The sequence below is a fragment of the Brachyistius frenatus genome, unplaced genomic scaffold, assembly GCF_029030835.1.
Source record: "Brachyistius frenatus isolate BFR_SWC_R1_liver_20210118 unplaced genomic scaffold, ASM2903083v1 Contig_28, whole genome shotgun sequence".
NCBI classification, from domain to species: Eukaryota; Metazoa; Chordata; class Actinopteri; family Embiotocidae; genus Brachyistius; species Brachyistius frenatus.
The window spans coordinates 3,860,905-4,005,083 of NW_027210627.1; the positions used below are offsets into that span (position 1 = coordinate 3,860,905).

The 144,179-nt window shown below is 41.7% G+C and overlaps 3 protein-coding genes across 7 annotated transcripts; all 3 read left to right on the forward strand.

The window, feature by feature from the left end:
- Positions 1-3,785: 3,785 nt before the first annotated feature.
- On the forward strand, positions 3,786-6,790 carry tmem177 (transmembrane protein 177). The gene is made up of 3 exons (XM_069698876.1): positions 3,786-3,858; positions 5,123-5,389; positions 5,781-6,790. The coding sequence occupies exons 2-3, from the start codon at positions 5,189-5,191 to the stop codon at positions 6,507-6,509; spliced, it is 930 nt and encodes a 309-aa protein (XP_069554977.1). The 5' UTR covers positions 3,786-3,858; positions 5,123-5,188; the 3' UTR covers positions 6,510-6,790.
- A 3,991-nt stretch (positions 6,791-10,781) lies between these two features.
- Positions 10,782-79,685, forward strand: ptpn4a (protein tyrosine phosphatase non-receptor type 4a). Of its 3 annotated transcripts, none has more exons than XM_069698900.1 (27): positions 10,782-11,098; positions 40,442-40,596; positions 48,529-48,636; positions 49,015-49,057; positions 49,801-49,879; positions 51,015-51,059; positions 51,477-51,529; positions 54,875-54,995; positions 55,470-55,557; positions 57,076-57,164; positions 60,181-60,244; positions 62,218-62,390; positions 63,628-63,696; positions 63,821-63,958; positions 64,337-64,498; positions 68,173-68,332; positions 69,448-69,531; positions 69,738-69,794; positions 70,692-70,848; positions 71,736-71,902; positions 72,272-72,362; positions 72,507-72,568; positions 74,292-74,438; positions 75,020-75,148; positions 76,713-76,861; positions 76,984-77,119; positions 77,221-79,685. In XM_069698900.1, the coding sequence occupies exons 2-27, from the start codon at positions 40,459-40,461 to the stop codon at positions 77,623-77,625; spliced, it is 3,114 nt and encodes a 1,037-aa protein (XP_069555001.1). In that variant the 5' UTR covers positions 10,782-11,098; positions 40,442-40,458; the 3' UTR covers positions 77,626-79,685. The 3 variants fall into 3 exon arrangements, with proteins under 3 accessions (XP_069555001.1, XP_069554999.1, XP_069555000.1); XM_069698898.1 differs by lacking the exon at positions 10,782-11,098 and adding an exon at positions 39,390-39,518; XM_069698899.1 differs by lacking the exon at positions 10,782-11,098 and having other exon boundaries at positions 63,824-63,958.
- Positions 79,686-83,656: 3,971 nt separating this feature from the next.
- On the forward strand, positions 83,657-119,214 carry epb41l5 (erythrocyte membrane protein band 4.1 like 5). Of its 3 annotated transcripts, none has more exons than XM_069698904.1 (26): positions 83,657-83,965; positions 85,562-85,773; positions 92,151-92,255; positions 93,333-93,375; positions 93,694-93,772; positions 94,171-94,215; positions 95,045-95,097; positions 96,921-97,041; positions 97,321-97,408; positions 97,666-97,754; positions 97,879-97,948; positions 99,973-100,142; positions 101,176-101,282; positions 101,842-101,860; positions 102,755-102,800; positions 103,143-103,261; positions 110,869-111,020; positions 111,558-111,655; positions 111,838-111,972; positions 112,787-112,854; positions 113,649-113,771; positions 115,121-115,202; positions 115,713-115,793; positions 116,193-116,255; positions 116,530-116,669; positions 117,312-119,214. In XM_069698904.1, exons 2-26 carry the CDS (start codon positions 85,594-85,596, stop codon positions 117,379-117,381), a joined length of 2,346 nt encoding a protein of 781 aa, XP_069555005.1. In that variant the 5' UTR covers positions 83,657-83,965; positions 85,562-85,593; the 3' UTR covers positions 117,382-119,214. The 3 variants fall into 3 exon arrangements, with proteins under 3 accessions (XP_069555005.1, XP_069555007.1, XP_069555006.1); XM_069698906.1 differs by having other exon boundaries at positions 113,703-113,771; XM_069698905.1 differs by having other exon boundaries at positions 83,657-83,942.
- The last annotated feature ends 24,965 nt before the right edge of the window (positions 119,215-144,179 follow it).

The window sequence follows — 144,179 nt, forward strand, 5'->3', positions numbered from 1 at the left end:
ACCGACATCAGAATTCTGTTTTTTTTGTTGTTTTCCCCGTATGTTTGTCAAGGAGTCACAAGCCGGTGCTGTTTGACGCAGGGATCTATTGATTCTGGCTTTGGAAGACTTGTAGGGAGCAATCACGAGGTGGTGAATTGACTGACTGGGTTATTGATGTATTCCTTCATTGAGAGGTCACTCCACTAGATTGGGCAGCAGGTTGATGGGATCTTAACTTGAGAATCGATTGCCCTCGAGTCTCCTGCGTACCTCTCATTTTTTTTTTTCTTCTGGTATTCGGAGGCCGGGGTCGGACGGAGAGCGGCCAGCCGTCCTGCAGCTAGGTGTCACTTAATTTGGACAAACTGTGGTGTTGATTTTTCTCTTAAGGCACCTCAAAAGGCTGCACCGTTCATCACGTTCACCCTGCAAAGTGTCGCTGACGTTCAGAGCCACGGATCGTTAAACACCAGTGACGCACAGTGAATGCATCCATGTGTAAAACAAACACTGAATCCAATGCACAGCGTGGCCTCGTTCGCCTCTGCGCATGCCGTCGTTGAAGTCAGACTCCTCCGCCACTTGACTTAATGCGCGAACACACACACGTGGTTGGATCTGAGGGATCAGAAAAAATGTCTGAATTTAGTTGGGGTTAATCACATACGGCGAAAGGCGTCCACAGTGGTCTCACTGCTGTCTTTGACCTCAGTTTAGTCCTTTTAGGCTGGACTGAAATCACCAAAGAGGGCCTGTGAAAGAGATCACAGATAAACAATATGAGCTTTTAAAATATGTTTATCCACTTTGGTACCTGCCCTGTTCTTTCCATAGCCACAGGGACGTGGCTACTTCCTGCAGGCATTGTGCAGGAGCAGAGAGAAACACCACAAAAAAGCTGCCAGCCAATCACAGGACTAACACATTTATCATGAACGTAATGATAATCATAATTCTTATTAAAACTTTATTTGTACGGCACCTTTCATACAAGAAATGCAGCTTAAAGTGTTGCAGTGCTTCACATAGGAAAACAGATATAAAAAAAAACAACATAAAAGCGTGTTACAATGTTATTAAAAATAAGAACAAGAAACAAAATGCAATGCAATAGATCAAATTACACACACAATAATAACATCAAAATCGAGTTAAGATATAGATTAAAAATGAATACATATTATAATAATGGCACAACAACACTCCTTCACTGTTGTGCTTTATACGCTTCTTATTTAGAGTTTGACAGAACAGAAGAGGATAAAAAGGGATTCTCTGTCTCTTTCTCTTCAAACACACACATGTATAACACACACATAAAGGCTCATACATCCATAGCCCCTTGCCTGTTTCCATGGAGACAGTAGTGGGCTAGTTCTTTACGAGGAACAGACCATCTGACTTCATCACACACACACACACACACACACACACACACACACACACACACACACACACACACACACACACACACACACACACACACACTGTAATGTGATTCCGTTTTACCATTATAGTGGCATTGTGATACTTTCTATTGAGTCTTTATGTACAGGCTTATTTTAACATTGCAGCTGTTGAGGTGTCGAGAAAACGCAATATTCTCTTCCTCTCTGTGAAAGTGTCTAACTTTCAGATCTTGCCAATAGTTTCTCTTTTCCAGAACCTGGAAATCCCTGCAGACAATATTCTTAACAGTGCATGTTGAACGAGGTTCATCAGTTTTCATGTTTGTGTTTTAAAGACGAGATCAGGTAAATCACTGCGTGTCGCTTTCTTTCCAAATGAATAACATAAACAGTGGCTCTTGTTACTTTGTTTGGCTTTAAATGTTAAAAAAAAAAAAAATATGGCCAATTCCAATGGAGAAGTGCTATTCAACAACAGTGATTGTCAAATGAAACGGTGAAGATCAATCTTTTGAGTGAATTGAAACAAACCGTGTGCTGGTGGGCTGAAGTCTTTAAAAGCGTGTTAGGCTGCCCCACCTCAGCACCAGCGGCAAGCGCATTTTCCACCCAAATGCCAAAGTTCATCCAGGATTATCATGCAGATTAAAGCCCTCTGAATACGAGACGTTTTTACTGCTCCGGCAGGTGCACTTTGTGATTGGAATTATTTGTCATTAGAGGTCATCACGTCGTATCATCGTAATGATATGGGCAGTTTTCTTACTCTAATTCGTGTCCAACTTTCACTTCCTCCCCTTCGTGACACTCCTTTTGTGCACTTGTGTGCAGCCAGTAATTTGTTATGATTCAGAGCAGTTTCTTTATTGATGTCCTTTACAATTACTGTTCTGCTTTATCCGTTTCTCCCACCCACACAGTCACGCATCATTTACATACAAGTACAAACAATACACCGAAATTGGCCTTTCGTGACCCTTTTTATTCAAAAGTCACTCCAATAATCTTAATGTTTTTTAATTTTTTTTTTATTAAAGTCTATTCTTTGTAATTTGCTTTATATTCACAAAAAGTGACAGATTGTGGTTTTGTTTAACTTTTTAATGGTGGCAGATATGAATCTAAACTTTCAATGTAGTTACAGTCCGGTTTCTACTCTGTAAAATACAATAAAGGTAAATAGACAGTGATATATGAATTGTTTATCATCCTGCATGAAATAATTGGTAAGGCGACACCCCCCTTGCTTAACAACTACAACTGATAATAGTACTCTGATTGTATTTTCTTTAGTATTTTAAAATGTACATAAACATAACACATACAACTACAGTGAAGCATTGTAAAGTTTTACACTTTTCTACTCTCATGTCTCCAAGAGCCACAAGAGAGGGAGGAAGACTCGTCGCGTTACATTTATGTTTATATCTGCATATAATCACTTAATCCCGTTTCATTTTTGACAGAGCAAAACTCAATTGAGCCTCATGCCGTCACCCCGTTTTGTACTTAACAGCATATTTGCAGTGTAAGATTGCTGTGCTAAATATTTCACGTTTCCCAATCATTTCATCAGATAGAGGGAAATGAAGCTGCTTTTAGGCCGATCGCAAATTCACACACCGCATATGCAAAGCGTCAGCGGCACGGGTGTAGACGCATGACTGAGCAAAGATATGAATAGTCGCAGCGAGATCTTCTTCCTGTCCTGCTTTAAATGAAAGAGGGGAATTATTTAAACTGGTTTCGCTGGATAGGGTTCGGGCCAAATAAACACTGTTATAGAACCAGTCTTTCGGGGCCAACGACTACATGTTTTTACTTTATTTACATCTTCCAGTTAACAGAAGCTGCAGGTCTTTGGGACTGTGGGGAACAACAGACAGTGTGCTGTAGTGATTGTAAAAGGAAAGAGTGGAAGCAGCCATCACATGTAAGAATCACAGAAACAAACAACATAAAAAAAAAAATAGGATAATAAAACAACAACAACATAAAAACACCGTAGTCTATTATAGAAGGAAGAAGGATCACAGTCTATCTACAATATGTAACAGTACGCCATGTTGAGATTTCTGAGGTGCATAATTGGAATTTTATAGATGAAACTATTACACACGTATTTATAGATATTTAATACAAAGAAGAAACTCCCACTTCTTCTTCCTCTCTCTTTTAATAGCAGATTAAACTTTCGTCTTGTTTGATATTTGTGTTTATTTGGCTCGTGCGGAAAGCGTTTTAAATCCCCCTGTCTTGTTTTCTTACTACGCAACAACCAATCACAGAAGAGCGTCCCCGCGGCGGATCCAATCCGGCGCCCGCCGTATTTTAACACCATTACCGCCGTAAAACTGTCGTGAAACGCCGTGACGCTCCTGCCAAATGGCTTTACGGACATGTTCATCCGTCGTCATGTAACCGTGGCGTACCTTGCGGCTGTCCTTGTAAAAGATGTACAGAACACGTGAGTGTCTACCGCTTTGTTGGATGGGGGGAAAAAAAACCCACCAAAAACAAACAACCACTTGTTTAAGCCGCGCTGTGTTTGCATTTAGTGACGTAAAGCGGTGTGATTGACGGATGTTTTCGTCATTTGGTTCAGGCAGTTAAGGTGACTGTTCAATAAATAAAGGGGGGGTAAATGTGTGCATGTGTCAAAGTCGCAGAGACAAGTGATAGAGACGGTGGTTGGCAAGTGCTCCAGCGTGCAGCCTTCGTTGCATTAGCGTGGCTGTTTCCTCCTGAACTTGCAAGCTTTTTTTAATTTATTTATTTATTTTAATTTTTAAACATTTAATAGCTACACGTGTAATTCAGTATTTCTGTTATCCACCGTGTAATTCTGCCCAGGACAGAGGACCCCACTTTACCCCATTCATGCGTGTGGCGGTTTCTTATTACAGATACCTGCAAGGTCATTTCGCCTTGTCAAAACTCTTAATTGAAGATACCTGTAATTCCCTTTCGACGAGGCAGAAAATACGTTTTGAGTATATCTGAAGAAGTGTGATGGATGTGATTTCTGATAGTTGAATATATATATATATATATATATATAAAGTGGTTGAAAAATAAGAATTCAAGGTTCAAGAGGTTTATCTCTATTTCCACGGGTACATTGGTTTCTTGTCTCTTACAGGATTATTTCAAATCAAATAATTAGTCATTTCCTACTAATTTCCTCTTTCCTGTAACTTTTACACTTTTTTTATTTTATTTTTAATTCTTTTGTAACTTTTACACTTTTTTTTATTATTATTTTATTTTTAATTCTTTTTAAATTCTATCTGTCGCTTTTAAATTTTGTTCGGATGCCTTTTATGTTTTATGTGAAGCGCTTTCAGTCGCCTCGCTGTTGGAATGAGTCTTTTAATCATTTCGACCCCCCTAAATCAAAAAGCGAGAGAATCCATAATGTCAGATAAGAAGAAGAAGAAGTTGTTGAGAGCTGTTTCTTGTTGGAGCAGGAAAGACAAATCTGAAGACTTACCTGTGTTGTTGCCGTGAGGTCGTGTTCAGTTATTGCGATGTTCTGTATTTCCCAGCGCCACCTGAACTACAACCCTCGGTTGTAGTTCACTGGCATGGCGTCTTCTTCTTCTGTATGTGTAGCGGGGACAACAGAGGTTCAATACCTGGAAAAAACAAACAAACAAGAAACTGGTAAATGATAAAGAGATTGAATTTTCCAGCGTGACTCAACAAAGCGTCGTCCGTCTCCTCCGCAGACGTCCCCTGCTGAGGCTCGTTGCATCCAGCGGACACGCAGTCGGTCAAGAAGGGAAAACCGCAGCATGGCGTCTCGGTTCCTCAAGTACTCCGTGCTTCTTCAGAAGTACCGGACTCCGCTGCTCGTTGCGAGCTGCGGTGGAGTATTTGCAGTCAACATGTTCTACCATGTTTGTCCCGACATGTCGTACCGTCAGCTCTACCAGGCCTGGCACAAAGGACAGCCGGTCACGCTGTCCGACGGGCTGGGGGATCTTTTTCAGCAGGTAGTTTGTGTGAACTAAGTATTTTTTTTAATTTTATTTTGTTTTTTTTTTTTTCACTACCCACACATTTAATAGCATAACCTACCTCGATCTGTTTAACTCTATGCAGGTGTGATAAAAAAAAAACAATATGAACACCTCATTTTACCGGTAGCAACTCAACTATTTAAAAATAACTCTATTTAAGCGATCAAATCCACGTCGGCGTTATTGCTGCCGGAATGAAACCACGTGCAGCATGTTTACAATAGGTTTTAGAAGAATATTCCAGAAAATGATCCAGATCTTTACATTTAATAAATTACAGCACATACTCCATCCACAAAACATACAACTTGTACTTCCGTTAGGAAAAGTGACATTTAAATCTGCAGCGTTTTGTCATTTGCAGGTGTTGAAGGACTACGGCATCAGCTCGACCAAGAACTTCTCTGCCTTCGCCTCCTTCGGGTTCCATCCGGTTGGTGCCGGTGTCCCGTGGCTCCCCGCAGGGTCCCACATCGGCATCCCGGCTAACTTCAACAGCACCGCCGACGACCCGAGCGGAATTACCAACCGCATGATTTTCATTAACGGCAAAACGGTGGACTGGAGCAGCGAAGTCGGCTCCGCCCTGAAGGAGGCTCTGGTGTTTTCCCTCGAGGCGCAGAAGTTTGCCATCGCTCGAGAGGTGGCCCGTTTGCAATCCGGAGGACCCGTTCTGAGCGCCGCCGTCGCCCCGTTCTGCCTGAGTGGGGTCTGGGTGTACAGCGTGGTGCTGAAGCAGGTGTTCGGGCTCCACGGCGGGCCGGCGCTGCTCCGGGGGGCCGCAAACGCTCTGGCGCTGGGCATCGGCGCCGTTTCCTACTTTCTCACCTCGGATGCCGTCAGCCAGTGGATTGACAACAGCTCAGACCGCCGCGCCGCCGGCGTGTCCCGCGACTACGCCGAAGGAGGGGTCGAGTTTTACGATAAAATTCTGTCCAGAAACAAGACGCTGCGCTCCCTGATGGGGCAGAAGGGAGAGGAGATGTACGCTCCCAGCGGGAACCTGTTCCCTGCTCACATCCTTCAGCTGAAGCACATGCCGTACACGTCGAGGAGGGAGGGCATCGTCGCTCTGCTGAAGGACAAAGTCTGAAAACGAAGGTCGTGTTCAGAGTTGAAATAGATGTTACCAGGCCTAAGTTGTGCTTATTTCTGAATAGACTGCAGACTGTCTCTGAGTTTTTTTTATTTGCATAGAAATTTTTCACGTTATTTTTACAAATCCCAAAGTGTTGAACAGTTCAAATTAGAACACAGTCCTGTAAAATCATGTCGGATATTTACTGGCCAGTGTGACACTGATGACTTTATCCAACAAAGACAAGATGTAGGTTGTTAATTCTGGACCCAGTCTTCAAATAAACTATTCTGATGCCCGTTCATGTGAAATGTGAAATGCTGTTGAATAGACATGGGTGATGATCAAGCATGAGGAATATTAATATGAATGAATCCTATTAATTACAACCTGTAAAGGGCAATGCCTGTTCTGCTACCCAGAATACAGAAAACAAAAAAATATGTACATTTATTGGTATATAGCCAGAAATGTTTATTTTTGTCATACTTCCACGTGTGAGATTTGTGCCGCCTCTCTCTGGGACGCTGGCCGATACCATCTCGATGGACGGGGGACGCCGATCAAAGTGTGGGACATTTTAGTGTGTATACATTTTGTGTGTGTGTGAGTCTTAAAAGCCAAAGATAAAATATATAAGCAATCACTGGTTAGGCACAACAAACATCGCACCGTAATACCTGAAAATAAAAACTGGGAATTACTCCGAAATGGGTGTTAATATCTGTGTAAAAATCACTGAAAACGTAAAGCAAGAGACCACCATCACAACAGTGCAGGTCTGTGGTCAAAGGTGCCCTCCGATGGCCAAGTAGTGTAAACAAGGGAAAATGACTTGTGTATGAATATATATATGAATTGGATCTAATGACAGAACGGGTTCATCGGAAACACAAATTAAGAGTGTAAATTGTTAATTAACCTGAATTATAATCAGAGGATGAGTTCTGCCAATAAATACACAAAATAAACAACTTCTGGTGCTACTAATAAAAGGGGACCTGCAGAGTGGCAGTCGGGCTCACGCTGTCAAGTCAACTGAAAACCGACAACAGAAAAGCTCATCAGCATCAACAAACAGAAGAGAGTAGACGTTTCTACATATTCCATCATAATGGAGGCAAAACAGATGAAGAGCAACATTTCAGAAAAACAAAATGTGGTGGTCTGGAACAGAAATCACTCGAACTAATTTGTACAAAACAATAGAAAAATGTCAGCAGCATGTTTTAATGATTATCTTCAGGAATGGCTGTATTGTTTTTATAAAAAAAAAAAATTTTTTTAAAAAAAAGACACATACTGCAGCATATTTCAAGTTGAAAACCTATTATTTCTTAGCTTACCAGAATTATTAAATCATTTCTCCATGATGGAAATAGAAGCCCTTTAATACAGGATCATCAAACTCTGAGTTATGACCTTCATTTTTTTAAGTGTTCACACGCTCAACTTCTCTGTAACCGCATGCGGAAAAATGATGACTTAATGTTTGTCAGCTCCGTCAGAGAACCTGAAACATCCTCATTTACAGTTCTTTCATCTGTATTACGCAATGAAAGGCGGGAAAAACAAACATGGTTGGATTGTTACGGAATAACACCAAAGATCATCATTTGCACGACCCTCTCTTAATTATTCCGACGTGCAGAACTCATCATGTGGCACCACCATTCCCTCATCTGTCTGCATATTAACGAGGTTCAGATATGCTGTTTTAATGACACGTACAGTCATGTACCCCGCGGACCGAACTAAATATAGAAACATGTAATTGATAAGTGTTGCACATGCAGCAGTCATACACGGACACTTTGTTACGTCACCGTCCTTTGGTAGACTGAACCATGAAAGTAGCCGTGAAGTGGACATTAAGTCGTGTTTCACTGTTGGGTGGATGAGATCAAAACTAGAGGGAAGATGTTCTGATTAAATCCAGACATCAAAAATAATGGCAGTAGAAGTATTTAAAACCTTTACTGGAGTAAAAGAAAATAACACTAATAACACATGTTGAACATACTCCAGTAAAAGTCCTGCATTTTAACATTTACTAAAAGAATGAAAGTATTACCAGCATAGTTTACTCAAAGTATCAAAAAAGTTCACTATGGTTCCCATGTCATTTGTTTTGCCATTATAGATCATGTTTTGAATTAATATTACTGCTGCATTAACGCATTCTATAAGGTCACGATGTGTTTGTTGTGTAGCTGATCCAGGAAGAACCACGGTTCTTTGTTTCGCTTTATCCCGCTGCATTTCCCAGCTAATCCAAGTGGGTTTTTAAAATAATGTATTTAACTTAAGAAAGTGAAAGAAATTTCTGGACCAACAAAGAAAAAAAATGTAATTACAATCACCAGATGTGAGGATACATGGTTTTCACTGGACAGGAAAGGCATTAGACGCTTTATTAGCTGTCAGACCAAATGTAGAGGAGTAAAAAGTACAATACAGTATTTGCCTCTGAAATGTTGTGGAGTGCTTATAAAGCGACACATGAAGGAAATGCTCAAGTAAAGAAGGACCTCAGATACGTTGCTTAAGTACAGAACTTGTGTAAAAGTACTGCATTACATTCTGAATAAGACAGATTGTTCTCGAACAGCAAGCGTCCTCTCTGCATTAGTGCCCTTGAGCAAGATGCTGCATTTGTTCCAGCTCCGTGGTTATGCAGCAGATTGCGGGCTTTCACATGCTACGCTTTTCATCAGAAAATGGTTCCTTAACATGAATTAAATATATTTTGGTTGGTCCCCTAAAAAAAAAAAAAAAAAATCAGTGTTCCTTTCAAAAGGAAAAAAAATAAAATAAAGCTTAGCATTTTTGGTCCACTCCATTATTCCCCCCCTCCCTCCCGACTACAAAGTGCCTTTTAGAGTATGCACAACATCAACACTGGGCTTATTGTCTCGTTCTCCCCACTCGGCTTCATCAGCTTACCTCATTGTAAGCCCCACAGAATTATCTGTACAATGGCCCATTGTTTGTTTGCGTTGTAGCATGTTTCCTCGTGAGCCACTTGAGGTCAGTGCAGCCCACATTAAGCTCTCTCACAGTTTGGGACTATCTCTCTTTTACAGTATTCATGAATGACGGGCCGAAAGATCCGTTCGGTCTGAATGGGCAGACTTGGACTTGAAATGAAAGAGATCAGTTTAAAAAATAAATAAATAAAATTAAATAAAATTAAATTAAAAAAAAGCATTATCATAATTACATGCATTTTGAAAGTCGCACCATGATTTCATTCTAAAATTCTTACCCTCGTTGGAGGAGACCTCTTTCATTTTTAGAAAAAGTCCAAATTATTTTGGATATATAATGGTTTTACTTAAAAAGTTAAATATAGGGAAGTTTCATGGAGCAAATCTATTAGTCAAACATTTACCATATTCACCTGTAGTAGAGTCTTGCCAATCATTTCTTTTATGAGTGTATTGCATCATTATGTAATGCATTTGGACCATCACAACACAATAGAGGAGTCAATTACATTTAAGGTATGCAGAAAGAATCATATTGTCCATACAGCTCCTAATTTTCTAACAAACACATTATTGTGTTATACAGACTCGAGCATTGTGTTTCGTATAAAACTATATAATATAATTTAAACCTATGACATCGTTTTTTGTTGTTGTTTTTTTACAGATTAGGAAGAAAAAAAAAGTGTTAACTTCTGAAATAGATTAGATCTATTCATATCCTGCACGGCGTCATATTATTATTCAGTGCAGTCACGTGCGTGTTTCAGTATCTATTAAGATCACTGTAAACTGTTGATGCTTGTTTGAAAACTTTGGCTGACTTTTCAAATCTGCCAACGCAAACTGAGCGTGCAAAATGTTCTGCGGCAGTTCTCCCCGGGTGCGCTCAAAAACAAACAGCGCGCCTCCCGCTCCGTGGCCCCGCCCCTGCGCGCTTCGCGTTTGCGCCATTACGTCGGCTCGCTTTGCTGTGCCGCAAGGCAGGCTGGAGCAGAGCGGAGCGGAGCAGCTGCAGAGAGAGCAGGGTACGCTGACAACAACGGACAGGCTTCGCGTTGGGAAAGTCAGAAACGCCACATTTGCCCCGTTTTTTTTTTTACGATTTGACGTCCAACGTATTTTTTTTTTTTTTTTTTCACGCCTTAACCTCTCCCCCGCCGTTCACGCTTTCTTCATTTTTTTTTTGTGTGTGTGTTTTTTTGTACGCATGCGTGGGATTTAAAAAAAAAAAAAAAAAAAAATATTTCTCATTCTGTCGATTTTTTTTTTTTTTTTTTTTTTTTTTTTGAAATGACTGCCCGTCGCCGTGTCTAGCCAATGGTTACTGCGGGGGCTCCCGTCTTGTGGATTATCCGTCGTCGCCGAGCCAGTCGCATGGTCGAGCCCGGAGGAGGCCCCGCTCTCTGCTGGATGGATGTGCGTGAAGCAGCGCCGGACTCCGAGTACTGATGAAGACGGTGGTAGAGATGATGCTCGGGTTTCATCGGCAGCGCGTGAACTGATCTTTGGATGTTTCGGGCTGTGTATCGCCCCGCGCACAAACCCATTTCCTTCACACGGCGAAGATTATATTCCTTAAAAAACTGGACGCCCCTGGAGCAGTTTATGACGGTAAGAAAGACACTCATTCACAGGCCACCAGCTTTTTAAAAAAAAAAAATTATTTATTTTTTTATTACAGCCAGCTGACGTTAGCGAGCTAGTTAGCTTAGCGCTGTCACTTTTTTTTTTTTTTTTTTTTTTTTTTTTTTTATCCAAGTTGCTCCTCGCGCCCCTTAAATCGGTTGATTTAGCGAAATGACGTTGTTCCGACGGACTTTGTTTTTATAATTACCGCCCGGCCTGTCTCTCTCTGTCTCTCTGTCTCTCTGTGGGCTCCGGACAAAAAGACCCACACATATCTCACTCCTCAACCTTTGATACCCAGCGGTAGCCTGCTAGCTGTCCCTTAGCCCATTCAATATCTCGCAGCTTACTTTACGCAGCCGCGGAGCAGCTTTACGTGCGCAGCGTTGGTGTTGTTGTTGGTCATTTAAAGGTTTATTGAATCAATACAACTTTGATCACACTCCATCAATTCGATTTATTCTTCTTTTTTCTTCTTCTTCTTCTTCTTTTTTTTCTTGTAGTAGTTAAATAGGTCATTGATTGCCCATTCATCGGACACTCTCCGATCAGCCCTTTAATGACGGAGTCCGGTCGGTGCCTTTTAAATGTGGACCAGCCGGATTCATTACTGGTTATTGTGTGATTTATTTTTTATTTTTTATTTATTTTTTGCGCCGCCGCGTCGTTTTGACTGAACCTGTCGTTCATCTGAAGAGGCGGAGGTGGAGGTGGAGGTGGAGTTGGAGGTGGAGGGGTTTGTCAGTCATTGAATAATTGGTGAAGCCCCCGCTTGTTTCAGCTGCTCTCCTGTCCGTGTCACATTGTGGAAATGTCACACGGGAGGGCCTGCGTGGATAAGCTGCTTATTGAGACCCCGCTTTTAGTTGCATTCATCATCGTTTTTCTTTTTCTTTCGCTAAGCAAACGATTAGAAACCGTCTGAAAAAAAAAAAAATGAACAAAAAAAAGAAGAAGAAGCTGTTCATTATGTGGTGTTAAGTAATGGAGGTGTGTGTGTGTGGGGGGGGGGGGGTTGCTGTGATGAGGCGTCCTCCTTTTTTTTTTTTTTTTTTCTTTCGATGACGTAATCCTCCACCATCCGTGCCACATCTTTGGGTCGCAGTCGGTTCCTCTGCTGCCTGCTGCTCACCAGTCTGCTGCCGCTGCTCGGATCATATGGACCCTGCTCTGTCCTGTTTGTCTGGCCTCCCTCCCCCCCGCGCTCTGCTCTTTCTGCTCCTTTTTCGCCCTCTAAACAGCAAAAATAATTACTTTTTGGTGGGATCTCGGTCCGGATGTCCTCCAAAACATAGTAGCCGTGAGAAGTGTGGCCTCCTGAAGGAGGGGGGGGGACATCAGAAGACCCCCCCCCTCCCCAAAACCACACGAACACATCACAAACTGCGTTTTATTTCCTTTCTGGACTCGCTTGGACACCTGGAATTGTTTTGACGGCATCTTTTCTGCAACATTAATTTGTCCATACTCCTATAAATAAAACACCTAACAGATGGGGGGACGGGAGGGGGAGGGGGGGGGTCCAGAAATGTGTTTTGCCTTGGTGTTAGTGGTTGGTTTTGACCTGAATGCATGTGGGATTCCCTGTCGGCTGATGGTTGCTGGAGCTGAACTACTTATGTTGGGAATTAGGCCTGTCATGCTGCACATTTTTATATTTGGGACTCCATTGCAGGCTGTTGATTGCCACCGTGTCATATGATAAGCTGAGTGCAGTGAGGATTATTTTGCATTAGACTAGTCTGGAAAGTCCTTGTCACGGCCTTGTTAGCTTCAACAGTTCATGGTGTTGTAAATGACATGGATCCTTCCTCGCAGCTCGCCGACGCCAGTTTTGTTCTCAAATGCAGGCAGCAAGATGTCACATTTACAGCGTAATGTTATCTACACATGTATGTGAATGTTAATGTTGTTCAAACCGACAAATCGTCTCTGAAAGACCCAGATAAAACTCTGCAGTACGGGTTTTGCGCTCCGGAGTAAAGGTTGGCGTCCGGGTGTCTTTTTTTTTTTTTTTATGCCCGATCATTAATCACGTAAATCTCCGATTGATGAAACACGCGGTGGACGTGGAGGCTGCACCGTCGGCGCCTAAACGAGGCCGAGCAAAGTTTGCCCTCATGAAATCAGATTGCACTCTTGACCGTTTTTTTTTTTTTTTTTTTTTTTTTTTTAATTTTCATGCACATTATGAATTTTTAAATGGAGAACTGGGGAGAATCCTGGATTGAACTTCAGATGTCTGTTCCGTTGCTCTGCCCCAAACCCTGGAAAAGTCCTGAGTTTTTGGGGGCGGATGGACTCAGCTGGTGAAGATTAAATTGCCTGTGGCAATAGCTCCGCTTTACTTGAGCGGCGCACCTGAACCTGCCATCCCTTCTCTCTCTCTCTCTCTCTCTGTGTGTGTGTGTGTGTGTGTGTGTGTGTGTGTGTGTGTGTGTGTGTGTGTGTGTGTGTGTGTGTGTGTGTGTGAGAGAGAGAGAGAGAGAGAGGCAGAAGCAGAAGGAGAATAGAGAATAAAAAAGTGAGGGGAAGAAGTGAGGAGGGGAGATGGACAGGGAAATGAGGACGGGAGGACGGGGGGAGGGGGACACGGGTGTGGCAAAAAGGTAATTGGGACAAACTGCACCTGCTTGCAAAGGTAAGGGGGATCCTTTGGGAGGAAGTTCGGAGTCTGGTTGTATCGTCAGATCTCAGGACAACTCGCTTAAGTTTAACTGTAGATAGGATGTGAAGGCATATTTTAATTCATTGTTAACCTTTTATTTCCAAGGAAACTTAATCAAATTTCATCGTGTTGGTTGATAACGGCTAAAAATGCGTCATCGTTTCAGCAAACCGTCTTCACGTTTAGTTGAAATTGTTCTCGGTCTTTAGAGATCGCCTGCAGAGCTGTAATATCTGCTAAACAGTTTGAGTAACTGTCAACAAGTGCGAGGATGAGATCAAACTTCTGCGGGTTTTTTTTTTTTGTTGTTGTTGAGGAATTTCTTCTCTGTCCGTCAGTCGATCACATCACGTTGTTTTACAAGGTGTTTAAATGTTGAACGGTGTTGAATAATAACCCTAACTCGCATAGCAGAGGGGTCAAAGGTCAGCCGTTGTCCTCGCCAGTTTGAAAGGCCGACGTGCGTGCACACCGTGGGATGGGCCCCGGAGCACCGAGTGTTCCCGGACACGTGGAGCATTGCGTGTTTTAAAGACGCTCTGTTGTACAGGAAGCGAACGTTTTGGTGGGTCTCGTGCGGGATCAGTTGGCAGAGACCGAAAATGAATGTCCCTGTAAGGTGTTTAGGAGTGGACGTCGGAGCTCTCCGTTGTCTCGCGGTCGTTTCGGAAGCGGAGGACGGCGGCGTCTTTAGCTGCTGCCTGTCCGTCCGTCCGTCCGTCCTTGCAGCGTTTCTTCTCATGCCTTTGACTTTTCTACTTTTCCTCTTTTCTTTTTCCATCTTTTTCTGGCGGCTTATTTCTTTTGCGAGTCTCGGCGTTGGAAAGGCACACACCCCACCGCTCAGCGTGGTGCCTCCTAGTGCTGACAGCTTATTATTGGCGTTAACAGACAGTGTTGGTAAGAATAGTGCTGGCAGGCGAGATGCGCGATCAGGCTTTAAAGATGCCCGTCTGCGTGGATCTCGAATTAGGTTTGAAATCGTTGCCAGAAATGCAAACGAATAGCCCGTCAAGCAAACTTGAACTTTTGAATCTTGAATCCGAAGAGGCTGTCGGTTATTTACCGCCAATCTAGTGCCGCCAAGAAGTTTAGCTGAGGCCCGTACCCAAATTCGAAAAGACTCGGGTTATTAAGACTCTCGCGTACCAGTCGAATCGAAGGGTCCTCGCGAGGTCTTCCCCTTTAATTGATTGACACCACCTTCCTGTGACCTCCGCGGACTGTTGCTGACGGGCCTATCAAAGAACAGCCTGTTCATGTTTAACCAAGAGGACCAGCTGCCCGTCCGTTCCATTATAACCCTTTGAAAAGCCCGCAGTCCTGTTTGTAGTTGGGAAACGCTGTAAGCTCAGCCATTCACGGCGCTCGAGCCGCCGCAGCTCACAGCGGCTGCACACCGGCCCGGCCGTTGCCAAGTTTCTAGCGAAACCGTGCCAGTTTATTTCTTAAATGTTGTGCATCTTGCGATCAGTAATTACATGAGGGGTAATTGCTGCCAATGGGAGGCAAAATGGTTGCCATCGCCGTCATTGTCCCGAGCTTTCAGTTCTTTCAGTCCGTCTGACAGGCAGCGCTCGAGTGAACCAAGCCAAACAGCCACCCATTCACACAAACATGTAGCCAGATAGCTTTCAGAAAGGCAGCTAGTTAGAGGTCTGTTGCCGGGGCGGACATGGCGGGACTCTTTTCGGCGAAAAATCATCTCCCGAGCTCCAAACACAGCTGTGTTTATTCGGTGCGTGGTGCCGCAGCCGCAGAATGCCAGGATGAAGGTGCCTCGGCAGATCTAGACTTCCAAAACGCAAAGCAAGTGGCACCGTAGTGATAGTGACACATTCGATTTAATTTGTTGCAGGGGACTGTAATCAAATGTGGAGGCATCTGTCAGGTTTTACAGCATCGCGTCGCTGTGTCGTTCAAATGAAGGTGATGAGACTCGCGTGTTTGCATGAATTTTAAAGTTTGAAGCCCAGACTAAAAATAATTATTTTCTGCCCGTGAACAATGGGACCAAAATAAAGGTGGCCTTGTGGATTGGTTGTAGATTAATTCAAGTTAGGCCAGGGAAAATCCTTCTTCTTCTTTTTTTGTTTGTTTTTGGTTTATTTACGAGTGAGTACTTTGTCATGTTCGGACGCTTGTAGTATTGTAATATATTGTTTATCTAAGTGATTCTTCATATGTGCTAATAAAAAGGACATAACGAGTGGGGTGGGGGGTGGGACCTGCGAGTCTGGGCCATATTTGTTGAAAATAACTTTGAAACAACATTTGAAACGTGTCCCTTTGAATACCCTTTATCCCTTTTGGGTGTTTTATTTTCCATGTATAATAGCCAGATCAGGGTCACCTTTACCGTCCCCTCCCTTCGTCCCTCTCTTCCCGTCTCTCTCTGTGTGTGTCCAGCGTTGGCGTATCTGGATCATGCATAACTAATCAGATGAAACTGCAAATTATGGTAATGGTGTTCTCAGTTAGTGGGCAGTGATAATGGTTTGATTAGCTGAAACAGCATGTTATCCAACCGTAGGGGAGCTCGATACATACCCCGCACACACACACACACACACACACACACACACACACACACACACACACACGCACGCACACTAAATGCCTTGTCGAGCTGCAACAACGTACTTCCCTAGTTTGCCAGGAGAAAATTAATTGCCAACCGTTTAGATCATTTATTAATCATAGGTCCTATTTTTAAGGAACAAAAAATGACAATAATTTGACGATTTCCATGATTTTAAGGTTCTCCTATTTGAGACACAGAATTCAGGAAATCTTGGAGAAAATTGTGACCCTCAATGCTCGCGCATAATCACATTCTTATCAGAGAAATTTCTTGACACCTTTTTTTTTTTATTTATTTATTTATTTTTTTTAATCTTTGTTTACCAAAAGTAGGCGTCATGATCCAATATTGCACGAACCGAGTCCTTGTTTTGGTCATTGACGTTTAAACAAATGACCGATTACGAGATCATTTGGAACTTGCAACTACTCCAAATTCACCCGTGCGACTTTCTGCAACCTCCCGGTTTACACCAACGCCACGAGACCAGACGTTGTAACATCTCCATAGCGACGATCCCGCGCTTCCATTTTAACCCTTTCAAGCGTTTTCTCGGCTGGATATAATTTGTCGCCTCTTAAAACATGAATGAGGATAGTGATAGTGAGTTACTTACAACTGCTGCATTATTAGTAGCGATGAAACGGAGAAAACATGATGGGCCACTTCACGCTGATGCAACTCTTTTTTTTTTTCTTTCCTGCAGCTCTCTAAAAGGGTTTCGTCTCGTCGCAAATCTTTAGTTGCTGTCTTGAACTGTTGCAGTTTGTAGAGCATTGCAACTCCCCTTTGGGTTCTTGGAGATCTGTATTGCTCTGAAGGGTTCAGTACAGCGGCTGCTTTTATGAAGACATTTTAGACTCGTTAGATTTTGCTCTTGAATTAGTGCGGCGCATTTTTTTTTTTGACCGGTTTACGGAGATGCGGGCTGATCTATTTGAAGTGATGTGGGTGGAGGGAAGGCTGGTAGAAGCGCCACTGTTGACCCGCCCCAAACACTTTCCCATCAGCTGTTTTATCTCCCAAAACAGAGGCGACTGCCCGCCGCTTATCTCCGGCACCATTTCTGTGACGTCTTTACGGCCCTCCTTCCGTTTTAGAAATATTTCTGTCTTTGCATATATGTGGCTTTAACACAATTTAATCTTCACAGTAAATTTCTTTGCAATTGTTAAATTCTTCCAGAAGTTTTCCGCCGGGGTTAACGGAGCTGGCTGGTTTGAGGTGATGGCACGGTCAGAGATACTTTTAGTCTGAAAGATTCAAGCGCACTGGTCCTGCTTGAGGCAACAGACCATCCGCCTATATGAACTCTATATATGCCGTAGTCAAAGTCGATCTCTGTGAGACCGGTGCGAGGTTTTCTGTGGCTATCGGGCTGCATCATCGCTTCGGGCCAGTCAGGATCATGAAAGGACAGTCCTTTTTGTTTCCCACTGGGAGCAGTAAGATAAAGTTGGCTGGAAGCCAGCTCTTATCAAAAGTCTCTCTCAGAGGACCGCACAATGAAGAAAAGGTCATTTGAGAATTTGGGGAAGAAAGGGAGTTGGCATACAACATGGAGCAAGGTATGAAATTCGTCCCCTTTTGTTATTGAGGTCTACAGAATGGAAAAAAAACTCGGTACTTAATTTACCCGCAGCAATTAATGCGTTGGAAATATGTTAAATTCATACCAGCTACAAAATGACTCAAAAATGTCTGATTTATGAAGAGAAACGGACTCTTTACCCCACGAGCCCACAGCCCCGTAGGCCTTGGCGTCATAAAGCGTAGCTCTAGATATCTGATGTAATTCATAATCCTCAATCTGCCCCTAATATGAGTCACTTGTGTGTGTTTCTAACCCAGTTTCTGAAAAATGCAGGACTAGATTATGCCAGCACAGCCAGTAGATAAAGCTAGCTAAGATTATAGTTTAGTGGCTGTGAAATAGACCTAGCTAGCATGGCGGCGGTCGGATTATGAGAGCGCAACATAAAGACATTAAGGGATTAACACAATCATCGATGATGACAGGATATGAGATGGATAGATCCGGGGATGGAAGAAACTAGGCCGGGCAGGTTGACTAACAGAAGGGGATTGGGGGCGGGGGGGTAACTGACTGGCATCAGTGGTTGGATAGGATATGTGAAGTCATACTAGATGTTTGGCCTTATTGGTTACATTCTAAATTAGTAATATAGGCCATTACTATGCTTTATTAATTCATAGGAAATACTAGCCAATTTTTTTTTCTTTTTTTTTCTCATTTAACTGGCTGAGATAATTTTTTGATATAGTTTTTTTTTTTTTTGCTTTGGTCAAAAGATGAAGATTTTCTTTGAAATTGTGCAAACATTTAGCTTGTTGACATTTCTTTAATTTATATTGTGTTACCTGCTAAAGGCCTTTCATCTTATCAGTCCAGACACACTGGTATCAAGAACCAGTTTCAAATGATTGCTGGTCGGTTATAAAACTGAATCGCTCCGGGGCAGCTGATGCTGCTATCGATTGCGGAACGTCATCCATTCATTTTACTGCGGTCGTTGCTGGTTTGCTCGCTCGCATGAACTTTGTAAACTGTAATTTCCGTATCATTTTGATGGCGCTGAATAAACTGACAGGATATATTTCAGTCGAAGTTGTTCGGCCTGTCGTTTAGACCGAGTTCAAATTATCTGAAGTATGAGCCGTTGGAAAATGTGGTGGTGTTAAATTAGGGCTGGGAGTTATGGACAAAATCAAATATCACAAAATGTTTAACAAAATTCCACAATATTGATATCTTTCCAACATTGGAGTATAATGTGTGTATAATGGCTAATGTGGTGAAGGCAAATAATACAACAGCTGAAACAGTCTGGCAATTTCAGTGACATCATTTTACTGTAATGCAGCCTTTAAAAACCAGGACAAGACAACAGTTATGCCAAATCTAAAAGTTGATGCAGCCTTATATCATGACATTGATATAATAGCAATACATTTCCAGCTGTACGTTTAATGTACTTGTTTTGTCTGAGAGGGGTACTACTCTGAACCTAATGGGCCAACATGCTCTAATCTGTGGTGTTTGTGAAGTGTCTCCGCAAAATGGCTGCTGCGTGAGTGAGATAATGATATCAGGCTTTTTTTTTTTTTTTTTTTTTTTGGTGAAGGCGTCTGCTGAATGTATCCACGGGGGTTTTAGGGGTTTAACTTTCGTAAACACAGGCTGACGCCGAGACGCCGTCACTGGAATGATTGACGGCTCATCCGTGTCACGGCAACCATCGAAATGTACACACATAAACTTTAGGTTCTGTTTTGCTCGACGGATTTGTAATGTATCCCCCCACCTCCCACACACACACAAAATGCAAATCATAATTACATGTACATTGACAGTTTGTACTGCTGACACAGTTCTGCATCAGTCAGCCCACATGTCTCCGTCCTGCCTGATAGCAGCCACGCGGCCGCGCCCTCATTCTCGCTCGCCGACTCCCGTTAGTTCACTATTGGCACGTTAGCCTTCATTCTGCAGCTAAAACGGCAGCAGTGCCTGAAAATGTCAAAACAAAAGTCACGTTTTGCACCAACTTGTTGAATTGGGGAATTGGTTTTAGTCAAGAGTCTCATGCAAGAAGAAGTTTTCCGCGAGTACTCCCGACTAGATTAACGAGTCAAAATGAGAGTAAGATCATAACATTGTTGTTATCTGACGACCATTTCTACCGAAGGAAAAAAAAAAACCGTCGTATTAATAAATTCTTCACAGAGTTAACGTTGGATTACTTAAACATGCTTTATCTAAAAGAGAGGATGCCTCCCCACTGCAGCCTCCACCCCCGTCTTTACGCTCCTCAGGTATGCGAGTCCAGCTGGCTCCTCACTCTTTACAGATCTGTTACGCTCCCGCGCATGTTTCGACTTGTCCTTTCCTTCACTATCATCCATCCCATTCTCCCCCAAAACGTATGTGCAGGGCGACGCATGCTCTGCACATTGGCACGTACATGCACCATTTCAAAAGATGTATTGCGACGTGCTCAAGAGTTGCAGGCCTAAAGCCACGTGCCCATTTGAAGCTGCTGCTCGTGCAACCTGAGCTGAGAGAGAGAGAGAGAGAGAGAGAGAGAGAGAGAGAGAGTGTGTGTGTGTGTGTGTGTGTGTGTGTGTGTGTGTGTGTGTGTGTGTGTGTGTGTGTGTGTGTGTGTGTGTGTGTGTGTGTGTGTGTGTGTGCGTGCGCGCGCGCGCGCGCGTGTGTGTGTGTGTCGGCTTCAGATGCTCGGGTCTCCCTTTGAGACAGCTGCTTAAAGAGCCCTGAATACTTCAGGAGGTCAGGGGACACAGTTGCTTAAGAACAGTGGGTCGGAGCCAAAAATGGATGACACTCCTTGTCCCGCTGCGTCCCCCGTCACGAGAACAGACCTTTTCCGCAGCAGACACTTTGACTCGTCGTCGTGGGGAAAGTGCAGGTGAATCCATTGAGGCTCGGTGGTTTAATGTCCCAGTAAGCCATGACGGGGAACCGACATGCAGGAAAGCAGCAACTCGCCTGACTGATTGCCATCGATACACCCGGAACTCTTCCCACGACGACGAGTCCTTTTTGTTTGTGATGCGAGCGTTGTGTTTTGGTTCCGTCCACGTGTTTATAAAATTACTACAGAAAGTCGCCTCTCTAAACGTTTAGTTTCCTGCCGCCTGCACTGCGGCGTGTTTTTGTGTTGCCACTCGACGGGGTTATTTCTGGAACATCAACAGTTTACGTGGTAGAACCTAGTTTTATCCGCTGCTTGTTTTTCTTGGAGATCTGTGGAGGAAGCGCCGAGCAGTTCCATATCCGCCTCAAACGAGGACACGCAGAGCCGGCCAAAAACACAGGACACTAGTATTTCCTCCTGCTCCTGATCGACAGGCTCGTTTTCTGTCGGTAGCTCCGTCTCCCTTTCATTTGATCCTCATTAGCCTCGAATCACATTCCACATAACCAGCTTGTCCGAGACGAAGCCGTTTGTAAAGTCCGTCTCTCCATAATTTTCTCTGGTTTTAGTCAGCAGACGTGTTCCAGATGTAGATTCGGGCTGTGAAAACGTCGTCTCCGTGCATGAGAGGCGACGCAGTGAAGACAGCGAGTCGGCCGGCAACATGCAGAAGCTGTCTCTGCTCTTTTGTTGACATCCGGGCCTGCGTGCTCCAACCTTTTCTCACAGCTGGAGGATACCGGCGGTCCTTTCCCTCCGGCGGTTGGCGAAGGCCTCGTTCCGAGACGGTCGGTTTTATTTGGGAGACTTTGCAACAAAATGTTTTTACTATTTCGCAAAAAAAAAAAAAAGAAGAAGAAAAAAAAAGTGCTTTTTACTTTTCTGGAGTGAAAGAGATCTAAACAAATCAGTATAATTATTTCCCCAAAAATATCTCCCAATATGAGTTTATAATCACAATATGGCCGAATATCATCGGAGAGGATGAGGGAGATCAATCATCGACTGTCAGAAAGCCAGTACAGAGAAATAAACCTACTAACTGCAACTGCAGATTTCTCTTCCAGATTCCAGATTTAAGAGCTTAAAAAAAAAAAAAAATGTGAAAAGGAAAACCAACAGGGTTATTAGAGAATCAAGATTTTAGTGACTCGACATGTAATCAAAAGGAAATTTGGTTAAAAATATATAACTTCATGCCTTATTTTTAACCGCAGGACCACCAAAGCAAGACTGTGTTGCAACCGGCTCTGCTGCACTGACCTTGCAATTTAAAGTCAGCTCACCTTTGCAAGCTGATGTAAGACGTCCTGCCTGCAGCTGGACAACATGTCTATAGCTACTTGGTGTGTTGAGTGAAGCCATTCAATCTTTCTGTACATTAGCTTGTAGCAGTTGAGTTTTTTTTCTTTTGGTTTTTTTGTTTTGTTATTGCAACAACTGTGTTAGAGACTGCGAAACAAGGCCATAGGGCGGCTATCACCAAAAAAGTTTTCTGAGGGGCTGCTGAGTCAGCCGTCTGTGACGCATAAAAGTCTTAAGTGTACAGTAGTGAACATCACACACGCGCAGCTCTCTGCAGCTTCGTTTTCACGAAAGCAGCTCTTGTTTCTTGGGAGGCTGAATGAACTTATTGTAAAGCTGCTTTGGACAAAAGCATCTGCCTGATGAATGCAATGTATAGACTCTACTGTACTTCTTTTACTGTTTTGAGTTGAAATTATAACAGGGTTGTCATTGTTAGTCTGCTAAAACTAACTGTGGTAGCATATTTTGCAGTTTTTATGGTCGAATTGTTTCATTTACCCACTCCGGTATATGATTTGATTAAATTAGGGGCTCGTGACCTTTTGGAGTAAGTAGCCCCACTTTCTAGGTCCCTGTAAACCATTTTATCTTGCAGGCAAAGAATTGCTGAATCCCAGGACAATATGTTGGACGTTCTATAATTTTCTCCATCCTGTAATCTATTGTTCTGTTTTACTGAGTGTACACTGGCTTGTTAGGGACTGTGTCTATCCTGTGGCCATTTGTCTAGATTTGTCTATCGTTTGCAGCAATTCTCAGCAGGAAAAGCAAATTGCAGTTTGTGTGATTTTTGCAGGTCCTGTGTTTTGTGTGTGTGTGTGTGTGTGTGTGTGTGTGTGTGTGTGTGTGTGTGTGTGTGTGTGTGTGTGTGTGTGTGTGTGTGTGTGTGTGTGTGTGTGTGTGTGTGTGAGAGAGAGAGAGCTAATATACATTATCTGTGTGTGCAGAAAGAAAGCGAGCAAAATGGGCAGCCATACCCTGAGAGAAGTGTGTGTGTCTCTGAGATGAGAGCGAGAGGACAGGGAGAACATGAGAACAAGACTGTGTGTGTGTGTGTGTGTGTGTGTGTGTGTGTGTGTGTGTGTGTGTGTGTGTGTGTGTGTGTGTGTGTGTGTGTGTGTGTGTGTGTGTGTGTGTGTGTGTGTGTGTGTGTGTGTGTGTACATGAGAGATAGAAACAGGCAGCCTCACTGCTGTTTTCTGGGGCAGGCCATCAGGCTGCGGGGCAGCAGGGAGGGATAATAACAGAAGCTGTTACATTCTTGTGGTTTCTCTGATTTCAGCATGAGGCAGGGGGCTGGCTCTGGCTGACTCGCAGCTACTCTGCCTGCTCTCTCTGGCGATCAGCCTCTGTGCCAGCATGGAAGCTGCTAGCGAGAGGACAATACGTGACATTTCTTGGACACCTTAATCTAAGACACATTAATTACAGGACCATAAACCTGTGCAAATTTGAGCCCCTCTCGCCCGAGCAGAAACCCACCAACTGATTAACACCGGCTAAGCTACCACTGCGAGCGGTGGCAATAATTTCACTTTATAGTTTGTTAGGTAGGGGTTGTTCTTCAGGCCATTTAAAGGCCAACTTCAGTTGCTGCTACTGAGGACTGGCTGTTATTAAGATGTTGTATAGCTAGGTGTATTACCACCCATGTTTCCCGAAAAACTGAGCGACGTAGGCTTGTTGGAAGTGTAGACTGCGTATAAAAGCGGATGTACCTTCCACGTCTAAAAACAAAGGCCAATGCGGAAGTGCTTTCAGGTGCAATACTACCGAGAGCCACTGGGGGTTTGTTCCAAAAAAGGCTCTGGCTCCATAGACTTCCATTCAACTTGCCGCATAAAATACAAAGTCGAGAAATTTTGTCACAAGTCATACGGGTGTCATTCACTTTTTCTTATTAGTTTTCTGGCGGTCCATCTGAAAATAATCCCATCATTAATTCAATATTATGCCTTTCTGACATGTTGGTTGCCGCTTGGTTGGAAGCGAATGTGTTGCCAATGAGTGGTTGTTGTTTTTTTAGCAGCGAGGTGACAAAACAAAATGATTGCAAGTGATGTCACAGAAACAATTTAGATCTTGACCTTCCCAGGTGTCAATTGGTGACTTTCAAAACCACGACCCTTTTAAAAAAAATAATTATTTATTTTTTTAAATCAACCCTCTTGTTATACAACAGCATCATTACTCTGAAGTAGAATCTGTTTCATTGGCTCTTTTAAGACCTCGCTTAGTTCTGGGGTTGCACTAATCTTCTTTCTTAAAATCAGATTAGAGCATAACAGGCTAAATCTGGCACTGTTTAAACCATTCTCGTGAAACCTGTTATGAGGTCGATGTATATCAGGCCGGGGCTGCAGCTGAAACGCCGTCTTTACCAACACCTGACATTTAGAGCAGCACTCTAATCACGATCACGTAGTTTGAAAAGCTGCTGTATTGTCACGCGGTACTCCGTATCAAAGCTGTGCCGGTGCTATCCGAAGGCTTTCCCCACTGTGTCAGGACATTGACCGCTCACTGGGTTGAGTGATGCAAGCAGAAATAAGAGTTCACTGAAAGAAAAAAAAAAAAAAAGCCTGGTGTTTGCAGATTTCTATCAGCCGGCTGAGTGTAGCACATGCATGCACCGGGCACAAAGCAAAACCACGGCCTCCAAACGGATTCATCCAGACACAAAATTTACCTTCTCAACTCAAGACATGCAAAAAGAAAAAAAGCGGCAAATTGCTGTCTCAGGTTTTTTTTTTTTTTTTTGTGCGTTTTTTTTTTTTTTTTTTATTTTTTTATTTTTTATAAAACATCTAACCTTATTTTCTGTAACGTGGCAACATTGCAGGCTCTGAAGTGACTGTCAGGTGGGCCCACGCTTTCCTGTTTTGGCCCTGTTTACCAACCACAATGTGTTCCACCCACCTCCATCTCTTCATCTTCACCTCTTCACACAAGAAGTGGTTGAGAGACATCCCCTAACAGCTCTTCCACGGACAGTATCTGGGTTTCTTCATTTCATGTTCAGACGCTTTATAGGTATTCACATCACCTGCTTGTCATCACCAAAATATATTGTACCCGTCCTCAAATCGCCACAATAGAAGGTAAAAAAAAATAAAAAAATAAATCATCATGAATTTTGAGTATTTTGAGAGGCAGAGCGGCAGCAACTGCACATTAATGGCGTTGTGACTCATTTTACAGGATTAATACAGAAATAAATGAAAATATTTGACCTGATGCTGGAGCCAAACGCTTTCAAGTCATAAACAGGCTGTTGTTTGTTCCTGAAAAAGGTGCTTCAAAATAAAGCTGTGGCACAGTGTGAAAATTACGCCGAGCTTCGAGTTTCCCTAAATTATGCATCAAGCAGAATTCCTTTCATCAGCAAAACATCCCAGACTTTTGAAGCCTACAGTATGCCCAACCTATGGCTTCTCACAGGCACACGCACTGACCACGTCAGTTACTGAAATGCACTGAAGGGGAAAAAAAACCGCTTCTCTCAGAAGTGCTCATTTGTGCTAAAGGTGCCAAGACGATTCGTTTTCAGATGTTTTCAAGCAACAGATGTTGTGTTTCTACGTGTGAGCATGTGGGTGTAAGTGCGAATGAGGGAGGGGGGGGATAAGTGCGTTTCATCAGGTTGTGCATCTTGTTTGTTAGATGTCGAGAGTTTACATTTTATAAAGCAGTCATGTATTAATGCAGCCGTGTATGTTGCATTCACGTAACCTGCTGTACACTTGCAGTCAGACGTAGGGATGCTGTAGATCAGAGCAGCCCGCTCTGTTGCCCGTGGGCCAACTTTGGTCCGCACCTACTTTGTTTTGACCCACCGCAGCATTTGACAAGCTCGTGCTTATTTTCCTTTTCCCTAAAGTGCTGCCAAATCTTAAATTCTGTTCCGCTAAAAAGTACCTAATACGAGTTTTACGGCAATTTACCGCCTTTTAAATGGCATCGGGCTACGCGTTATCAACAAAGAATGCGTTGTGTCTCTGTCCTGTAGATGCTCATGGGCTGTTGGTGTGTCTTATGTCACTGACTTTGAGCTGCCAGTTAAGATCAGAGATCGAGGCAGCGGCACACTGACGAGAACAAATTTAGAAACAAATTTTTGCCGACTGGAGCAGTATTTAAGTTACTCTTAAATTTTAAATTTAAAATGTTAGTTTTCTGTAAAATATTTTCTATTTTACATCAAATGTAATTTCACCCAACATGCACGTTTATTTTTGGACCCTCGGCCCTCCATACAGATAGATGTTTGTCCTTTTTATAGGAAAGAATTTGCCCACCTCTGTTGTAGATGCATCCAGGCAGGCTGACAATGAAAATGCTGAATCTGTTTCCTGCCGCTCGTGGCGTTTGTATCTGTTCTTCGTTTCCTTTGTGCATCACATTGTGTGTTTCTATCTCCTCCAGTTAGACCTTGAGAACTCATTGTTATATGTGAAAAACTAATCAGGCAAATTTCCTTTTAGCGCCTGACCTTTTGGAGACAGTGTGGCATTGATAATATGATCACATTTAATACATCTCTGTTCTGCAAGCAGGAGGTGCCACGTTTCCAGGAAAAACGACTGTTGTGTTGCCTCTAAAGGATTTGGCTGATCACAAAAGCCTCTTCCTGGTACTCTTTCCTCAAATACCTGCTGCCTTTGTCTCATTTTAAATGTCAGCCGCTTGTCTGATTCTATTTCTCGGCGCAGAGCGAGAATAGAATATCTGAAGCTTCTCAGAAAAAAGGCTTGAGTAGTGTGAGGGAGGACCGGTAATGAAGAGATGGATTGAAATGTGATGAGATTGAGCTCTGTTTGAGTATCATGACCTCAAACAGCTACAGCTTCCAAGAATAGGAGCCCAGGGTCATCCTGAGTGTGCAGGGGGATTAAGTGAATCCTGTCGTTGTCATGACTCGGTCACTTGCTTCCCTCTGTCTTATTTTTTTGTAAGAGAATGACAGATTCCGTCAGTGTTGCCAACAAAAATCCTGCCTTTAAAAAAAAAAAAAAATGATTTGAGCCGGTGCTGGTCAGCGTTGTCAGCAGCGGCGCGGGGTGCTCGGGGATGCACTAGCGCTTATTCCCCTTGTCTGTTTTCAGTCGTCAGAAAGTTAACAGCAATTATATTCTTTCACCGTACAGCCTGTATGAATGCATCGGTGCAACCACGCGACGCCAAAGCTGCTCTCGCGTCATCAAAGTGCTTGACGCGGAGCAATTCCATTCGTATTTTTTTTAAAGTTTGGGGCGTTCGCTCGACCGCGGTGCCGCTCGAGAAAAATCTGTTGCTCAGATTTGAAGCTGTTTTTACACCGACGTTCTTTTAACTTGTAGTACGTTATATGGCTCTGTAGATATCTGTTGCTGTTCTGTTTTATTTTTATTTATTTTTTATTCTTACCGTGTTCAGCAAACACACATGCTCACACAGCAGTTCCCATAAGCTTAAACAATTCAAACGCAAAAGAGTCTCTTTCACACACGATCACACAAGAATTTGGTATTTTGAACGTGTTTGCTCGTGTTTATGTTTGTGTTGTTGGTGTGTGTGTGTGTGTGTGCAGGTTTTACATCCAGTAACGAGAGGCTGATTAACTTAAATTAAATTTAAAAAAAAAAAATTAAAAAAAAAGATCATGTAATGTAAACCAATAAAAAAAAAATTTGCGACATGGGTTGTTTCCACTGTTAAATGTGTGATGCAGATGCAGTCAGGTGGAGTTGCCACTTTGATGGAGACCCAATATCAAATTCTGAGGGAGGCCAGCGGAAATCAAATCATGAATTAAATGAGACAAAAGTCCAGGCGAAGCGCGTTTGGGACTTGAGGCGAAATGTCCGTTTCAACTCTCGTGCTCTATCGAGCACCTACTGAGCTCTCGGAGCTCAATAGGTGCAAATGAACAGTGTTTGTCCTGAGCCACGTAGCTGAGCTGCTCTGTCGCAGCAGCGGGAGGGTGTGCGCTCGGCCCTGAACACCTGGCCTCCCTGCCGGTGGGGCAGGAATGTGCAGGGTTGGGGTGGATGCGGGTGGAAATCTGCAGCGTGTTCAGAACATGACCCCCGGTAACATTTAAAGGTGCCAGCGTCAGCAGGACTGGAAAAAAAAAAAAAAAAAAAAAAAAAATCAGGGGAATGTGCTGCTTTAATCAGACCCGCATCTCTGTTTCTCTGCTTTCTGTTTTTTTTTTTCTTTTCTTTTCTGTGTGTGCATTGGGAGTGGATTGTCCTGTGTGTGTGTGTGTGTGTGTGTGTGTGTGTGTGTGTGTGTGTGTGTGTGTGTGTGTGTGTATACACTGCTGTTCAGAGGAGGGCCCCTTGTTGTGTATAAATGAGGGAACATTGTCCCACCCCTTGCATTTTTCCTATCTAAATGTCCATTTTTAGCTTTTTCCTTAATTTTGTTTTTTTGTTGTTTTTTGTCCCGGCTAAATAGTGTGTTTAAAGCATCAGTGGCCTCTCTGACGACCCCAAATAGTATTTCGTTCTTCTTCAATGTTTCCATTAGTCCGCGGAAAGTTTCCGTTTTAAAAGCACCGCAACAAACGCGTCTGCAAAGTATAATGTCCTTATTATCGCGGCGCACTTAACGTGTCAGCCTGCGGAGACGGTCACAGGTTCTCTTACCTGTTTGGTAGAATGAAGCTTTGTGAAGTGATTCGGACACCTGAGCTGTGTGCTGCGCACGTCCGTTTTACAGGAAGGCCGTTGCCGACTGCGAGGCCATAAATAAAGAATCGTAAATGTGACAGTTGGCTGTTAATGAATTTACAGAGCACCAGCAGGTCTGTTACTCAACGTGTTAGCTGAAAGCAGGAAACCTCAAAATGTGGTCTCTCTTTCTTTCTCTCTCTCTCTCTCTCTCTCTCTCTCTCTCCTCCACTGCAGTCACCACTGTGACCGTTGTGCTATATGTAAATTCAAAACATCAAGTGAAGTGTGTGTGTGGTTGCGTACGTGTGTGTGTGCGCGTGTGTGCGCATACAGTGTTCACTGTTGTTTTTTTCTCTGCATGTAATCAGACTAAGGGTAGTTTCTACAGATGGATGGTTTTCTTTGTCACGTTGTAGGTGTATTTTTTTTTTTTTTTGATTGAACGCATCACTTGCGAGTGGAAGCGTGCGAACGGGATGAAGTTCGGAGGAAGTCTTTAACTGTTTTTTTGTGTGAGCCGAGTGTTGTTGTTTGTGGAGGCCGAGGGCCACAAAAATCTAAATTCTGTCACCATAATCACGAAGTGGATTTTTAAATCCAGCATTTCTGTGGCGATCACACTGATTACAAATATGTGCTTCCTCCCGGAGGAAGGAATTATTCGCAGTGGGAGTGCTGCTGTTTCTCCGCCACCATCATGTCGTTGTTTGTAATCACTTCCGGCGCCGCGGTATCATTGGAAAAAAAAACCCATTAGAGCCGGATATTGTTTCAACAGTTTTGGTACTTACTGCATGCCTTGACGTTGATTCTGATCCCTGAATGCCACTTTTTTCAATTCAAATTTTTGATGATGAATCCAAGAAAAAGAGAATTATATTACAGTATCAATTTTCAGTTTTCATGCAGTTTAGGGGGGAGGGGGGGGGTTGTAACCCACGGTTGTTTTCTGTACAATTTACCAATGTTCCCCAAACGCCGTCCTTTCGTTTTATTGCGCAAACTATTAGCGTGGACAATGGTATTGAAATTTAGCACAGAATATTTTTCAATAAATTTGGTCGGCGCTTTAAAGATGCAGAAGTTCAACACCCAGCTTAAGGCCTGATCTCATTCTTTTGCTGCTTTCTCAGAAGATGCCGTTCTAAGACCAGAACACGTCACTTCCCTGCAATTTTGCCATGTTTTTTTGTTGTTTTTTTTTCCAACTCGGCCATTGCAAATATCCTGTTCTGGGATAATTCATGACTTGTGTATAAATGCCAGTAGGTGAATGAGACAGTGGAGAGGACAACTTGGGAAAGAAGAGCAGACGATGGAAAGAGATGCTTGTATAAGGGGACGTGTGGCACAAGGCATGTAGAGGATCAGATTGGAGTGGAGGATGGAGGAAGATGGGCGCTAATAAGGATGATAGGTGGAGGAGAGGAGGATGTGAACTGGATGATACAATAAAAGACGTTGTGGTGGTCGGATGAGAGAACTTGTGAGACGCGTCTAAAGGGGAGTGCAGTGCTGATGTAATTCAGAGGGAGCTGAAGGGAGCTGCTGCAAGTCTCCATTATCTGTGTCTTTGATTCAGCAGGAATCTCTGTGACAGGTGTTGGGTTTTCTGAATGGCTCTGTGTGTGTTTGTTGTGCATAAGTAAATGGCTTCTCCCTGGCACCGGTGACTATAATTTGCATAATGGACTCGCAGGCCGTACCGACAGTTAAAGACAAGGAGGAGAGGCGACGAAAAAAAAAAAAAGAAATCAAGGAAGGCGAGGGAAAAAAAAAATGGGTTTCAAGGAAGCTCTCGAAGTGTTTCTCGCTTGTTGCGGGGAAATTTGATTTTTAAAATCAAATTTAAGGAATTTAGGACGGAGAGGTCACAGAAGTGGTCCTCAACGCTTCGCACGGAGGCAGTTGACCTCGTGCATCGCTGACTATTTACTCATCGTGTCTTGTGAAACACGTGATCAGTTGCCGGAGCAGAGCCGTTGTTAATGTTACTAATTCTATGGTGCGTTTTTCTGGAGTGTTTTAAAGACACAAGAGCGCTTTGATACTAATGAGGTCACCGGCATGAAAAGAAACATGTTGTTTTTGGGTGGGACGAGAGAGAGAGAGCGAGAGAGAGAGAGAGAGAGGCCCGACGATAAGGTATTGTCACGACGTTTGAGTCACGATACAATAGTTTTCGATTTGTTGTTAACATTTTGTGTTCTGCCGAGTCTTCCAATAACATATAGTTTGATTTACTATATTTCCGTTTATTACCTCGTCCTCGAAGGGAAACTTTGTCAACATCTGTTTAATCTAATTAAAATAAACTTTCAGTCCCGTCATCTCACTTCAGTCATTTTTATTGCAGCGAATTGGACCGTCAAGTACAAACTGACCAACGCTGTCGTAAAATGGGTGTCGCATGCGTCAATTCGTTTTTTTGTTGCGTGATATTAATACCCGGCGGCTGTTTAGCGATCGTGTCCCCATGCAAAATGTTGTGTGTCGCGTTTCGTGCGGTAAATGACAGCCACGGAGTTGTTTGACAAAAGTTTTAAAACTGCTGAAAACGGTATAAAGTTGGATATAGATTTTATACACATCGCCTCCCCCCGGCACTTTTAATCTTTCTGACACCTTGTGGTGTTGCTGCATGCATGCATGCATACATACATACATACATACATACATACATACATACATACATACATACATACATACATACATACATACATGACTGTGTACAAGTTCATCATCAAAAGGGATTCCCTGTAAGTCCAGCTAAAATCACAAGTCGTTCTTTTTGCTGTCAAAAATCAGAGTTAAAATGACAACAACTGTGAAGACTGTGTGTGTGTGTTGTGTCTCCGGCTGTTTGCATCATCTAATGATTGAATACTGAAAGCTACTGCTTTGTGTTTGTAGACCGAAACGATGTCATTCTGGAGTTGATATTAACAGACATGAGGCAGTCAGGAAACCAACACATGGAAAGGAGAACAAGAACTTTTAGTTTTTCATTTTCTGACTTTTTCCATGACCTACTATTTATAAAGCAGATCTGTTTGCTGTGGGATTAAAACGTGCAATTTAATACGAGTTTGAAGCTGCCACCCCATCTGTGAAATATGAGTCATTACATAATTACCTTTAGCAAGAGAAGACAATGAGAAGTGACTTGTGTCCTCTTTTATAGTGTTATCCGATATTGTTTACATAATATTCAGGCCCTCCAGGAGTTTTTTTTGTTTTTTTGTGACTGTTGCATTCAAAAAGCTTGATTTAGAAGTGGATTTTCTCAAAAATGGTGATGTCATTTCAAGAGTTTTAAGTGAGGTTTTTTTTTTTGTGTAAAATAGCGTGAATTAGAAAAATTGCAAGGTGAGAAAAGATTTGATTATTATTATTTTTTTATCACATCTGGACACAGACACACTGTAGTTTTACATCCAGCAAGAAAGCTGTAAAAAGAGGTTATTTCTATTAAACAGACTTGTATTTAATTGTGTGTGTCCAACACTGATGTAAACTGTGTCTGGTCTGTAAATGTGTCAGTGTCAGCTCATCAGTCGAAAATATTGACACTTATACGCTTAAAATAGGAACCACAGAGCAGCTTCAGGTTTTCGGTCTATTCTGTCCTGCTTTCTCATTGGTCTATTCCATCCTTCTATCTGATTGGTCGATTTTCTATCCTGCTGTCTGATTGGTCTATTCTATCCCGCTTTTCCCATTGGTCTATTGTATCTGCTTTGCATTTGGTCCGTTTTCTATCCTGCTTTCTGATTTGGTTAATTCTATCCTGCTATCTGATTAGTCTATTCTCTCCAGTTTTCCCATTGGTCTGTTATATACTGATACATGATTGGTCTATTCTACAACTTGATGTTTGTATACATTTTCTGTAGCATCCAGTAATATGTAATCACGTCCATTGATGATGAGCATTTAATCAGAACATTTTTATTGTGAAGGCCACATTTTCTGCGAACCCCGCCACTTCCGTTCTTGTTCCAGTTTCCTCCAGAGTTTGCTTGAATTTGCGTTAATTATTGCGATTTCCTGGAGGGACTGAATATTAAAGGGCTCTGACTGGGATTCAGGGCCCTTTACTTAGAGTACGGTCTTCAGCTAATGATTATCTTCACTACTGATTTTCATTTCGCAATGAAAAGATCTGGTCTTTTTAAACGTCAGAAAATGGTGAAAAATATCGAACAAGGTTTTCCCAAAGCCGTAGCCTAAAATGTCTCGTATTCTCTCGAATAACAATCCACCAATAAATAATAGTCAGTTTATGATCACAGAGGATAAAGTGAAATATGGGAAATATATTCACATTTAAGAAGCTGGTATCTGAGAATTTTTTTTTTCATTTAAAAATGACTCATGGATTCATAGACGATCAAAACATCGATCAACTAAGCGATTAATCGACCGATTGTGGCAGATGTCTTTCACTCCCGGTTTTCTCGGTCTCAACATCTTTATCGCTTGTGTTGAAACGCCAAATGAAGTGCCGCAAGAAGCTGAGAACCGGAACGGACTGTGTAGTTTTTCTAATCAATGCAGTTGGGCCGGCTGACTCGGGGTTTTCATTCATGCCCTTGGAGAGGATTATTCCATAAGGATGGGTTCAGTGGAGTTCAAGCAGAGGTTTTACAGACGTGTGCAACTCTGCAGAGCTGAATTAGGATGAATTTGAAACCAAAAAGAGGCGAAAACCTAACGGGGCATTCGCCTCTGATGATAATAACACATTATAAATTGTACGGTTGCCTATTTTTATTTTTTATTTTTTTTAACCGGGTTAGTGGACCCGCAACGTCCATTATTATCTCCCACTGCGTTGTGCAACTGCGCGTGCACAACAGCGAGTCCAATCTGGGCCGACGAAGTAGCTGTAGACGATTACGGAACAAGTTTTGTGTTTTCACTGTTCTTGTGTCTATATCTTTTTACTTTATTTATTTTTTTTTTTTTTTAAGGGGGTCGATACGGATCGGGGGAGACTTGGGCTCGTCACGGCAGCTCACTTCTCTGACCGTTTTGTTGGCGTGAATGACGAAACCTGAAGAAATGCTTTAGTTTTAGCCACGTCTGAGTTGTCGTGCGTGCGAGCCCGACTGAAATGTCTCTCCTGCGATAGAAAGCGCGCGTACTATTTACAGCAGCGCGAGCGTCGAAGCGCCCCTGCTGCAGAAACCTCAAACCTCCGACCCCCCCCCCCCCTTTTTTTTTTTTTTCTTTCTCGCTGTTGCCGTCGTCCCGGTGTTCTGCCGGTTTTGCACGGGAGCAGGACGACGAGGTCGGCTGCAACGTCGAATTACAACGTTTTCAGGAATTTCGGGGAGTTATGTTTGTCGCGAGGAATGCGTTTTAATAACACCAATAAGTCGAGGCGATTGTAGCAGCAGCAACTTTTCTAAAGGCGTTTATGAAAGATTTCATACAAATGGACATTTTTGAGGATAATGAGGACATGAGAGTTGACCAGACGAATGGAAGTCATTTTCCAGTAATGATTTATGGACCTTTTGAAGTAGAAAGCTTTTATCACTCTTCACGTCTATTAGTTTCTTTTCATCCTTTGTTCCTCTCCTCTCCTCTCCTCTCCTCTCCTCTCCTCTCCTTCCTCTCCTCTCCTCTCCTCTCCTCTCCTCTCCTCTCCTCTCCTCTCCTCTCCTCTCCTCTCCTCTCCTCTCCTCTCCTCTCCTCTCCTCTCCTCTCCTCTCCTCTCTCTACTGTATGACTTTACCATTAGCCCGGGCCACATATGGCCAACCTTAAAGGAGGTCAGAGGTCATTTGCTGCCCACATTCCTTTAAGCTGCACCCCCCCCCCACACACACACACACACACACGGACTCATTCTCAATGTTTTGTTTGAATCTGTCAATTACAAAGACGCAGACCTGAAACAGCACTTTGTCTGCTGTTGTTACTGCCCTACATAAAACAAGTCAAATCAAAGCAACCGTGGGCGTGGTCTGATGAAGGGAGGGTGTCGGACAGGAAGAGGATGAGGTAACTGTTCTGTACTGGTGCAACAGGGAACTGGAACAGGAAGTCTTTCTTTTTTTTTTTTTCTTTTTTTTTTTCTTCCTCTTCTCTTGAGCAGATCTTGGCCTTGCTCGTGTAATACCAAGCATACCTCTTTCTTTTTAAAATGTAACATGGGGTCAGGTCAGATCTGTTCCACTCCCATGCAGACCTCCCTCTCTCTCTGTGTGTGTGTGTGTGTGTGTGTGTGTGTGTGTGTGTGTGTGTGTGTGTGTGTGTGTGTGTGTGTGTGTGTGTGTGTGTGTGTGTGTGTGTGTGTGTGTGTGTGTGTATTGCATTTAAAAGATCTATGAGGGCTTTTTTCCGATCATTAATTTTGAAAACGGCAATCGCATGCTGTCCACACACACACACACACACACACACACACACACACACACACACACACACACACACACACACACACACACACACACACACACACACACACACACACAGACGGTGCCACACACACAGACGGTGCCACACATCTGTAATTGACCACCTGTTTGTCTATGGCCTAGTTTATAAAACACTGTGGAGTGCTTGCAATTCCTTTGGGATCCCCAACTGCTCGCCTCTTGTTTCGATTGTTCCGAAGCAGCACAAAGGGACAGAAAACCCATAAGTAGCATGTCTTCAGGTTTCTTTGAAGAAATCGTGGGTATAAATGGAAATCCAAGGAGCAAATGAAGTTCGCTACCCGGCCCATATTTGAACTGGTGAAGGACGCTGCCGTTGTGCAGCTTCAGCTTCGTTCTGTTGGTATAAATGCCAACGATGGGGAGACGCAAAGTTCGCGAGGCGATGTTGGAATACGTTTTATTGTTGCGCTTCGCCGTTTGAGTGTTCATGCTGTTATACACAACCTAATTCAGATGCTAGTGTGTGCGTGCGCCCGTGCATGTTGATGATGTGCAGTCGGTGTGTTTACATGTGTGTGTTTATATGAAAGGCGTGGACTCCTGCGTACAGACAGGAAGGCTGCAGGACCGTCTGTGATTGCAATAAGCTGAGAGAACCAGAGGAGCCCACCAGTGAGGGAAGCTTTAGGGTCAAGGGCCCTCATACAAACACACACACACACACACACACACACACACACACACACACACACACACACACACACACACACACACACACACACACACACACACACACACACACACAGACGTGCTCCTGCCTGTTTGTAAGCTGGGCTGACTGCAGGAAGCAATAATGGTAGCGTGCTTCCGGAGTTCCGGAGGCTTCTCTCAGGGGAGCGTTGCCGTCCTGTCCGGCTCAGCAGAGCCAAACTGAAAGCAACACAGCAGAGCAGAACATTAGAGAACGTTCAGAAGAGAATGGAGCAGAACAGGAAACGGCCCGACAGAACAGGACGGTAAAGAACGCAGCAGAAAAAAAAAAAAAAAATTATTAGCAGAAGGTAAAGAAAACGCAAGTATAAACAAGAAAAACCATCAGTGTCCAAAATAAAATAAAACATGCTCATTCATTTGTCATATGACTTTGTAATACGGTCGTTCACTGCAGCCTTGACAACAGCCCTTTTTTAAACAGATCGTCTTGAAAACATCATCGTGACTATTTTGATAAAGATTTTATAGACGTACTTTTTTTTTTTTTTTAAACAAAGAAACCTTATTTAAAGTCATAAACCCAGGTGTTACTGTGGCAGGAAAATGTGATCAAACACCACACAGATGAGCCAGTGTCGAGGTCCGTGGTCTTTAAATAGTCTTCAGCTGGATGGCAGAAAAGCGTTTGGACAGGGAAAGAGCAAGGGGGGGAGACGATGCAGCCTGCGGAGAGAGTCCATGTGTCACAGCTCCTCCTCAGTGTGAGCCGGCGATAGGAGCCCATCGCTCCTTCCTTCCTTCCTTCTGCGTGGCTTCATCTCTGCATCCGTTGCTGCTCATCCCCGTGGTCCACTCGTGGCGTTTCCCCGGGGCTGGCGGCGCCGCACGTGCTCCTGGGTGTATTTCTGCAGGTTGCACGCATTCGGTGGCTTCGCGTCTTCACTTGGGTCCTATTGTGCAAGTGTGGTTGTTCTTTTGGCAGTCATCGATGTCCGGTGCGTCCGGCTCCGCTGCTTGCAAGCCGCAGTAGATGCTCTTATTTTGCAACACGTGCCGAAAATTGTTAGCCGAGGTGGTAATTTCTCTTCCTGTGATCAGTTTCGCTACCGGGTGACATCATAAACTCTCATTATTTCAATTTTCTGCTTGAAGACGACAAATGTTTTTCAAGGAAAGTGGCAAAAAAAAATACACCCCCACTACTGTCAGAGGAAATTCTTACACCGTTATGAAATAAAACGTTGGCCTACGCAGAAAAAGAGCACACCGCACAGTGTATGTGTCAGCTACAGTACAATAAGTGACATCATCAAGGAGGAGTTTTTTTTTTTTCTGACTTCCTAAGAAGAAATCTGTAGAATGTATCTTGATGTGTTAAACTAGTAGAGTGCACCTTTTTAAAGATATGTAATTGGTATCTGGGCTTGATATTCCTCTGAATGAAATAAGTGACAAATTGTTAATTATGTTTAGTTGGTAAAAAATGGTCTGAAGTGACTGTATTTTGAGCAGCTGAAGGTATTACATGTATTGTCCTGTTCAGATGTAAGTCATGAGTTTTTTTAATTTTTTTTAAACAGTTCAGGTCATAGATGTGTTTTCTTCTTTGAACAATTCCACTGAAAAATTTAGCATTTTAAAGGAATAGTTCGACATTTTGGTGAAATACGCCAATTAGCTTTCTTTCTAAAAGTTATATGAGAAGATTGCAACCAACCTCTCATCTGTTAAATAGGACGATAGGACCGTTAACTTAGCTTCGCTTGACTTTTATGGAGTTGCCTGGCGACGTCGCAGTGACGACAAAACTCAAATTGGCCCGTTGCCCAAGAAGCAGGTCAACGCATACAGTTACCGCCTTTAAAGCCACAGCTTGTTTTTTTTTATTTTGTTTTTTTTTATTTTTTTACAGCGTAATAGTATTACAGCTTGAATATTTCTGGATCAAAATTCCTTTTTTTACTCCTGCTTTGATGATCTTCTTGAGTTGTTCTGAGGTCAGCAGATGTCTTCACCAAGCACTTGATGCTATTTTACGAGTGAGAATAAATGAAGACGCAATCTTGCGCAACATATGCAAGACATTTTATTCTGTGCATATCAAAATTTATAATTTCAGTGGAGCTTAATTGTGTGTGTGTGTGTGTGTGTGTGTGTGTGTGTGTGTGTGTGTGTGTGTGTGTGTGTGTGTGTGTGTGTGTGTGTGTGTGTGTGTGTGTGTGTGTGTGTGTGTGTGTGTACACCATCTGCCAGTGGTCATGGGGGTTTGTTGCTGATGTGTAGTGACAAGCAGTGCAGACACACAGGGAGCCGTCCCTATATACTATATACAAACACAAATGCGCTCACTCGGAGCCATCGGTACAAATACAGCGGCTCTCGAACGACGAGGCCGTGACCCTTGTGGGGTCATTATGTCTCCTGTCATGGCAGATCATCCGAGAACAAAATAGCGGGAGGCGCACAGAGACGCGACAGAGCCGCCCGCGTCGGCGTCACGACGTCCGAGAAATGAATATGAAACCAACAGAAAGGGCCGCGGCGTCGAACCCTCAGCGCGGCCCGCGGCGTCGAACCCTCAGCGCGGCCGCGCGGTCGCCCAGTTTGCATTTTGAGAATCGCCGACGGAGGGCTGCAATCACGATTTCAAACGATACGCTGGCAATTTGCTTTCTTGACGGCAGAAGCAGAAACTGCACACCGCTCTCGTGCCCGCGTGCTAAATGCGAAGCTGGCCGTCAGCTTAAAGGCTGGGCGATGAGGAAACAAACCTGGCCACCTCCCCGATCGGATTTGCTCGCCACCTCCGAATCTCACTGCGCAACGCGCGCAACCCGAGTTTTGCGATGCAGCGTGCCACTGCCTTGTTGTTGAGTATCAAGATACTGTGACCTCGGCCACAACCGCGCCAACGCGTTTTTCTTTTCAAAAACGTAGACCTTTTGCTACGTTTACGCGCCGCAGTAACTGGAAGCATCTCCGCGCACGGACGGCGAGCGTCGACCGACGGTGGGACGTTTAGGGAATGGCTGTTTTTTTTTTTTTTTGTCGCCCACAGAGGCGACGCTCTCCCCCGCCAAACTGCATGAAAACTAAAGAGCCCTAACATTAAATGCATAATGTAATTTTCTTTTTCCACAGTGTTTTTTTTTGTTGTTTTTTATATATATATATAAAAGTGGTATTCAGTAAGCGGTATCGTTATGGAAAATATTTGACTGAAACCCATCCCTAGTTGTGCACTGGTCTATTTCTTGTCGTCGCTGCGAAGCCGCCAAGCAACATCGATCAAAAATTTAAAAAAAGACTATTCTTTTAAGAAGGAAATAAAAGATGACATTCATTTATCAGACCGGGATCACGAAAGAAGAAGCGTAATCACAAAAGTGTGCAAATAACAAATATAGAAATACATCCTTGTAAATATTAATGTCACACCCCCCCCCCCCCCCAGTAGTTTAGGCGCCGATTGAACTTCAATCCATTTCTTCATTGTTCGTTCTCATGATGGATGAGAAGATTTAGGACGTTTTTCATCCGTGAACCTCGGATTCATGCCACATTGGTCCGGTGTGCAGTCGAGGGAGACGAGAGCAGAACAGCGGTCAGATGTGGCCTCGGTAATAAGGAGCTTTGAAATGTTGTAAACGGAGCGGCTTCTGATTGAATTGTTGTTATTTACGGCCGCATGATGAGCAGACGGGTCACCCTCAGCCGCTGTTTGCGCTGCCATAATTTACCAACTAATCATGAGCCGTTCCGGCCAGGCATGGTGACGACAGAGCCGTGAGATGAAAACACTGATCGAGTGTTGTTGTTTTTTTAATTTTATTTTTTTTCTAGAAATATGTAGGTCACATGTGCCCGGTGGTTGTTGGAATTTACTGAAGATTAAAATAGTTCCATAAATGCATTTCCGTATGAAGCTGACAATTTTACTCACTTTTTCTTGCCTTCTGCGCAATATATCCCCCCCCTGTTGAAAATATTAAATATAATCTTATTTTGAAATAATACAACATCCAGGGTTTTAAAAACATTTTAAACCCTCTTTTTTTTCTTTCTTTTTTTTTTTTTTCATTTTATTACATTTTACAGTAACATGCGAGCGTTTTATTGCCGAGCTGCCGTGTACTTTCTGCATCTCCTGGCAGGGAGTCTGCTGCTCGCCTTCTCATTGACATTCTTTTCTCATGAAGCACTCACTCTGCCGCTTCGCTGTGCCTGTACGGGCTTGTAGCGCCGCGTCGGCCGCCTTCGCCGAGGCGTTTGGGAGAAAAGTACATCTCTACCGTACTGTACATCAACCTATTCTGCTTTTTGTAGACCAACTGAGCCTTTACCAAATGGGGTTCGCTGTACCTAAAGCGCGCATTTTAAGCGTCGTGATGCTTCAGGCGAGTCGAGATATTCGCTGGATTTCAGAGATCAGATAATGAGGGCCTGTTTTTTTTTTGTTTTTTTTTCTTCCTCCACCTCCTGTTTATCTCACTCATCCTTTTTTTTTTTTCTCTCCTCTGCTCTGTGTCTCTGGTTGTTGCAGACCCTGGTAGGAGCGTGATGAGCGCGCGCTTCCGCTTGCCTGCTGGCAGATCCTACAATGTCCGGGCGACGGAGCTGGAGCGAGACAGGCAGCACACACAGGTTGTGTGCAACGTACTGCTGCTGGACAACACTGTCCAGGCATTCAAAGTCAGCGTAAGTAGTGCTCCTCCGTTCGGGCGTCTCGCTGTAAATTCTAAGGTAAAAACAGGGGGAGGGGAATCAAAGTGATTGTCTGCGTTAATATTACTCAGACCAACGCAGTGTTTATTTTTCCATCCAACCCGCCGCGTTGTATAAACAGCACCTACGGTACAATATGTACCGACACGCCCTCTGAGCGCTCGTGGGTGTGTTGGTGTTAAGATGAGGTGTGGTCAGGCACGTTTCTGTCGTCATCATCATCATAATAATAATACCACGCTGGGAGGCTCATTGAGCCGTGGATTGAGCCCTCAAATAATCAGATATTTACCAAAACGAGCATAAAATTGGAGAACCAAAAATACCCTTCCTTCCTCTCGCAAGCCTCCCTCCACTTTCTCCCCATGACTGTAGATTTCCCCTCAAGCCCACCTGAACTTAATTTGAGAGTTGGCGGGGGAAAAAGCCTCTGTGTACACGTTGGCAGACATTTAAAAACACAACCCACACTCTATTTTCTCAGTTTTATTCTGATGATACTCACTCTGCCTTAAGTTTGCTCCCTTACTGGCCTACAGCTCTTGATTTCAGCGGCTGATCAGCCCGTCTTTATCTCGCTTTAAGCATCCAATCACTCGCAGGCACAAAGAAAGACAGTGTGTGTGTGTGTGTGTGTGTGTGTGTGTGTGTGTGTGTGTGTGTGTGTGTGTGTGTGTGTGTGTGTGTGTGTGTGTGTGTGTGTGTGTGTGTGTGTGTGTGTTACATGTAGTTCAAACTAGGTGACAAGTTGGCTTGTGACGGATGTCACAGTCGTCTGTCATGCGTCTCTCGCTGTGCCTGGCATTATGTCCGTCTGTGTCACCATGTGTTTGATCAGAGTTATGGCAGTAAGAGCAGGGAAATTCCCTTTGTGAGTCAGAACATACAATTCCTCTCCTAACATCCTTTTCGACACGTCACATCCTGTTGAAGTTTGCGTGCGGGTTTAATAAGCACATTATAACCAGCAGGATGATAACCTAATTTTTACTCTGAAAAAGAAAAAGGCAGATGATGAGAAACGCATTTTGTCGCTCGCTGGTTGGTAACCTGGTGGCTTTTTTTTTTTTTCTTTTCCTTCCTGCCGCTCTTTGCTGTTCTTATCTGTCCGTGGTTTCCACGTAAAGGACTCGAAATATAACTTTTTATTTGAATCACGTGTATAAAACTTTTTTTTTTAAAGACTTTTCAGTTGTTGCACAGTATTTTCAAACTGTGATTTTTAACTAAATGGATGGCCATTTTTCAGGACACGTAACGCTCTCTTCACTTGTCCTGAAACGTGGGCATGAATTCCAAACTAAATTAAATCATAATGTAAAAATAAATACCCAACACCTGTGTAGGCGTCTTCATGCATCAGCCAACAAAAGCTCAAATCGACGGCTTGACAGGCAACAAAACTGAGGCAGGAACTGAAAAGAGGGTTCACATGCACACTGGAATAGAAGCTTCTAACAAGGTGCAGTAACTGAATAGGCTGTTTGAACACTTTATTAAAAGCTTCTGTATGTCTTCTTTTCAGGTAATACCTGATACTTTTTGGTTTTGTTTTCTAAAGCATTAAAATAGGTGGATCTCATTCTTTCACTGTCTTTTATTTACATTCCTCCTGGCACATTTTTCTCTCTCTCTCTCTCGCCCTCTCTCTCTCTCTCTCTCTCTCTGCCTCTCTCTCTCTTTCTCTCTCTGCTTCTCTGCCTCCCCCCCTCTCTCTCTCTCTGCTTCCTGCTTCAAACGCCCTCCTTTCCTCTCTCCCTGCATCTTGCTGAATGAATGACTCGGACTCTGTCAGTGTCATTGATCGGACCCCTGCAGCAGCACTAACTTCCTGGAAAGACAAGCCATCCCGAGAGCAACAATACTCCTATTGATCCTCTCTCTGGCCGACTGGCTGCGATTCTGGTGGCGAGTGAAAATCCAGAAGCAGTCACTTATTGTCATGGGAACCAGGGAGCTGGTGGGGTGGTGGAAAGGGGGGTTGGGGTGGGGGGGTGGTTGCTGCACATGAGGGCTTGTGTCGATGATCTTACAGATGGGAAGTCTTCGGCAGAAATGACAGCGATATAAAGCAGAATCTGCTGTAGCCTGAAAAAGCCTGATCGATAACAAGAAATGATGAAAGGCCCGGCCACCGCTGACCCACCTCTCCACCAACACAAAGGCGAGGTCACAAGCACAACTTATTCAGTGTAAAGTGACAAATGCAGAGGTAGCCATAGTAACCACTACACACCACATGAACATTCAGCCGTCTGCGCGAGCTGTTTGGTAATCAAGCAGCTCTCTTAATAAAGAGCAAGTAAGAAAAGCAAGCGGCAAAAGGGTAAATAGTCCTGCAAAACCGCTGTAGAGTGAGACTTCTGGGAGAAATGACATTTTGTTCCCATCCAGAAAAGTAATGTGATCGAGCTTACGCCTCACTTTGAGAAATATACACACGGTTCGTCTAGAGAGGTGTTTTGATTTTTTTTTTTTTTCCCTTTAACAAGTTCACAGCTGATTTGTGTCCGAATATAAACAGAAGAACAAAGATGGGAAAACTGATGTAAATCAAAGAAAAAGTAAACAGGATTAACAAACTGAGAAGACATTTGATACCAGCTGTCAGTCAGTTTCAAGGCTAAAATATCGAGGTTTGATACCCAGCCCTGCTGAATACCAAATACTGGGGAAAAAAAAAAAAAAAAGCCAATCAAAAACTTTGTGTAAAATATTGCCCATAAATGCCATAAACCGACCGTCCACCACAACTTTCTGCTATAAACAATTTAGAAACTTGGAGCTCATCAAATTTACATTATGTTGCCATGTCTGATATTTCTTCCAGTTTCACAGGTCATTTCACGTATGTCACTGAGGGCATGTCTAGGAACTGAATTTTCTTAAATCGGCAACACATGTTTGTTTGCAAAGATCGTGGAGCAGAATAGGTTTCTGTGTAACAAAATAAAATTAAGCAATCTCTTCGATAGAGTGACAGTTATCCAACCTCCTACTTTTTTTTTTTTTTACTTCAAATGAGGTTAATTATCTCCCAATTATTCTCAGACAGTCAGAATTGTCCTTCAATGTAACAAAGTTCAACATTGCTCAACGTTTTTTTTTTTTTTTTTAAGTGTAGCTGTGACGTTGGTAGAGTTTCGGACGGTGTTGGCGCGTCCAGATTGGTTTAAAACTACTTCAACAACTGGAAGCGATTCCCGGAGCGTACCAAGACCCATATATTGACACCGTCTGGTACCAGGCTGCCTTTTACCGGCCCGTGTTCAGAAAGCACTAGCTCTAGTTTCCAATCGAAGTGAATGTAAATCCACGTCTTAGGATGCTGGAAGAACATGCTTTGGTTCTTGCATCCAGCAATACAACAAATCCTGTGTATTGTTCTTCCTTTGGCGTTTTCATGTTGGGGTCGGCTAATGAGGAAACGACAACAGCAGCCAGCGAGGAAGACTCACCAGCTCCTTCAGTCCATGTGCCATCTCTGTGAATGGAGGAGCCAAAATATAAACTACAGCTGCTCTGTTTTGGAAATAGGGAGGCGTGAGGGTGTCGCACAGCATGTGGGGGTGGAATATAGTATCATGTGTTATTCCCTCCATACAGACCTGCGTATGTCTGTTTCCATAATAATATAAAGATGTTTTTTTTGCAAACACAGTCTGAAAAGAGAATTTAATCCTTATCTGACTTTTTGTTAAAATGATCTCCACCCCCGGAGTCCATTTACAGCAGTAGCCATCCGGTGCTTTGCAGTTATATCATTCGCTCTACACTGGATTTTTGGGGCTGATGCTGATGCCAATATTATGGAGAAACAAAGACACACGATAGAGGCGGGAAATTTAACGACAAACTTCATCGTCCCAACTTGACATCAGTGCATCAGAAAGTGAACTTCTCTGGGAATTTTTCGTAATTCTAAATAATCAATAATTCTAAATAACTACATAAAATTAAACACAAATAGAATCATTTCTAAATTACCCCAAGCGTCCTTTTCTGCATTATTTCTGTAAAATGAACAAGGTTTTCATATCCAACAACATATACGCTGATGTATGAAATTACGTGAAATTCCAGCCAATAAAATCGGCTCACTGAAGTTAGTTTAGCATTTCATTTTGTGATTTAGAACAGCTGCTAAACTGATCTTGCAGTGACATTTTATTCTCTCTGGTTGTTTTATTAAACCTTTATCCTGATGCTCTCCCCGTCTCGTGTTTACCTGATGGCAGTGATAAAACTAATCTCTGATGTAAAGAGGTTTAGCAAATGTAATGCTAACGTTGCGAGAGATAAAGCCTTCTCCTCCGTTGTGAATGAAATTCCTCGGCCCGTTTTTTAGCATTTGGCCAGCGACATGAACACGAGTGCTATTCAGCGTTTAGCCTCAGATTTGTCTGTGCACTGGTGTTCAACTAAAGTCGGGAGTTTACCGGACTTACATTTGCTCAATTAACCAGTAAGCCCTCATCTTTACACTATTTTCTACACCGGACAGGTGTGTGTGTGTGTGTGTGTGTGTGTGTGTGTGTGTGTGTGTGTGTGTGTGTGTGTGTGTGTGTGTGTGTGTGTGTGTGTGTGTGTGTGTGTGTGTGTGTGTGTGTGTGTGTGTGTGTGTGTGTGTGTCGAACAGATGTTGACGTGAACGACTCCTCCTTCATGTAGTTCTTTTCCAGTCTGGACAAGCTGCCTCACGCATTCCTGAATTTCCCTCATTCTTCAACACAAACACATCCATGTTCAGCTGTGTTTTCTTGTGGAAGGAGAGAAATAAAAATGTCACATTGTTTTTGTTAAACCGGCCCCATAAACACTCAGGGACCCCCCCACCCACCCCACCTCCCACACACACACACACACACACCCGAGTGGCACTTTGAATTCGGGCTCCATCCAGTGTTATTTGATGTCCGAGGGTCTTTTCCCCTCCAACACTGAAGATAAACCCTCGGGGTGAAAAACGTATCGTAGCATCTCTTCTCCCTCCCTTGTTCTCTCGGCCAATCTCTTGTGCTCTGATTGCTCTCTATCACCATGTCTCCTTCCTCTCTCCTCACTCTCACGCACACAGACACTATTTCAGTCCGCGGTGCTTGTGGACTGCACAAAGAGCGCTTGTCTCCCCCAGTGGCATCGTCAATCACTCCTTTTCTCTTCTTCCACGCTCGCTCCCTTTTTTTTTTCTCCCCCCCCCCGCCCTCTCCCCTCTGTCTCTCTATGACTCTCTGTCTTATGTTTGCTTTCTCTCTTTATGTTGTGTTACTCTTTCTCTTTGCTCTTTGTGGCTCTTTCTCTCGCTGAGTACTGTCCCAGTGAGCTGTCCACAATATGGAGTTGTTGCTGCTGCAGTTTGTTGTGTCCAAGCACAGAGACAGAATGTGTGACCGTGTGGACATGCTTGCTTGTGTGTGTGTGTGTGTGTGTGTGTGTGTGTGTGTGTGTGTGTGCGTGTGCGTGCCAGTGAGTACACACTCACTGGCACTGGTGCGTGTGTTCCCGGCTAAGTTCTAACAATGTATGGCTGTTTGCTCTTACAGTGGCAGCGATCACACATTTGTATCGCACGCTTTTAGAATACCAGAAGAGACGAGCATCCACACACACACACACACACACACAGAGGCCGATGGGTTTCCTGGGAGTGCAAAATAAAGTGCACAGAGGGCTCCCTACATCCAGCTGAAAAGCGACTTCATACAAAGGAGAAACGGTGGACACACGCACACAAGTTTCTCAAAGAATAGACATGTCTGATAATAGTGTTACATGGGGAAACATCACGTCAGAGGCATGTGTGTGTTTTTGCTTTCTTATTTTTCTCCGTTGGTTAAAGACTTTCAGATGATCCGCCAGCCTGTAAACGCAGCCACCAGCGTCACCAATATTTCTGCTGTTTGTTTTTACATCCTTTTAAAAGGTTCATACACAAAAACAAACATTTTACGGGGGTCTCGTGACAGTCAAGTGAGATCTTTAATCGCCAGCGAAACACAACAAACGCCTTTTTCCAATGTATGTACTTGTATCCATCATCCACGTGTGGCGAGTGAAAGGCCGACGCTCCGATCTGCTCCCGATGTGAGTAAAAAAAATCTGCCCTCCACGAAGGACTCAGTCAGAGTTGATTCACACTTAACAAGGTTTTGACAGCGATAGATGACACACACACACACACACACACACACACACACACACACACACACACACACACACACACACACACACACACACACACACACAGAGCTCTCGTCCACCTCCCCTTTGCCCTGGTGACACAGTTTTACAGCACAGCGAGTGTGCGGGGAACGGACGGAATGATAGCTGACAGTTCACATGTTGACATGGCAGCCCTCAAGGATATCTGGCAGTGTGTGTGTGTGTGTCTCTCTCTGTGTCTCTCTCTCTGTGTCTCTCTCTGTGTCTCTCTCTCTCGCTCTCTTTTCTCCCATGGGAGCTCTGATGGAGTCACACACTCGCCCTCCCTTCCCTCTCTTCCTCTCTGTGTTGTTTCAGGATCAGGTGTGAATTTCTGCTCTACTTGTGGTCCCACAGTTTATCCTCTCGCCCGTCCTACACTCTCACGAAATGATGCGATATTGATGATGTATCTAATACATTATTCCTCACTTTTTTTTCTTTTTCTTTTACAGCCTTTCGTCCCCTTTTAGGTGGCTTTCTTTTGACTCTGATCTTTTCAAGCTTGTTTCATATTTTTTTAACCATCATTTTGACATTTTTCTCACTGAAACACATCCAAGGAAAAGTTTTCCTTAATGTTCAACTCCTCTTCTAGGAAAGTGGTTTAGACAGCTGGATTAAACCAGATTTGAGGATTTGAAGCTTTTGATTGTAAAACTGTCTAATGCTGCAACCCAAGTTTCTAAGAAAAAAAAAAGATCATACCCGATAGCAATGAAGGGAAGAAACACTGTGATTATAAAATAGGGAAATATTTTTCCTTTGGAGCATGCAGATGCAACAAAAAATTATTATTATTATTACCTAATTTGACCAATTCCTCAAAGTGTCAGCCCTCTTCTAAGTATTTCCTCTTGTCACACCTCTGTAAGCTTCACCACAGAAAGGACCTGTTGAACTTGGTCAGTTCTCTTCCTTTACCACAGAACTTTGGCTTTTTCTTCCTCTTCCTCTTTTTTTTAAATTTTTTTTTAAATTTTTTTTAAAGCCGCTGTCCTGAGAACTAAACTTCTGACTCTTCTGTGATCTGCTGCTTTCTAATCTCCTTACAGTTCTCATCAAATAATAGCCCACACATGACACCTGTTCCCATCCAGGTAAATCCCTCACCTGCAGGTTTTTCCTACTCCGCTCCCTCTCCTGGCTTGCTGCATGTCGGTGTGTCATTGGTGTCACTTCACAGGAGAATGGAAGCTCTTCACCATTAAGACGAAGTACATTTTTACAGCTCTACTGGTTTTACATATTGAAATACACTCGATGAAACGGTTATGCGTTTTGTTTTTTCCGGCGATACAACTGCTCCAGTGCACGAAAGGTGTCGTGTATCAAAAATAGAGAAATATACAGCTGCAGCCCACAGGCATGCTGCAGCTTAATTCCTTCTACATGCTCTTCCCTGTGTGGTTGGGATGATGATTTTAAATGAGCCTCAACATGGACGAGTCCCATTTGAATTTTAAACCGATGAAATGTTTCAGTAGCAAATGTGAGTGTTTTAAATAATTTAGATGTCTGTGGTGAGGAATGGGGATTTGTGTGTGTGTGAGGACAGGACCAGCGCCGTGTTTCAATCGTCTCTATTTCTCCCTTCACTGTTCGTTCCCTGACCTTTTGTTTGAGGCGACGGCGAGACGTACGACGCATCACACCGGGTACCGAGTTCAGGATTGATTCACGGTTGTCTCTCGTTCCCTGCAGAAGTCGGATCATGGCCAGTCGCTGCTGGACGCTGTCTTTAAGCACCTGGAGCTGACCGAGAGAGACTACTTTGGCCTGCACTTGGCTGACGACTCCTCAGACGCACCGGTACGTATGCTGCTTTCATTAGAGGAGCGCGCGCGTGTGTGAATAAATGAAGGTTACAGAAGTTGGAGGATGTTCCAGCCATAAAAAAACGTGTCTGAAAGTTGCCTTATAATTCATTGCGTGCGTGTTTTGACTTTGCGTGTATGTGCGTGTGCATGAGGATGCACGTGTGAACATTAGAGATGCTCTTTGTTTGCATTTGTCTGATAAAATTGAACGAATCACGTCTGTAAATAACGATTTAAGACTGTAAATTTGCGATATGTCAGTGCGTGTGTGTGTGTGTGTACGTGCGCGTGTGTCTGCTGGTGAATAATTTAGGTTGTGTAGTCATGCTTTATGGTGTCTCTTAAGTGTCTCTCAATCAATATTTTACAGCGCTGGCTGGATCCCAATAAGCCCGTCAGAAAACAGTTAAAAAGTAGGTGAAATCCACAGCACACATCTTTCACTTAATTCAGTACATTTTTGAAGCTAACATTTAGAGTCCTAGAGCCGAGCAAGTTCACTCAAATGTAACTCGACGGCTTGATCTAAAAATTCTGCAGCTGGTCGAGGCGGCGGTCTGCAGCGCAGCCTCAGCAGCGATTGAACATCAACACTGCACCCCCGAGCAGAAGTCTCCAGTCCACACAGAGTGTCGTTAAGAATTCTCAATCCTCCTTAAGCAACGATTAAACTTCATTTCAACCCTGCTCTTATTTTTGATAATGACTAATAGAATTTGTAACATGTAAAGCAGTTGTGGAGTAGCTCGTGCGAGATCTGCAGTTCCCCTCCAGCGATGATTGAACTGCACTTCAACTCTGGTTTTACGCTGACTGATTGACTCATTGAGTAAAAACATTACAGGATTTTTTTTTTTTTTTTTTTTTACTTTACACATGGTTAGAGGCTGATAGTGTAACACTAGTACCTCTACATTCATACCAACACCGAGTCATTTATGCCCTCTATTTATACCCTATACGATTGGAAACAAGAAATTCTGCCCTTGGGAAACCTACATACAGTAAATAATATCTGCATATTTGTCAGTATCTCCTTAACAATTTGCTTCACATTAGACCTCAAGTGTTTTTAGAGGAAAGCTTCATCACTTCATCCATTCACAGATCTGCTGTGTTGGTTTTGTTTTTTTTAACCGCTCACCATCTTTTCCAGGAGGGTCTCCCCATAACTTGAGCTTCAGAGTCAAATTCTTCGTGACTGATCCCGGCAAACTTCAGGAAGAATACACACGGTAAGAGTTTTAATTTGACAGAGAAAAATGCGGTTAAAGAAAAAAAAAAACACGAGTTTCCTTTGGTTTCCACATTACTACCACAATTTGCAACATATGATAACATAGGGAAAATATGTGGAAAAGTTTTTACTTGGTAGTCTACATTGGCTTCACACATTGCACCACGGAAATGTTCCAGAACCACGTTTTCCAAAAATACATGTTGCATATGTGCACAATGGTCACATGAGTTTTTGCAAATGTATCTTTTTTTTTTTTTCTTTTTTTTATAGAATAATAGTGCAGCAACATCAGCACAAGACAAATTTCCCCAAAAGTGTATCGTGTATCCTGTTGTATCGCATCATATCGTATCATATGTAAAATTCACGTTTTTTCTGTTAGGGTGATCGGGCGAATGTCCGACTTGTTTTTACTATAGAATATACCGTTTTATGTTGCTTCATTCAGAAATATAGAGCGCTGATGTCTTTGAGCAGTCAGTTTCAGTTAGCTCACAGTCAAAAACATTTACCTGATGAGAAAAATAACATTAAAAACAAACGAAAATAAAAAAAACTATATACGTCTCCTCTCCGCAGATCTTACATTAACAATATAATAATATAAAAAGAGCTTTCGGTGTCTAATGTTTGCAAGTGGATTCCCAAGACGAGAGCTTCATTCTCTGTGTCGATGGAGGTTCATTAAGAAACCAGTATGTTTTGTATCGGGGCCGTAATAAGAACTCGACCCCATCAGGTCTGCAACACTGCTTTCTACACAAACACCACGCAGAGGAGTGAGCCTTGAATCCGACACGCTGATCGGGTCTTCTGTACGTTCAAGCCACGACAAAAAAACGCACTCGTCCTCGCTTTTGTCGTACCGTATTGTTTATGAGACGTATGTCACGTGCAGCAGAACTAGCAGAACCAGCACATGTGGTGCAGTTTTCATGCTCAAGTTCAAGTCAATACAGTTTTCTGAAATATCTCTCATGTCTGGAATAATAACAGCCACTTCCATCAGAAATCTCACGCTAAAGCTTCTATAGGACGCTTGTCTTTACATGATATTATATTAAATTTAAACAGAGGTAGCTGTTCGCTGGTCTCGTATACTAATGGGAGTGTGTTGTTTCCCCCCTCAGGTACCAATATTTTCTCCAGATCAAACAGGATATATTAACTGGAAGGTGAGTCTGTCGTCCTTTTGTGTACTAGATATTGCTGCGTAAACAGTTTGGAGGGTTCGGCCTCATAAAGAGCTTTAGCGTTAGCATTAGCAATGGTTTTTCGCAGTGTTTGTTGGTCTAAATCATTAGAAGGCCAGATGGATGTGACCAGAGCAAATAAGAACTCATTGTGCCGTTGTGAAAGCGCACACAATGTGAAAATAAGCTTTTTGTTTTTTCCCTTCTTGAATTCTGCAGATAAAATAGAATTAATGTTGATATTTTTTTCACATTTCTCTTTCTATTATTATCAAAGATGAGCAATCTCTGCTCTTTGAATGGTACTGTATGATGTTTTGTTTTCAAACCAAGGCTGAATCACCCGTGCCTGCCTGTTTATTTTGTGTGAATGTGTGCTTTTTCCCCGTGACTTTTCAGATTGCCTTGTCCTCACAACACGGCCGCGCTGCTGGCATCCTACGCTGTTCAATGTAAGTCCCTCGGTACACCCATTCTACGTAACCATTGAAAGGCAATTCATTTGTACTCTCTTTAGCTACACACACAAACACGCACACCGTTAAATGTAATGACTGTGGTTGCCGGAGTGCATTCATAACTGGTGCACTGAAGCCATTGCATTTCAATTAAGCTGTGTGGTGATATTGGACATTAACATCAGTGATATCAATATTCTATGAGATGCTGGCTTCTCTTTGCAGTAAGAACTGGTCCAGAATCAGCTTCAATCAGGCTAAATAATGTGTAGAAGTAAATGGGAACGGGCCTGTGGATGTTACACGGGTCTTTATTTCTTCCATTTTTATTGGCCGCAGAGATTTTTGAGTCTACCGTTGTGTTTTGAAAGGACATATAAATAAATGGTTTGGATATCTCTGATCTTCTAGTGCCAGATTAAATTCAGTCATGCAGTGGCCAATCTAATGAAGCTAATCAAATTCAGAGCTCTACTGTATGTCCGGGTTTTCATCGGTACTGCGCCTGCACATCATTCTAACCACTGGGACTGGAAAACCCACAGGCTAAAACATGCCGCTCTGTTACCGTTTATGTGGACGCACAGACGAGTCTTTGCCAGAGGATGTTCAGCCTCAGCGCTAATCTCATCTACTGTTGTGATGTAGCATTCGGGTTAAATGCTGACTCTGCCCTTCCGTCATCACAATAACGACTCCTGACACGGTGCTCTGTCTGTCTCTTATTCTTTTATTGCTGCTCATTGTTTTCAAGCAGCTTGTTTTGCCTCTTCTTTTTTTTTTTTTTTTCTTTTCCCCCCTCTGGTTAGTCTTCCTTATCCCTTTCTATCCCCCCGTCCTCCCCTCTCTCCCCCCCCACCTCCCTTTCATGCACTATAAACCCCCCACTCTTTCCCTCTTCCTCTCCACTAACCCTCCCTCTTTCTTTCCGCGCTCTTCCTCTGTGGCATATTTTGCAGGGAATATGCACGGCTACAGTATATAGGTCAGAGAAGAGATTTGGCCCAGACTAGCAACATCATGACACTACTGCTTCAACACACACACACACACACACACACACACACACACACACACACACACACACACACACACACACACACACACACACACACACACACACACACACACACTCTGTCTAGCTAGGTCCATGTTGTCACTTCGCACAGTGCCAGCCCAGATTATGAAGATAAATGTTTGCTTTGGGAAAAATGGCTTGAAGCAGCTGCTATTCTGCTAATTCAGTTAGCTGAGTCCAAGTGCCAGCACTGATGACTCTAAATCCCACACTAAAGCTCGCATTCTCAAAACATCACAAATCCCTCCCGGTAGACCTAAATTCTTGCTTAAAATGGACCACATGCTGTCTGAAAACCATAGCAACCACCTCCTCTGAAATATATGCATCTTGGTAAAGAAAAAAACCAAACACATTGTTGTGTGTTTTGTGTTGTTCTTTTAAAGCAGTTAGATGTGTTCTTGTCCAATGCAGCTTCTTATATCTTCAAAAATGTTGCATCACCAAAGACTTTTACATCTTTAAAGCTCTTTTTTTTTATGGAGTTGCAGAGTGTTGCATTTGTAAGTTTATTCATAATGACAGCGGTGGATGTCAGGGGAATAAACACACACACACACACACACACACACACACACACACACACACACACACACACTTGGAGTAAATTACCTGCAATACAAGCAAATGCATCATCACAAATTGAGAGCTGGACGTCTTGTTTACTGGTCAATAGCATCATTATAAGGAGCCTACCAACAACTCGGCATTGATTTCACGTCAAAAGATTGATATTAAAAGAGAGACTGGGTTGAGTAGTCGTTGAGCCTCATTGGCCTTAACATTGAACCTTGCTAAAGTAATAACTGCAGGATGAAATAACACCATCATTAGCCTACTGCTTTGAAACATAAACTATTGACTGGACACACATACTGTACGTCCCTGGTGGTGTGTGCACATCAATAGGCGGGTGAGCTGGAATTGATTGGTCGGTCAATATGCCTAGGCTACCGGCTTGTAGGTTAGTCAAGGGACTACTTGAGCGAATTGATGCTTTTGAGCTTGAGTTAATGGGAATCACTTTGAGCTCTTCATCTCAGAGGGCTCTAAAAAAAAAAAAAAAAAAAAAAACGACCAGGGATCTGGGAATCCTTTCATTTATTGTCGTTGTCCGTTATCTGCAATTACTTCTGTTTTCATGTGTAATTAAAAGGTGTTATTTTAAATCCCTCTTTCTTTATTTTGACCCACAGTTAACAGCCTCTGCCTGTGTCTAATATAAAGGCCCAAAACATGAATGTTAATCCAAATTCATCTCTTATTCCCATTTATACTTCAGCTTGTTCTTGTTCTAGAATATATTGGTCCACTGTAGTTTATGGTCAAACTTGAAGGATCTTAACTGGTCTGATATTATAATTTAATAAGGTTGTGTTGCCTTTATCTCAGCTGGAAGTCTGCACAGATATATAACATGTACAGACACACATGTAACTACATCCCACTCAACAACAATGTGGCGTTATTGCACCATATGGTGAGGACTGTACTTTTGATCTCCTACTGTTGTCCCTGTGCTTCAGTACAATCTGTTTTTCCATTCAGTGCTTATTGTGATAATGTTCACTTGTTTATTATTCGACGGTTGTCAGAGAATCTGAAAAAAATTTGCAGCCAAGGTGTGAAGACTCATTTGTTTTTGTTCCACCTCGGATTGATTGTTCCATCCTTTTCCTGCAAAAACAAGTGCACACCACAAAGAAAATGAGTTTACAGCTCTGCCTTATGGTGTCAAAGACGTTTTTGTGTCAATGTTAACATACAATGTTAATCTGCTGAAGATGTTAGTCAAGAAAGACAGTTATGATCACCATTGGCTGAAATGGAAGGAGGCCACACTGGCAGGAAAAACACATTTTGATTTGCCGCTAATAAGATATCAACCTTGGACTTAAATTTGACCAATAAACTGCAGAGAGAGCTGTATAAAAATTGTATGAAACAATTTGTTTGATCTTTACTTGTTGTTTGTAATGACTGGTCTTAATTTTTTTTAATTTTTTTTTTTTTTATCTGTCTCTCTACCAGGATTATTTATAACATCTGAGTGGATTGATTTCTCTATTTTAGAAAAATGAGAACAACAAAAATGTCACATATTATATTATTATTATGATATTCAATCATAATATCTTCTTATGTGGAACATTTTCTAGTTAATAACCCAGTTAAATTCCCTCAGTTCACACTCTCCAGTCGAGGAAACGATGATGCTTAATGGACTTTACATTGATCTCTCTTTCTCTCTGTTTCTGTAGCCGAGTTGGGGGACTACAGTGAAACGGAGCACAGTCCAGGCTATCTGTCCGAATACTGCTTCTTCCCGACCCCCCCACAAGACTTCCACAAAGAGGTCGCCAAACATCACCAGCAGCACACGTACGTTGAGACGCACACAAATACCTTTGTGATTCCACACACATTCATGTGCATGTAGAAACGGGAAGGAACAGGATGGATCCGCATGTGACAGGAAAAGGAAAAATGAAAGATGATTTTATGTCCACATTAACAAACCTCTGTTCGGTTTTGTAATTGCGAAATATGAAGGAAAATTTACAACTTTTTATATTTGAATGTGCGTTTACATTTACAGATTCACACACAAACACAAAAGACTCATATGCAACTGACCTTTTTCTTGCCATATTTCTAATTGCCTCTTTGGTTTTTGTTGCTTTTCTTTGTCTCTCTTCCGCCTCCTCTTCCTCCTCCTCCTCCTCCTCCTCGTCCATATGTCCGTTTAACGCGCTACCCTGTCATCATCGCTCCCTTTGCTCCCACACACGACCTCTCGTCCCTGTCTGTTGCTGTACCCAACTCTCCCTCTCTCTCTCTCTCTCTCTCTCTCAGTGGTCTATCTCCTGCCCAGTCAGAGTTTAATTATCTGAACACAGCACGCACGCTGGAGCTCTACGGGGTAGAGCTGCACTATGCAAGGGTAAGTAACGTTTTATTCCATGTCCGTTAACGCTCGTCTGTTTTAGTGCGCTTGTGTAAAGACCGTTCTACACACACTCTGTGCTTGTGTGTTTGTGTTGAAGTTCCAATCTGTCAAAGGTTTTACTCTTCCTCGCTGTCACAACACGCTGGATGATGTACTGTTTTCATTCTGCCAGTGACTAACGGAGCCAAGGCTCTCTGTGCTGGGAATGAGAACAGGTTGGAGGAGCTGCAGTGTGTGTACAGTTGATGTTGTTGCCCACACCCTGCAGAAATGCCACACATTGGCATTCAGCTATCATCATAACACCAACACATGGTAGCAGAGTAGTAAAACCGTCCCTTTTTTTGTTCACGTAGTTCTTTTGGATAGTCGTGTAGAAAAGATAAATAACTACCATTTCTCTGGCCTGTTGTCATTTCCAGCGCGTCCTGTAGAGATTTGATCCTCAAGCTGCTGAAGGAAATGAGAACAATGCAGCATCAACTGTGACGTCATTATGGGACGGAAACGGTCCTGAAATGTTGTACTAATTGGGACTTCCATGAGGATGAAACCTGACAGACAAGATTAAACTAAAAAAAAAGGAATGAAACATGTTCATGAACCTTAGTATAAAGTTCAAAGTTAGCAGCAATCAAGGAATATAAAGTCCTTTTCTAAGATGGTGTCATGAGCCTGAATTAGTCCGTTTTAGAAATGTAGAAAAATCTGGAGAAATGATGTCCCAGAAAATCAAACTTGATGTTTTGATTAAGCAGCAGAAGAACACTTATTACCACTCAGTCATCATCAGCATTACCGCATAATGTAATACTAATGATATCCAGACCACATTATATGAAGTCACATTATAAATTAGATAATGTATCTGTTTTCATGCTGTGATGATCGTCTGGAAACCCTGTTCACATTAAGGTTTGCTCAGCCACTCTGAAGGGCGGACCAATCAGAAACCAGTGTGTGAGGCTTGGTGCGATGTCGTTGAAGTCTGGCACAGTTACCTAAATGAATTTGCAGCGGTGGAAGAGTTTCAACACGTATGGTGGTCAATGCTGATTGGTCAAAGCTGCTCCAATGGTTTCAAAATCAACCCCAGGTCTTCGCCCAGCAGGATGCGGCGACTGGAAACGATTCCCTAAAGAGCGCAGCCAGACCCATTTATTCAGTTCAGTAATTTGGGACTGGTGACAACAGGCTAAATTTATCATGGCAAATTTTAGATGTCTATTGGACCCCATCCTCATCCACTCTGCCCTTCATGTGAGGGATTCTTTCAGTGTCTCATTCGCTATCACTCTCAGTTTCAGGCAGGTAGACGTAGAGCCTGGAAGCTCTCTTTTAAGCAACATCTACTTGTTTTATATCAGTGAGTAAGGCCACCTGAATACGTCTTGCACTCATGTTTTTTTTTCTTGTTTTACTCCGCTCCTCGTTCTGTGTCTCTGTTTTGCTCACCTGCTTTCACCTTTGCCACACACACACTCCTCTAAAAATCGATCGTTCTCTCTTCAGGACCAGAGTAACACAGAGATTCTCATCGGCGTCATGTCAGCCGGCATCGTAATTTACAAGAACAGGGTACGGATCAACTATTTCCCATGGTGAGTGACACACGAACATCACGCATGTAAAATCACACGTCGCTAGTGTCTTTAATAACGCAAGAACCAAAATGTGAAACAAACTGCACCAAACAAGAAAAACAGACGGGTTTGTGACGGTATTTACGCGTTGTTTGTTTTTGGTGAGAAGGTTTGTACTGGTGGTGATCATATCAGATTTGTCACATTTGAGCTTCAGGTGCTTTTCTCGCATCCATGATTCAACTACACTAAGGCAGAGTGAGTTGTAGTAGGAATTGAATGAATAAATATGTAATTGCTGCAGTGTAGACAGTGATGATTGATGATTTCACAGAGGGAGAAAGTATAGAGGATGAATAGGAGAGGACCAGGTACTAAACCGTGGGGGACGCCTTGGAGAAAACTTTCCACCAAAACAGAAAGTCTGTCTGTTGAAGAGAGAAATACAGAAAGAGAAGAAGCAAAACAAAAACGCACCGTTTTTGAACAAGCATGTGTATCTGACTCAATAAAAGAAGCCTGTGATCATACGTTTCAGTTACACCTGCTTTGGAGCCTAAGATCAAGGTTTTTTAAAACCAACTGCTTTGTGGCCAACAGAAAACCTGGCAGCTCTCAGGTTTGAATGAATGGATCTGTGTGGATGAAAAACAGAGCAGTGCGAGGACAAAAAAAGAAGCATTGTCCATTGATGTTTTCATACTCTGTCATTTCCGCCCTGCCAGATTTCCCCTGAACCGGGGAATCAAACCGTGGTTGTTCTTGTCACAAACTCACCTCGGTGCCCATCAATCTGCTGCCAGCTCCACTTGAACTGCCTCCAGAAACCCTTTTTTTGCTGCGAAATGGGCTGGGTAATATTTTGGAAACCCTCGCAGAGTGATTATTGACATGGCATATTAATGTTTAAGCCTCAGTTCATCATTTCTACAATTATGCAGATGATTCCACTGGATTTTTTTTTTTTTACTGGGGGGGGGGATCTACCTCAAACTCTGTTTCCTGGAAATATTACAGGCATCAAATCTGCCCGCTCTTCTCTCTCTCTCTCTCTCTCTCTCTCTCTCTCTCTCTCTCTCTCTCTCTCTCTCTCTCTCTCTGGACGTCACTAAGTCTGATCTCTCTTTATATCTCTTGTTCTCTCACTGCAGCCTTGATTCTTGGAAATCTCCCATATTCTGCTGCTGCACTGTGGGAGCTTAAATGTTAATGGGAGCCGGGGGTGGGAGAGTAACTACTCAAACCCCTGTAAGTCCGGAAGATAATTCACTTATGTGGAGGCCTTACAGACATACACACCTTGACCAAACGCACACAGCAGCTAATTTGTGTGTGTGTGTGTGTGTGTGTGTGTGTGTGTGTGTGTGTGTGTGTGTGTGTGTGTGTGTGTGTGTGTGTGTGCGCGTGTGTGTGTGTGTACACACATAGACGTTTTTTTGGCCAGGATGAGTTCAAGTTGAGCTAAATTTTGTGTATTACTGAGACGGTAGGGAACACATTCACAAGGTTTTGGGGGAAATAAGGCGAAGTACATGAAATTTTAGGGTTAAGGTTCAGTTTTGGATTTGCGTGAGAACACTTGCAAAGTCGAAAACAGAAAGCTAAAACAAGTTTGTGTGTGGACTCAGTCAGCTGAGCTAAATTTAGAGACCAACAGCGGTGTCCCCAACAGCTGTCGACAACCATGTGTGAGAAAGAGAGCGAGAAACATAATCATCAACAGTATCTCTCAGCTCAACCCCTCGGCTCACCGATTTTCTTCACTTCTGCATCCTCTCTATAACAAAGGCCCACTGTTTCTGCATCTGCTTTACTCCTGTCACTTATCCTCTCTTCTTATCGGGAAAGTGAACTGTAAGATAAGGAAGGGTCGAGAGAGAGACAGAGAGAGAGAGAGAGAGATTTTTTTTTTGCCTCTTCCCTATTTCTGCTCACAGCAGCCTGACAAATGAGCCACACTTAGATGGGGCATGACTCACGCTCTGCCTGAGCATGTGTGTGCGTGCGTGTTTGTCCATGCAAGTGTGTGTGAGTAAGTATGTAAAATATATTTAGCAGGGTGGGATGAGTCACAGCAGCAACAGACCTCTAGGAAGGGATTATGTTACTCCGCTGCTGCTGCTCATCAGCAGACTTCTTACTGCGGGCCTCACGTGTGCGGTCCTCCGATTCCAACGCTGTGTCTACGGTTTCTTCTTCGGTGTGTGACCAGATAACACACAGGTTGATGTGAAAGTGTGGGTGTTGTTGAACCACTGGGAGACTGTAATCCACAACCCGTAGCGACGGAGGGAGGTTGGAGGTTAAATGACCAGTCGGGATGTGACACGCGGGTCAGCTGACTTTGAAGAAATGGCAATTCATGAAGAAGTGTGCTTTTCAGTCTGTTTATTGATTTCTGAAAGAGGAGTTTGCACCTGCGATGCTTCAATCAATATTGGCAGTTATAACCGTGTCGGCAAATATAGTGAGCAGAATAATGGTGGTTTGGAGCGAGTGTGGCTGAGGATGCTTCAACTGGGGCAAAATTAAACTGTATTTATAATTTTATTTGATATTTTAAGCTTTTGTTTCCCACTAATAAGACAGATTATCAGTTACTAAAAACATAAACTGTAAAGCTGAACATTTGTATGTTTTGAAAACACTTTATATATCGTTATATTCAGCTTGTAGCTGAAAGCCATTGCCTGTTTTTTGCTCACAATGAATTAGAATGTTTTGATCCGAGTGACAGTATTCTGTTATTTGATGGTTGTATCTGCCTGTTTTAAATAGCAACTGTATTATATTTGTTTACAAATCAAACTGCAGTCTGATTGGTAAACAACATATTTCATTCAGTTTACACATTACGACCTCAATGCTTTACAAGCTTGTTATATTAATATTATGTGCTGTAGTAATTTTGTTCAAGATCGTTACAGTGTTAAATTGGTTTGTGTAAAAATGTAACATAAGTGTTTTATTTTGGGAATAACAGATAACTAACTCATTTCTCTTATGGATTTCTTTCGACTTTTCCTGCTGCCAGGTTGAAAATAGTGAAAATCTCCTTCAAGTGCAAACAGTTCTTTATCCAGCTGAGAAGAGAGGCGGTAGGTACACACACACACACACACACACACACACACACACACACACACACACACACACACACACACACACACACACACACACACACACACACACACACACGCACACACACGCACACAAGCGTTCAAACACATATGCACTTCTTAACCATCACCTCCCTCCTACAATTGTGTCTAGTGTGTGAACAGATGGAGTTTATCCAGAGTGGTTTTTTTTTTTTTTTTTTTGCACATTCTGGACTGACTGTATAAATGTATAGCGCAGCACAGTACCGTAGTTTGCATGCGTGTGTAATCAGTGTCAGATTAACCCCCTGATGTTTGTGTCCTGGTTGACTCCCCCCACCGTTTCTTGCATCCTTTGTTTGACACATGAATGTTTTCAGCACGACAACCGGATGTTTATATCCAGCACGTATATTCACAGTCGTCATTTGTCCTTTTTAAACTGCTCTTACATTTAATAGTTAAATCATACAAGTTTTTTTGTTTTTTTTCTCTCTTCCATTTCTCCTCCTGACATTCTCCCCATGTGCACCTACAGCAGCTATACTGGCCTTGAACGTGGCAAATATTGAATTGAACTGATGATCAATAAATGTAATGCTGATATTTCTTTCTGCCCCTCTACTCCTCTGGCCTTGTCCACCTGCTACCATTCAGTTGTAGTCCCGCCCCTTCATCCTTTCTCTTTTTCTTTGTCTCTGAAGTGAAGTCAAACAAATGTTCTTGTTGAAGCAGATATGTTTTGGGGGTAAAACTGCCCTCTTTTCACCTTAAAAAATACAATAAACTTAAAGTTGGTTATGCATTTTTTTTTTTATGTGGGAAGATTTTGGAAATACAAAATTAAGTTAGATTTAAGATATTGATTGCAGTCGGTGTTGTAATGTTTATTTTAGAACCAGTGACTTTTTGTATCTGTTCAAAGTCCTGCTTTTGCCTAATCTCAACCAGAGAGGCTGCAATCACACATTTATCCATATCATCGTTTAAGTGATGCTTGTACATGAAGTAACTGATCTATGTAGCTGTCGACTGCCTGCTATTACTTCCTTGGTTGTAACTGTTATTTTCATGTTGTTAGAGCAACCTAAGCATGTCCCATTCCTTCCAGCAGAGCTCACTAAATACAGGGTTCCCACTGGTCGTGGAATTTCTGAAATATCATGGAATTTTAAAGTCTATTCCAGACATGGAAAGTCAGAGGATTTGATCATTCTTTGGGCCGTTATGGAATATCAGGGATTTTTAGTTTGTAGCATGTTTAAATTTGAGTTGTCATTTATTAGTATGTAATAATTTTTATCAAGGTATTTACAATTTCCCATATTTCTTGAATGGTTTTATCCCCCTTGTCAACAACTGGCAATTACTTCAGTAAAGATGTTTTTTCTTCTACCTGCTAACAAAGGCAAACATTCCAGAAAATGCTAATTTCAAGTGTTTACTGAGTGGGAAGAGTAGAAGACAGAAAAGATCATTTTAAAGTTCAACCTGTTTTTCTCATTTATTATGGGTCACGGAAATTCAGCTTTTTAGTCAATAAAATTCACGAAAAAGTCAGAGAATTTGACATTGACTTTGAGTGGGAACCCTGTAAATAGTTACCTCTGTTATTTATTGGTTATAATGAGACACAGTTGGAGAAGTAGGAAAAAACATACAGTTTTTGACGTGCAGAGAAGCAGCTGAGAAGTCTAAACGATGAGCTGTGGTTGAAATAACTAAAAGTAAAGAATAGACAGTTTAAATGGTTTGCTGAAAGTAATGGACAGTCGAGATAGCCAAGGGAAAGGACTAGACAGTTAAAAGGGTTATAAAGGATTTAAGCAATTGATATGGTTATTAAAAGTACCGGAGAAACATTAACCGATAATTAGCCTGAAGTAGTGTATAACCAGTGACAATAGCTGAAAGTCATTTATCAACAGTTAACGCCCCTCTAACTGTCCTCCTCTCCTCCTTGCCCGCAGACTGAGACTCGGGAGACGCTGCTGGGTTTCAACATGGTCAACTACCGGGCATGTAAGAACCTGTGGAAGGCCTGCGTGGAGCACCACACCTTCTTCAGGCTGGAGCGGCCCATCCCGCCGCAGAAGAACTTCTTCGCTCACTACTTCACTCTGGGCTCAAAGTTCAGATACTGGTAAGAACAAGAGGAGACAAACATGCGCTCCCCGAGGAGCCACCGAGTAAACAAAGACAGAACCTCTGTGTACGTTTCCGTCTGTCAAAGTCACGCCATCAAAGCGAGACTTTTCAAACACATATATGCACCAGACTTGTGGATGCTTTGTCTGTCTTTCCCTCAGTCTGACTCTCACCAGTATCCTACTTCAAGGAAACACCCAACAGAAGTGCTTGTGTTTTTGAATCGATGAGGTTGTTACACTTTGGTTTAAGATCCTAAAAACACTGGAAAGATAGTGGGTGCCTGTCTCCAACGTTGCCCCCCTGAAAAACCACAACTTAATCATTCATGGTTTGCCTCAGAAAACCTAGCGTAACTTGTTTGGCCTTGTTCAACCATTCTTTTAAGTTGTGTAGGGATTGTTTCTGTGCTCTGCAGTTCATCTCACAGACCGGCGTTGCTGCCGTTGCTGCTCCTTTCTCAAACAAAACATTCCTTTAAAATCCCAGATGTACATTTTTTTTAATACTTTAAAGTTGGAATGAGGACAGAGAACTTAAAATAATGTCGTCTATTTACTGGATCATGACATTGTCCCGTGTCAACTTTGTTCCACTTCCCTGGTAGCATTTTTAATTTCCTTTTTCTCTGAGATGTTAGTGAGAGATGAACTGTGAGTTGGAGGTCTTGTGATGCATTATTGAGCAGCAGTGATGCAATGTGAGGCTTGTCTGATGTTTGGCCTGACTGTCTGTGTGTGTGTCTGTGTGTGTGTGTGTGTGTGTGTGTGTGTGTGTGTGTGTGTGTGTGTGTGTGTGTGTGTGTGTGTGTGTGTGTGTGTGTGTGTGTGTGTGTGTGTGTGCTTGCGCTTGATATTTAAAGAATTTCCAATAGTTATTTGAATTAGACTTTGTGCTGTTAACATGTTATTAGTGTTTCAGAGGATAAAATATGTTGCACTTGTTAGTTGCTGGTTGACCGCTGATGTCATCTTGATTCAGTTTGTTTTAAGGCAGAATTTTCCAGGAATATTTGAGGAACTAAAACCACTGAAGTAGCTCTTATTATAGTGTATTATTGTTGTCATGTGATAACCACATATCACATATTTTTTTTAGAAAACAGGGAAAGTAAACGTAGATTTGATTATCAGTTTTTAAAACCTTGCTAAACCCAAGAATTGTTTCACTTAAGCAACTTTTTTTTTTTTTAAAGTCAGTCCACTGACTGTTTATGTTGCTTCTGTCTGCAGCGGGCGGACGGAGGTGCAGTCTGTGCAGTATGGAAAGGAGAAAGGCATCAAGGACAGAGTATTTGCCAGGTAATAGACGTGACTTTTTAAATAGTTGAATGTAGACATTAGATGCTTGTAAGAGTAGAGAAACTCCGTGTATAATTACTATTGTTTTCAATTTGGCACAAATGAATTTGTGTCTCGGTCTAAGCAGGTCACCCAGCAAGCCATTGGCCAGGAAGTTGGTGGATGGAACAGACTGGGAGTCGGTCAGCAGGAACAGCCTATCAGATGAGAGGCTGGAGACTCAGAGCCTGCCCACTCGCTCCCCACCCGGCACGCCCAATCAGTGAGTTCCACTTAGATTTGTTTTGAAAAATTGTTTGAAAAATCTTACACAGGAAAGTTTATTTTATGTTAATAGAAAAGTTGTTCCCTTGCCTTTACTCAGTGTTAGTGCTTGTACGATGTCAGAGTACCAAATTATACAGAGATATTATTTAGCTTTACAAACAGTTAACTTTAAAAAGTGTATTCAATCTTAAAAAAAATATCTAAAATTGGCAAAATTTGGAACATTTCTGATCAAACAACAACTAAACAAAAGTGCAGTCCTGAGTTTTCCTTGGATGTCAGCTGTCCGATACTTTAGTACCCGAAACCAAAAACGCATTTCCATCATGTTTCCTTCTGAACCCTTCAACAACATGTCTCTTGTATTTGTCAGGAACTCGCTGTTTGTACAAGAGGGCACGCGACTACGCCCGTCGTCGGTTGGCCACCTGGTTGATCATGTGATCCACGCCTCACCCAGCCTACCTGTCTTCTCCTCCAATCACAAGTCGGCATCGTCCACGCAGGCCAACAGCATCAGCCTGGACTCCACTCCGTAAGTCTCACCCCATCTAGAAGTGTGATGAAATTAGGATCTTCTGTGACACGTTATGTTACCATTATTCTCACCATTACATCTCTACTTTCTTTTTCTCCTTTCTCCCTTTGTATTCTTGTTTTTTGATGCCCATCCCACCCACGTTCTTTAAAGCTCCTTCTCTTTGGGAAAAACATCAGCTCTTGACTCAGCGGCGGAGCTTTGGTTTAGATCATAATTTAACTGCTTCATAAATAGTACGCTCCTCCCCCCAAAAAAACAACCCAGCCTTTAATTTAGAAGTTGCATTTTACTCATCAGCGTTAGTCTTGCTCTTTGACTGTACTGCTGATTTGACTGTTTTTTTTTTTTTTTTTTTTTTTTTATGGCTGTCGGTGTCTGCGGCTTCTTCCAACAGTTCACACCCTCTACCAGTGTCATTTAGTCGGCACCATTGGAAAAATGAACCCTTTGAAAAACAGCCCATTAAATGTGTTTATAGCGGGTTGCAGGGCGGAGATGTTGCGCAACAGGGCTGAACTAGGAATTAGTTTGTGTATATTTGTGTTTTCTGAGTATCCTCTGCATATGACATTTCTGGTCCTTTGATTATAAAGTTCGACATTGTTGCTTGAAAGCCTGAAATGTTCTGTTTATACAGTGTGAGTGAGTGAGTGGTAGTTCCTGTGCCTACAAAGCTACACGCAAACACACACACACACACACACACACACACACACACACACACACACACACACACACACACACACACACACACACACACACACACACACACGCACACACACACACATACGCACACAGACAAAAACATGCCAAGTTAGTGGCTCATCGCTCTGTTACATAGCCAAAAGATGACATAATCACCTGCTCTTTCTTTCTCAAACACACATTATCCATGCATGTTACTTTATTAACTGTAAGTGTTGTTTATTTCATGCTAGTCTGTAATATTTTCCTTAAGTTTACGTTTTCAAAATATTGCATTTTATCCTTAAATAATTCTTAAAAGATTCTGATCAACAATTAAGTTTCAAGCAAAACTACAAAAACATGTATGTTAGATAATCAGGAGTCTTTTCAACATCCTTCCTCTGTCATAACTGCGCACCCAGAAATTAAGGACACTCGTTCTGCTTATGCATTAATGTTGTTATTGCACAGACAATTATTGACATCATTCAGCTTGTAGCACAACAACTATTTGCTGTAGTGTTACAATCAATGAGAGGAAAGTGTGCTGTTTGCATGATGGCTCAGTTTGACAGGATTCAAACACACCATGTCAGGCAGAAGGAAACTGGTGAAAATTAATGAACTGTTGTATCAGTTTGGTTTTCACAATCTCCCAGCTTCCGTCCCTAAATCCTGTTTCCAGTTTATAGAGGAGATGTGGTTTATCCTTTATTTGCTGCCACGAAAAACCCAAGGACGAGAAAAGAAATCCTTCAGAGACTTAAATGAGTTCACTACGGAGGGCCTTCCGAAGCTCACATGTTACTTTTGGGCAGCAAATATTCAGAAAATAGTTTCATGGTTACAATTTAGAAAAGTAGATTATTGTCAAAAGAAACAAAGTTGGCTCTGAATCGGCTCCTCCACCGACCCCATGTTGTTGTCTACTTTGGTCCCACACCTGTTTACACTTTGGTTTTGAGGAGATATCTATAACTACTTCCTGTCACCAAATACTTAGAATTCTGCCTCTCTTCGTTGGTAAGAATTGCCCATCCCTATTATTAAAGGTAGAACTACAGTGACAGCAGTATTCTTGACTTTTCTTGATTTTTCTCAAGTTAAAATAAAAAACAATTATGGATGTTCCTTATTGTATTATCCAAAATAATAGTGGTATAATGTTCAATATATGATAAAAAAAAAAAAAAAACAGAAAAGAAAAGAAAAGAAAACTATTGTGATAATTGTTATATTCCTACTTGTTGATATAATGACATACAATAGGTGTGTAACTTAAGCAAAGCAACAACAAACATGACTGGAAGTGGCTGTATTTAATCTGAAGAACAATCCAGTTACTGTTGTTTACGAACTAAAGTCCTCAGAAAAACCGCCCTTAAATACCCTTAAATATCATATTATTTCGGGGCTGTGTCTCCGAGCCTTAATTAGAATCTGCTGTCTCTCCTGCAGGGCAGCAGCTATACACTCAGTTCCACACACACTCGGTGCAACAAACCTTTATAACCCTTGGAAACTCTCTATAATGTTCTGCTTTTAGTTTTGCGTAAAGTGAAAATGACCTGTTAAGCTAACCGCGGTACTTTACAGTAATGGTTTTTAAAATGCTGAACAAAAAGGTGCAATTATACAGTATATTGTAACACAACATTGCATGCGACTGTATGGTATGTTATGACACTTTACTTTGTAGGCTGTAATCAGACCTATTTCTTCACAGATACAAATCTAAGGGTGGTTTTGGAAAATAAGTGGGTTTGCACGGAAAGAGTTTTTTTTTTTTTTTTTAAATCTATCTTTTGGTGGTTTTATAGCAGCATGTGTTACACCTGCCGTGTACCCACACAGTCATTTAGTTCTAGCTTATAAATTTCATTAGCGAAAGAAGACAATTAGGATTTGGATAAACATTTGACAGAAGGAAAACTAAACAGCAGGGCTTAGTCATGCCCCGTGTTTAAATCTCCTTATCCCCGGGCTGTGCCTAAGTTGTGGTACGGTATGAAGACGTCTGCGTATCCATTACAGTTGTCTCCTGTCGTGCTGAGGCAATACAGTAACAGAAGAGGATGTGCAGTCTCGGCTCAGGCCTGCAGTTCGCCGCCCTCCTTCTGAGAGCCTGACCTGGTTCTGACCCATAATAAATGTTAGTTGGCGCGTGTGTGTTTAAGACACTAAGTGACACCAGTAGCAGCAGGCAAAACAAAGGAAATGCTCTTTGACTGGTGCTGCCGCCCCTGAGGAGTGCCTGGGCGCAATCTTAGACACACACACACACACACACACACACACAAACACACACAAACACACAAACACAGACGTAGAGTGAAATGAGTGGCTTTTACCCACCAGAGAGCGAGCCATGATGCTGCTGAAAGCCTCACCTGACCGACTGTGTTGTTCCACCGTACACGCTGACTGCCTTTTATTGTCTGGATGATGGAATGGGGTGTTTTCCTTCCTCTTGCAGCCCTTTTATTGAGGTTAATGCATTGTGACTAACACAGTGCTATTAAGCCTCTCTGTCTCTTTCTCTCTCATTCCCCTTTATCTGTTTTTCTCTATTTGTCTCTCTTTTTTTCCCCTTCAGTCCACCCCTTCTACAAATAGGAAGACCTTTTAACGAGATAATTAGTTGTGTATTTATTGTAGCTGAATGTTTGTGGCTTTGGTTTCCAACCATGTATAAAATACCTTTTCTCTATCATGAGTTAATGCTGCTAAAGATTGAGTTAGGAAATTATGAAGACTTTGCAATAAGAATTGTGAAGATGTACTTTGTTTTATTCTCATTATGTCTGCGGCCTTGTTCAGACCGCCAGTCCAAAATAGTTTTGTCAAATCCAGACTGTAATAGTCTTATCTTTCCTCCCTAATGTTCATCTCTTTCTTTTTATTTCTACTTCCGTCCCCTAACCTCCTCCTCTCTCTCTGTCTCTGTCTTTCTCTCTGTCTCTGTGTCCCCCCCCCTCCAGGTCTCCAGAAGGGGTAGATGGCCTACCTCCAGCTCTGCCCCCCAAGCAGCTGAGCAGGAAGACCCTGAGCCAGATCATCCAGGCCCACTCCCAGCAGAGCCTCCTGGACAACCACCTCAACGAGATGTATGATGTTCCCGTCAATGCTGACAAGACCACGGTCAGTGTGACAATACAAATAGTCATTATGTAGAACGCCCGGTTTCATAAAGCATTTTAGAACATGTTAAAAGTCGCTACAATATCCTTGAAATTGCTCATTTAAAAATTTTAAGGAGTTTTGCAGAGACAGTTTTTCATTGTTAAAAACGGCAACCGTAGTCTTCCCTTTGGCCAAATCATATTAGACAAGACTTGCTCTATTGAAGCTGGGCAACTAATCAAAATTGACAAACTGTGACCGTGACAGTTGCCATGAAACTAAATTAAAATTTAAGAAGCCTTCACTGTTTACTTTTTACTATTGAAGTAATTTTGGTGGATTCATCTGACAAAATAGTTTTATGTTCTGCAGTTTGGTTTTTCCTCCCTTTCTTTCCTCTTTTAGACATTTTGATAACTATATGAATATTTATCGTTTTAATGATAGCTCGTTTTTCATTTTAGGAATATTCTTTGAGATGTTTCTTTGTGTTCACCTGAGCATGATGGTTGAGCTTCTAAAAACACCACATGTTTATATTTCAATCGTTTTGACGTTAACATTGTACAAAACTAATCGGTGTTAGAGCGGTTTAGACTCTTTGAGCTGATTGTTTTGGCTCCAAAGTATTAAATATATTGTTGTTTTTAAAAAGCCCAAAAGGTCAAGTAAAGGTTAGACCTACAGTCTTCAGGTTGTCAAATACACAAAGTTAATAAAATGATTTCATATCTGCTGGATGTGAAATGAAATAATTTTGTGTTTATAAAACTATAAAGTTTCATGTTTTTTCTGCCCCCTTGTGGCCACAAATGTATCACTGAAGCTCTTTGTCTTGATGACAATGATATTTTTGATGTTTAGTTCAAATTCTAATCAGATGCAAATGTACAGTGAATGTAACAGAAGAGTATGCCTGTACCTTTTTTTGTTGACCCACCTGTCAAGTATATATTATTAAGCAGTGTTAGAGTCACAGGCACACAGGAGTCGCAGCCGAAGAACCCTGACCCGTTTCAGTTTTTGAATTTGCTCCGAGAAGATGATGTACAGGATGAATTTGTAGGATGATATACAGGAGAGGACAGCAAGATGGACATTTGATGTGTCTGTTTTGAAATGTGCTCTTTCAGTTGAATGGAGTCGTCCCTCATGATAATCTGGTCCTGATCAAAATGAGGCCTGATGAACACGGACGTTTCGGCTTCAATGTCAAGGTGAGACCTGATCACGCTGGAGCGAAAAGTCCGTTCACGGCCTTTCTAACTTTAAGCCTCCTTGGATCTCCTCTACGTCTAACTGTCCTTCTTCTAACTTTTTTATGCCATCATCTGTATGCGCCACGACACATCCACACCCCTTGCCTGAAAGGGGATGTTTGTGAAAGGCATTTTTCTTTTAACATATGTCCGTGTGTCTCCAGGGTGGAGCTGACCAGAAGATGCCTATCATCGTTTCTAGAGTGGCTCCGGGAACGTCAGTAAGTCCACAACCACCTCGTGTGTGTGTGTGTGTGTGTGTGTGTGTGTGTGTGTGTGTGTGTGTGTGTGTGTGTGTGTGTGTGTGTGTGTGTGTGTGTGTGTGTGTGTGTGTGTGTGTGTGTGTGTGTGTGTGTGTGTGTGTGTATTAACTGGGGTGAAGCTGCAACTCACCATTTCAAATGAAAAACATGGTAACCTCATGATGTTTTAAATCTGAGGACCCTATAATCCCTGCGTTCCAATATCCAAACTACCGTACTATTTAGTATGTCAGAAAAAGATTTAGTATGTCCCAATAAATAGTATGTTAAATGTAGAATGCCAAAAGTGCCAGTATGCAGGCCAGCGTGCTACTCTGGCTGTTCTGACCCACCATCCTTTGCCCGGCTGCAAATACATCACATCGACTGAGCCGCCCAGAGAGTTGCTGGCGCTAATGCTCCGTCTGCAAAAGGAAGAAGAAGAAAAAGAAGAGGCATTACCTTTTTACTTCAAATGTTGCGCTACGGATTTCAAGAGGGTCAAAGTTCAAGACACATTTTTATGATGGAGTAGTATGTCCCGATTGTACACATACTACATGCGACAGTACATACCTTTTAAGGCTAGCTGCGGTGTGGCTTAAAGTGAAGTCATTTGGAGCGCAGCGAATGTCTAGTCGGGGCTCAAGTTTCACTCACACGTCCCACTTATCTCTGTTTACTGGTTGAAATATGACTTTCTTCAAGTCTCCATCCTCAGTGACAGCCAAGTCAGTGGTTGAGAGTCATTTGAAAGACTAGCTTAGTCTCACCGTCGTGACATCTCGAGACATTTTTCCAACTAAACACAGTGAAGGTTTCAGGGCAGTGAAGGTTGTTGTCCATTCGTCTTCATCCCTCTGCCCTCCTCTTCAGGCTGACCTGTGTGTGCCTCGCCTTAATGAGGGCGACCAAGTGGTCCTAATTAACGGGCGGGACATCTCGGACCACACCCACGACCAGGTGGTCATGTTCATCAAAGCCAGCTGTGAGAGCCACTCCGGGGAGCTCATCCTATTGGTCAGACCAAACGGTGAGTTGTTCCTATTGGTCAGATCTGCAACAAATAACAACAACAAATACAACGGATACAAATTCACTTTAACGGTTAACATTATTATGACACAAAATTTCCATTAAGTGACAGGTCAACTGCGTCAACCCTGATCCATATCAACAATAAATGGCTCGTATATTTGACGGAAAAAAACTCGCTGTCCACTACGAGTCATCAGCACACGACTTAAACATGAAATGTTGTCACATATCAGCAAGCTAGTTTTGTCAGGTGGTTCAGTAAGCTGTATTATAGCCACCTCTGGCAGTTTCTGGGTATACAAATTTTATTTGTATGAAAGAACTAGTTTTGTGCTGCAACTCGGTTTAATTTAGTGATTGTAAACATGTGTTAAGTGTTTTCTAGGCTAAGTGGAAACATGTGAATAGTTAGTGCTGCTGCACATCAGGTCACCAGCTTTGATTCTGCTTCTGCACTGCTCAGTACTCGTGTTTGTAATTGCAAATGAGGTCTATGAAGTTGTACATTTTGGTTTCTGTACATCTTGGCTATATGTATCCACCATGTAGAGCGATGCCAAAGCTTTTCCTTTAATCAGCACCAGTGGAGCGGCAGGGGGGCTTTAAAAGATGATGAAACATAGAAATTCTTGATATTTTAACTGGGTCAAAGAGGGATTTTTAGATCCCCCCCCCTCTTTTACATCAAAGCAGATATAAGATTGCATCAATATATTGAATGCCTGTCGATTCACATTAATCGATGTTGAAATATAAGCATGTCATTATTTGCACATAGATAAGCTGTAAGGCAGCGCACTGGTTGGGAGTTGCAGCATTTATTTGGCCTACATAAACAGACATGTGCACATAAACTGTGATATCTTTCTCTGTTCTGTTCAGCCATCTACGACGTGGTGGAGGAGAAGGTGGACTCGGAGCCAGACTTTCAGTACATCCCCGAAAAGTCCCCTCAGGACCCCGCCCAGCTAGACCAGCATGCTTTGAGGGACTCTATGGTCACGCTGAAGGAGGGCCTGATCAGCGGAGCCATACTGGCGCAGTTTGATGTGAGAAGAATAGACACAGAAATGCATTCGCATAAGCAGAATCCACGCGTAAAGTATATGGTCATACACGGACACGGGCTCGAGTCGCTAGTTTTTTGATTGACTAATAGGTTTACTTTGGTGCATAATTGTTGGAAATTCAATTGCAAAAACGTCCTGCACTTTATCGTCATCACTTAGCAGCTTTCTTTTTGAGAAGAGGAATGTTAAATACAAATACACACTCAATATGCACTTGATGCATGTGAAGTTGGGTGAATACAAGCGCAATAAAAGCTCATACATATTTACATGCACATAGTGGGCAAAGAAACCGTTTGTGTTTCACAATCTTCCACAACTTGAACTCCTGTGTTTCTTCTCTTACAGCAACTGTACAGGAAGAGGCCGGGGATGACCATGCTGTGTGCCAAATTACCTCAGAATGTTTCCAAAAATCGCTACAGAGACATCTCTCCCTGTACGTGACCTCACGTGGCTGTGTGATAAAATACCTGCTGAGATTAATCTTTTGTTCCTCCCATCACACTCAGATCTTCTGTCTCACTTTTTCATTTTTCGTCTCCGTCTCTCTCTCTCTCTCTCTCTCTCTCTGTCCCGACAGATGATGCCACGCGGGTCATCCTGAAAAGCACAGATGACTACATCAATGCAAATTACATCAATGTGAGTTTGTCATATTTGTCTTTCATCTTTTCATCAGTGTCTCTGCGTTGTTTTACTCGTTGGAGGCGTGGTCGGCGGTCTGTTTTGCTCACTGTCGAAACACGTGTTGAAACGCTGCGCTGGCCTCACTGGTAAAATGAATTAACCACATCAGACGGTATGTTTGTGAGTGGCAGTGTGAGTTAATGGTTCACATGTTTAGGAGTCTGCCAGGCATTTGTCTGTGTAAGCCAACAGCAGCTCGTATGTCTGACCAGAAGGTGACAAACGGAGAAAGTGGGCTTTTTGGAGGAAACATTACCTCTTTTTGCGTAACTAATGTCTTTTTGGGAGTTAAACAAAGCTCTCCGCCCTGTTATAACTGTACAGAACATGGAAGAACCCCACACATGAGCATTCACAGTAAAAAAAAAAAAAAAAAAAAAAAAAAACAGCAGTAGAAATGATGTGATAGGGGTTCACTCAGTTTTGTAAAGGGCTGCAGCCATGATGGATTTTCAAAACATATTTTTCAGTCGAGTTATTGTTTATTCTGTTGTTTTAATTAAAGATGCCTGTGAGCGTGAAGGACACTGGCCTCCGCTTCTCATTAGCCTAATCAGCCCTTTATATGCACTAATACATTTTCTCATCAGTGTCATTATTTATTAGAATGTACTCTGCTGTCTATTACCAATGTGACAGTGACCAGGAGCCATTAAAAAATGAAAAGACGTTCGGTTGTTTCAGTTTGCTCTGTGAGTTTTGGGATATATTGTGAGGCTAGAAGTCAAAAAGTGTAGATAATAACACAATATTTGACGACTCGTTTGTATGTTAGCCAGGAATTATCGTTAAATACGTATAATAATGGGTCACTCCTCATCGTGTTGAGGGTTGTCTTGATCATGAAATATTAGTTATTGATGAATTGTTATACAAATAATTGTGATTTAATTGTTTTGTTCTGTCCAATTTAATGCTACTATTATTACATAAGCCGAATCGTAGTTAAATAATACACCTGATGATGAAGAAGAGCTGTTTATTGGCGCTGAACACTGGAACAAATAAATTGCATCTTTAACTGCCACCTTTTTTTTGCTGCAAATCTGACAAATCGCCTCCTCCAAGTTATTGTGCTCTTCTTTTTCCATCTGGCTAAAAACCAAAATGTGCCGACAGCGGTGCTCTGGTGTTCAGCTTTACAACTGAATCCATGATTCCAGTGTCAATAGATGCTCCTCTTAATGCGGCCGGCACAATATTAGATGCTCAGCGTCTCGAGATAGCGCAGCTGTTGGCACTAATTCTCCACTCGTGGCATTAAACCGCGGCAGAAGAAGGGGGCGAATCAAAATTATTTCATTAAAAAAAAAAAATCAGTCCGAATGAGGGGAAAACGCATTGAAATAACGATGGAAATATGACATCTGTTAGTTTCATCCTGCGGTTTTCATACAGATGAATGGAATTGATTTTGATGATCGTGAGAAATGATTTCGGTCAGCTCAAATAATCGCTATCAGGCGGCTATGTAATATTTGTGGCAGACCTAATCCTAAGAATTTGGAACAAGACACAATTTGAAAGTACTCTTTCTCCATTTAACCTTGTGGTGCTGCAACCTTTGCCTTTTAATGCAGCACTGCTGACAACACACAATGAATAGAATTTTAAAAGCCTGTAAAGTCGGTGAATGTAATCCCTCTGCATCCTTTTCTCTCTGTCCCTCTCTACATAGATGGAGATTCCAGCCTCCAGTCTGATAAACCGCTACATAGCGTGCCAGGGCCCATTGCCCAACACCTGCCCTGACTTCTGGCAAATGACCTGGGAGCAGGGCTCGTCCATGGTGGTCATGCTGACTACACAGGTCGAGAGAGGGCGGGTAAGTCAAAGTGCTCTTCAAGGACAAGGACTAGAAACAAAAAAGTCGTATAGTTTTGGATACCAGAGTTCTTCATCGCTGTGACTTTATCTCACCATTTGTAAAAGTCTCAGTTTCTAGTTCCGTGTGAGTCATGCATGTCTACTTCATCCAGTAATTCTACTGTCAAAATATGACATTTTTATACTGTAGAGTCACACACGCTACAGACTTTTCTGCAACTCGTGTCTTTTATTGATTTTCAAGTCTTAAGCTGGTTAATACCCAAATTACATAACAAAATAGCCTACAGACACAGTGCTGCAGTGCAGAGAAAAATATCTACAATTTGGTTCCTGTGACTGGAAATTCTCGACTCTTTACCTTGACACTGGATTTTATTTTTTCTTTACAATTTCAGATACACTGTTTGTATTGTTAATGCTATACATCTGTGTTGTGAATGCAATGGCAACAAACAGATGGCTAACTGAAGAGGAGCAGACCCTGACCTCTGACGTCGGAGCTCAGAGGAACAGTTGTAACGTGTAAAATAAGTTAAATGTCTAGTTATAAGCTGAACACCTTTTCTGTGTTTGTAGGTGAAGTGTCACCAGTACTGGCCCAACCCGGACTGCAGCGCCACCTACGGAGACTTTACAGTTACGTGCCACAACGAAGAGGGAAACTCTGCCTTCCTGGTCCGGGAGATGACTCTCCTGCACACACAGGTAACCACACACACACACACACACACACACACACACACACACACACACACACACACACACACACACACACACACAGAAAGTAACGTATAGATCGAAAGAGAAGAAGAACAAAAGACTTGACAATCGAAGTGAAGCCAGAAAGAGGACAAAGTGAGTGGCAGTTAAGGAGGAGGGCGAAGGCGGTGCAGAGAAAGACTCCGGGGCCAATCAAAGAGAGGGACCGGCGTCTCAGGAAGGATGAGCTACCCGAGGACCCCGAGGAGGTGTGTTGCCATAGTGACCAGTGTGGGCTGTTCTTTTTCTGGCTCCCGCTGCCGCATGCGGGCCACATATTGGGATCTGGTTGCCATGGCTACCCAACCACCCCAGTCACTCACATTGCAGAAATAGAGAGCGGGAGAGAGAGAGAGAGAGAGAGAGAGAGACCACACAGAGCAGTAGAGAGTGGGATGATGATAGTTTGAAAAACAGGAATGGAGAATATAACTTTGTTTTATTGTGATGTTGAAGCCTTTTGAAGCTTCCAGTCTTCTTACATGTCGTGGTGAACATGTGTTTTTCAACCCTCTAAACTGAAGGCTTTTTATTTGTGCTTGCTGTGATATATGTGACATGTAACCGACCGGAAGAAAATCAAACTTAAAAAGACGTTTTATGGACGACTTCGGAGCAGCAAAACGATCCCGCTGTTTGTTCGTCATTTCCTGCCATCTGTGTTTTCCTGATTACTTCCTCATGTAAGCATGACCTTTTAAAGTATATGGGTATAAGAAGAGGTAATTAGCATTCTCCTCTGCCTGTGATTGTTGCTATGGAGATAGATGTGTTGCCATGGCGATGCAGCGAGGCAGTATTAAAGAGGAGCACAGGGGCTTTGAGTCGTGCAAGAAACAGTGGTCAGCGCTCGCCGTCTTCTGTCGGGGGGTGTGTGTGTGTGTGTGTGTGTGTGTGTGTGTGTGTGTGTGTGTGCGTGTGTGTGTGCTGCAGTCGTCGTCATGCTGTTGCCGTTAGGTTTAAATCTTACTGACTCTTATTTTCTGATCACTGAGTCGACATTACCTCAACATTATAAACCGTGTCCTGGTTGTTTTTTTTCATTCCCAAAATATAAAGGGTGACTTGTGTTTGTTTACTTGTTTCATTACAGATTTTTTTTAAATGAACATTTTGTAGTAAATCTAGAGAAAATTTGATCAGTATTTCATAAAATATGAAACAGCAGTGAGGTCCAGCGGAGTGGAAAGAATAGAACAGTGTTGGTTATTCATACTCTGTTTCATAACATGCTTAAAGGCCATAATTACACAAACAGGGCTGTGTGCAGTCCCCACCTCCAGGATACAGAGCTCAGTAAACCACGATTGGACGTCTCCCACATTAACTACAATTACCCGTTTTGAGTGGAGTGATATCTGAGAATCATTCATGGCTTGGGTCTTGACTTGTGTGATAGTGAAAACCCTCAGTTTATTTCCAACACAAGCCTTTCTGAAAGGCCCATAAGAACATATCAAGTCATTGGTTTCCTTTTTTTTTTTTTCTCCCGTTCTCTGTGTTTGTTCAGAGTGAGCAACAGAGGGAGCTGACTCAGATTCAGTACCTGGCTTGGCCAGACCACGGCGTTCCCGATGACTCCACCGATTTCCTGGACTTTGTGGCTCTGGTGCGGACAAAACGGGCCGGACAGGACCAGCCAATGGTTGTGCATTGCAGGTACAGAAGAGTCAGCTCTTAACTGACTGACAACCTGAAGCAACTGTGATCCTTCTTTTGTCTAAGTTGCTCTTAATTTGTAACTGAACATCCATCCCTGTCCCCCTGCTGCTCTTTTCCAGTGCTGGGATTGGTCGGACAGGGGTTCTGATCACCATGGAGACGGCATTGTGTCTAATGGAGTGCGGTCAGCCGGTGTATCCTCTAGACATTGTCAGGACCATGAGAGATCAGAGGGCCATGATGATACAAACGCCTGTACGTAGATGCCTGCATTTGTCTGTCCAGCTGCTCTCAAGCATTTCAAACCAATAGCTAAAATCTCTTCTTTTTTTTTTCTTTTTCTTTCTCTGAATCAGAGCCAGTACCGCTTTGTGTGTGAGGCCATCCTGAAAGTCTACGAGGAAGGTCTGGTCAGACCGCTCAAGACGGCCGTGTACCAGCAGAGAGAAAAAGTGAACGACGAGAGGGAGGAGGAGAATAAAGAGCAGCAGAAAGCGGGAGAGGAGAGAGAGGAGACGGCAGCGATGGAGGAAGGCGAGGCGGCTGCGGTGGAGCTGCTGGACGAGGGGCTGGACGAAGAGGACGACGACGACGACGAGGAAGTGGAGGTGCTGGACGTGGGAGAAGTGACAGAAGACGGGGAGGAAGAGGAGGATGAAGAGGAGGAGGAGGAGGAAGTGGAGGAGCCGAGTGTCGCGAGCGCCACCAGCGTCACAAGCGAGACCAGTGCGAACCCTGACCCAGATTCCGCTAACCTGTGACATTTGACCTCTGCGGGTCGCCGGGGGTTCGGAGGCCAGGAGGCCGGAGGAGAGAACAAAAGCACTGTTGCACTTTATGCTGACAAAAATGGAAAAAAAAAGACAAACAAACATGAAAAATTGTGGACGAAATCGACTTAAAAAAAAAAAAAAAAAAAAAAAAAGATATCCAGCTGTGTTGAATAGGTACCATTAGGGGATATTGTACGTTCAGGGTAAAGAAAAAAAAACGTATACAAAGAGTAAAAAGTACGAGAGAATAAAATGTGGATGGGGAATCGCTGTAGTGCCATAAGTACAAAAGGGGAAGGGCTGCCCCTGTGTGGATGGAAAGCTCCCCCCACCCCTCTTTTTTTACCCAAAGGGATGCCCTGACCCCTTCTGAGCGAGTCTGCCAGACGGACCTGCCTTTTTTTTTAGTGTCCTTTTAGCTGATACAGAGAAAAAAAACAAACGTATCTTTTGTTCCTCAGAAAGAGTATTTATTGTGTTCTAGTTTGTGTCAAACCCTGTCCACTGAACAAAAAACAAAAAAAGTCGTATGTTTCGTTTGTACGAGTCTAGAGCTTCATGCTTTCCTGATTAAATCTTAGGTAGTAAAGTAGTGTGATTCCTCTTCTTCTAACTACTTCTTTATTTCTTTTGCTTTTCGTGGGGGAAAAAAAAAAAAAAAAAAAAATCAGTGATTTTAATTTATTGTACTTGTTTTTTTTTATTTTTATTTTTATTTTTTATCTTTCTCAGCTTTCTGAGTCAAAGCTTCTGACAGCACAGACTGACAGACGGACAACCGAAAGCACTTTTGTGTCTCGCCTCTCGTTCGATGCTGTGGCAGGTTGGATACTTTATCCTGCTTTGTGCTGTGCTTTTGAGCTTGCAGACACACAAGTGGCCGATCGTTTGGTGTGGCGAAGAACACGGTTTACAATCCTCAGGGCCAGTGTTTACCGGGGGGGACCTCTCACGGTCACAACCATCAGTTATCTGGCAGACGTTTTTATCACATCACAATACATTCGACACGAGACGGTAAAGACGGTCTCGTATTGAGAGGCCCCAGTAGACACCCGGCCGCCCCGAGTTACAATCTAAACAAGGCTGAGGTCAGTTCATTTCTTTCAAATTCAGACCGTTTCAAAATCCAACCTGCAGCGGGGTCCCTGCTGCTGAAGTGTCCTTGAGCCAGACACCGACAGCAACGGCCCACCCCCCCCCCACCCCCCCGACCAGGATGACTCTGAGCATGCATCGATCCTCTTTATGCAACCCAAACATTTCTCGCTTTCTTTGCACAGGTCATTAAGACAGAAAGAAACGAACAGGGGGTCAGACTGTCCGACAGCGGCATCATCGATGAGCTCAGAAGTGGTTGAAAGCTGCCAGATGTTTTTATGCAATAAGTATTTGTTTTTTCCTATTTTAGCTTTCACTAAATAATGGCGAACAGCATTGAGCTAGTTTACATGTGCATTAGTATCCTGGCTATGATTGGATTTTTGGAGTATGATTACATATGCGGAACACATTTAAACATCTCATCCTGGTTTTTTTTTTTTTCAAACCTGGATATGCTTGTTGGAGTACGCTGATAGAAACCAGGATACTGTGGATACATGCAAATACCTTATTCAGGTTTCAGTAAAGAACACAGTGGCTGAGAAATGAAGGCAAGATCAGAAACCTCAATACTGTTATGATCGTGTACACAGCGATATGAATAACCATGTTTCTCGTGTGCCATGTAAATGCCACATCCTGAATCTGATCAAAACCAGAACACGACTCAAAGCCGGGTTCTCGTAGTGCATGTAAACTCACTCATTGACAGTGAACTGATCTCAACCTTTGTGTGAATGAACTTTAAAAAGCTCCCTCTACTGACTGATACCCCCCTCGCCCCTCCCATATTTGTTTCTTTTTACATGCGGTGGGTAAAGGCTTTTGTAAAGCGGAGCAGTACCTGGTACCATCGTACACGTTCACATTCAGACTGATGGATTACTGCTTTGTACGGGCGATCAGCATTAAACCAGTTCTTTGTTTCTCTAATGGAGTACTTTTTTTTTTTTTTTTTTAAATTGACTTTCAGTGATGTTTAGAGGTCACTGGAGCGGGGTTTAAAACCAGCTGTTTAATTTGACCTAAATCTGTTTGCGTGTCTGCCCGAGAACAGTCGATAGTTCAAAGAAGCAGCACAAACAACATTCAATCAGTTCTCTTCCTTTTTTTATTTTTATTTTTTTAATTCATCTTTTGCAATGGTACTTTTCATTTTTAAGGCGCACGTTGTTTTTAAGTCAAGATGATGTGTTACGAGTGAGACGAAACGATGATGACTTTTTAATTCACAGAACCCTGCATCAAGTTGTTCGTTGGGGCGTTTTTTTCTTTTCTTTTCTTTTCTTTTCTTTTCTTTTCTTTTCTTTTCTTTTCTTTTCTTTTCTTTTCTTTTCTTTTCTTTTCTTTTCTTTTCTTTTCTTTTCTGTTAATCCAAGTGCAGGTTCAGCTGTTGTCGTGCTCTTCGTGGCGGTATGGGAGTGTTGGGATACGGAGTGTTGCCTCTTCATAGTTTGAGAGATTTTTTTTTTTTTTTATAAGCTCCAAAATGGATTCTGCTGGAAAAAATGTACTGCTGTGTGTGTGTGTGTGTGTGTGTGTGTGTGTGTGTGTGTGTGTGTGTGTGTGTGTGTGTGTGTGTGTGTGTGTGTGTGTGTGTGTGTGTGTGTGTGTGTGTGTGTGTCACACTCCTCTTCCTCTGCCATTTCTAACGTGTAGTTTGTTAGCTGTCTGGTCTACGCCTGCTTGTCTGTGAACTGGAATGAACGGTTGTGCCATAAAGCTACAAACCTAAATCTCACCGGATCTCAAGTTTTTTTGGGGGGCAAAACAAAACAAAACATTATTCTTGAAGAGTTTGTTTTTTCAGGCTGCATCTTTGCCTGTGAAACAATTCACAATGTGCTCATACCTCCCTTTCAAACAGCTGAATCATACATGGAGGTGGGATCAAGAAGAAACTGCTTCCCTGTTTTGTTTTTTTTGTTGTTGTTTTTTTTTGTCTTAATCTCTCTTCTCCAAAATCGGCCTAACATCCGTCAGTCGTTTCTGCCGAGCCCACGCAACACCACAGTCCATTCTTCTCATTGTTTTTCCCCCCGATGCCTTTTCCTTTTGGATCATTATACATGGATCCCACTCTCTGCACGGCCTCGAGGCAAATGACACATCTAAGCAGGATACCGTGGGTACAGTAGCGGAGAATCAAATGGCTTGTTTTCCCCACAGAAGGACACACTGGGGCTCGTCAGTGAGTGAATGACTGAATAACTGGTTTTAACTTTTTATTAGCAAACACGAGTTAGACATCCGCAGCAAACCCAACATGTGAGTTTGTGATTGAAAGAACAAACAAAACAAAAAAAACACATCAGGTTTTTTTTATTTGGCAGCAGGACCAACCAAATCAAAGAACCACCAAATTAAAACTAATGAAATGGCATCAGTCACAAGTAAAAAAATTTTTTTTTTTAAAAAGACCGTGACAAATTTCTAAGAAGACAACAAAACAGTGGCCCTGCAGTGAGAAGTTAATAATTGAGGGGCTGCCAGAGTTTCCATCTGCACAAAAACATCCAGCAACGAGCTGTCTGCGTTCAAAGTGTTTTACTGTTGACACATAATTGGTACTGTCCGTTCGTTTAGGGTACTGATCAAAAAGTAGTTTGGAGGGAACCAGACGTGGGGAGGGCTCGGGTTAGTTGTATTTTTGTAAAAAAGGATAACAATTCTAGTTGGGTAGGGGCGGGGGAGGGGGGCAGCACTTTGTAGAAGGCTGAGTGGCAGGTAGTGCTACTGGAAAAAAAAAAAAAAAAAGAGTTAGAGACATAAATCATTGTTAAAATGAGGTTGTTTTTTTTTATTTTAATTTATCATTTTTATTTTCTTTTGAAAATAAGACACCTGTAGGGAACAAGAAAAAGAACTCCTAACTACACAGTGCCACTTGTTAATTTTGTGTAAATAATACTAGACCATGTAAATACAATGTTGTATATGAAAAAAAATCTTTAAAATAAAAGGGAAAAATCCTTTGTGAGCAGAAAGATTTTGTTGTTATTGTTTATTTTATTTTTTTCCCTTTGGATGATTCAAATGTGACACAAATGGCGTGTATTTCAAGACTGCTCTTTCAAAATTTTTGTTTTATTTTGAAACGTAATCTATAACGGCGAGTGTATATATAATGAACCACAAAATACTGAGAAATGTTTTACCGTACTATACCCTTGGTTAACTCCTACCTGTGTCATAAAAACCTTTGTCCTCAGTTCCTTGTTTCTTTTCTGGTATCGTGGTTTTACAGTGCTTTGGACATGTCTATAAGCTTGATTCTGAACAATTAAAGCTTGTCTGTCAAAGCATGGAGACGTGGCTTCAGATCAACTTGCTTTTCCACACTGTAAAAGTGAGGTTTGGCAACATTAGAGACTGTGGTAGTGCTGAAGACCTCAATGAGACTTATTTTAAGTTTATAAATCCTGTTAATTTGTGAGATTTGACCCCACAGTGAAGTCATTATCCCCGAGAGGAAGTCAGAGTTCTTTGTCTGTCATACGAGGCTCCAACGAAAGAAAGAAACATCATAAAAATGCAATCCAAAAACAAAGAACATAAATTGGAAGGAAAATACTAGCAGCTGATCAAACAGCTTCCCTACTGTCTTGCATAAAAGCCAACCTTAAACATGTATGATATTGTCAGATGGTTTGATAGAAAAAGGTACTTTAAATCTCATCAGCTTTTTTTTTTATTATTTAATGTTATTGTTGAGCAAGAGGCCACAATTAGAGCTATTACTGTGCATTAAAAGTAAAAAAAAAAAAAGAAGAGTATTTTCTGTAATAAGGAGCAGAAAGAGATTTTAATGTTTTATTTCTCTTCTATATATAGGCAGTTGCTGTACTTTCTGAGGTATAGCAGGGCTCACTTTAAAAAGTGGTGAAGGCCTACAATGATTTAAAGAGGGATACTTCAACCCCTAACCCCTGTGCAGATACAATTGATACCAGGAAATGGTAAATGTGCGGCATTAAGATGGATGAGAGTACTAGTACTGTGCGTCAGAGCGTAGGCACAGATTTTAGGCAGTTTGTAGACATTTCAGAAGGCAAAAGGGCAAAAGTACTGAATTAACCAATATGCTATCCACATAGTGATCATCACGCTTTTGCTGCAGTTTGTATAGATAATAATACTGTTTATGTTCACAGTAAATTCTACAAGTTTTTTGTTTGCAAAGCTTTCAACTTGCACAACTTGGACTAGTCGTGTGCTTCAGAGTTAAACGTCAAAATATATCCAAGTCTTTTAATGAAATGAAATGCACTGGAAATATTCCTAATCACAATTAAACAAGGTACATATAGCTCCCTGATTTCAACACTCATTGAAAAGAGCAGGAACTTATTTATTCTAACACACTGCCCCTGTACATACGTCGCTACTCTGCCAACCTTTAACCTCAGATGAACCAGAGGTCAAACACGTTTTAAGATGAACCAGAGGTCAAACACGTTTTATTTTCTTTCCCGGCCACATTTATAAACAGTTGTTCCTCGTCTAGCCAGAAGGGGGTGCTGCTGTCAAATGGAGACGGGTCGTATGGTTCAAATTCAGAAAATGAATGTGGAGATCAGTCCTCTAATAATACTGTAACATTTAAATGGCATGAGAGTTATTTCATACATCTATGCCTGTTTAAATATTGTACTTTTTTTTAATATATACAACAAATTGGTAGTATTTAGAATTGTAGCATCTGCTCTCGTAATAATAAATTAATTCACAGCCGAAAATATCAACTATAAGCTGTCAAAACAGTTATAAATGTCCGTTGTTTTTTTTTTGTATATACTGTACAGTATAATTATAACTCCAGCAGCTAAACATGAAGGTTTTGTCGCTTTAAAAATGCTAATCAAGTTTTTGGCAGGGATTTTGTCGTGACGTCACTTCCGGAGTTGAGCTCGCCTCCTACTTTTTTTTTTTTGTTGGGACCTGGGAGAGAAAATTACCGTGCAGCGAGGTGGACGAAAAGAAGGGGGAAAAAAGAGGGGGGAAAACAAAACAACAACAAAAAAAACAAGTTTCACACCATGGAAATGCCCGAGGTTTCGTTTTAGACGTGTACGATGCAAGCGGGCGTGCTCTCGCCGTGAATTCCCGACGAGGTGGTCTTTAGGAAGTAAACCACCACCATCATCATCATCATCATCATCATCATCCTCCTCGGACCCACAAGTGGCTGCGGAGCAAGTGTATGTCGGACCCAGCTCTCAGAGTCAGTGTTTGTTTTGTTGGACGGTGGGGGGACACGGGGGACACGGTGCCCGGTTCGGACTTATCCCACTCGTTTTTTGTTGGTCCCGGTTCGCCCGCGTTGACAACAGAGCAAACTCACCTGTTGCCCTTTTTTTTTTTTTTTTTTTTCCTCGCTCCTGGTTCTTCAGGCCTTAAAACTTGAGGAGCGTTAAACCGGTTAAACCGGGGTTAAATACTTTGTTTTTGTTTTGGTCCGTTTTGTTTATTTTTTTTTTGCCCAACAAGATGTCTTGTCCATATCCACACGGGACGTGTTCAGAGTTGTTGAAGGTTGTCGGTCCACAGAAAGCTCGTTTTTACACCGTTGAAGTCGCTCGCCAACGTTTTAATTCAACTCGTAAAAAAAAAAAAAATCCTCGACGTTGCTTCGCTTGTTGTTGTTGTTGTATTTCGTCGAATAACGTTGCACAAAGAAACGCCGTGTAATATTTTCAACATCGTAAATTATCTCTGATGTCGTGCCACCGACGGCGCTTTAAACTCGGCCGTTTATCGTTGACTTGATAACCGTTAATCAACACGACGGAGAGATGGCGACGCGGTTACCGGAGCTCGTGATTGAATTAACGGCGGCGGGACATTAATTCTTTCCTTTTAATCAGCTGGGTTCGTCTTCCCGTTCAATAAAGCTGATGTCGTTTTGCGCTGCGGACGCTTTGTTTTATCACCTAGTAGGAAATCGCAGGCGGTCTTCAGATCCTGTTGTGTGTAAAAGTAACAATGCGGCGATATAATAATAATAATACTCCGTTTTAAATAGTCCTGCCTGGGGAAAACAAACAACAACAACAACAACAAAAAACAAACCCTGCTAGTATCGACGGCATAATGCGGTAATTCAAGTAACAATTATAAATGGCATCGTCGATAGGAAAGTGTGTGAAGCAGCATGTTGGTGTTGTGACTGAAGGTGGAGCTATTTTTGAACGACTTTAGACACCTGAGAGAAACCTGAAGAACACGTGTGTTTTCACTTTGTGGACTATTTATCCAATCTTTGATTTATTTTATAAGATATATGAAAACCTCGGGGGGGGGAGAAGACTATTAGGTAAAAGGTAGTAGAGTAAAAAAAGTACATTTCCCTCTGAAACGGAGGGGAGTTGAAGTATAAAGTAGCACGACATGGAAGTACTGAAGTAAAGTACAAGTGCCTGCAGATTGTACTTGAGGAAATGTCCTTTCCACCGCTGAACCAAGGAAAAAGCCATCAGCTAAAAAAAAAAAAAGATCCCGCAGTTCGACGGCCGGCGTCGCCTCGTTCTCGGCCCGGACGGTGAGACGGTAACCGGGTCGTACGCGGCCTCGGCGACCGGGGAAGCGAAGATGGGACCACCCGCCGGGCTTCGGGCCAACTCTCTTCTCGGTTATTTTCGGGTTGAGAAGTTCGGTTGATAAACTGCTCGCAAGCTGACGTGCACGAAAGAGAGCGGCGCAACTACCCTCTGTACCCGTGGTACTAGTACACGGTTGTTGTTGTTGTTGTTGTTGTTGGTAACACCTCCAGCTGAATGTCCTCCCTTTCGCTTCAACCTGGTGCGCTCTTCCTTCCCAGGTGCGGCACTGCGACCCTCCCTCTCCCCCATCATGCTGAGTTTCCTGCGCAGGACGCTGGGGCGACGCTCCATCCGGAAACATGCGGAGAAAGCCCGGTTACGGGAGGCCCAGCGGGCCACGACGCACATCCCTGCCGCCGGGGACGCCGTGTCCGTCATCACCTGCCGCGTGTCTTTGCTCGACGGGACGGATGTCAGCGTTGACTTGCCGGTAAGCGGGACTCCCGGAGTTTCCTACTTTTCGCCATCGCTTTTTTTTTTTTTTTTAGAAACCGGGGCAGCGTGACTTATTTGTGAACGCGAGGACGGACAAGAAAAAGACCTTCCCCGATTTCGCGCACACCTGTCGCGCAACTCTTCTCAAAGAAAAGACGCGACGTCCGCCTCGACGACCGGCTCGCTGGTCGGACGCGGGCGAGGAAGCGCAGGTGCTCGTGCAGCCCGGCCGCCTGTGGTTGTGCTGTTGCCACTTCCGCCGGCACGTGCAGTTTTTTTTTTTTTTTTTTAATCAGAGCGATTCGCCGCAATCGGCCTCGCGCCGCGGAAGCGCCGGTCGCGCAGCGTCAACCCGCTCGAGACGGTTTGGGTCAGCGCATCTGGGGCGGGGTCACAGAATTTGGCGGATTACCGAACACAACGCGGCACCGGGTTCACGTGGCACGCCCGGGGCGGGGGGGGGTGTGTGTGTGCGTGCAGAGATGGTCTTGTGACACTGTGTGCGCGTGTTCGCTGTGAAACGGGGATTATTCCTGAAATGGTTTCGCAAAGCTTGCGTGAGCGGAGTTTCTCCGTTTTAAGATGAAACCTTCGGAACGGACGGCCCTTTTCGTTTTTGGCTCGTCTTTCGAACTGTTACCAGGACGGCTGGCGCGCCGTTTTGGACGTTGGGCGGGCGTTAAAGACAACCGACCGTATTCACGCGTGTTGTGTGAAAGCAAAAGCAGCACGCTGTTGACCGTCGCGTGCCCGGAGCCGTCCCGATAAGCCTATGAAGTGTGCGTTGGGGGGGGGGGGGGAGGGGGGGGGTGCGCGCTGCTGATCACCTGTAATTCCATGATCCTCTCCGGGGAATCACATGACGGCGTCACGTGACACGTCGGGCTCGTCAGCGAGCGGACCACGGAGCAGAACTTCTCTCACCCTCCTCCTCCTCGTTTCTCTTTTCCTTTCATTTGAGCTCGTGCAACTTATCAATCTTTTCACTTCTTTGTCGTATTCTTTCTCTTTATCGACTCCTAGACAGACACCAGCCTTCTGCTGGGAAAGAAAAAAAAAGAAAAAAGCAGTAGAGTGTGCTACTAATGTCGTGACTGTAATTTTCGAACTGAAGGCATACATATCTACGTTTCCGTCACATGATCTTTATCTTCACTTAGTCACTTATTGTTTTCCCGCTGGTATTTTATGTGCCAAAACTGCAACACTGCAGCAGCTCCAGTCTGGTGTGTAACTTGTCTCGACTTCTAGCAAGCGTACATTTGAAGGAAAACACGCTAAAGAGATTTTTTTTTGTCCAACTCAAACTCATGAGTCTAACTCAACCAGCATTACAAAGTTCCTTACCAGGTGCTCAAGCAAAAAAAAAAAAGAAGCTTTTTCTTATTCCGCATATCTCAAAAGTGATGTCACACATCTTTGAGCCTGTCTATCGTCAGTGTAAGACCTGCCAAACCCTCAACATTTAATCCTCCTGTCAGCTCGGTATTGTGAGCATTGAGAGCTCGCATTGTATTCTCATTCAGTCGTTCTTCTGGCGGAGCGTTATCTGCGTGGACAGTTTCTTTTTCTGCGTTTTCTTGTCTCGCTCTTTCTTTCTTCTTCCTGGTTGCGCTCGAGCGATGGAATTTTATGTGTTTCATGATTTTTGTTGTTGTTTATGACCTTTTTTTTTTTTTTTTAATTGATTTTGCTCTGGCGTAAGTTTACTTTCACACCTCGAGTCTTTCCAGGTCATTTGATTTGTACTCGCGGAGTTTTTTTTTTAGGATTCGATAGGACGTCTGAATGCATTCCAGGCCTTCTGCTTGGTTTTAAAACGAGCTTCTTTTTGTTTTTCCCCTCCCCCAGATATACTTTTAGGTAGCCTCTGCAAATCTTTCTGTCTTATCATCCAACTCTCTCCAAGTGATAGGACAGTAACAAAAACACACCACTTGGAAGCATTGCTCTTTCTGAATGCTTTGCCTGCTCCTGTAGATATCATTTATGACAACGTGACCGCTGGTATTTCACCATGACCAGGGAAGAAAATGTTCCTCATTTTAGTTAAAAATGACAAACACAATCCTCACATATTGAAGCAGCTCTCCTGGTGTACTGTAGATGTTACAGCGTAGTCCCTGACCTCTTTCCTTTTATATTTGCAGAAGTCTTTTCAAGTTTGAAATGTAGTTGAAATAAGTTTCTCCTTCAAACTTTGAATGATTTTAATTTCGCTGTTCTTGGGGATTGCCCTTCACATTAAATCCTGCAGGTTCTGTTGACAGATACTCCAGTGCCTCCTGAAACCGGAGGCCTTTCACTGATAACAGACATGCAAAGTCCCACCGGTGGGTCGGCCAGGACAAACCAGCTTCAGCCAGCTATCCCAACCTTGTTCAGTTTCTCTCATTGTAATCGCCACACGGGTTTAGCAAAGAATTAGCATGATATCATTTCAACCATCTTAAAAGTAATTGAAAGAAAGACGGGAGGGAAAGGTGAACGTCCAGGGGTTAAGCAGCGCATTCGCGTCACCATTAAAACATCGTAATACTCAGTTTTTGCTTCCTTAAGGGAGGTCTTTCCATATTTGGAAGGATTGAGCACTCGTTGTTAGTATTTTTCATAGTATATATTCTCCATGTATGTAATGTGGCGTGTCTAGTTTAGAAATGATCATTTCAGCTACACTTTAGAAGATCCAGATCAAAGAGCCTTTCCCCCGTTGCAGTAGAACCCTGCTGGGGAAGGTTAGCCAGACTACTAGCATTGTGTCCCGTTAACAGAGCTGAGTAAAGAGAACTTGCCTGTATCCACTCTCGGGAGCCTGGAAAGGTTTAAGTGCCCGTTTCCTTTGTTGTGCTTTTTTGTTTCAATTGTTCTACCACTCTGCTGGCTTGGTAACACGGGGAGCTGAACATTTATTCGAGGAATGGTGAGAATGTACTCCAACTTTATGTGAGAATAACAGAGCAAAAAAAAAAAATCCAGCTGCTTTACAGGGAAATATTCCAGCTTGAAGATGCCTGTTTTTCCAGACATATTTATGAATTAGTTCAATTGTAGCCTTTATCTTATTGGGTGATCCAAAAATTCTTACCCGAGTTCCACATGTAAGCACTCGTACTACTAATTTATCACGCATAAATCATCCAGCAGTGAAAAGATAATCAAAGATTCATTTATATTGCTCATATTGAAACGGACTTTAGAAATTAGGCTACTTTACAGTTGAGGGTAGAATTAAACATTCACTGGCAGAGAGGTAATGACTGGAATGTAAATAAAATGAATGGTGATTTCAAGTTGTTTATGAGGGATTAACTTTAAGTTAAATGACCCTTTGATTGAATTATTATTATTTTTGTATTTTTGTCTGAAGTGTGCCAGTGGTTCCAAGATTCTCACGAAACATTATTCTTTGATAAACGCGAGTTTATGTGTGTAAAATGGTGTATCCATGGTTATGTGTGTGTGCATTGAGTATACATCTGGCCCCAGGTTCCTGCTAAATAGCTGTCAAAGCAACTCAAGCTGGCAGAAATTTAGGAGACCGCCTGCTGAAAGGTAGTTTGTTTTTCTCTTTTAAGATGTTCGAGTGGTTGTAAATACAGAGCCGCAATCTGAAACTGAATGGGACTCACTAGGTTTCCAGCTGTGTGTGTGTTACCCTAATGTGTGAGGCCACCCAAAGTTGTTGTCAAGGGATACCTCTCTTTAGCAGCACCCATGTCCACATCCAGTTCCACACAGACTTCTGATTCTGCCGTTACGTTTACTTACTTCCTTGTCTTTTGTCACTTCCCCTCGCCCCCGGCCTCCATTACAACGAAGCACATGGCTGCTTCAGTTATTTTCATATAAAATAAGCAGTGAGTCACAGCAGGAGTAGCACAAAAGCATCTACCGAAGTGCTTTCACCTACTTAAGATGTCCTAGTTTACAACTTGTCTTCGACATTGTGTTTTTGCCCATTTAAATGGACGTGCCACTGCACTGATTGGACTGATGGACACGTACCTCGCTGTAGATGTAATCATCAGTTAAATACTTCTGTTGTAACTTAAGTACTCGGAATGTCTGAGAGACAGAACTGGATGGTCACAGGCAGAAAGACTGCAAACAGCCCAACAATACTGCAAGCACTATAACAAGGCCTTGGGTGCAGCGCACACACACACACACACACACACACACACACACACACACACACACACACACACACACACACACACACACAATGAGTCCTTTGTACTCTCTCTCCCTGGGTACTGTAGGGGAGCAGTATGCCTTGTCAGCTATGCCAGCTAGCATGGGGCCAGCCCCCCTGAGCTGCCCAGGAGCTCTCTTGGTGTGTGTGTGTGTGTGTGTGTGTGTGTGTGTGTGTGTGTGTGTGTGTGTGTGTGTGTGTGTGTGTGTGTGTGTGTGTGTGTGTGTGTGTGTGTGTGTGTGTGTGTGTGTGTGTGTGTGTGTGTGTGTGTAAGACCACAGGAGTATCCGTGGCCCAATCTTTCAGGCATTCATAGTTTTGCTTTATTAACCACTTCCCAGATTTCTGTAGATAACATTATGTAGGAAGTCTGTGCTAATGTAGGTAGTGTGTTTTCAGTATATATATATATATTTTTTAGGACAGTAATGGTGTTCATGCCCCTAAATACCAATGATCCTCGATTTCTGAATGAATATATGTTCATAATGTTGGTTATCTGTTGCAGTGGTCAAAGCAACTAGCACAAAAAAAAGTCTTTTCTCTCTTTGTGTTATTCTCATGTTGCTCTGATCACACGAGGATCATTTTTAGACTTGACCAGTCACTTGATTGTCATCATAGATTATGCTGTCCTATGTGTTTGTGTTACATGATGGCTCAAAGAGGCAATAAATGATGGCTGCTAGGGTTCTTTGACATTTTTTTGATGCCCATGGCAAAAACACAAAAGTAAATTTGGTTTGGTTAAAATGTTTTGTAATGTACAGTTGGCCTCAGAAAAATGATGAGAAAGAGTACAGCCATAATAATGTTTGTGCGAATATAAATTTGCAGTGTTTTCCCTAAATGTGTGGTAGACTTAGGTGCATGTACTTGTCGGTTTTGGCCCTCCTCTCAGAAATGTTTGTTTTTCAACAAAAAATATGCAATTTTGCATAATTTTTTACCATTATTATTACCATATCTGTGTACGATTTCCCCAACCTTCGGAAAAAGTTGGCGTGGGTAAATAAACGACACCCAAAAAGCTTAAATACAAAACTTGCTGAAAAAAGTCCAACTGAGAGCGGCTCCAACCGTTAGATATGGTAAAAGTCATGGAGTTAGTTTGATGCTCTCCAAAAAGATTTTACATTCACTCGGATTACGTGGTGCCTGGAATTGCTTGGATGGGGCATATAAATCTTATCGTAGTGGGAAATATACTGATATGGATGAAGGATTTATTGTTTAAAGAGAAAAGACAAGAAGACCCAGATGATCACATGATATATCCAGCCACTACTTCAGCTCCTGGGTGTCTGGGGCACTTACAGCCCCGTTACCATGGCAATGCTGTCACTGTGCCTCATGATGGGGTTTAGAAAGTGTGTGTGTGTGTGTGTGTGTGTGTGTGTGTGTGTGTGTGTGTGTGTGTGTGTGTGTGTGTGTGTGTGTGTGTGTGTGTGTGTGTGTGTGTGTGTGTGTGTGTGTGTGTGTGTTCGTTCAAAGACAGATTTCCCAGTCACAGGCAGTAACTGGTACGTCCTCACACCTATTCAGATTTTGAGAATTTTATGTTAATATTTTCTTATCTCTAAAATCTGAACATTTACACTTAAACCAGGCAACAACAACAAAAATCTATCAATATAATATTTTAGAGACCGTAAACAAAAAGAGTCTCAACCATTTATTTAAGCCAAAGGGGAAAATGATCTTGTGAACTATTGATGATCATTTTGGTCCTTTTACAGCAAAAAAATGTAGTATATTTAAATGCTAATGCAGATATTTACTACCTAAAGACTCTGAAACATGAGGATTAGATGCTTTTCTTTCTCATACATGATGGGTGACATAAAGTCCTTTGGATGTTGGGATTCTGGTCAGACAACTCTACATTTGCAGATTTTTCTTTCAGTTGTTAGACAATACAATTTTCACTATTTTCTGGCATTTTATAGACAAAATTATTTTATTGAGAAAATCACTAATACAACCCCCTGCTTCATTACCAAGTAATGCTGTTGTTCTGACAGTGCACACCCAACAGTATTGGTCTCATATTTTCCCCTCATTTCTTTTTAATATCACCACTTCCTGCATGGTGTTTTCATCGTGTCTCTTGATGAGGCAGTTCATCACATAGATACTCAAGTGTTTTGTTTCTCTTGTTGTGTTTCCCTCATCAGAAAAAGGCCAAAGGTGAGGAACTGTTTGAGCAGATCATGTACCATCTGGACATTGTAGAGAAAGACTACTTCGGACTGCGCTTCATGGACTCGGCACAAGTTCCAGTAAGAATGGAGATACACTTTACTCTGTAGTCTCTTTCTACCCTCTATTATTTGTCTCTTTTTGTTTGTTTGTTTCATACCAAACGATAGGGGGCATAAGTAGTTTTGTTGAACATCTTAATTTAAAAACAAATTATGTATTCTGATTTGTAGATTCCGCAATGGATGATCATCTATCAAATTATATTTAAAATATCTGCTGTGTATATGCAAAAAATATTTACTGTAGTGCAATTATCCAATTATGCAATTAGGGGCAAGTATTTCAGACCGTCACTTCTTAGCTAGACTTTCAATTTCACTCCGAATCACTGTTCGCCTGTTTGCTGGGAGCCTCGAGACACAGACTTTCCCTTTCAGTGAATGTGCTAAAAGGATTGGTTATGGGAGTGTTTGTGGGCTCTGGGAGTCATGCTGTCCTCTTCACAAACTGCTTTAAGTCACTGGTCTGCCAGTGACCGTGTTCCCTCACAGTGATACTCTGTGAAGGCCATGGAGGGGAGAGGGGGGGGGAGGCTGGTGGGAGGAAAGATGAAGCAGAAGGGAGGGAAATGGAGGAGACTGGTGTAGAGCATGTTGAAGTTAGAGAGAGAGAGAGAGAGAGAGAGAGCGAGAGAGAGCTGAGCTGCAGAGGGAGGGCTGTAGTAAGGAATGTGGGGGAGAGAAGACTTGTGAGGGCTGCAAGTTTCTCTGTTATCTCTCTCTTTCTCTCTCTTTCTCTCTTTCTGTCTTTCTCTAACTTACTTAAAACATGGACACACAAAAGCACCACCTCCTCTCCTTGACATTGTTCATGCCTAGTAGAGCCTGAACTTCCAAGCAGCATTACTACACAGAGCAGAACACTGACTTTTCCTGCTGTGTGTTTGTGCAGAATTCTGCTTTTCATTAGCCTAGTTTTTTAGCTTTTGTGGATCTATTTAGTCGCACATATGAGTGTTTATATGTCAAATAAAGGCAGGTATAGAAGAAGGGTAAAGCCAGATGTGAAATATCACTGGGGGCTTAGACTAACCTTGTTGTCTTGTTGAAGATACTGTACGTTTTTTAATTGTTTTGACCTTCATGTTGTTTCAGCACTGGCTTGATGTTACAAAAAGCATCAAAAAGCAAGTGAAAAGTAAGTATCATTGTTATTGTCTGGACTCGCGGTCTTATCGTGTCCCCATATATGCATAATTACTTTCTGTATATCAAAACATGCCATATAATGAACCTCTAAGTTTACAGTTTTGTTTTATTTGTAACAGAGCACTGATTTCTAATGCATCTTTATGAATAACAAAATACTGTTCAGGTGTCTGTGGAATGAATGTGGTGTTTCTGTTTTTTAACCCCGGTGCTTTGGTTGTCACGCAGTTTAAAAAAAAGATGGGACACCATAACGTTGTTAGATCTGATCATGTTTACTCAGCTGTTGTTTCGATCTGTGTTTTAGTTGGACCACCATACTGCCTTCACATGAGAGTCAAGTTCTACTCCTCAGAACCCAACAACCTGCATGAGGAACTCACCAGGTGAGTCAAAACACACACATGTAGATGTGGGTTGTGTGGAGGTTGATTGGAGGTTGTGTTTTTGTTTTGTAAATCTGTTCATTTTCTACATAGTCTGCACTTTAAAGAGATCTTCCTTCTTATACGTTCTGCTGGAAGAAATTCAATTCATTAATTAAATGTTTGACCAATATAAAAATGAAGTGATGCTGCTCTTAAAGGTTTTTTTTTTTTTTTTTACAATACTACCTTGATTGTGTATGTAATATGCAGCGCAGGGGTGCTGCGGGGTTAATCCAAAAACACAAGTTCATTGACTTCTGTGCGCTATGCTATATTTATGGTTGCATCGTGTTCCATAGAAGTCTTGACCAACCATAACAAAGTTTAACAGGTATGTTGTTTTCTTTTCCTTTCAGATACCTATTTGTGTTACAGTTAAAGCAAGACATTCTCAGTGGCAAGTATGTACATTTTCTGCATTGTACCTTCACTGACTTCTACCTCTATAAAGTACTGTACACAGAAGTACTTGGCAAGAAAGACAGACAGATTTATGCCGTGACATTAACGCAAACTGGTGGTGGCTTATCAGTTACGTGTTTGTCAAGTTTTCCCTGCAGATACTTTAAATGCCTTTAAAAGAAGCAAGCTTGATCTGCTCTGCCAGATCGTCCCTGAAAAATATTCTCCTGTTTTTATGATATGGAGCCTGTAGCTTTTCCAGCTGACGAAACATGCTTGACTCTGCAGTTGAAAGTACCTGCTCCCACTCCCACCTTTGCGCAACACATTCTGAGTGGGTATCTGACCTGATTGTGCTGCGGTGGATTAAAGTGACACAACGGTAGAGCAGACAAGAACAGATAAGAACCTTTTAAAAGGTGAAAAAAACCAACACGCGCAATTAACCAGTTTCCAAGCTCCGGCCTAAACTGTCTACTCATTGCTGGCCCAAGTCAAACTTTAAGCGAGACAATATATTTCCTTCATCAGTTGTTAATCCCTTTAAACCTCAAATCACCAGTTGTGTTGGTAGTCATCTCTGTTACTTTGAGAGCTTCCTGAGATTACATGTTGGTCTATGGAATAGAATATCAGAAGTGATTATATGGATTGAAAATATATGTATTCAATTTTTTCAACAAAAGAGATTTATTCTTTTTCTTTACATTTTTTTGTCTGAATGCTACAAGGAAATGTTAGAATAGGCCTTACTAAAGGTCTTATGGAATATTGTGAGTCACTTATAGATTTTTTTTTTAAGTGACCGTTGCATGTTTGCATTTTTAGGCTAGAATGTGCGTTTGAAACAGCGGTGGAGTTGGCGTCCTTCTCGCTACAAGGTAAGCACAGCAGATATTCAGGACTCTCTCCATCAGCTGCTAATGTATGTCCATTGGAGGTGTAACATTTTACATATTTGCAAGGTTCAGATGTGTCTTGGCTGCATAAATATCCAAAGTCATGAGTAGAAAAATGTTTACATGTGCTTGTACCAGTTGATGTGTTGTGAAATTCACAGTCATTAGTCAGTTTTGGGTGGGAAAATCGTATAATTGCATAGCTAGAAGATGTTTAGTTTGCAGTGGCTACATCCTTATTCTAAGAACTGGTTTCTCTTGGTTAGAATACAGTCTAAAACCGTAAGTACGATCACAGTTACACATTTTAGGACTGTACTGACAACCCCGGTTGCATTAGTTTATCCTTGTGTCCCTGTTCTATTAGTGTATTCCTTGATCTTTTTGAACCAGTCATGGCTGTCTTTGTAAATCATCATCAGCTTCCAGTAACACTGCTGGCGACATTGCTGCCATGGTCACCGAGGCACACAGACTCCACTACAATAAGATTGCAAATCAAGGACTGGTGTAGCTTTGGATCATGACAGAAAGAATGAGATTGCAGTGTGGCAGAAGCGGGATTTTCATATTTAGCTTTTAAAAAAAAAATCTGTAATGACATTTCATCTGTACCTCTGATCGTTATAATTATGTTGTAGTAAAGTAGTATGTTTACAAATGTAACAGCAATAATATTATTTCCTGCTTACTGGCAATATCAGCCTTATCGAATGTTCAATTAAGCTCAATAGCTGCATACAGTACTTTCAAAAATGACCGCTAGTGAAACAGAAATTAATTGGACTGTTTCTTCCAGCAGCAATGAGCCCATTCACGCCCCGTCAGGCCTTTAATTGTTTAACATTCAGCATTTACCTGCAAGAACAATTGGACCGATTTCAGAGGAACAAAGATTGAGTCACTAGAGATGTTTATGGAATGGGATTGCATGTGCAAACCCTTGGACGCGCGCGCACACACACACACACACACACACACACACACACACACACACACACACACACACACACACACACACACACACACACACACACACACACACACACACACACACACACACACACACACACACACACACACACACACACACACACAGTCAGTGTGGGGTAAATGCCAGCTCATTAGTGTTCTATCCTTTTCGGAGGCCCCCTAATCCAGAACCCTTTCTGTTTTCTCTCATTCCCTCAGTTAAGCTTTCTCCCTTTATCTTCCTTTTTTTTTCTGAATTATGTTGTTGGTCCACTGACATTTACTGGGGAAGGGATATGATAAAATTATCTTTTCTCTCCTCCATATCCTGAGGCTTTGCTCACAGCTGGACTACCTAAACAGTGAAGAGCTCCCAGCAAATCCTAGTTTCTCCTATCTACCCAAACACTGCAAAATGTAATCAGAGCCACAGTCTCTATCCTGTTTTTGTACACCACAGTGCTTATTTGTTTTCTTGCTGTCACCACACTATCTTCATCCTTATCTCGTGAACACATGTGTTTGGGTGTGTTTTATTCCAGATGGAATTTTCTTTTGCTCCATTTTACACCCGATATAATTTGCGACCTTTTGTCCAGTGCGAGATCAGATACTCATCAGTCCCTGACTGGCTACACAATGTTCAGTGTGCTGTGAGGGAGGGTTGTTTTGTCAATTAGGATACCCATTACCTACTGTGATATGAAGCACTCTTCCTGGGGTCCTCTTTCAGGGTTTAGTTTAGGATCTTGGTGAACACTGAAGTATTATGGACACTGAATTACCAACAAATCAAATGTAAATATGCGTGTCTGTTTCTGTGTATTTTTCAGCTGAGCTAGGGGATTGTGACCCATTAGAACACAATCTGGACCTAGTGTCAGAATTTCGCTTCATCCCTCAGCAGACAGAGGATGTGGAGCTGGCTATATATAACGCATGGAAGGAGTGCAGGTAAGCATTTCACTATAACTACACTAATGTACCTATGGGCAGTCAGTTAGACTTAAGGAACACAATAATAAAATGGTCCTGCTGCCATAGATGGAAACTTCGTTGGACTGAATCTGCAACATCATGTAGTCTTTATGTCGTTTAGAGCGTTACAGCTAGTGGCAACGCTCCATTAATATACTTTTCACATCTTTATTTGTCATTTTTTTTGGCTTGAAGCTTTTTGATTCATTTATTTCTGTTTTGTGTTTCCTCCCATTTTCTCCTCACCTTTTTCAGAGGTCAGACACCAGCCCAAGCTGAGATTAACTACCTGAATAAAGCCAAGTGGTTAGAAATGTATGGCGTGGACATGCATATGGTCAAGGTAAGTGACACAGTCTTTTTTAGTATGTACTGTATAACCTGAATCTACTTGTTTCACATATGTGCAGTTACACATACATAGAGTTGGACATTGATAGCATACTTTGGATTTTAAAAGAAGTGTTCTTGATGAAAGACAGAAAGTTTAAGGAATGCACATAAGAGCATCAGTATATGATGGGGTCATAAGGGTCTCTTTTGATGTGTCTTCTTTTTTTCTTCTCTTTTCCTGTCTTTTTATCCATTTCTGCCCTGCAGGCAAGAGATGGTAATGAATACAGTCTGGGTTTGACACCTACTGGAGTTCTGGTGTTTGAAGGAGAAACCAAGATTGGGCTGTTCTTCTGGTATGTTTGGTTTAATGCTTTCTAGAAAGAAGTTTTTACTTTTAATCATGCCTTTGTTTTTGTATGTTCTTATGTGGTGGGTTTAACTCTGTATATGTTGCCTTTTTTGTTTTTACTTTTCTAGGCCCAAAATCACTCGTCTTGATTTTAAGAAGAGCAAACTAACACTTGTGGTAGAGGAGGATGATGAGCAGGTAAACATGAGCACACGCACACACACACTCAGATACTCTCTACATTTAGTACACACAATTTATAATAAATGTACTTTCCACACTTTGCTCTTGTTACAAACAGGGTCATAAAAAATAATATTGCGCCAACATTTGCAGACCATGCCAGTTGTTCTTTTATCCCATAAAAGAAAACATACAGACATACGGTGCTTACTTTGTTTCTTAATAAAAGGACCTTTACTCCAAAAGCTTTTGTTTGAAGTAGTGCTTGAGCCCCAAAAGAGGTTAGTTCCAAATCTAAATGAAACAATCATAATACTCAGAGGCTTGTGTGCATGAGAGAGAATAAGAGTCTGTTTATGTCCTTTCTGGGGGTCTTTGAGTGAGGTTAATAAAGAAGCCTGCCCCCTCTGGTATTTCTGGTATGCAACATTCTCCTACACACATACAAATTCCTACATACAAACACACACACACACACACACACACACACACACACACACACACACACACACACACACACACACACACACACACACACACACACACACACACACACACACACACACACACACACACACACACACAGAGCGAGAGTCTTTGCCTCCCAAGTCTGTCCTCAGTCTGTATACTGTTTGCTTGTTTTGACACTAAAGGAATTTACTGTATAGTCTTAGATTTTCACTTCTCTAACAAGATGATTGTCTGTCACGCACACATCAAGAACCTCAGATGTTAAACCAAAGGAGCGGAAGCTGGCTCTGAATCCTGTCACAGGGTCACGGCACTGTGTTGCACATATTTTGGGAATAAATTGTGTCTGCTCTTTGTAACAGTGGGTGGAGCAAGTGAAACAGTCATGTCTCATAGTCAATCATTGCTAATTTCATTCATTCGTTCATTTTGAATTTCTTTGAACCAGTGGCTAGTTTAAATGGACAGGTTGTCTCTGAGCTTGTGTGTGCTTCTCTCTTTGTAACAATGAACTTGTTACGATCAAAAACCTCAGGTGTTTTTAATTATGCTGCTCTTTTATTTTATTTTTAATCTTGAGATCTTTCCAGCTGGTTCATTGTCAGCACGATATCACAAATGCAAGCATTTCACATTGGCTTTGAATGAGTTGGCTGCCTATCAAAGATTGTCAGTGCTTTTTGGACGTGGTTCTCTGTCCAGATCTTGATTTGTTGGTTTTATTTGCTTAAAGTCTGGGGCTGGTGGGGTTCTGTAGGTCTGATTCATGTGTCTTAGTGCGCTGTGGAATACAAGTAGTACACCTGAAAACAGATGAAAAGGCAGAAACAAAGCAAAGTATCACTGTGACACTGGAATGGCCCCAGTGCAAGTTTTGTCAGGCTGGCTTTCATCTGGGCCTCAAGGAGAAATTGGATTAATGAGGTCTCACCTGGTTGTGCAGCCATTCATTCTTCACATATCAGTCACCTATGAGTAAGAGCTAGTGGAAATAAATATAGACTTGGACTCAAAAAATGTCTCATATTCTTCAGGTTGTGTTGAAGTTAAAGAATCCATGAACTCATTTTGTGCTATGGAGTGCATATAAGCATATGCTGTTGTTTTGTTTATCTCGGGCACACATGAGAGTATACACGTGTGCTCACATGCGGTGAGGTGCTAACACATTTAACCCTACTCTACTGATCAACAGTTTGGGGTAATACTCCAAGATATGCTTCAATTTGCCACCACGGTAGAAGAAGTCTACAATGTAGTTGACATTATTGTAAACAAAGCTCAATTTAAAACACTCAAAATAGCAGCAATGGAAATGTTTTATGAGGAAAATTCACATAATATGTGTTGTAGACCTCAAGGATAAACACACTGTTTTTTGTGAGTACCGCTAAATGTGAAAATAACTGCAAAAACTCCAGAGAGCTGCTTGAAAATGCCAGAACTCGGTGTGCCATGATTCTCTTTCAACTGGAGAAGCTCACATAAGATTTTCTGATGTTACTGAACGGAGACCGTATCCTCTTCTCTGTATTTTCCAAATCTAACCCCATACCAATCATCCTCAGGGTAAAGAGCAGGAGCACACCTTTGTCTTCAGGATGGACCACCCCAAGGCCTGTAAGCATCTCTGGAAGTGTGCTGTGGAGCACCATGCTTTCTTTAGGCTGAGAGGGCCGGTACACAAGAACTCTGCACGCTCTGGATTCATACGCATGGGATCACGCTTCAGATACAGGTAACGGATGTACAGGCAGGTCAAAGCCTATGGATATGGTGGCTTTTTGTTGCTCTAGGCTGACGGGTGGTATGCAACGATTGTAATATTTTTCAAATACTTACAACTACTTTGAAGGGTTCAAAGTTCTCTGGATAGCAAAGTCAATAGCATCTGTAAGAACACAGCTTTTTGTTAGGAATTAGTTTTACATTATGTTTCGCCTTGCATCAAAACCTATAGAAATCTGCTGCCACAAAGTTTTTAATGTTTTATTCTGAAATGACATTTAAAACACAATGGAAACAAATCTGATTTCTGAAAAAACAAGTAATCTTCTTTATTATTACACTGAAGTGACCACGGATGACTACTTATTTCCCCAAGAAGCATAACCATCATAATAGTGAAAAGAGACTTTCTGTTGAGCTGTATCAGATAAACGGATATTGTCAACATGAACACGTTGTGTCCAGAGTGTTGTGGACTGCACATGCTGACTTTAAGCTGCTGGAGAAGTACAGTTTGTGTGAGGAATACTTTCAGATGGGCTTGTTTAAAAGTAGACATTGGGGGGGGATGGGAGACTGCTGATGAGTATAGTGCTACATATTTAAGGAGCCATGTGTTTGTTTCTTTGTTTGAGTGTACCAACAAGATAATCCTAGTTTGACGTACAGTGCTGCATCATTTTTCGTATATACAAAAAGCCCCACATGTGTACACACAGATACTTGCAGTGGTACGAGACAGACTCTGAGTCAACATACTGCAGTGGCCAGCTAGTTCCCTTCTGTGTGTTTAAACATTACCCAGTTGGATAAGCATTGGCACTAATGTTGATTTAACACAGGGGTTGCAGGGGTTTGTTGTTAATAGAAGGTTATCGCCTGGATGGGTCCAGAGTTGAACAGGGGTCATTGCTGTGCCTGTTATTTTTGTGACAATAAGATTCACCGCAAAATGATCAAGAGTTCTTTTAGATTTAATAGTTTTGTGGGGAACAAATAGTCCTTGCAAAGTGTAAAAGAAATGTTTGTGTTTCTATGACCAGTGGAAAGACGGAGTATCAAACAACCAAGGCCAATAAAGCACGGCGGTCGACCTCCTTCGAGAGGAGACCCAGTCGACGTTACTCCAGAAGAACCATGCAGAACAGAGGTGAGGACAACAATCCCAGAGTCACACCTGAGCATAGCACAAGGAAACATACGGCCAATATTTAAACATATACGTTACACTCTATATCAACACCTAAAATACACAATTAACAAATATACACGCAAAAACACATGAAAAAAATAGTATAGATGCATACTATGACACATTCATCTTGTATGTAAATATCTTAAAGTGGGTCCAGAAAGTCAGTGGTGTAACCTCCTGCGTTTTTGCATGCTTTATTGTGTTGTAGATTTACCTTTTAAATGCACATATTTCCTCACCATAACTGGGAAGGACAAAATGGATCCGTTTTTAGAATTTGCATTGATTGAAAATCAAAGCCTGAAATTGCTGGTACTTCAAATATCCTTAAGATAATCACTTCATCATTATTGCTCATGAAACAAAAGTGGCAATTTTATCTACTTGAAACTAACAGCACCAAACCCTAAAGTGTGCAAAGAGTAAAAGGGTGTAAATATGATCTGAATTTAAACATGTTTAAATGTATGTTTATATCTGGTGTTAATACACTTTGTTCTTTGTGTATTTACAGGACCATTCCACCACCAGGAGTGAGTATACTTGTGATTGTGCCATTTCCTGTTCGAGTGACTTTATCTATCCATGTTGTTTAGCTTTAATCTTCTAACCACTACATGTTGTTCAGTTTTAATGTTTGGATGACTTCATCTATATTAATTTATTTATGTAGAAATTGTGTCTCGTATATGGATTGTCATAGAACAGCTGCTGTGTGACTGTGACTAAGAACAATATGGAGGCTCGCATTTATCTACAATTAGCAAGAACTGTTTCTTCATGTGCTTTAACTCGCACACACACTGTTTCACGGACTTTACTCACGACCATAATCTTGATACAAAGCCTTTTGTCTCAGGGCTATGTGTGAGGCCTCCGGCATGATGTCACTCATAGCTTAAAGCTGAGTCTAAGTATTTATATGATGAATGCGACTTTTCATCAAACCTTATTGGACAGACCTGCACCGTGACAGTGCTGGGTTCTTTCTATGCAACAAAACATTTGCGGTATTAAAAGCCATGTAACATTGCTGGTTTAATTAAATGTGAGGATTTGCAAATTGGGTCATACCAGACTTCAAATTAGAAGAGTGTTAGGAAAAGTATTGTCATAAATTTAGCCAAATTATACATTTGAATTGCCTTCAAATGAGGTTCATGTGCCATGGCCTGTCATGGCATTATATAAAATTCCCTGTATAATTTGCCACCCCTGGTGGCTGCTCACCCAAATTTACATGAGAATCGTTCCCTGAGAACAGCTGGTAAGACTTGGAGTGGTTTATTTTTTTGTTTTCTTGGGTGTCGGCTGACACGGAGAATTAATTAAGTTGCAGTGTAAATCTTAATACACTATTAACAATGCTCAAGAAGTGTTGTGCTGTTTGTTCCTTAAATAAGATCTCCGTTTCTTCCTTTTCTCAGGGCTCACTCCTCAGGCAATGGAGTCAGCTCCAGCAAAGACAACAAGGTGAGGAGCAAACCTGCTTTGCATTTTAAATCCCCCTTTTATCCAGGTAAACAAACCAGAGCGGTGCAGCAGACTCAGCCCAACAGTTTTAGATGTTATTACATAGAAGACAAATTCATTAGTGTGACAGTTTGCTAATGTAACACGGCTTAGAATAAAAGTTTACTTTGACTTTCAGCTTTGTATTTATTTATTTATTTATTTTCTGCTTTCCTTTTCTCTGTCATTTCAATACCTCAGAGTCTCATCCTCTTTTTGGCCCATCTGTGTGAATCTGCCATCCCTAAACGCTTGCTTGTTTACTCTAATTCATATAATTCCACTCTTTCTGTCCTGCTACAGGTCACTCCCAGTAGAGGTGCCTGGTCTGGCATGCCTTTGGTCAGCCCGGTAGCCGCTGCTGCCTGTGCACCAATGGAAATCGAGGCTCTGCCCAGGAGTCCTGGAGGAGAAAAAAGGAGGTTAGTACCTGGGTAATTTGAGTTTTCTGCCAGATTCCTTTGAACATCTGTCTATATATATATATATATTTTTTCCCCCTTAATAGTTAAAATGGTCTCCAGCCACCTGTGACCTTGCTAGGTATTTTAGAAAATGGAAAATCCATTTTTTAAGTGAATTGGCAATTTGTTTTTTTAGTACGCCAGTGGCAGTTTACAACTGCTCAGCGTTTACTAATGATGAGGAAAACAAAACCAGATTAGGAAAGGTAGGGGTGGGCTGACTGATCCTTGCTTGCCGCTGAAAGAAGCAAGGTGTGTTTTTCATGATCTAGTACCATGTGAGTGGCTTAGCAAGGCTCATCCACTGACTGTCTTGTTGTGACCAGGGGAAGAAGGAAAGAAGGAAGGACAGAGGCAGAGAGAGTATATTTGTGTGCTTTTAAGAAAGAAAAAAATAAAATCTGTGCCTGCATTACTTTTAATGCTTGGCTGCTAGATTGCCATATTTTCAGGTTCCTGCTCTGTGTAAACAGTGTGCATGATATATTATACAGGTTGTGTACTTGTAATGTGTGTGTAAAGGTGCTCTCTGACACGTGGTTTTCCAAAAGAGGTACTTACTTTTGATTGTGTGTGTCTTAGTGAAGTGCAGCACATATCAGATGACTGTAATGCAACGGTTCAGTATTGAGCCAGGTGGCAAATTCAAAATCAAGAAAGTTGGACTGCAGGTAGACAATAAAACTGATAGTGGACCATCAACAGACACAGTCAGTAGGCCTTTGGTAGCTCATATTGATACAGACAGGATTTTTCCCGCCTTAAATGTAACATCCAAAAGCTGTCCGAGCACACATTTTCTCAAAACCGGCCACATTGCCTTTTTGTAGTTAACTATAAGTTAGCTTATTGTTTCCTCTGTTCTGCTGTCGTTTTTCCCTCTCGGAGTCGTTGCCATTGAGCAAAGCAATGGATCCGTTATTTGTTGATGGATTGCCATTTGTTGTTATTGTCATGTGTTGTGTGAAGCTCATGTGTGTGTTGCTGAAAATCAAATGTGCCCAATGCGCACAACAATGTATGCAACCCTCCTGTGTTATAAACCTACAATGTTCCCTTGTGTGTTCCAGTATTAACATGTACTGAGGACACATTGGTCTTGTCTGGAGGCAGGCCCGGTAGGTACAATCAAAAACTGAATCGCTTTGGCTTTAACCAATCAACCACTGCGCAGTGGCTGGCTTTATGATTTGGGCTTTGGAAACAGGGTTTTCTTGCAGTGGACAGACAGCATTTCACTGTGATTTTCTGTTTGTCCACCTTTGATCAGCATGAAATGCCAAACTAATTGGTGCAGGAACTTGTGTTGTGATCTGGGATGCGGTGTGGGGATCTTCACATTTGGTCGCACAAATCAGTGATATGATATGATTTGAGCTTTGGGTCTGCTCTGTTCAAGACTTTGGCGCCTTCTAGTGTGTAGCTGTCTTTACTTTGAGACGTCTAATGCCACTCTGCGCATCTAGTGAATCAGCTCCTCCTCATTAATTCCTTAATTTGGAGTTACAGTGAACCCTCGCTATAACGCGGTTCACCTTTCACGGTCTCGCTGCTTCACGGATTTGCATCGTGCATTGAAATCACATTACGACTATACGTAACGTAGATATATTTAATGTCCAGTTCTATCTATTTCAATTGTAAAATAAAGGTTACTACTTCACGGATTTCGCCTATCACGGTTTCTATTTGGAACGTAACCCCCGCGATAAACGAGGGTTCACTGTATATGCTCTTCAAGATATGGTGACAATATTTTGAGGATGAATGGAAGTTTGTCAATGAGCTTATTACCGACACCTTATTACATCACCAAAGAAGAATTCAGAGTCGAGTCCTGAGAGTGAGAAATCCTCTCCTTCCTAAGTGTTCCTGTTCCTGACCAGTCTACTTTTGCCTCTGGGAGAAAACGCCTCACTCAGATTTACAGCTTAGGCTGATCCTATTTCTCCTAAAGTAAATTGCTGGTCAGTTGTAATAAGAGGATTGACTGTTATTTCTCTGCAGCATTGGCAATTTATTACCATTGAAGGATCATTCTGGTTTATTTCAACCTGGTGTGTTTCCCCACTAATGAAGCTATTGTGGCTGAGTGGGTCATGCTAACTTTCCACATGAGAGTTTTGTATGTTAGGGCAAACAAGCACAAACTCCCTCCAGCTTTCAGAAAATCCTTGATTTTAGCATTAATCTCTTCAGATGTTTGTAAAAACAGGTAATTGCTGTGTGGACCATTTTGCTGCAGGAAGGTTGCACTTTTTGCCCCAATATACACTAATTTGTTGTTTGACTCCTTATTTCCCAGAAACTCTAAACGGACAACGAAAGTGTGCGCAAAGTTAACGTGACTCTTTGAGGCACGATAGTCGCATTAAAGGATAATACGCCAGGATGAAATGAACTAGAATTACCCTGCAAATGAGGACGCTAAGGCACGACCTTGGAGAAGGCCAATTCATAGACCTCGTACACTAATTATGCTGCGTCCCCCTCTTTAAAGCTTTGTTGTTGTTCGGTAAACTCGGATGACTGCAAATAAACGCAATTCAGATGTATTTCTGGATAATAATTTTTTTTTTTTAATGTCCTTTTAAAAGATATTTCTCAGTTAATGCCGATTATTCATTCGATTTTTAGAAATTACAACTTGGCAAATATTAATGGGAATATTTCTTAATTTTTTTAAATGTCACTTTGAAATCATGTTTTCAGCAATGACCGTGTAGTTTTTGTAATTTAAGTGTGTTAAATCAAGAATAATTTGACCAGTGTTGCTATTATGAGAAAACACAGTACGTACACGCCCACATTATTTTCTGAGCATAATGCAGTTCTCTAAAGGCAATTCTATTAAGCCTCCAGAAACGTCTTCAATTTTAAAAGAAATGCTTCACCAACACTAAAATAAGTAAAAAAAAAAAGAAATAAAAAAATGTCCTCTGTATTTTATAAGCACAAGAAGTTACGCTGAAATGACGTCCGAGTTCCTCTTTATGCCATCAACACTCGCCGTGGCAACAGTTTACAACTGACTCAGTGGACGTGAGGAGGACGCTTTGAAAATGACGTTATGCTACTAACAATTTAGACTAATTCCCGGAGCTCTTTCCTTTCTCCTTCCTTGCCTCTCTCCTTTGCTTCAAATACGATGTCACCGTTGATTTTTGCATGGAGCACTACAACCCTCAGCTGGTCGCCTGATAACATGAGCAGTCATTCTCAAAGGAGGATTTTTATTTTTTTTAGGCCTCTTGCACATACATGTTAATCTGTAATAGGCTACTTTGATGCTGACAATATAATCCAGTTGTAAGGCATATAGCTCACTGCTAGATTAATCCCAAATGTAGTCTAAATCAGGGATAAAAGCTTTGTGAAAGTGAACTACATTTTTCAAAACAATTACCAAGAATGTGGTTTTTTTTCTTCTTCTTTTCAGATGTGTGCAATGGCATCAAATTATTCTTACTGAAATTAAATGTCAACAAACACTAATTCAACAATTTGCAATTTTGGTGAATTCTTAAAAATATCACATGGAAGAACTTAAAATGTCATGTTTTCAACCATGTCTGTATATTTCTCTTTTTCCTATTTATGCAACAGTCTAAAACAAATGTCATGTCTATAGCCTGTACGGGAAAATATAAGGTCAGTGGAAGTTCATCTGCTGACCATCTAGTCATCAGCCATCAAGTTGGTTATTGTTTGACAGTTGCAATGGGGAACTGAATGCTCCCTTGCCTTCAAAACTCCCAGTAGAGCTGTCATGAATAAAAGCTTCTTACTCAGGGCCTCCAGCACTGAATACATAAACACCATAAACACAGCTTTGACATAAGCCATCCAACATCAGCCACTGGAGGTGCAAAGCCAGGTCACTGACGCTCCAGAGACATCCCAGTCTACTTCACTTAACTCAAGTGTCCATGTGACAACACGTGTCACCCCACACTTGAATGCACACTCGTATACAGTGCAGCAGAAGCAATGTGCTACAAGCTGCATGGCTTGTTCGGTATCCTGACACTTGCTGGGCTTATCACGACCATGCACGCCCTGGTTATTTATTCATGTTGTTTTGAGTCCATTAAAATGACTATTTTTGTATAGTTCAAGATGAACAGATGACGTCCCATGGCAAAGTGAAATGGAGCTCTTAACATTGACACAATTGTAGAAAATCCTTAGGAAATCTGTTTCTCATTCAGGGACCAAGTTGAACTGTACGTCAAGCCATGTGCAAGGAATTAAAACTGCTCACACTCATGTTATCAGCTTCCTGCTGCCTCAAATTCTCAAAGTCTGCCGAGTCCTGCTCCTCTCTTCTTTCCCTGCATCTCATTATTCACATGTTAAACAAGCTACTTTTCTCTGTGATCAATCTTTCCCTCTCAGTCATTTGAATGCAGTCCCCATCACTTCTTTTTCATTTTTATTCAGTGCTTTTCATTCTTCACCTCCTTCCAGTTTTGTTTTTAATTTACCTCAACTCTCACTCACTCCCTCCCTTTTTTTTTTTTTTACTTCCACCACTTGTTTGTCATCTTCCCCATGTCCTTCTCCTGTTCCTCCTCCCTGTTCTCCTCAGGTCTCCTCCTCCCTCCATCCTCCCTGCTCATATATCATCAAAGCTCCCCACAAGGAGTTCCTACCAGATCCGACCAACTGACAGCAGTCTCACCTTCTGTACTGGCATGAATTGGTCAGCATACTAATAAATGGAAACGGTTCAGGTCCGAGGTGATTCGCCCTTGAAAAAATTCTGGCATTTTGTGGTAGTCACACACTTGGTGTGAATGTACATATGCCTTGTTAAGTAAAACATTCCTCAGAGTGTTGCTTATTCAGTCTAACAGCACTGCATGGACTGACATTTCTCCAAGCTTGCCATTACACTGCCTTTTTAAATGTCTTTTATTGTGATTATTTTTTTTAATTGAGTGAGAAAGGGTCAGAGTACAATACATTACATATTACATAATCTTCATTTCTTCAAATTTTATGATTTAACCCTGTTTAGGTGATTATTAACACTTGTCATCACAGTTAACATCATGGCCACACCCACACAAACACACATACCTATCATTCACACACACACACACACACACGCACACACCAAACGTAATATCTCAGTCCTTATTTTTATAGCATGACCATTTTGAAAAGTCACCCTTCCATTGCTTCGTTCCCTGTCTTTCCCATTTTTTTTTTCTTTATCCACTTTTGTTCCTTCTCTTCTTCCGCCTTGTGTTTTTTTTTTTTTCTGACCTTCACTCCAAACCTCATGGTGAAACTGGCTAGCTGGGGTAAGATGGTATCAGTGTGAGGCTTAGGAATTCAATTTCACTCTCTACTCTGCAAGGAAACAATAGGTCACATAGTTCCTGGAGGGTTTAGGCAAGTCCTGCTCTGCTCCTTATTTTCCATCTCTAAAATTAATTTCCTGTTTTTATAATATTTTAAACACTATTGCTATATTAAATAGTTTGAACTCCATCACGTGATTTTTATGAATGAAAGAATGATTTATTCATTATGTATTTAATCTGTTTTTACATTTCATGGATCCGCAGCTCTGTTTTAAAAGGGAGTTGGATAAGAGGGTTGATATCTTTCTCATCTGTGGACAAATTTGTTTAAGAGGTTTTTAGGTTTAGCTGAGCACAAAAAAAAAATGGAAGCTAGGGAAAAAGCTACTGTAGCTTCCTCTGTCAAAGGTGCATTCCAAAAACTCTAAATCTGTTAAATAGCCACATTTTCTTCTTCAAAGCATTTTAGAAATGCTGAAAGGTGCATATTTGTCTGCTGGTGGAAGTTAACAGCTTGTCCCTGCTTCCTGTGTTAACCTTGTCTAAACATATTCTGGATGAAATTGATACTGCCTTCGCATCCAACTTCTAACAAGAAATCGAACAAGAATAATGCATCAAAATGTTCAAAACTGAATCAAAATTAAATGCTAATTGTTTTTAACAGACTGCAATTGTTTGTTTTATGAATACCGCTATAGTGGTGCAGGCACAGCGAAGAGGGCTATTATGCTATAATGATAAATATGAAGAGTAGAAGTTGATATCCACTAAATCGTCGCCTATACCTCCGCTGCACCAGTGTAACTGTTTATTGCACAACTCAACCAATGAAGATGATTGCTTTATATTATTGCTTAGTTAAATGTTTACAAAATAAGTGTGACCAAAGGATGTATATTTGTCTAAACTGTATGTTCTAAATCATTTTAGAGAATAAACACAGGAATGATACAGAAGATAATACAGCATTATGTAATGTCCTTTATGTGTGTTGGATACCTTCGTTACTTTTATTACGCTATGCTATTTATACACTGTTATTAATGGGTTCTGGGTTCTTCTTTTCTTTTTACATTTTTATTACATTCAGGTTGTATTTTGGTTTTTGAACATGACCTGATTATGATTTATAACTCATAGCCAACATGCATGAGGAATTCAATAAGACTGCACAGTACCAAATTGCTATTTACTATTTGCTTGGCTGGAGACTGTAAAATCTTGGTATGCATATCTGCTTTTTCCCTTCCTGGTTTATGATCTGTCTTGATTTTCAATCTTGCATTACTTAACGTGTGGGAGTGTTTATATACATTTGATTTGCGGGTCCTGTGGCAAAGCATTGAGCTTTTCTTCACATCCTTTAACTCCTGTTCCCTCCAGGCAGTGTACAGTAATATATGCTCTTCATGTTTTACTGTGTCTTCAGGCTACAGAAATATCACATAATTTACCAGGCTGCTGGAAGAGCTTCAACAAATATCAACAAATTAAATGTTTTGCTAAATGCCCCTTTAATTCTTTGAATATTACACAACATTGTTTCACAGAAAACGTATTGCAAGCTTTGAGTGTTCGTTTTCACAGGCTGAATAGGAATCTTTCTTTACATCTTGAAAAGACAATTGTTTCGTGGCATTTTGGGCTTTTTTTGGTTGGACACAGTCTCATTTCTTTCCTTTTCAAGTTGTAAAGTATAATACTAATTAGTTTTCATTCTAAATGCAGTGATTCTACTCATAGGACCGTATGGGACATTTTTCAAAGCTAGCGGAGCACCAATACATATATCATCAAAGTTTACTTTGGCGGGCATTAGTTGATTTTTCTATTTTTTTAAATAGATTATGTTCCTCTTTTAAATATATTTTTACCAGTACAGTTTTGACATCATTATTTTCTGTTGTCTTTGTTTTTATTCGTAATATTAAAATTTTGTCTTTCGGGTATTATCAGTTTTTTGGGGCATATTCGTATGTTATTCTAAAAGCTCTATCGACAAATCACCATGGGTCAGTTTTACCATCATTGCAGAGTCCATTCATATCTTGTGGATGACGCAGGTAAGCTGTATAATCCTGAATCTTTTTGTTGCAGCTTTGGTTCAAAATTTTCGATGTTTATGCGTTATATTTGAGTGCGTGTAGTATTTGTTGTTCACTCCTCTATCTTAATCTGCCAAATCTTTCACATATTCTTTCTTTTTTTTCCTTTCTGCCCTCTTCCCTCCACTCTCTCTGTCTCCAGCTTGCCCATGGTTGCTGACCTGATGGAGACTTGCATTGATGACGTCCTCAGGGCTCCCGTTGTTCCCGCAGCAACAGCTCCAGAGGAGGTTGGACCAATCAATGCCTACGCCACTGCTGGTGTCACTGCGGAAGATCCACTCAGTCTCGCTGGTGAGGCGACTGCAACCATACCCCAAACTGCATTCTGTGGGAACATGAAAATTATACAGGAAACTTTGTTGTCAGACTCAGAAATGACCAGATATGTAGAAATTAGTCTTCATAAAAAAATTTAAAAAATAAAGAAAAGCTGCTGTAATCCATAGTAAATAGGTATTTGCAGGATAATATCATGATAGTGTGTCGGACTCATTGTCACCAACAACTCCCACCCTCTCCCCTTTTCACATTTTATACATTCACTCTGCGTCTGCCCACATTTGTCTTCTAATTCCAGCAGTTGTTGTACTTGAATTATTATTATGAATTATTCATAAAAACCCCAGAGCTTATTATATAGTTGATGTTGTAAATGATAGGTAAATAAAAGAGCCTTATCAAGTATAATGAGATTTAATAAATGTTACTTAGAATTTGATTATAATAGTTTAAAAAAAAAAAGAAGCTTTTCAATGTACATAAACTTGAAGATTATGGTACCGGTTAATGTGTGTGTGTGTGTTTCAATTTTTGTTTGTGTCTCTTCAGAAGCAGCAGCTCGTCTGAAGCAACTGGAGTTGGAGAGCAGTCCGCTTCTCGCCAGTCCAAGAAATAACGTCAATGTCAATATGGCCATGAACAATCAGGTGAATGATCATTTATACGATATTGCCTTTTTGATAAAAAAAACAAAAACAACAACCTGTAACACTTATTTATAGTTCTAAGCCAAGCCAGCATAGACAAAGTTGGAGAAATAGTAGCAAGTGTGGCGTAGCTTTACGTCGGGTTTGTTACATAAACATCTGACATGGTCCTGCTCCAACAGGAGGATGTGGTGAAGCTCACAGAGAAGTGTGGCCTGAACAGTACAGGCGGTAGTCCTGTTGTCACTCCACTGCGCGCCCCAGAGGATCTGAAGAGTAACATCCTGAAAGCTCAAGCCGAGGCTGCTGCCTTCAAGGTGCGAAAGAGACTCCATAAAACTGGACAAAAAGGGAAAGAAATAGGAGGACAGAGACCTTTTGATAATACAGTTACAGAACTCAAGTCTTCATATTTATAACTTAGTTATTTTTGCAGTGATTTCACCATTTAGATTCTATAGTGCATTGCAGTGATTCTAATTTGAAAAACAAAGTCTCATCAGCTGCTTCAATTTATTTGTAACTAATCACTGCTAGCAATTCTCCCGTATAACCAGATGTTTCAGATGAATATGAAAAGGCATAGTGACATAACCCAGACTGTTTTCAGTGATATTAATCTTTCCAGATAGTCAGTATGCAAATGTAGTGGGTGAACAGTGTAACTCTACCAAAGCTTTTTTTTTTTGGTATTTCAACCAACAGGTTGCTCCGTAGTTTTTGACCATGTTGCTTTTGACTTCACTTTTGTCAAGCTTTCAGTTCTTTTGCCAGCACTGAAAAACTTTTACCAAGATCACTCTTAGTGTTGGTTAGTCAGAATTGTTTATATGTAAGAAAATATAGTGCATTCTGCCGTAAGTTTCTCCTATGATGAACAAACTGTATGAAACTTAAGCTTTTGGTCAGGACTTTTAACACTCATTCAGTTTTGCATTTAAGAATTTGAGCTTATGTCGGCATGTCACAACAGAATGTATTCATCGCTGCTAAAGTATATCAGAAATGTGAAATGTCTCATAGTTGTGAACTTGTTGTTATCCTGCTGTCCAGTGGACTTGATATTCAGATTTGTAACAGCTCCTCACCACCAGTACATACATTTATGTACGTTTGTTTTCCTCTCTGCAGGGGCCTTTGGAGGAACATGTTGTGATGGTGGGAGATAAAAACTGTAACTTGCAAGATGCTTCTGCCAGGTAAGAAAATACTCCCCCCCCCCCCCCCCAAAGTTCACTCATCTGCAGGCACAGAAATATAATATTAAAAAAATGTGATATTTATTAAACTAAGCTTTAGAGTAAGATTATATGAAAATATTGAATTTTTTTCTGTTGAGGTTCTAAGATTATTTTTTTTAGCCACTCATGTTAATAATTATGCAGGATCATACTGCATTTTTACAGTAAGTGTAGAGCACATATTAAGGAGAAAAGCCATTGTGACTTGAGCTTCATTGTCTTGAAATTTGGCCCTCCCTTCTTCATCTTCCTGAGTCATGCCAACTGTCGGTGTATTGTCTCGGCCAATCACTGCGCTCCCTGCTGCTCGAGCTGATTGAACTCTTGAATATTCATGAGGATCGTTAGCATAGCTCACTACATTACATCACCCACAGCTTGTCTTTGCAAGCAAGGCTCCACAGACTGACAAGCAAGTCATTGACCCTGACTCCTATCAGAGAATAAACAACATTCGATTTGGCTAATTCTGTTGTTAAAGATTTTAGTTAAAGTTGTCCTTTTGCATGTTCTCAAGATATTTAAAAAGACAAAAGGATTTACAGATTTTGTCTATATTAAAAATGTATCAGTTGATCATAAAATTTGATAAAAGTATCTTTTTTTTTCTTTTTTTTTTTTTACAAGATTGTAGTACAGCTTCAAGCAAGACAGAGTATTCGATACTATGGTTTACTACTGGTGCAGAAATGCGCATTATGTAAACACAACATCAAAAACACTAACAGAAATCTGATCTGTCTGTCTGCCAGGTTGAAGGTGCGTACTGGGCGAATGGGCAGTAACTCATCTCTCTCTGTTGGCAGCCGACCGGACATCCAAGACTCCTGGGACCTGCTGAAGCCAGCCTCGCTGCTCTCATCTGCAGGGGCCAGGTCAGTGTGTGTGTGTGTTTATGTATTAAATGCTGTTGTGCGCAGTTTTTACTCATAAGTACACTTTGTATTTTGATTTTTCTGCCAGATAAATCCTGTATGTATTGGTTATTCACAGTGTACTCTTATGTGCTCATGCAGATTCCTAATTCTTCTAAAGAGGACTGATACACACATACCAGATCTCTTTTCTTTCTTCCTTTTATCTGATTTTGTGTCCAGTGATGAATGTAATGAAAATTGTCACTGACATTTTACTTTTTTTTTTAAACAGCATGTGTCATCATAAATATTTTTTATAACTGTATAAATTATCAATTACTGTTCTGTCTCAATTTAAGATGAATAAGATTTAGGTAGTTTAGATTGCCCATAGTTTAAAACTGACCTTTTACAATGATGACATCAATTAACCTACTTGGGACCATCAGAAAGTAGAACCAGGCTTTGACCCTTTACATCTCAGAAACAAATTAATAAGGGAGGATAGAAAATAGTTCAAAGGGTGTGAAGATGTGGTTTAGATGATTAAAACATTTCTGTAGCATTAACCTTACTGGACAACTTAATATTAACAGCCGTAAAGGCCTGAATTCCCCTTATAGAACATAAAATATTAATAATAGAGGTCACACTGATCCTCCGGAGACAGAGTTGTTGTAGTCTTTGCTGACATCTGTTGGTGTGTTTGAGTAGTGTGTGTGTGTGTGTGTGTGTGTTTGAGTGTGTGTGTGTGTGTGTGTGTGTGTGTGCTCGCTGGCTCTTGCGATTCTTGATGTATTAGGTCACATGACGTAACTTCTGCCTGGATACTGCTGGCGTCTCTGCTCACGAAGCGTTTTCAGTTAGAATGACACTAAAAAACAGACACAGATGTTTGACCAGACAATTCACAAATGCTGTTCGGCTCGAGGCTCATTGATGCAGTCACTGCTTCCACCATTCAGGCTGCTGTTCTTCTGCAGTCTGGAGAACGAACAGTTTGGGTTTTTTTTTTACTGAAAAAAAAAATAAAAATCTGTTAGTTTGGTAGTCACTCGCAGACCATTAATAAACTTAATGAATTCATTTTTTTGTTGCTGTTAAGTATTTAATACTTTTAAATAGTAGTTAAATAGTGGGGTTTTGGAGTGTTAAGTCGAGCCACATTTCCCGAGACAGTTCCTTGGGCTGAGTGATGGGCTCAGAATTCAGCCATTTCTGGCATCATGTGACCAAGAAAAATACATGAAATGTGTCAAGTAAATATGTTTATTTTCTTGGTATTTACCACTTCATCTCAAAGATGAGAATCTTAAAATACAGATCAATTAGTGTTTACTCATTTATGCTCTTCTTCCATTCTTCAGTGCTGAGAGGTTAACTGAGGATTTAAGCTCTTCTCTTCCCAAGATGTCCTCTGAACCTGCCAGCGAAGCCTTGGCCCCAAAGGTACTAATTATCTACTGTTCGACACTATTTAATAAGGACTCATTGTTTTGCATTTCTATTGGTTACTATGAAACTAAAAGCCATGAAACTCGTATATAAAGTGTCTACTAGGAGGAGCCTGAAAATGTATATGAATTATAATATTGTTTTATTATTACAATATTTTTTTGCAGCATTGCTTTTAAGTGGTTATTACATCGTGTCACACCACGAGGTCATTGGTATATTTATCTGTCCGTCCAGTAATGCACATGTGATATGACCTCCAGAAAAAGAACACACTTTAGTATTTAAGGTGGACTGTAGAAGTTTGGCATCGCAAGAGCAACAATTAAAGGGTATAACTAACGATCTGTCTAATTATGATTTGTGCGGGTTGCAGGTTGGTCTTCTCTTTTATTTATGTTATTTGAACCTGATGTTAGTGAGCAGTTTTTACAGTAGTTACCGAACACAGGAGGTTTATATTGTCCGTACGTTGTGGTAAAGAGTGTTTGCATCATACCGCAGGTTAAAGCAGAGGAGGTTGACCTGCAGAACTCTGGCCTGCTGTCCGACAACCTCATTGACTTCACCGATCCAACTCCCGTGGTAAGTGTAAGCGCGCTACACAGCATGATAGAAGTAGAATTTCCTCTGCGATGCAATTCACTGATTTAAATGCAATGCGACTGCAGCAATAAATCGCTGCAGACCTTACTGTCGTTTCGAGGCGTTTCTGTTTGGGTGGGAATTTTCTCTCGATGGATTTCAAAGAACATTTATGGATATTCAGTTTAGCACCGGTAATTAGAGAAAACGATGCAAAGAGCGTGTGCGAGAGAAAGAAAGAAAATGAGCTCGAAATGAACATCTTTTTCATACTGTACCGTCATGCTGTGCTTCTTCACTGTTGTGTCGGTGTCTGAGGTCCAACAGAAGTTCAGTACGACCTTAAAAACTTAGTGTGACTGACAAGAACGTAACAGCAGTTTTCTGACTGTGTTGTAGCTGCCAGCAGCGCAGCAGCCCAAACCTCTCATCACACCTCGCTGGATCATTCCTGCAACGGCTGTGAGTTTACACGTCCTAACTTCTCTCCTGCTCGACTCTCTACATGTCCGTGTGGGGTTGTTGTTTTTTAATCTGTCTTTCTCTGCAGGTTCTTTATAAAAAAAAAAAAAAAATATAGAATGATGATGTTCAGTTAAATGTTTTATTTTTGCGTCACGGCGCAGTATTTTTTTCCCGTGGGTACTTGCGTAGTTGCTGCACACTTTGGCTGATGTAGCGGCTGTGTAGAAACTGACCTCCTTCCTTCTCCCCCCCGTCCTCCCTCTTAACGCAGCCTCCCGGCGTCTTTACTAACGGCCTGCTCGACCTCGACCCCCCCTCTAAGGTCACCCCTCTTCTCCCTGCAGACGGGGCAGCAGCTCTCACCCCAGCACTCCCCCACCTCGCTCACCCACGTAGCACCATCTCCGCCAGGTAAAGTTCTTTGCAGGTGTACCTCTGCTGGAAGAGATTTGAACCCAAAACATTTGAACGCTTTGTTGAATGCTGAGCAGGGAGTTTCCTCCTCCTCCTCCTCCTCGCTTGGCTTGGCTTCTTCATGAGTACATTTTAAATGGCTCAACATCATTTCTGTCTGTGAAACACTGCTGATTACTTTAGTTTACTTTTTTTTTTTTTTTTAAAGTCTGTAAGAGTTCTTGGCACGGCAAAAGCAGTGAAATACAATAAGTCATGACATCTCTTGTATCGCACATTTGTCGTCGTCTTCATTTTAGGTAGCGAAGAAGCAAACTTGTATAGAATATCTCATAAACACAGAACATAAATGCCAGATTCACAGTCTGCGTCAGACGGTTATGACTGAGAACATGCGTAGGTAGAGCTTATTATGAAGTTCTGTGCTTTATCTTGTGATGGATATCTATTTGATGGTTTATTTTCTTTATCATTGTTGTACTCAGAAATCGCAGAAAATCGACAATGAGATGCTTTTTTTTTAAGCACCCTTTTTCCAGACCCACTTGACTATTCAGTCAACATAAAAGTGTGTTTTAAAGCTTTTACCAGCGAAGTCGTGTCCTCCCCTGAAACAGTAGTTTTGCTACCTTTCCACAGCACTGTGGGTCAGCCGCCAGCCTCGGAGGATGGAGCCAAACCCCGAGGTCTCTTGACCACTGAGCTCTGATGGAGAAATGAGTAGCCGCCATCACAACATTCATCTTCCTGACTGCTTCACCCCATCCACCCACCCACACACGCAAGCTCACTGGACCAGGTATGCTGAACACTGTGGGGAAAGCAGAAAGGAAGAGGCAGCTTACAAGCACCGCAGCCACAACTCTAGTTTCACCCACACTGACAGATTGAACAAAATGAACCTTAAACAATAGGAAGAATGAGTAAAAAAATATATATATATATATCTTTTTCAAGATCACATGATGTGAAGCTTAGATTTTTATAAAATGGTTAAAACATACATTTAGCTCCAGTATTAACATCTCAAGAGCACCTGAACTTGTGGATTTCCTGTATTGTGCTCCACCGTTAGTGACCTGACATTTACTTAATCCATCCAGTCAAACAAACCTCTGTCTCCAACAACCAGCGCCATCTCCTGGTAGGTGACAAATAATGGTGCAGAGGTCAAGGTGGGGTCAAGTGGCCTCATGACACTGAGAGATACATTGCAACAAAAAAAAAACACACACTCTCACTCACACACACACCCACCTCCTTTTTTTTTCTTTCTTTTTTTAATTATGCTGTTTTAACACTGGCAGTTCAAACCACTGAAACTCTGCTATTCTGAGCTTTTCTGTACACTCACATGTAGAGCTGCCGAAGTACACTGGAAGGAGAACTGAAAAGACAAGTCTAAAAAAAAAAAGGAAGAGACATTAACTTGATTCTAAGAAACACAGCAGGACTCCGAACACGATGAAACGTGTGGATTTGATACAGAACTCTCCTCGTTGAACACGACACACATTTTTTTTTTAACCAGCCAATGCTACATGTGAAAGTCTCCTCCTACTGCCACTGGAAATGAAAACTTCACTGGATTATCTTTGCAGCACTGGACCTTAAAATCAGTTTTTGGAATAAATTTAGTTTTTCAACTGATATTTTTATTCTCCTGATTTTACCAAGTTTTATTTGTATTTGTTTCATTTTAAAATCACCGTTAATTTAGAATTTGGGAATTTTGCTCCCAACATCACGAGCAATTGAACACCACAAAAGAAAGGTTTCCATTTTTGGACCCTCTTTGTTCCCCCTTTTGGTACACTCTTATCACACTTTACAATTTCAAGTTTTAACGTTTTAATGTTGTCTTTAAATTTGATTCCATACTTTGTTTTCCACTTGTGATAATTTTTTTTTTTTTTTTTTATACACTTTAATTTTAGCTGTTAAATTGGACGTGTAAACTCCCTAAAGTGAAAGCCGGTCAGTTGCTGTGATCACTGACCTTGCTCTTAACATGTAGCTAGTGCTCTGCCTTATGTAAATGAATGTATTGAACATTTCTCATCTAAGACTGCTGGAAGATGCCACCGTACGAGCATATCACTTTTACAAACTGTTTCATGTTGAACCCAGAATTTCTGAACTGGAAGAAAACCTGTGAAATATCTTAAAAGCTGATTTTGTACATGTGAAAAGTGAGGCCTACTTGTACACTTTCTGAGTTATTATGTTTATCACACTGAATCTAAAATGGATGAGTCGTAGTCCTGGTGCATTTTTAGAAATCATTTAAAAAAATTGTCATCATTGTGCTCATTAAGTCTGGACCATCGTGTCCGTGTAGCTGTTTTCAGTACAATGATGAAAACAAGGGAAGCTGACTGTTTTACGATTTCTTCTTAGCAGTGACACGTATTTATGCTACTACTCAGTGTAACTGTTCAAAATATTACATGTCCAGAAGTGTTGTAGCGTTCAGTTATAATGTATTGTCAGTATAATGGCGTCAGCTGGCTGTAGATACGAAGTAGACATATATATATTTTTTAAAAAATGACGTTGGCAGTATAGATTCTACACTCTGAGGAGCCTTGACGTGTTTTCTAATTACAAAAGAAGTAGGACAGGTATTACTTATCGGACTGACTTTAAAAACGCAGAGATTGTGACGTCTCAAATGCAATTTTATATAAACTTTTTTTTTTCTGGAATACCTGGTCATGATTCAGTAAAGCTTTGCTACAGTAGGAGTCCGTTGTTTTTCATTCATTTGTACTGTTTGGCTCCTGTTGAAAGGAGGCTATCGGTGATTGCTGTTGGATTAATGCAAGACATGATCATCTGATTTACTGCTCTACTGCGGACCAGAAGGGATTTTGTCATTTGGTTTTCAAATATAAATATGAAAATGTAGGTGGTTCGCAGGCACCCACAGTTCGGTTTGTGTTAAATCTAGCAGCCATAAGCCAACTAACTCATTACTGCTGAACTGCTCTGTAGCTGTAAAAAAAAAAAAAAAAAAAAAAGAAGAGTGCAGTATGTTCCTTATTTGAAGTTACACCAACTGGCTCAGTGTGTTGTATGTTGACCTTCTCACCACTGGATGGCAGCAAAGTACCATTTTTAACCATTCGGTACAGCAGAGATGTAAAGGTCTTTTTTATTTACCCTCCTGTACTCTTAAACCTCCAAAACTAGATCTCCACCTTATAGAAGTCATTATACAGTATGTGCTTTGTACACTATTTCCAATATTAAAGTGGTTTAAAAAAAAAAAGATTAAGAAATACAGGCTGTTATTATATACAGCTTCTCTTTAGGCTGCATTTAAGTAAGTATGCCTTTAAATTTGGAAAAGATAAAGTGCCATTTGAAGAAGGTATTGGGAAATCTTTAACTTGCATTTTTAATTTGTAGTTGAAGAACAATAAACATAATTGGATTAACATAATCCTGAAAATTCCCTCTGTCAAAATGTCTAGTTGAAGTCCCTTTTAACACGTTTGTTTTTTTTTCCCCGGAACAGAGAAGACGCTAAATAAGTTCAACCTCTTACAAACTGTTGAAACCTGTCGAGAGTCAAAGCAGCCTACAGATCCACTGAGATGCAGCAGCAGGACCTGCTGACTGCGTTGTACCAGTCTGAACCTCTAGGGTGTAGTGTTGCTCCAGAGAAGTATTTATTTTTTAATCAACATATGGAATAATCATTTTCTTAAAAGACGTATAATACAACAACAACAACAAAATCGACACCAACAAACTGAACACAGACTTCAATAGGATTCCAGTGATTGTTTCCCCCTGGATATACTTTACCATATCTATAAATCTGTTCCAGATTAGGGTTTCATTTGGTGTGAATCAGATTTGATATGAGTGATGTCCGTATCAAGAACATAGGAGTAATTTACGGTCCTGATTTCTACGAGTGAACGGTGCATCAATCTGTTGATTCATCAGCAGGAACAAAACGTCTTCTGCTTTCAAGGCGAGATAAACAAAACGGTGCAAGGTTACTGTGGACCGCAATTTGGTGTGTTTTTTTGTTTTGTTTTGTTTTTTTTACCAAAAAGAATGTAGAGTAACAAAATTACAAAAAGAAACTCGAATACCAAAATAAAAGCAGAGACCGCTGGTTTGGTTTACATCAGAAAAAGCAGCGTGTTGAAACTGATTGACTGCGACTGGTCTGTGCTACAGAGCAATACATAGCCGGATCATTATTTTAGCAGCAGAACGGCCCACAGCTCAATAACTCGGCCAGGACTGCTCCCCTCAGCAGATGGGCCGACCCCCCCCCCCCCCCCAGCCTTCCAAATGAATAATTGATTACGTACACGGACCTTATGCCAGGCCATGATTGCTTAAGCATGCTCGAAGCTCTGGGTGCATTCATGGAGATTTGGCACCCCCCCCGATGTCACCGAGCGGACATTACATGGCATCTCTCAAATTTGAATACACTTTGAGGTTGGATATCAGCACTGTTGCGGTGAAAACCAATCGCATTCATTAAAACATCAGCCTCGTTTATAGCATGATGGCCACGTGGCCGATGTTGGTTTTAAATAATGATTTCGCGAACCCGGGTTGAAAGGAGGTCACGCAACGGGAAAAGAAATTCCTCACGGAACTGAACTCTTAAGAGGAAAAAGTCAAATGTCAGCCGAGCACCAACTTGCAGTGAGTGCATCGTTTATTTGAATAACGCTACCGAAGCATTTGTAGTCAGTTATTTGCTGACTCATTTCACGAGAAGGAGCATTAGAAACACTGTTATTCACGAGTAACTACGAATTCTCTGAAAGATCGGAGTTCTCAAATTGTGACTTGTGACATTTTTTTTTTTTAAATGTCACAGCTTGTGGAAGGTACTGTGTATTAAAAACAAAAACAAAAAATTCTATCCGTTTTCCATCTCTCATTTGTTATTCCTCAAAATTGTTTAAAAAAAGGAACAAGCGGCATCCGTTATTGTTCTCTTGACTCGCTTGAGCACCAATATCTGATTTGTCAAAATGATTTCCATTTTTTTTAGTCCTGCCGATACTTAAATTCAAAAATGACCAGTACTGACAAAAAAACTAACATCCTGTGCATTTTTCAATCGGTTAAACCGTTTGAATTACATTTGACTTCAATGAAAGTTTGATTGTAGATAAATGAGCTAATGAACAAAAACAAAAAACAGCATCAAATTTGTGTTTCATTTTCTGTCCAAACACACCCGACCCTGAAAAAGTTTGTCATTATCTCTCAGAAGAGTCCAATCTGTTGAATGTGAGACTGTGTCTCAAAGAAAAGTACATTTCTCTGGAGAAATGTACTTTCAGACTTTGGAAATCAAAAGCTTTTTAATCTGTTGAGTCCACGCAAGAAAAAAACTGAAATCTGTATCAAGCTGAGTTTTTTTTGTTGTTTCTTTTTTTTCCTGTTAATTAAAACTAAGTTTTCACTTTCTGTGTAAAATCCAGATGTTGATGATGCGTCCTCTACTCCTGGTTTCACAGCTGTCTCTATGCCGACTGTCAGATCCTGATAATGTTCCCTGTTTCTGCCGAATAAACTGACCTTGATGAAAAAACTTCATACCACAGAAGACGAGCAAATGGCCGAACATCTGGGCGGGAGGAGAAAGCGAGAGATAAAAATGCTGCTGCTGCTATTGACTCTCTCTCTCTCTCTCTCTCTCTCTCTCTCTCTGTGTGTGTGTTCATTGCTCAAGAGCAGGTGGTACATCTGGTATATCCAAGTGTCCTGAAAATTCAACAGGTAAACTGGTTGTATAGAAATGCTGCATCCTCTTTCACACACACACACACACACACACACACACACACACACACACACACACACACACACACACACACACACACACACACACACACACACACACACACACAGACAGACAGACTCTCTGTCCGTCATTACAGTGGAGACTATTGAGTTGTTTGTGTCTCTCTGTTGTCGGAGACAGCTCTCTCCGACAGGGCATTTGGAAGATCTCTGTTATCAATGAGATTTTCCAAACGCCCCTGTCGGAGAGAGCCGTGGGTTTATATCTTTGGCAAGTACAGTGTATGTAGACAGAGAGAGAGAGAGAGACCGCGAGAGAGAGAGAGAGAGAGAGAGAATTTGTGTCCGGTCAGTGTGGGCAGGTTTTCATAGTCAAAGCTTTGACATGATAAAGACGTGAGTGAGTGGTAATTGATCCCTAAAGAGATGCATTGTGCCAGTTCCTGTGTACTGTGTACTGTGTGTGTGTGTGTGTGTGTGTGTGTGTGTCTGTCTCTGTCTCTGCCAGGTGAGATGTGATGTGCCAGATTCAGTAAAAAAAAATCTCATTATTCATACAAGAACTGACACATACAGAATGCTCTCTCTCTCTCTCTCTCTCTCTCTCTCTCTCTCTCTCTCTCTCTCTCACACACACACACACACACACACACACACACACACACTCACTGTGAACTGCAGTCACTTTAATTGGCAATTTTCATGTCAGCAGTTAGTCTCTCTTTAGGAAAAGCTTATTATTTATCTGTCATGTTTTGAGCATTGTGTGTTGTATTGTGGATTAAAATACAGGCAGCTGGACAGAAGCAGCTACATGCAGAATTGGAGGTGGTTATAAACACACGAACACACAGTCTGGTCCCGTGTATAAAAAGAGGTCAAATCTCCTGCTGTGTGTTTCGTGTCGTTGTGAGATATTCGTACAATTCACAAGTTTAAATTGAGCACATGTTTGATTTCTACCTCTTCACTCGACGTAGGTTCTCTTTCAGCGTGTTTTTTTTTTTTTTTTTTAAAAAAGGTCAACGGCAAACATCTGTATGAGGCGCGGACATTTAACGTGTGCGAGTATATTACTCTCATTTATCATGATTCAAACTTAATTTGTTGCAGTAACGGCACCAATATCATCGCTGGCACTGGTCAACGTGTTTATGAGCAATTCTTTGGCGACTTCACCAAACAGCAGGACGATGTGTTTTGACTGTTTTGCAAAGACTTTTCCAAAAGTTTATAAAAAAAAAAAAAGTTTTGAGTTTGAAGGAAGTTAAGAGATTTGTTTCTAAACCAAGTGGCGACCCACCGTGACGTCACCGTTTAGCCTTTGAACGGGAGTTTTGGCATTTTGGCCGTCGCCATCTTGTTTTTGGGGTGCCGGGAGTGATCGTACTTGATTTTGTGAACAGCGTCTTTTGATAAAAAAGCCGATTTAATATCGGGTAGGTTTAAAAAAACCTTTCATCGGAGACAACTGGGATTTATTAGTGAACCGATGTCGAGTCTTTGTCGTCGTGGCGGCAGTAAACACTTTTTGAATCTGCCCAAACCTCCTCCTGATGAGGAAAGTCTCGCATAAAATAGACGTCATCCAAACTGAGTCTCAAATTACTGTAAATTAGTTTGTTTGCCCGGTCCGCGTAAGGTCAAAGGTCAAAGGCCATTTGGTGATGAAACATTGGAGACACCAGATTTCCGTTTTTTTTATACAAATGCCAATGGTTGATTAACTGTAAAGCCAAGCCGTGGTTTGTAATAATCTGCTTGCTCGTGTGGACGCAGTTTGGAGGAGGACGGTCTCCGAGAGGGACAAAAGGTGTTACTTTAAAATAAAACTCCATCAGAGTCAATGTGAACATGGCTGGCTGTGTATTTGATACTGCACTTCCCTTTGCCATCTCTCTCTAAATGTCAGCCTGGTCTTTTCAAAGCGTCCACAGTGACAAACAAGTGACAGAGATTTCCCAACACATCAGGAGATACATATGAATGAGGCCGTCTCGCCCAGCTGAGGAGAGCGCTGTTGTTGCTCTTATCAGCATACCAGGTTCAATGGCTGGCCATGGGCAGGGCTGACTCTCTCTCTCTCTCTGTGTGTGTGTGTGTGTGTGTGTGTGTGTGTGTGTGTGTGTGTGTGTGTGTGTGTGTGTGTGTGTGTGAGACAGACAGAGGATACAGAGGGGAGTCCAGGCTAGTGTGTGTTTGAGAGCAGATTCTGTGTGTTAAACTCAAACAAGAGTCAAAGCAAGAGTTACTGAGAAAGCAATTGAGGTGTGTGTGTGTGTGTGTGTGTGTGTGTGTGTGTGTGTGTGTGTGTGTGTGTGTGTGTGTGTGTGTGTCTGACGGGCAGACAGTTTGACAGAGCTCATCTGTGGCAGTCGCCCTCCTGTGTGTTATCAACAATGCCCAAACGGGTGCTGCCAATCATCCCACATGCCGACGGGACCACACATCACACCAGACCGAAAAAAAAAAAGACACACACACACACACACACACACACACACACACACACACACACACACACACACACACACACACACACACACACACACACACACACACACACACACACACACACACACACACACACACACACACACACACACACCTGGCAGCAGACCTGCAGGAGCACCGACACACACATGCAGTACGGAGAAGGTTGCATGCTCGTCCCCGTCACTCTTTAGGTCCTGTGATTTCTCTTACACACAGGGAGCAGGTGTCACTCACATGCAAAGACAGAGATAGGCGACCATCTACACACACACACACACACACACACACACACACACACACACACACACACACACACACACACACACACACACATAAATAATAACTGTTTTCCCCGTCCCTCTTTATAATGCTCACTATCTCAGGCACTGACCATTACACTCTGCTGCCTTCGCAGCTCTGATCAATAGATGTGGTGCACCTGCTGAAACTATTGGACTAATGTCACACTATCAAATTATGAGAAGCAGATTTACCCCCGTTTCCCCTTGTTAGACCATTGTCTTGAAGTTGTATGCACAACTTTCCGATCTTTATTGACATTCCCAAGTTGTACGTTTGTACAACAGGTTGGCAGTAATTATAGGTTTGAAATTCAGGAGGCATAACCGAGTGTTGTTTTCACAGGAAACTGTAACAACTGAGCCAGCGAGCCACACAAGCAGGTAATGAAAGGAACTCTTAATTGTTCTGGTGGGTTTTTTTGTGCAGCACTTACAATGATTTAATGTTAATTTAAACAATGGTACACTTTCAACAAAGTCTGTAAAGAAGTGAAAATGTTTAAATGACTGTTATGCACCTATTGTACAGTTTAGATACCAGTTCAATCCTTTAATCTCCTCTCATCTGTCTTTCGCTCTTCACACGGTCGTACGGCACCATCCCATTTCATTAACTTTCTCCTCTCTCCCGTAGCTTGTGCTTGTTCTGCAGGTACAGTATCTCTGGCTGCGCCGCTGCTTATTTCTGATCTACGGTCAATGGCTGGCAACGGTGTTCTTTTCTCTTCCTCACCTGCCCAACCTCTGAGCCCGGTTCTCCCTGAGGATCCAGCCTGGGAAAAGGTCGTTTTTTTTTTTTCCTCTCCACTGTCGCCCGTGTGGGAATTGTTGTTGGGTTTTCCCCATGAATGTCGACGGTCTCAGCCTCACAATGGGCCTCATTCGCCAATATCTTCTTAAGATTTTTCTTAAATTTGTTCTTAAGAAATGTCCTAATAAAAAAAAAGTCTACTTTAGATTCACAAAGTGTTCTTAAACCCCGGATTTGCTCGCACCTGTTTTTTTTTCTTAGACTGATGAATGCCGCGGTCCTCGTAAGTCGAAAGCGCGTGCCAGTTGTCCCTCCTTAGCGTAAGTAAACGCCCCGCCGATGCCCATAAAAGGGCATGAGATTGCAGCGAAGGAGTCCTGTTCACCTGCCCCACGTCTGATCTTAGATCCTGGACATCCAGAGGGGGGAAAAAAGCCCAAACACTGACAGACAGCCTCAACACTGCTTACAATCCCAGAAACACTTCAAGAAATCAGTAAAATATATATATATATATATATATATATCTTGAATTGTAAAAATACACAGAAACGTCTTTTATTTTTTTTATTTTTTTTTATTTTATTTTTTATGTGTTTCCTTCTTGAGATTAATTGTAATATATAAAGAATCACACCGTAAAAGTCAAATTCATTTTAATTTACTAACAAGCAATTCGTTGCTGTCAAACCTGGAAGGCAAAGCTGTTGTCCAGTCGTTGGAGTGTAGTGTTAGTGCAGTGATTAGGCCCACTCAAAACCATGCTGCTTTGTAAAGTAATGAAACTAATCATTACAATTTAGAAATATAAAAAAAAAAATACCACTGTATATGAAATACTACAATATCATACAGCTATTGAATTGAAGAAAACACAATAAACAATTATTTGGCACAGACATTTCAGCACTCAGATGTGCGTAAGTGTGCTCTTGAGAGTGTATAGATTTTGTTCTTACCTAAGAAGAAATCTCAAATAAGAGAACATTGGTGAATGACAGAATCTTCATTAAAACTGCGTAAGTGGGGTTTAAGAAGAAATTTCTTTCCACTTATGTGCATTTATGGAAAATAATTCATCACTCATTAAAAATGCCATTTGTCGTCATCATTGCTACATTATTAATAGAAGCATAGTTTAGACGAGTTGAATGCAAGTCTTTTTTTTTTATTGATGTATTCACGCATCTCAGCGAAATGCAACCAAGTAAATACAATAACACAGGAGTGATCTCTTTTTATGGTTGGAGTCTTCATTTTTTTATTTTTTATGATTTATAATATTTACCCTTAATTAAGTCTTTAAATCTTTATTCAGGTAGAATAATATTACGGATTGAAACATTCATTCCTGTTTGTTGGCCTTTAGTAATCTCCTTTCATTCATGAACGTGTTCATCCACTGTGATGCTTCTGTACTGCGTTTCTATCCTTTATATTGTTCGGCTATCTTTTCGCCGGCACTTCCCTCCAAAATCCATGTGTGTCCCCTGTGATTTGCCGTATCCGGATTGCCACAAACGCATCTGTCGCGCCAAACATCGTTTCCATAACAACCATTATTGAGAAAGGCAACTGCAGTCTGTGCAGAGTGTCAATTAACTCGGAAGGGAAAGATGCACGAGCCTTTTGGACACGCACACCGTCCATGCAAATGTCGCAAACACACACACACGCGTGAATATTTCAATCGGTCACATTTGCTTAACTGAAGATGTTATTATTCCACCGATTCAAAGAGAAAATAATGATTGGGTACTCATTACCATGTCTTTTTCCCGTCACTCTTTTTCCTCTATCTTGCGCGCGCGCGCACACACACACACACACACACACACACACACACACACACACACACACACACACACACACACACACACACACACACACACACACACACACACACACACACACACTCACTTACTTTCTGGATGGAGTATCAAGCCTCTATTCAAGTTAATTAGTGAGGTGTAATTCTGTCAGTCTGCAGGCCTAAATACAGCGGAGTCCCTCTGCGATGGAGATACCATCTGCTGAGACAACAGCAAAATATACATTAGTTATGTTTGTTATGTTGGCTATTAAATAATAACACAGATAAGGGAACAAGGCTTCAGGGTTCAACGTTGGAGCGGCAGCTCACCGTCAGACCTCAGACTGTTCCCATGTTTGCTCACAGAGTTCAAATAAAAGTGTAATTACAAACTGTGAAAATGAATGCAAATGGACACGAGAAAACAAACGGGTCGTGATCTCTCGCCGGTGTGTAAGCGTAAGGAATGTGCCTTCGTGTTTTGGGGCCTTTAGGAGTGTTTTCATCAGATGTTTTTAGAAACCTACGGGATGTGTTTTGTCATTATTTATTTATTTTTTTCCTGTTTTTATGGCAAAGTATTCCAATTAAACTTATTATTACTTGTGCGTTTGTGACGTGTTGTCATGTTAGAGAACTCAAGTACCGTTGCGCCACAGTTCAGGTCGTTGGCTCCAAGTTGTGTCCACCCAGATACTTCATAACACTTACAGTAGAAATCACTGTTGACAGTCTGTCTCTGGGGGGACAAATTCACGGTGCACAACTCAACCGGTGTCAAAGAGAGTCCACCTGGTTTTGGACAGTGTCGCTCAAAACGTCTTTCTCTGCTCATTGCTTTATTGCAGTGGTCTTCCTGAAGCATTTTAAGGGTCTCCGTTGCTGATTTACAGTTTGCTGAAAACATTTGATGTGTGCCCTCTGCTCCTGTCCACAGGGAAATGCAGCTGCAGCACACTGTGATCGCTGTCCAACAACAACACAACAGTTTGTTTGTTTTTTCCCTCCGACGGGTCGCGATCAAAACTAGCATCTCGCGCTCGACTCACACCAGAGACTAACATCACCTTTCCAGCTCGCAGGGAAACGACTAAAAGACATCCGTCTCTAACTCCCTGCCAATCACGGACATCCTGTCCCACAGAGACCACTGTCATCGGGACTGGAAATGACTGACGGGCTTCACCGCTTCACACGTCATGACACATTCAATGCCACTCTGGAACTCTCGGTTACCTACACAACAGGACCACTATTTTGAACACGGTGACATTCATAACGCACAACGGGCAAACTAACGCGTCACAAAGTTGACATTTACCAAAACACGCAATCAAAATGACAGCAGGATGCAGTAATCACCGAGGAAGTGGCTGACAAATATACTTTGGAGCGACACTGACTTTGAGAGAAAGAAACAAACACCAAGTGGGAACAGAAGGTCGGTCAAAACGGTGACGCTCCATCGTCCTCGCACGCAACTATTTCTAAAAAACGTTCACACTTTGAACTGTTACCAAACCATCTCTGTTACTTCCACGGGAGGCCTCACAGAACGAGGGAAAGAAGAACACGGGACATCACTCATCAGATCGCCAAGGAGAAATACAGACTGACGGGGGATGATTTAGTCTGAACTTTGGTTTATTGTCATTTCACTGCGCGCGTTTGTGTCATTCCACACGCAGGAAATAAAAAGCGTCGTGCTTTGATGGTGCAGCACAAAAGAGGAAGTAGACGTGCGGAGCTTGCTTGTATTTTTTTTTTTTTGAAGACGGGGTCGTCGTCCCCGTCATGTGTTTGTTTTCGCGTTCGCATGCCCCGGTTAAAACTCGTCGGTTTGTTCCTCAAACTTAACACGAGCCTGCGCAAGTCTCTAAACAATCCTCGTACACGCCACTTTTACATATGCAAATGTGGGTGCGCGCACGGCTCCAGTCAGAGGCACTCGATTCGCCAGGGATGTCGCAGCGATGCATTTTAAATGACGACGGGGCACAAAGAGAAAAGTCACCTCTCGGACTACGTCGAAAACTTATGGAAAGTCGAAAGTGTATAATGTCAGTTTTGAGATAGCGGGATTGTTTTGCATCGATTCACACATTCATAAAGTGTTTTGCAGAAAGTAAGTAAAGGTACAAGATGACGTGGTTGCCGGGTGCGCTGACCTCGCCAACACCTCCGATTGGAGAGGGGGAAAAAAAAAAAGAAGCACATTTTTAAAAGGCGTAGGTCGCTCGGCTCTCCGCCGCATCACGCAATTCCGCTTTATGTGTTCTAATGCTTCTTTTATCAGTAAGCCGAGCCAAATGTCAATTAAAATAAAATAAAATAAAATAAAGAAAACCAAAACACGAAGATAAACTAGGTTTCTGTTGGATCCAGACATTTTAATTTACATGAAGTGGGACTGGGATGGGCCAGCCGTAAAAAAAAAAAAAAAGAAAAGGAACACTGAAATTGTCAAAAGTGAATAATCTTTTTAATTTAGTCAGTTTGTGTGTAATGGCAAGGAACACACTGAATAGGGCAGAACCAGTGGCATGAATAAAAATGATTATCTTATTAGAAAAAAAGCCATTGTAAGGGCAACCGCTACTTTTTGCAGTACCCCGACATAATGATTCATACTTCGGTGACATTCAAAATATTACCGTCGCTTGCACGCGCACGCGCATAATAACAGAGCGACGTTTGGCGCAACGGAAATAAATAACGGCGCTCGCAACGTCTCCGAAGTGTTCATAAAACGCAGCATCTGACAAAATGCTACGACGAGAAGGGAAAGCCACAACTCGGGGCGGAGGGTTGTGAACGGCAGCGAACGAGATCCATCCAAACCCCCAGTAAAACCAAACGGACGGCAAAGGAGCGTCTTTCGATGCTGACCGCGGTCGTGCTCCCGTCGTATTCTTGACAAAGGAGGCGCGCGGAATAAGACTGACTGATAATGAAGCGGCCTTGGGTAGGCCTGACGAGCGGTAATCAAACCAGCGATGGTCCGACGACGACGACAACAACAACAACAACAACAGCTAGAGAGTCAACAGTAAAAGCTTCCAAACGCGAAGCATTTGTAACGACACAAGACGGCAAGCCAGCTGATGTGACTTGAAGGCCAGCGCACCTTTTTTTTGTTGTTATCTCACAACACTTCCATCGGTGACTAAAAGTGCGGCGCGCATATTTTGTTAAAGATCGCGCCGTCAACCCGGGTTGCAGAGGGTGCAACGTGGGAATGGAAGCGGTGCCGTCTCTTCTTTTACATTGAAGTGAACATTTAAGTTTGCTTTACACAATTGAGTGAAATTTGAACTCAAAGTCTTATCTGCTCCTAGTTTGTTTGTTTTTTTTACTATTTTGATCGAGGCCAGGTGTCATTTCCTAGAGTTTGCGCCTCGGGTGGCGATTTCAATCTGCGAGTCTGTCGGTCCGCCACTCAAAGTAGCTCGACGCTTGCGGTCTTTGGTGAATGGATCCCCGACTTTTTTTTTTTTTTATTGTAATGCCATTATCTGGGGAAAATGTTCATTTTTTTTGTTTTGTTTTGTCCAATCATTTGTTTTGACGAATTACCTGCAAATCTAACGGCGTCCGATCACTCGCAACCGTAGACTGCGTCACGTTTGGTGGTGATTAGCAAATGCTGTGTGCTAAGATGCTGATGGTAACCATGGTAAACATACCTGTTAAACATCAGCATGTCAGGATCTTCAATTAGTATCTTGCCAAGCCAGCGTCACCATTTAGCTTAAAAACCCTGCTGTACCAGTGTTGGTGTGGACTTTTTGTTTTCTTGTATTCTTCTTAAATGTTTTACAATTGTACAACCGCTAATCTAATCTATCTTTATTTATTTTTTTTGTTGCTTTATTTAGGTGGATATAATTCGTTTCATTGGTCTATTTTTGTGGTTTCAATGATCTGTTAGCCGTACAAATGTCTTTTTTATGAAATTGACATCAGATTTTCAACGCTTCACTAAATCCTCCCCTTAACTCCTTTTAGTTTGCCCACAACCGTACGCGCGCACACACACACGGCATCCACCTATTCATGAGGTCGGGGTTGTGCTCTGTGGCGAGCCGAGCAGTTTTGAGAATAATATCAATTCTCCATGGGAAACTAATGAGTGGTGGACATGCCCACCGGCCACGAGGACACACAATCCATTCCTTCACACTGAGCATCTGTTAGCGCCTGTGTTGTCTCTCTGTCTGTGTGGATCTGTTCTCCGCCATATGGCCGCTGTGTCAGACCTCTCCATGATTTTTTTTTTTTTTTAAGGGGAGTCCTGACTCTCTGTGCCCAGACGTGGCCCACTCATTCCAGGCCAAGAAAGTTAACAGTGAGTCCCCCCCCCCCTCCCCAGATGGGAGAATTGGGGAGTTGGGGGGGCAGTAGCGAGAGTCCATAAAGGAAGGAAATAAATTTTTAACATTTTGCCGGATGAGAAATTAAGAATATACGTCGAATAAAAGAGATTTTGAGATTGTTTTTTTTTAAAGCCGTAAAAGGAAGAATCGAGCGGAAAGAGAGGGAGGAGACGGGGATGTCAAAAGCGCCAATAGTAGAGACGCAGACGCTGTCGGACGGAGTGAAGAGACAGATTGAGGAAGACGCGTAGAAGAGAAAGAACTATTCATTTGCACACACACACACAAAAAAAAAGGGAAGAGAGGAAGAGGAGGAGGGTGAGATCTGGCAAACTGCGGAGAAAGAGAAATGATGAGAGAGGAGAGGGGAAAAAAAAAAAAAAAAAGGAGTTAAAAGAGAGGAAATGGAGTGAGAGAAAGTGAAGAGGCCAGGTGCAGCAGCAGAGCAGATGGAGAAAAGGGAGAGAGGGAGGGAAAGAAAGAGTGATGGCAGAGGGGAAAACAGAGAGCGGAGAAGTTAATGTCTCGACCGTTGTGTGATGGGGCGTGTCTGTTTCAATTCCAGGCAGCTTTTCTACACACTCGTGTAAAGACCCAGTATTTTAGGGCTGGTTTTTTTTTTTTTTTTTTTTTTTTCTGCAGTCTTCTCCTTTTTCTTCCCCTCTTTTCAAGCTTTTATCTTTCTGTGCTCTTTGTCTCGATTTCTTTCTCTCTCTCCCGCTGATTCAGTCCAGCAACTCGGCTGGCGTGGCTGCGCGTCACGAAACGCACTCCAAACCGTTTACCAAAAGTTTGACTTTGAAAACTGCGGGTTACGCAATTGCACCAAATTAATGCGTGAAATAATTGAGCTTGAAAGCGTTTAATAGTGAAGGGTTTGATTATGCGGGAGCGATGTTTTTTTTTGGGGCTGTTTTGCAAGTTAAATGTGAACAGTAATACCACTCTTGTATCTGTCTAGTAACAAAACTACATCAAAAACCTTGTATCCGGCTGGACCTGTGTATGAAATACTCAAGGAATTTTTAAAATTTGAAATAAAGACTTTCAGTTTGAAACGGGTACAAGAAGTCACGGTTTTCGGCCGACCACCGGTGTGACTTTATGACACACTCGCTCAGTCATTTAGGTTTTGTGTTGGAGTGGATCAGCCGGAGGGACGCACACTCTACTCTGTTGTGAATGGTTGTTTTACTGTACATCAACTGGTCGATTAGCTTCGCTTAAAGATGTGGGAAATGACTTCAAACAAACAAAATCTTACAAAATCTGCCTCTGAGCACCTCTAAAGCTCACTAATTAGCACATTGTGCAGTATATTGAAAAAAAAAGATGGTGCCATTTTCATGTGGTTTATAAGCCAGTCTATCACCTGTCTGGGTGCAGTAACTTCTTTGGTTTATCATTTACTCATCCGACTCCCGGCAAGAAAGTGTTTTCCAGATCTATTGTATTATCTATAAGTATTTGTGCTTGTGTGTATTTGATCTTTTAATCTTTCCGTTATTTCTCTGTTCACACGCACGCACACACACACACACACACACACACACACACACACACACACACACACACACACACACACACACACACACACACACACACACACACACACACACACACACACACACACACGCCCCGGTCAGACAGTGAAGTCCCGGAGACGCTGACAGAAATCAGGCTGGAAATAGCATGAACAATCTCTCTTCTTTTCTGTCACAGGGTCACTGGAGCAGCGCAGACATAAACATAATGATCCCTTTGAGCACCATGGGGGGACAGGATGCCCATATTTGGAAGCGAGGAGAAAGGGAGGCGTGGTGGGAGCTACAGGGCCGCGATGGGGAACCTGACATGGCGGAACGGGTGAATTATATTGGAAAGCCTGAGAACATTTGAGCATCCAGACTGCTGGAGTGGGGTGACTGTCTGTCGGAGGCTGGTATACTCACACACGCACACTCATGAGCACACAATATGGTTGTCTGTCTCCTTTTCCTCTTTCAGTTTTTTCCCCCCTTTACGCCTCTGTCCTTCATGCCTTTTCTCTCCAGTTTTTTCAAACCCATCTGTCATCCACGGCAACTTTTACTTCCTTTATTCTTCCTTTATTTGTGACTTTCTCTTCCCTCCGTCCGGTCCTCCAACCTTGATGTTTCACACCTGTTAGCTTTCTGCGTGGCGTCCAGTGTTTTCCACCAGAGTCGGCTGAGCGCTGAATGATCAAATTTCTCCTGCAACGACCATTTTACCTCAGACACGGAGCATAATATCAGTTTCTGGAGACTCCGCTAGTCTGGCAGAGAAATCCAAAACTCCCCTATTCAAAATAATTTATGTTTACTCTTACAAATGCAGTGCGGTCAAAGAGCACTTCAACCACATCGACACAAAATATATATATTTCCTTGTACTTTCAACCAAACTGGTGGGATTTTTGTGACGTACCAAATGTGTAGCATTTGATGCTTTGAGTGCCTCAAACAAAACTTCATTCTTTTTCTTTTTGTTGGGTCAGAAGCAAAAAGTCTCATGTAGACAAAAGACGCCGGAAGTTTTTAGAGCTCATTTACCTGCAAAACTTTGGACCTATAGAAGATGTAACCTCTTGTGTGTAAAGAATGAGTGATCAGTCTTATTTCCTCATCTTTATGATAGTGAAAATGTTCTGGTAGCACCTTGGCATTGCTCATTCATTTAGGTCTTTTGTTATTTTGTTATTTTGGTCTGTACACATGACATCCGCCTCTTTCTGTCCCGGAAGAGGGATTCCTCCTCTGTTGTTCTTCAAGAGGTTGTTTTGTTTTACTTCCCATCTACAGATAGAGGGTGTGGTGCTTTGGTGGAGCCATTTGGGGCAAATATGCGAGTTCCTATTTAGAAATTTTGGATTATATAAATGAAATTGACTTGACTTGGGAGTCATTTTATGAAAAACGGAGGTATTCAAGAGTGTATTAATTAATGTGTGAGTCTGACAGAGATAAAGGGAGGAGAAGGTTTCTGGTTCTCCTATATGAATTTTTTTTTCATTACACAGTAGGTTACTGTTATAATAACTCGTACCTTTAAAATATGGTTATTTCACATGATGTTGAACTATTCCCTTATAGCTATCTCTTAACTTGAAATCCGGCTCTGAGCAGAGACGATTAGCTCTGTTTATTCTCATAACAAACATAATTAGACTGTAAGTCATTAGTAAAAAAAAAATTTTTCACTTTGGTCCAAAAATGTTTATGGAGTAGACGTTGGTAAAACATAAACAAACATAACATAAATGTTTTAATTAACTTTTTAATCCCCCCCGTTTGGTCCCTGGATCATTTTATTCAATAGATTCAGAACTGTATGACAAAGAGCCGTCGTAATTTAAAAAAAATAATATTTTTCTTTCTGTACTTGAACAGTTCATTCAACCAGAAAAAAAACTGAAATTGAAATTAAATAAAAATCCAGGATTATCAGGATTGACATGCAAAGTTGACTTTTTAACACTCAAAATAACTTAAACCTGCAGTGCGACACATTTGTTTCCCCCCCTTATAAGTAATATGAGTAATTACAGAAGCACTGTCTACAGGTGCTTGCATTGCAGAGTCTGCTCTTTCATTACCGCTGCAGCTGTAAAACAGTGGATTAATTGTTTTTTGCATCACAACCCCTGTAAAATGACTTGTTTCACTATTACAATTTTATCCATTTGGACCGAAAACATTTGGAAAATCTAAAAGAGCTGATTCGAACAGGGCCAGACAAACTCAGTTTGCTCAACCAGTGAAAATCTCTGGTGAGGATGCCCCACCCAATAGAGCATGCCCAGTGCGCATTCACCCTGCCCGTGTGGGAATGTCTCACCGAACACCAAATTAAAACTCATTATACTGTGAAATACGAAGGGATTCATCTGGCATAGACAGATTTAATCAGGATCGTGTGAAGTCACTGGTAATGGCTTGAATTTAAACTTATTTGTGAAATTCCTGCACTGCAGCTTTAAATGGGCTTTTATCTGAGCCTTTCCTACATCTGGCGAGTTATTAGCAAAATATAGCATTTAAAACACAATCAAGTTGCATTGTACACGAGAGACTCGCATCTTTTTCAGGTCACGAGTGTGAGCAGCGTTTGAATAGATAAGTTTGACAGCCGTGGCGTTGATGTGGATTTTTTTTCTGTTTATGTTGGATTAAAGCTGATCATTAAGACCCTCTGCAGTCTCTATCTTTCTTGTCACATCTTTTCAACATCATTCTCCTCCCTGCTCCTCTGTCCGGAAAGATTTTAAATGTTTAAACAGAAACTGCGGTCAATCATTAATCACACTGACACAGATGATTACTGAACACACGCACGCACACGTGCGCGCACACATCACGCACGCACACACACACACACACACACACACACACACACACACACACACACACACACACACACACACACACACACACACACACACACACACACACACACACACAACCTCAGTCATTACTAAACACCTAATGGACATGCAGCCAGGCACTGGCCCTTTAAGCACTACGTCTATCATGTACACACACACACACACACACACACACACACACACACACACACACACACACACACACACACACACACACACACACACACACACACACACACACACACACACACACACACACACACACACACACACACACACACTATACTCTCAATCACTCAAGCTCATTAGCCCCCTCTTTCAGTTCATCTATCTTTCTTCACATTTTTCTTCCTCTCACATTCATTTCTCTTTCCTTCCATCTCTTCCTTACACCGTCTCTGGCCAAAAACACGTTTACTTCCTCTTTTTCTTTTTTTTTTTTTGTTCACTCTTTCCGTTAAATATTCTCCATCGTTGCTCAATCCTTGTGCCACATTTCAGTCTTTATTTCTGTCCAACTGCCTCTCCATCTCCCTTTGTCGGTCCTCCCACCACCTACGCAGGGCGTCGTCCTCTGTAGTAAATCTTGTTCCCCATCCGCTGAGGCTGATGCTGCCTGCAGCTCTATGCAGAGTGATAGATGATACAATATTGAGCCACTGTAAAGCTGCGACTGAGATCTAGGGTTCTCATAAGAAAAGGGCCTCCGTAGCCTGTAGGGAGAGAAAGAGGGAGGACAGATGCATGCGAGAGCAAAAAGGAGAGACGAGTAGAAATGAGGACGACAGAAAGCATTTATACAGAGCAAGAGAAAGGGGAACAGCGAGGGTGACTGGCAGAAATAAGGCACATTGGCAACTGTGATCATGAATAATTTAGGTGCCTTGGCAAATGAAAAAAGTATGATAATTTATCTCTACAATGCAAAACCAATATTACACACAAAGATATAACACAGCTTATGACAGAAAGTAGAAAAGCAATATAAAAACTTCAGAGATATATACATTCCTTACAGTATTCAAAAACCAGTGTCATATGAGTCCAGAAGTGATCGTAAGTGTGAAAGATTAAAGTGCCTTAATGAGGTATTTCATTTATTTTCATTTTTAAAACATGAAGATCATGAAAGCCAAAGGGAACATTTCACATGCTCATTTTTACTGAACCTGAATCAATCCTGTGTCGTTCAGAAAACTGAGTCTGATTAGGTTGACAAAAATCTGGTTTAAAATGGGAGAAAACATACATCTGCTTTGTAGGTTTGAGCAGATGTTCAGCAAGCAATGACATAATCCTAATGTGTGGCCCCAAACATTCAAAATAAAAGAAATATTCACAGTCACGACGTAAGTTTAATCATTTTCAAGAAAGCGGTTTACACATTTCTCCATATTATGCTATGATTCAGTGGTATGATCAGTGGCATGATTGTATTATTTTAGACGGGAAGTTAGTCCACTCGGCCGGTATAAGTCTTGTCCAGTGTCCCACCCAACCAGCATGCATTCCTCCAGCCTGTGTGGGAATGTCTCACCAGACAGCAGATTTAAAATCTCGGTACTCTGAAGTAAGAGAGATTTATCTGGCGGTGACAGGTTTAGTTGACATCGCGTGAACTAGTTGAACTAGTTAAATTGAACGGACGTACACGTGTATGAAAAATTAAACACGACTCGTAAGTTATTGTAAACGTTATTGAAAAAAAAGTATGTTTCTTGTTCAGTTTTCCTTTTATAAATGCAACATACACTAACACAACCTAAATAATGGTGCTTTAATGGTGGAGTAGCAGCATATACGAACAGCTGCGACATAATTATCATTAGCTAATGAATTAAAAATCACACCCAACAAATTAAGGACAAAACTAACTAAATAAGACCCAGAATCATAAAAACCAACGTGATTAATTACGATACCCTTCTAAAAATCAAAATATACTAAATGTAGCAAACAGAGATAGGGGAATATATATATATATATATATAAAAAGAGTTATAATCCATAAATACAGCAACAAAGGTTTGATCAATTAAATGTAATTGGACGCATCTGTGTCTTATCTTTGATCTACGAGGACAAGTTTGGAGGAGGTTGTATCGCTTTAAGGAAAAGAGAGCGATGTGGCTGGAAAGAGACGACGGTCCGAGACAAACAAAAAGTGTCCATCTCCTCTTAACCGTACTTGACAGTTAAAAAAAAAAATTAAAAAAAAAAAAGATGTACATTACCTTCCTCTTTCTGTCTCACACACACACACACACACACACACACACACACACACACACACACACACACACACACACACACACACACACACACACACACACACACACACACATGCTGCCACTCTGTGCTGAGGCACACTATTCGCTGCAGTGTTTAGACTGGTTAATAGAGCCACCTGTGTTTCTCTATTGCCCATAATGGCATCACGCACAGATACCCACAAGGGTTCACTGTCATCCAAAAGCATTTGGACAATCAACTCTTACTGACACACACACACACACACACACACACACACACACACACACACACACACACACACACACACACACACGCGCTTGTGTTTTTACCTGTTTTGCAGCAGCAATATGCAGCACTTTGAATGTGTGTGCAGCCTCATGTGGCGTGTCTGTTGGATGGTTCGGTTTTTTGTGTAGGCACGTCCGGGTTTGGAGAACGATTACATCATGATTACATCAGTGAAACTGCTCTCTGTCTTTAATGCACATGTTTTGGCTATCGGTTAAATGAAATCTCACCACACATACTAGTATTTTCATGTGTTGGCAGTTATGAGAATATGCAGCCCTTCAAATGTGTTTGTGCGAAGCCTCAAGTGGTGTTTCTGTTGGATGCAACAAGTCTAATTGTCGTCAGGTGCAGCATAACTAGCCAACAACTCTAATTACACTGAATGTTTATTTGGGTTTTTAGAAACTATTGCGACAATTTTTTTATTTTTTTTTATTTATTTATTTTTTTTTAGATATAGGGCAAGATCAGAACACTTCAATGCTCAAATAACTGACAGAAGGCACCTTGTTACGGTGATTGTTTTAGAAAACAATCATTTTGATTGAGCGTATTTATATAGTGCAAAAACATAACACTTGGCAACAGTGAGGAAGAAAAAAAAATATTTTAACAGGATGAAACCTCAGAAAGATCCAAAGGTACAGGGATAGAAGACACAAACTATGAGAAACAGATAACACAAAGTTAATGACATGCAATAGTGGTTTATAGTGTAAATGCATGAACATTGAAAGAGGAGAGGAGAAGTTCTCTGTGCATAATGACAGGTTTCTTAGCAGTCTAGGCCTATAGCAGCATAACGAAGAGATGGTTCAGGGTCACCTGAGTCAGCCCTAACTATAAGGAAAGTTTTAAGCCTGATCTTAAGAGTAGAGAGGGTGTCTGCCTCCTGAACCCAAACTGGAAGCTGGTTCCACAGGAGAGGAGCCTGACAGCTAACAGCTCCGCCTCCAGTTCTACTTTGGGAAACTGTAAAAACTACAAGTAACACTGCAGTCTGAGGGCGAAGTGTTCTGTTAGGATACAATTAGGTCTTTAAGATGCGATAGAGCTTGGTCATTAAGGGTTTTGTGTCTAAGAAGAAGGGTTTTAAATCTTATTCTTACTTTTAAAGGGAGTGGCGTGTCTGGCTCTTTAGTTGCTGAACGCATCACTATGCTAAACAGCTTCAGTAGTCGCCAACTTTGTCTGTTGTCTGCTGCCTGGAAACTAGTGTACGGTGATCAAAGCTCCTTGATTGAAGTCGTCCGCCTGCAGAGCGGTAGGCAGGACATATGGTATTAGGGCCCAACTGGTCGGGAGCCACTGTTTAAATCAGAATGAGCTTTTATTTACAGCGACACACCGGGGTTCCTCAGGTCTGAACAGTTGTTGCTCAAAATCACCAGCTGCCATTCACTGCATGCTGAGAGGAGACTAGACAAGGACACACAAAGGCACACACATTAAAACACACACATGACAGCACACGGAATGCATTATTTGTCACACAAAAACACAAACTCGCACACCATGTTGTGCAGGAGGTGTTCAGGGTCTAGTAACCTTCTCTTAACACAGCAGGAAATTGATGAACCTCCCCTAGTCTTTTGCTTTACTTTAGCAGATTGATGGATGATTCAAACCAGCCTTGTGCCGAGTACAAGCTGTATTCGGATCAATATTGTTAATGCATTGGGAACTATCAGCAATTTGAATGGATATATCAGATAGACCATGGCAGTGTGGTTGTGTGAATTCTTTCCGCTGGCATTTTTCAGATGTATCTATAAATGTTCATTTCCTTTTTTTTTCTTTTTTTTTCAGGACTTGAATATTTTGCCTCCGAACACTTTTGTCAAGTTAAAAATGAACCTTTTTATGATTTGGAGAACGTTTGGAGAACTATTATGTTAATGATTAAAATAATTATGTTGCTCAATCGACAGCACTTTGAGTGTCTGTTACTCATTTTTTTTCTGTGACCACTGGAACGTACGCATTTGCAAATTCACTATGGACCTAAAACGCACATTCAATTTTGTGTCAGACTCAGAAGATTGGCAGCGGAGGCCCTTGAAACTTCACAAAACCTACAACAATGAAGCAATGAGCCCAGCGAGGTGTTTTGAGTAACTTTCACGTTTTAAGAACGGCAGCACGTCAATGTTCAAGACCAAATTAGGCGTGCTAGGTCAAGCACAACAAGGTATTTTCTTCTTTTTTTTTTTTACATTCACGGGGTTGTGCACCTTAAGTTTTGTCAGGGTCAGACGGTCAACACCAAGTTAAACCGTGATGTTCTGAGACTTCTAAGGTAAATATATAGGAGTGTTGCAAGCATAGTAGGAGCACAGGGAGCATCGTATCGGTTTGTCGTTATAATAGGGGCTCTCTGAACTTTCAGGTTGCACCTTATATTTAAAACATCTCGCAAAAAAAATGTTGATTGGCTGGCTGGTTGAAAGATGAGAGTCTGTAGGAGCTGGAGGAGCCAACTTTTACCTGCAAGCTTGGAGGCTGGAGCCAATCAGCTCAAAGGTACATTAATTCAGACGAGCTCACACAAAAGCACCACGGCGGGATCAGCAGAAAGGGGGCGAGACAGGTCCACAAACACACGCACTGGTCATACGATCTGAAATGTCTCATTACAAGTAAATGTCTCGCATTCAAAACTAGCATCATCAGCGAAATGCACCTTAATATCAATACTGAAATCAACATTTAGCGCCGGACTGTGACATTCTGATTCTCATATTTGGCTTAATATGGCAATTAACTTTGGGTAAAGTTCAAGGAAAGATCAAGATTTCAGTTAAACTTTAATAAAGTCATGTTGATTTTTCAGCATTTAACCAGCGCCATGACGTTCCCCTAATTTAAACTGTAAAAAAAAAAAAAAAAAAAAAGACCTTGCTTGAGTCACTTTAAGCCAAATGGTAACCAACAGTGATGACACCCATTAGAATCTGACCTGCCGTTCTGAAGCCTCATGTTCAAATTTCTCTGAGATGGTGTAAAATCTTGCTATTTTGGAGCCAGAAGTGACCGTATTTGGACGAGATGGGAAGGAACGAATAGTAGAATTGATTTAATCTGTTTGGAAACCCGAGGTCACTACACCCGCCCACGATAGCGGAAATCATGACTGCACCACACGCCTGTCAATCAAATACAGTGAACCCTCGCTATAACGCGGTTCACCTTTCACGGTCTCGCTGCTTCACGGATTTGCATCGTGCATTGTGTTCTGCATTCTGATTGGCTAAACAGTCTCTCCGCTTCTTCTCTACCTGTTTGTCAATAACGTTGCGGTTTAATATGTACACGTACGTAAAACAGCTTGCCAAATTAAAAATAATCGATGGTGGCATGTCGGTTTATAAGAATCTTTTTGCCCAGAAGAAAAAAGAGCGACAACAACTACCGATAACTATGTTCTTCTCTCGAAAAACCACACCTGCACCGCCGGCTTTAGAAGAAAGAACCGCTGCAGAGCGGAGTCAGGATGCAGCGGCTCAGTCAGAAGAGCAGTGAAATACACGAGTCACTATTTGTCCGACTGTACTTTGTATTTGTTTTCATAATCATTTTTCATTTCCTCCCGTTCTAATCCAATGACTCGGGTCGCAGTGGGGCGGTGCCGATCTCAGCAATTTGAAGCCTTCAGTTCGTATTGATGATTAAAATTATTATTTTACAGTACAGTAGTTATTTGTTAAAAAAAACACATTTATACAGTACTTTTATTTGTTAAACAAATGCTTGGGCTTGTAAAAAGGTTTTGTTCTTTGGTTTCAATGTATTATGGAGTATTTAATTGTATAATAATTGTAAAAAAAATAAAGGTTCCTACTTCACGGATTTCACCTATCGCGGTCTCTATTTGGAACGTAACCCCCGCGATAAACGAGGGTTCACTGTATACACACCCTCTATGATGCGTTTTTTTAAATTTTTTTTTATGGCATTATACAACTTCTGTTGTATTTCATGAGAGAAGTTGAATGGGACTCTGTGGAGCCAAAACAAATTTTAGCCAACCCATAGCGACCTTTCCTTATTGTAGTTTAAGGCATTTCCGTATTGGCGCCATGTTTTAAGCAGATATTAGAAGGAAAGCAAATAAAATATTTTGTCAGTGAATATTTTGCCAATTCATTCAGCATCATGGTTTTCCAACCCCTGAGATAAATTAATAATACCAACATATTTGATGTGGTAAATTAGTCGTACATCAATATCATTTCCGGGAGAGTAATTTTAATATTCTAGCTGACAAAAAGATGGAGCCAAATGTTGTGTCTGTTAAATCTTCAACTATAGTAACTGGTAACAATTGCATTAATATAGCAGAGTAATAACAAACATTACTTGCGAGTGTAATGTACTATAATGCAGTAGCATAACAAGGAAAGTAAAGTACAAGTACTGCACACGCATAAAATGCACAGAGGTACAAAGAGGTTCACAGATGGAAGACCATCAACTCGACCAGCTTCTATTTATTACTTGTTAAAATGAACATGTCGATACACATGCATGCACTCTCACAGCGAGTCATCTGTCACTCTCCATTAGGTGATTAATAATACACCGAACTGTCGCCAATCTAATAAGCACACACTGCAGCTGATAAATGCACAACATGGTGAAACACAAAAACACACTCCCGGACACACAAAGGAAATGACACGGGTAATTACAAATAACTCCTCCTGCACGTGCGCAGACACACACACACGCACGCACGCACGCACACACACACACACACACACACACGCACACAGGGCCGTGATTGATGCTCCCGGAGCTCTGTTCACATGTGAAGCCATGAGGGCATTATTAGAAAATTATTGATAGTGGACTTTCATCCCCTAAAGAGGTGAAGGAAAAACACACAAGTACACACACAAGACAGGCATTATTTGAAACCTCCTGATGACAGAACTGGCCTGCATCATACATCATGACTTATTTTTTCTTTGGTTTCATTATGTGACATTTTTCATTAGGAAACATCACAGAACACAGCAAGC

Excerpts from the sequence above, each read along its gene's own strand:
- tmem177 (XM_069698876.1), top strand. The coding sequence starts at position 5,189 with ATGGCGTCTCGGTTCCTCAAGTACTCCGTGCTTCTTCAGAAGTACCGG. Across the intron at positions 5,390-5,780 it reads TGGGGGATCTTTTTCAGCAG|GTGTTGAAGGACTACGGCAT; the intron begins GTAGTTTGTGTG and ends TGTCATTTGCAG.
- ptpn4a (XM_069698898.1), top strand. The coding sequence starts at position 39,410 with ATGAGAAGATTTAGGACGTTTTTCATCCGTGAACCTCGGATTCATGCC. Across the intron at positions 72,363-72,506 it reads CTACAGAGACATCTCTCCCT|ATGATGCCACGCGGGTCATC; the intron begins GTACGTGACCTC and ends CTGTCCCGACAG. Across the intron at positions 76,862-76,983 it reads CCAATGGTTGTGCATTGCAG|TGCTGGGATTGGTCGGACAG; the intron begins GTACAGAAGAGT and ends GCTCTTTTCCAG.
- epb41l5 (XM_069698904.1), top strand. The coding sequence starts at position 85,594 with ATGCTGAGTTTCCTGCGCAGGACGCTGGGGCGACGCTCCATCCGGAAA. Across the intron at positions 94,216-95,044 it reads CAAGACATTCTCAGTGGCAA|GCTAGAATGTGCGTTTGAAA; the intron begins GTATGTACATTT and ends TTGCATTTTTAG. Across the intron at positions 116,670-117,311 it reads CGTAGCACCATCTCCGCCAG|CACTGTGGGTCAGCCGCCAG; the intron begins GTAAAGTTCTTT and ends ACCTTTCCACAG.